The 144,179-nt window shown below is 34.7% G+C and overlaps 4 protein-coding genes, 1 long non-coding RNA gene, 1 other non-coding gene and 3 pseudogenes across 16 annotated transcripts; 4 read left to right on the forward strand and 5 right to left on the reverse strand.

Moving 5' to 3' along the window:
• Positions 1–2,453: 2,453 nt before the first annotated feature.
• LOC115990296 lies at positions 2,454–5,835 on the forward strand (annotated as a pseudogene).
• An 11,817-nt stretch (positions 5,836–17,652) lies between these two features.
• Positions 17,653–26,215, forward strand: LOC115991800 (serine/threonine-protein kinase TOR-like). Of its 8 annotated transcripts, none has more exons than XR_004092338.1 (9): positions 17,662–19,109; positions 19,212–19,387; positions 19,533–19,649; positions 19,796–19,894; positions 19,986–20,081; positions 20,793–20,944; positions 23,841–24,179; positions 24,247–24,339; positions 25,148–26,215. XR_004092338.1 is itself a non-coding variant. In XM_031115728.1 (6 exons), the coding sequence occupies exons 3-6, from the start codon at positions 19,808–19,810 to the stop codon at positions 23,857–23,859; spliced, it is 354 nt and encodes a 117-aa protein (XP_030971588.1). In that variant the 5' UTR covers positions 17,653–19,387; positions 19,533–19,649; positions 19,793–19,807; the 3' UTR covers positions 23,860–24,028. The 8 variants fall into 8 exon arrangements, 3 of the variants coding, with proteins under 3 accessions (XP_030971588.1, XP_030971587.1, XP_030971589.1); XR_004092339.1 differs by having other exon boundaries at positions 19,220–19,387; XR_004092337.1 differs by having other exon boundaries at positions 17,663–19,387; positions 19,793–19,853.
• A 22,574-nt stretch (positions 26,216–48,789) lies between these two features.
• On the reverse strand, positions 48,790–48,896 carry LOC115993411. Its single transcript, XR_004092952.1, has one exon. It is a non-coding gene; the product is annotated as a small nucleolar RNA R71 (small nucleolar RNA).
• A 4,151-nt stretch (positions 48,897–53,047) lies between these two features.
• Positions 53,048–55,506, reverse strand: LOC115990298 (annotated as a pseudogene).
• Positions 55,507–65,411: 9,905 nt separating this feature from the next.
• LOC115992887 lies at positions 65,412–68,912 on the reverse strand. 3 transcript variants are annotated; one of them, XR_004092711.1, is made up of 6 exons: positions 68,686–68,912; positions 68,526–68,600; positions 68,268–68,382; positions 68,032–68,110; positions 66,752–66,914; positions 65,412–65,954 (listed from the first exon to the last, which is right to left on the reverse strand). It is a non-coding gene; the product is annotated as an uncharacterized LOC115992887 (long non-coding RNA). The 3 variants fall into 3 exon arrangements; XR_004092712.1 differs by having other exon boundaries at positions 68,268–68,360; positions 68,686–68,797; XR_004092710.1 differs by lacking the exon at positions 68,268–68,382 and having other exon boundaries at positions 65,517–65,954; positions 68,686–68,797.
• A 6,847-nt stretch (positions 68,913–75,759) lies between these two features.
• LOC115990299 lies at positions 75,760–77,966 on the forward strand (annotated as a pseudogene).
• A 13,871-nt stretch (positions 77,967–91,837) lies between these two features.
• LOC115990300 lies at positions 91,838–92,928 on the reverse strand. The gene is made up of 3 exons (XM_031114144.1): positions 92,696–92,928; positions 92,296–92,629; positions 91,838–92,023 (listed from the first exon to the last, which is right to left on the reverse strand). Exons 1-3 carry the CDS (start codon positions 92,926–92,928, stop codon positions 91,838–91,840), a joined length of 753 nt encoding a protein of 250 aa, XP_030970004.1.
• A 1,404-nt stretch (positions 92,929–94,332) lies between these two features.
• On the forward strand, positions 94,333–97,120 carry LOC115990301. Its single transcript, XM_031114145.1, has 7 exons — positions 94,333–94,373; positions 94,460–94,582; positions 94,761–94,827; positions 95,443–95,860; positions 95,996–96,317; positions 96,365–96,564; positions 96,786–97,120. The coding sequence occupies exons 1-7, from the start codon at positions 94,333–94,335 to the stop codon at positions 97,118–97,120; spliced, it is 1,506 nt and encodes a 501-aa protein (XP_030970005.1).
• A 12,221-nt stretch (positions 97,121–109,341) lies between these two features.
• On the reverse strand, positions 109,342–115,797 carry LOC115988495 (TSET complex member tstD-like). 2 transcript variants are annotated; one of them, XM_031112067.1, is made up of 5 exons: positions 115,675–115,797; positions 112,826–112,939; positions 111,177–111,256; positions 110,444–110,568; positions 109,342–109,784 (listed from the first exon to the last, which is right to left on the reverse strand). In XM_031112067.1, exons 1-5 carry the CDS (start codon positions 115,725–115,727, stop codon positions 109,713–109,715), a joined length of 444 nt encoding a protein of 147 aa, XP_030967927.1. In that variant the 5' UTR covers positions 115,728–115,797; the 3' UTR covers positions 109,342–109,712. The 2 variants fall into 2 exon arrangements, with proteins under 2 accessions (XP_030967927.1, XP_030967928.1); XM_031112068.1 differs by having other exon boundaries at positions 112,826–112,958; positions 115,675–115,758.
• Between the last annotated feature and the right edge of the window lie 28,382 nt (positions 115,798–144,179).

Genomic DNA, 144,179 nt, shown 5'->3' on the forward strand with positions numbered 1-144,179 from the left:
TACAACTAGTGCTTAGCAGAATGAGTGCCACCTGCCCTTTCCTCCATCCCTATAAATATCATTCCCCATCCTCTTGGAAATACAAACTAGAAGACAAAAAATTCCTACAAAAGTTATCTAGGATAAGATTCTCTCTCTCTCTCTCTCTCTCTCTCTATAGGAAACCACTCTCAAAATTTCTAGCACCTCTTTCCTTCAAAAAAATAAAAAATAAAACTTTTTTTCGTAGGTGGGTAAGTTGTAAGAGATTGGGTTAGCTTTCCTATAACTATATCCATTCCCTTGCTTTTGTTCTTATAACATCATACATTATGTATAAAAATGCTCTTTTGTTTTATTCATTGTCTCTTAATTTTACTTGCTTTAAATTCCTATATTGTTGTATATCTCTTTATCTTTATGCTTATATTGTGGAAGTACCCTTAAAAGAAATCCCATCCCACCTAGGCATATAGGGTCTTTATATTTATGTCATCCATTTTATTTTCAAGCAATCCCCCTCCCCTTTACTTTTATTTCATCTATTTTATTTTCAAGCAATCCCCTTCCCCTTTACTTTTTTGTCATCCATTTTATTTTCAAGAAATCCCCTTCACCTTTACTTTTATGTCATCCATTTTATTGTCAAGCAATCCCCTCCCCCTTTTACTTTTATGTCATCCCTTTAATTTCTTGCCCAAATTCCCTTCCCTTTTAATTTATTGCACCTATATATATATATAGAGAGAGAGAGAGAGAGAGAGTGAGAGAAATAAATAAAGATTTTCTATTTCATCCCTCTTAAATTGTTTTTAAACCTCAAATAAAGCATAAATATGAGTATGTCTCATAAGAATGGTTGATAGCTTAGAACTCTCATTTCTTTATGACAAAGAACCCATAATACTTGAAAGAGACTAAAAAAAAAAAAAAAAAAAAAAAAAAAAAAAAACTTTTTACTCAACCATTACAAGTGTGCCTATTTTAGTTAAAACATGAGCAAGTTACGTGATTTCATTATTCAATTGATACATTGTAATTAGAGAGTTTGTTCATTAGTGAGATGATCAATGAATTATTTTTGTTTCACTAATTGTAGTAGTTAAGGTTTTTTATTTTTTATTTTTATTAGAAAAAAATTAGCAAATTAATTAGAGATTAGATAGGGTGAGTGAGTCTATGCTAAATATATAATTAAACTATTTTTTACCAATTAATTTCAATTAATGAGGTGTTCAATTTTCTCTTTAATTTATTTCCTGTAAATCTAAGATCTATATAATCTTAACTTCTTGCATTTTGAGATTTTAGTATGGGTTCAACTTGGATTTGACCCTAACAAACCCTCAAAAAGGTTTGTCTACAAGATAAACATTTAATGGCAACTCTAGACATTACCTTCGTATATCCTCATTGTTTGCAAAATTTCAAGACAATCAAAGATCAATAATTAGATCATCAATCAAATATTTAAAGTGCAAGCTTTTATAGTTTAAAATTATGATTGAAAGATGAGATTATGGATCAAACTCTCATTTATCTCTCTTTCCTTCTCCAATCTCTCTTACAAACCAATAGGTCAATCCTCCATAGCCATCCCTTTAAGCTTCTCATCACTGCTCCCGATTGCCATTGGTAGTGGCTTTTCTCCCCCTTTTTTCTCACTCAATCTCAACCCCTCCATCTCTCAAACCAAACCTTGGAAACCCTAGATCAGAACTTAGTCTGAGGGTTGTTTATGATGGAGTTGGTCGACTGTAACTAGCTCCAATCATGAGAGTTTAAATGATGATGGTTTAGGGTTTGAGAGAGAGTGAGATGAGGGAGAGAAACACGGTAGTGTTTTGTTTTCTAAATAATATTTTTTTTAAATTAAAAATTATTTGGCATTTTATAAATGCCACATTAGCTTCTGAATTTTTTTTTTTAAAAAAAAAAAAATTAGTTTATCAATTAACATAAAATATTATTATACCATACTATGCACATATATTTATTAGTATGATTTAAAATAAAATTAATTAATATTAATATTAATAGGCAATAGGCAGCGGTAACCAACTTAGTTGTAATAGTTATAGTCTATAGAGTAGAGAGAAGAAGTCAATTAGTAAGTAGCCATATATATTCCTACGAGAGTGAGAGTGAGAGTGAGAGTAAGAGTTACAATTACAGATCTTTAGTTAGTAAGAACCCTCAAAATTCAATCTTGATTGTTAATTATGATTCTTAACACCTTTCTTTTGTTAACCACACCATTCAATTGCAATAACATAGTTTACAGCAGCAAGAAGCTATGATGATAGAAAGGGGAAGAAAAGGTAGGGGAAAGAAGTCAGCTATTCTTGTAATAGAGGAAGATGATATTGTAGCCAATGGACCAATGGGTAGAAGGGTTCAAAATGGCTTAGAAGATGAAGTAGAATTGTAGAGGAGGCAACTACAAGCCTTTACTTCAATTGAGAAGAGATACAATGATACAACAACAATACAACCGGCATGATATTGTTGGAAGTGTAGCTTTAAATGAGAAGGATTTTGAACAACCTTTTGTTCATATTGAAGGTGGAGACAATTAGCAAATTAGCAAATGAGGAGGATTATTTTAATTTTTATTAGAAAAATTGCCAAATTAATTAGAGATTAGATAGAGTGAGTGAGTTTATACCAAGGTGGTCGATACCGTACCGGTATTGGCCAGTATGTACCGTACTGGTACGTATACCAGTATCGAAATGCTATGTTTTGTACCAGTTTAAATACTGGCCATGTACCGACCATATCGGCCGATTTTGGGCATTACTAGCCAGTATCGGGCGTATCAGCCGGTACAGGAAAAAACCTTCTTTTTTTTTTTTTTTTTTTTTTTTAGTTTTGTAATTTTTGAATTTTTGTAAAGGCAAAATGGTAAATTATTTGTATTAACTTATTAATATTATTTATTTTCTTAGTATGCAATGAACAATTAAGCTTTCTATTTTTTATATTGTATTTTTTTTCTTTTAATTGATGCTAAAGTTTAAAATTATGAATAATTTGTTCTAAATTGAGGTAACGTCTTATGGTAAACTTTTATATTTATTATAATGCGCGCGCGCACACGCGCACACACATGCATGCATGCATACATACATACATACATACATACATACATACATACATATATATATATATATATAATGCTAAACCCGAAACAATACACCAGTATTGACCAATACCGAAATATATTGTTCTACTGGTCAAACTGTTACAACCTCCGGTACGAGAATGACTCCCTTGGCCTATAGATTTACTATTTTGTACCAATTAATTTCAATTAATGCACTGTTCAATTTTCTCTCTAATTCATTTCCTATAAGTCTAAGTTCTAGCATTTTGAGATTTTACCATGGGTTCAACTTGGATATGACCTTGACAAACCCTCAAAAAGGTTTATCTACAAAATAAACATTTAATATATATATATATATATATATAGAGAGAGAGAGAGAGAGAGAATTATGGTAGTGGCTTTTCTCCCCCTTTCACTCTCTATTTCTCACTTTCTCTCACTCAATCCCAACCCCTACATCTCTCTATATATTTTTTAAATTGTAGACGAACCTCATAAAATTTTTGATAAAGACCATCATAGAAACATATAAAGGCAAAGCAAACAACGGTTTTATAAATTTAAATAAGAAAAATTATATCTCACCAAAGTTCGTTCCATAGATAAAGAAAATACTTTATTCATTAAACAATTTAAAGTTGTCATTAATAATCTTGTGTTAACAACTTTTTTTTTTCTTAAATAAATAAATAAAAATATTTTAATTCCTTTTTATGTTATACCACTCTATTATTTATTTATTAATTTATAGAGGATAGTAGATTAGAAATCTTAAATTTCCCTCTCATCCCTCTATCTAGGAGTTTTTGAAGTCTTGTTACCCTCCGGGATGTTTAAATTGAAGTTAGAACCTAAAAACAATGCCAAAATTAAATTCGAGGAGTTTCTAGGAGTAAGTGTTAGTTGGCATACTAACGAACTTTAAACTACTTTCAAATTAAAGCATACTTAGAAATTTTGATTTTAAATTAACTATCTATGTTACAAGACGACTTATCAAAATTAAAAGATTATAATTATCTTTAGTATTTGTCCATTGTTTTTAATTACATTCTTGCCTTAAAATTAAAAAAATAAAATAAAATTTTGACCTGCAACTGATTTTAATTAATTCAAATAAGGTTCACTCAAAATCAATTGACCATAATTATAAAGTTCAAAGTCCTAGTTGCAAGAATAGAAAACAACTGACAATAAAATATAAAAAGAGAAAATGTGGTTTCAGTTTTGGGCTAATCATAATTTGCATCTTTGACACTACTATGAGTGATTGGACTTGGCTTTAGAGATGTCAATTTTTCCCTACCCCGCCTTGATCTGCAACAACTTAACCCACTTCAACTTGCTTTGCCCCACGTGGATTTTCCACCTTTGTGGGGGCGAGGATGGGGCAAGATATTGTCCCCATACATCGGGACACGGCGGGGACAAGTTTAGGAATTTAACCCTGCCCCACTCTATCAATGTTAAAGAATTAGTTTTTTTTTTTTTTTTTTTTGATGGGAAAGAATTAGTTTGTATTACACTGAATATTTAAATGTATGAATATTAAGACTTTATTTTATTGTGATATTGATAAACACTTGGGATAATGTTATCAGTCCTTAATAAAGTATAAACCTTCACAGCAATCTGCTTCTGCTGCGTTCAACACAGGTGCTAAAGATAATCAACATATTGGAGATGCCTGCCTATCCCCTTGATCCTCCGAAGTTCAAGCATAAGCTTCTTCCAAATCCTTCCGCCTCTGCCTCCCCACCTGTGCCAATCATGCATTCTCCTCCTCGCCCTGTTACTGTGAAGGACCAACAAGACTGGAAAATTCCACCTTGCATCTCTAATTGGATTAACCCTAAAGGTTATACCATTCCTCTTGATAAGCGTCTCGCAGCTGATGTTAGAGCCCTTCATGATGTCCACATCAACAATAATTTTGCAACCCTTTTCGAAGCACTGTATCTTGCAGAGCGTAAGGTCCGAGAAGCTGTAGCCATCATATCCAAGCTTCAGAAGGAGATTCTCATGAAGGAGAAGGAAAGGAAAGAACGCGAGCTCAGGGCACTTGCTCAAAAGGCACGTTCTGAGAGAACTACTTCTGCCGCTGCAGCCTTAGATACTTCTGATATGATGAGAATTCATTATGAGCATGCAAGCGCCTATGAGAAGGAGGATCATCTGCCTAAGGAGTCTATGGAGGAACGACGCCGAAAGGGAGAAGGAGAGAAGGTTGGAGGACAAGGATGCTGCGATGGGGAAGACGAAGAAGAGCAAGATCACAAGAGATAGAGATATATCGTGATATTAGCGAGAAGGTTGCTCTTTGCATGGCTTTTTCTGTTGGAGGGGCAGGAAGAGGAGGAGAGGTTATGTGTGACCAAAGACTGTTCAACCAGGACAAAGGAATGGACTCTGGATTCGCAACTGATGACCAGTACCATGTGTATGACAAGGCCTTGTTTACTGCTCAGCCAACACTTTCAACCCTATACAGTAGGCCAGACAAAGGTGTTGATGTCGAGACATATGGAAACGCAGAATAGTTGCGGATGACTGGTCCTAGAGATGGGCCACTTGAGTTTGAGGAGGATTATTTTGGACTTGGTCAGTTCTCGTCAGAGGTCAATACTGGTAAGAAAGCTCTCGAGGAAGTTGGTGCTAGAGGCTCAATGAGAGCTAGTGCTGGATCTTCAATGCGAGATGGCTATAAAGGTGGTTCCAGTAGAACTCAAATTGGATTTGAATGAGGGTGTTAACTGTTTAGTAGCTTTTTTTTTTTGTTTTTTTTGTTTGGGGGGGTGGGGGGGTCATTGGGCTTATAATAAACGGGTCCTTACTGTTATTAGTATTGTTGATATAAATTGTTGTAGCTGAAATACAAATCTAGAACCTTGAAGGATATGCAAATCTGTTTATTAATTTCGATGTTTTATTTTTTTCATTTTTTACATTTGATGCTGCTATGCTTGTTGTGCACGTTATAATTGTGTTTCCTTTTTATATTATTTGTTATCTGTTAATGTGTATAATGTTATGAGCTTTAGGTCCAACTAGATTACTTGTATAGCACACATTCTTATACTACACTCTTACTTGTACTGCACTCATATGCCTCCTATATAAGGCACTCGTGTATTCTTTTACGGTGAAATAGAATATACAATCATTCAGTATTTCTAACATGGTATCAGAGCTATTGCTCTAACTTTCTTTTGTGTCTTGCAGTTTTGTATTTGTTGGTATTTTCCGCTGCCTCGACTTCTTTAGTCAGTAAAGCTTCTGTGCCCTCTCATAACTGCTCCACCGCCATCAGAGGTGCCCAAGGTTGAATCTTCACCGCCAGAAGCTTGAACACTGCCACCAAGATCATTGCCTTCATCGAATCTTCCACATTGGACCTCCGATTAAGACATAAGACATATCACCGTGTAGATTTTCAACCGATCTACACAACTCCGCTGGAATCATCATCATCTGACCCTATATGCACTGCCACACGCTAGTCAAAGATTTGGCAGTTTTTCCACGCGCCTCACGCGCCTTCAGTATTGCTCTGATCATCTCACCACCGCCATCATCGGAATATTCTTTCTCCGATCTACATTGTCGGAAAAGAATCGGCCTTATCAGACTCTCCACGTGCCTCACGCGCTCCGTGCTCCACGCTCTGCTGGGTCACCTGCTAACGTCATTACTACCACTTCAGCATCCACGTAAGCCCTAGCTGACGTCATTAGCTTACGTCATCTTGCTAATGTCATCACTTGGAGTTGACTGTACCGTTGATCATTTACTTTTTTCTCAGAGTTGACTTTTTGCAATCTAGGTGCTCCTTACCTAGTTTTTCACGTAGATTTCATTTTTGTAGTTCATTTTTGCATATTTTGCTTCTAAATGAAGAATAAGGACAGGTCTTCTTCTTGTTGCAATAATCGTTGTCGACAATCTAGCAAACATATTGGCCACAATATTAAGACTTGCTATTATCGCAAAAAATAGCTATTTCAATTTCTGCTGCTACTGTTGCTAACACTGAAAGTGTCCAACCAATGGCTCCCATCTCTACACAGTCTAAGTCTTCAGGTCGCACTTTCACTATGACCACAGATGACCTAAAAAACATCATCGCTAATGTCATTCGTATGGTTGGTAATGCATCTTATTCCTCTTCTCTCTCAACTTTATCTGTTATGTCTCCTTCCTTTTGGCTTATGTATTCTGCTTGTTACAATCACATGACACCTCACTCATCCTTATTTTCTGAACTTAAACCTACACCACACCCTCCTAATATTCGTACAGCAAATGGTTCCACAATGTCTAGTCATAATATAGGTTCCGTTTCGACCTCCAACCTCTCGGTTCCTAGGGTCTTTAATTAATGTTCCTGACCTTTCTTACAATTTATTTTTTGTGGGACAATTAGCTGAGCTGGGTTATCACATTATCTTTGATTATTCTGGGTGTATTATGCAGGATCCAAGGACAGGACAGGAGCTTAGGACAGGTCCTAGAGTTGGGCGTATGTTTCCCGTGGACAACTTTCGTCTTCCACTTGTTGCTCCTGTTTCTCTTGCTGCAGCTGCTGCAGTTCCTTCTATTCCTTCCCTTGCACTTTGGCATGCTCGACTTGGTCATGCATCTTCTTCTCGGGTACAACAATTGGCTTCTAGAGGTTTGTTAGGTTTAGTGTCTATAGAAAATTTTGATTGTGTTTCATGTCAGTTAGGAAAACAACCAGCTTTGCCTTTCAATACTAGTGAATCAATATCCACTGATATCTTTGACCTTATTCATTCTGATGTTTGGGGGCCTTCCTCTATCTTTAGTATTGGTGGATCTTGATATTTTGTTATCTTTGTTGATGATTACTCTTGCTATAGCTGGATTTTTAATATGAAATATCGTTCAGAATTATTGCAAGTATATTTTAATTTTGCAAAAATGGTTGAAACTCAATTTTCCAAACGTATCAAAATTTTTCGATCTGATAATGCTCTTGAGTATACTCAATATGCTTTCCAAACTGTTTTGCATTCCTATAGAACTGTTCATCAACTAACTTGTCTAGGTACCTCTCAACAAAATGGTAGAACCGAAAGAAAACTTCGTCATATTCTTGATACTGTTCATGCTCTCCTTCTCTTTGCCAAAGTTCCTACTCCTTTTTGGGGCGAAGCTGCTCTTCATGCTATTAATTGCATTCCAAGTCCTGTCATCCAAAATCAAACTCCATATGAGCACCTTTTTGGGTCACCTCCAGACTATCACCACCTTCGCTCCTTTGGTTTTGCTTGTTTCGTTCTTCTTCAGCTACATGAGCATAACAAACTTGATTCTCGGTCAAGGCTTTGTTGTTTTCTTGGCTATGGCGAAACTCAAAAGGAGTATCAGTGTTATGATCCTGTTTCTCATCGTCTTTGTATCTCCTGCAATGTTGTCTTTTGGGAACATCGCCTCTTTGTTGAGCTCTCTCACTTTCGTGCCTTCCTATCTTCCTTCTCTGTCTTAGATCTTTTTCCAAATGAGGCTCATATTCCTTCTGTATCTGCTCCTGATCCTCCTGTAGTTGCTCTTGATTCTCCTGTAGACTTCTCTGTCCAACCACTAGATATCCTTGATCCCTTTCCTAGTTCACCCTTTAATGAACATGTGGAAGATGAATAGGTCGAAGACGAACTATCCAACCTTAAGTTTGGGTCCCCTACTCCTGCTCCACCTGAACATCATGCATAAGACATTCCACCTTGTCACTCAACTCGGGTAAGATCCATTCCTGCACAGTTACTTGACTATCATTATTACACTACCCTTGCTACACTGCACGAGCCTCACACCTATCGTGAGGCTTTCACTGGTCCTTTATGGCAGATTGCAATGAAAGAGGAACTTGATGCATTATCTAAAAACCATACTTAGGACTTGGTGACTCTCCCTACTGAAAAATCTGTGGTTGGTTGTAAGTGGATCTATAAGATTAAGACTCGCTTTGATGGGTCCATTGAGCGCTACAAAGTTTGTCTTGTTGCAAAAAGTTTTACATAGGAGTATGGGATTGATTACGAAGAGAACTTTGCTCCGGTTGCTCGTATCTTTTCTGTTCGTGCCCTCTTAGCTGTTGCTGCTGCCAGTAAATGGGACCTTTTTCAGATGAATGTCAAAAATATATTCCTTAAGTGAAGAAGTTTATATGCAACCTCCTCCTGGTCTTTCTGTTGAATCAAGCAAGGTTTGTCACCTTTAACGTGCACTTTATGGCCTTAAACAAGCTCCACGAGCTTGGTTTGCCAAATTCAGCTCTACCATCTCTCACTTGGGTTACATGACCAGTCATTATAATTCTGTCTTATTTCTTTGTCACACTGACAAAGACACTATTTTACTTCTCTTGTATGTGGATGATATGATCATACCTGGTGATGACCTCAGTGGCATTCAAGAACTCAATGATTTTCTCAGTTAGCAGTTTGAGATGAAAGATCTTGGACATCTTAGCTACCTCTTGGGTCTTGAAACCACTCATTCTATAGATGGACTTTACATTACTCAAGCCAAGTATGCCTCTGAACTCTTGTCTCGAGCTGGACTCACTAATAGCAAGATTTTTGACACTCTAATTGAGCTTAATGCACATCTGACTCCCTTAAGGGGGAAACCATTGTCTAATCCCTCTCTTTACAGACGCTTGGTTGGTAGCCTATCGTAGGTCCACCACTAGTTATTACTTTCTTCTTGATTCTTCTCTGATTTCTTGGCGAAATAAGAAACAAACTCATATGGCCCGCTCCAGTACTGAAGCAGAATATTGTGCCCTTGCTGATACCACATTTGAGCTCCTTTGGCTATAATGGCTTCTCAAAAACTTAGGTATGTCTACATTCTCTGCTACTCCTTTTTATTGTGACAACCAGAGTGCTATTCATATTGCTCACAATGATGTCTTCCATGAACGGACTAAACACATCGAGATCGATTGTCATTTTATCCGTTATCATCTTATCCATGGTGCTTTCAAGCTGATCTTAGTCTCCTCTAAAGATCAACTTGCAGATATCTTCACCAAGTCACATCCTAAGAGACGCCTTCGTACTTTGGTTGACAACCTCAAGTTGGTCTCACATCCACCTTGAGTTTGAGGGGGGCTATTAATGTGTATAGTGTTATGGACTTTAGGCCCAACTAGATTACTTATATGGTACACATTCTTATACTACACTCTTACTTGTACTGCACTCATATACCTCCTATATAAAGGCACGCATGTGCATTCTTTTATGGTGAAATACAATATACAATCATGCAGTATTTCTAACATTATCTTTTTCTTAAATTTCATATTTATTTTAAATGATATTTAAGTTCAAGGTTTCATAGCTAATAAACTTCGTGCATTGATTCTGATCATAGTCTATTGATTCTTTCTTGAGAATCAAGTCCTAATCAAACTTGCTTTATTGGAGTTATATGGTGTTAGGATTTATGTGATTTGTGTAAAGTTGTATGTAAGGAATTTGAATTTATCACTATTTTTGGTGGTTAAAATGATATAATTATTTTGTATGTAATATCCTGTAAGTCCTTGCATTAGTTATGCATTAAGATGTTGGGGATGCAATTACATTGTGGCAATCCCTTGCTTGCTCTACATTTGATAGCAGTCAGCTTGTTTTGACTGCTTGAATGGGTTTTTCTTTGTTGTAGCCAATGCTAGATTGTAAGAACTGAGAGAAAAAACATAAAGAATGGTCAAGTTTGTAAGGATTACAAAGGGCTTACGTCTATTTAGCTGTATAGTTTTAAGCATGATCTGTGTCTTTAATAGAGGAAAATAAATTTATTGAAGGAGGTTATTTTCTTGCTTTTGGAGATAAATCTCATTGAGTTCCCATACCTATAATTTGGATGAATTACTTAATAGGCTAAGTGTTTATTTAGAAGTAGATTCTCTACCAGATCTTCCTGAACAGGTACTTTATCTCTCTATCACTATTTTTTCCTATACATTGTGGATGTTTAATTTTTGAGTACCATACATATTCTAGTCACTAAGTGGTTGTTTTATTAATCTTGTGAGGTCCATTAGCAAACAAAGTGTATTTTTTTCTTCTTCCACCTTTTTTTTGATAGGTAAGAAAACTTTTATTCAAAAATGCTTAGCATCATGTTCACAACGGTGAACATTTTGATCAAGAAAAAAATAAAGCAAGTTCAAAAACTTAATATAATAGAGTGTAAGAATTCAGAAATGGAAATATAATTCATAAAACCCCAAACATTCGCCTACTGAAACAAAGTACTGAAGAGAAGAGCTTTTAAATGATATAAGGGTCTCTCATTGTCTTCAAAGATGCATGTATAACGTTCCATCCAAACCAGCCACATTAAACATGTCAGGACCATATTCCATATGGTTGACAGAAGCTTTCCAAACCAGTTTCTCCAAGCAAAGAGGGAGAGAGCTAACACTCTTCGGCATTACCCAATGGATCCCAAATACCTTGAAAATTGCACTCCATAATGCATGAGAAAACTTACAGTGGAGTAGAAGATGATCCATAGTTTCTCATCACAACAACATAAACAACACCTATTAACCAAGGATTGACCTCTCTTAACTAGATTATCAATAGTGAGTGTCCCATCCCTAACCACTATCCACAGTTTCCATCTAGATTATATAGATTTCATTATGGTAAATTGGTGACTTCCCTTGTTGGGTACATGGATATGGAGTGAGTTTCCAAAGAGTCATGATGGCTTCAGCTATAATCCTTCTTAACATGATAAAAAAGAAATTATGTTTAGTGTTTTGTTAAACTGTCTGCCTCCCCCCACCTCTCCAATTAAATTATATGGCACATCATTTAATTTGTAGGTATGTGCAGATTTTTTTAAATATATATTTTTTGGCTAGGTATTTTTAGAATTTGTCACTTGGTGCAATCCAAATTATTTTTGGTCCTAAAATTTCCTCATTCAAAGTATGACTGAAGAGTGTTTTAAGACCACTGCAGACAAGTTCTCATTTACAAACCCTAAATCAACTAGGATTGCTTTGGTCTTGCCCTAACTATGTTAATTGTTTATTTGCTGGGGGAAAACATCATTATTAAACCACAGAATTAAGAGAAAGCGGGGGTAAAAGAACTCATAATTGACTATTGATGTGAAGATGTTATGTTTAAATAATGCACAGTGCCACTATCCTTGTTATAATTTTTCTTCACCCATCTTTCACCTCCAAACAATGATGATGCTTGTAGGTTTTATGCTATTGTATTTAGTCTCATAATATATAATCCTCAAAATCTTTGCGAGTCAAGTCATCTTAGCATTGAAAAGCTACACTTGCAACACTCATAAAAATTTAAGCCTAATTCTTTGACATTCAAAATTCTTTGACTTTATTACATTAATTTATTTATTTGTTTATTTTCAATGTACTTACATAATCTATATCTATACTACTATTTAAGCTACTCCTCTTGTTTGGTCTCTCAACTTTGGATGTCCAAAATATCTCAATCCTACTCACTTAAAATTTTTAACTAAAGTGCGGTTTGGATTGGGCGTTTGCGTTTACAAGTTTGCATTTTTTTTTTCTGCACTTGTTTCTGCTTTTGGAGACAAAATCCAATGTTTATGAATAGTACGAACAGTAGCAGCACTGCTCATGTGAGACCCACAACTACTTTATTAAAAAATATTAAAAATTGGTCTCACAGTACTATTTATACATTTAAAAATTATTTTAACAGTATTTTCAGTTTTCAATTTAAACAAAAATAAGTTCAATCCAAACGGCGATAAATATGTAAACTGTAGCCCCACAATTTTAAACCTCCCACCAATTCCATGTTTGCGTCAATTTACAACCCAATAACCTCCCCTCATCTCTTATCTTTCTTCAAATTGGAATAAAAAAACACAGATTCAGTTTCGGCTCTATATCCTCCTCTCGCTTCTTCTTCTTCTTCTACATTCTCTTTCATCTTCAATGAAAGATATCTCCACACCCTTTCATCAAATTTAAATTCACCATGGACTTTCAGTGAACGATATTCAATCCAATGGTATGTTCCTTGCACGTTGCAATATAAATTCTTAATACAAAACCTGATACCATTATCTGACTCTTTCACCATTCTCTCTACTCTAAACTTTAACACTTTTCGGCTCCTGAACTTGCTACTGTTCCATTTGGTTTTCCTCTCAGTTGCAGATAACAGTTGTTGGACTTAAGTGATTCTGATTGAATCTGTTGGACCTGATTTATTGTGGTATTAGAGGGATTTGATTCCTATTTGATTTATATTTCCATATCTGATATAATTTCATTTTGAGTTTAATTTTTTTCCATGCTTAGTGAAATTTTGCGAACCTTCTTAAAGGCCCTAGACTTCACTATTGTAGACGCTTGAACATGTATTAATAACTGTCTTTTTGGAATTTTCTTCCAATGCTTGGTGCTGACTACTTGGTTTCTGTCATTTTCCCAATTCTTGGTGCTAACTCTAGGCAACCATAGGTATTGACTCCAGGAAGCCTTTGGTGTTGAAGCCAGGGTTTTATCTTTCTTTCCATTGCTTGGTGCTGACAGGGCCAGCTCAACGAATTTGGGGGCCCTAGGAGAAAGTTTTAAACGGGGCCTTTTATTATAAATTAATATATATTTTTTCAATTAAAATTTATTTTTCTTGCTTTTTGAGAGGCAAAATTACTAATTAAATTTTTGCATTTAAGTTCCGCTAACATTTCCTTTTCAATTGATAATATAGCTAATCCACTTAATCTTTCCTGTGACATAGTTGATCTTAAATATGATTTTATTAATTTTAATTTTGAAAAACTTCTTTCTGCGGAAGAAACTGTAATAGGTATAGTTAGTAATATTCTGAAAGCAATACATGTATTTGGAAAAGATTCTAGCCTCTTTATATAATTTAGTACATTAATTGGAGAGTTATCATTTATTTGCAAAACTTCTTTTAAAACTTTTAGTTCTGAATATAAATCTAAGCTATCAATATCAGAATAAGTTTCATGTGTGAGAAAACATTCAAGATTAAGACAATTTTTTTTTCAAACTATCATTATCTAGTGATTTTAGTTTTTCAAAATTAAATAAAAAACCAAAAATATTTTCATATATTTGAAATTGTTCAAACCTACTTTCAATTGAAAAAATAGCTTGATCTACTATATATAAAAAATAATTAATTCTAAAATATTCTTCGGCGGATTGTGTTGTCTCATCATTGACATTCTCATCAAATTGTTTCTTCCTACGAATTATACGTTTTTCACGAAATATAGGCTCTATTTCCATTTTGCTTGCAATTTCTTTAGATGAATTCATAGAAGATGTAAATCCATCTTCTCTATATTTTTTTAAAAAAGACATGAGACCTTTTAATTGATCTATAGCAATATCAATATGCATGTCTTTCGATTGTAAATTTTTACTAACAGAGTTAACAGCAAATAATATATCATACCAAATAGTCACAGATAGCAAAAACTCAAAACTTTCAATCTCATATGTTGCTAAACAATCAGCTTCACTTTTTGTTTTGGGATCTTCACTTGTTTTTGCCAATTGTAACAAAGCATCTCTTATTTCTAGAACTTGAAATTTTATTGCTTTCACACTTTCAATTCGACTTTCCCAACGTGTTTGTGACAATGACTTAAGAGTTAAACCTGTCACATTATCTTGTAAAATTTTCCATCGTTTTGTGGAAGAAGAAAATAGTGTGTATATTCGTTGTACTACTCCAAAAAAAGAAATAGCTTTAGGACAAGAATTAGCCATATCACATAGGACAAGGTTGAGATTATGACAACCACATGGTGTGTAAAATGCTTTAGGATTTATATCAAGAATTCTTTTTGTACCCCTTGTTTTTTCCCTTTCATATTAGACCCATTATCATATCCTTGTCCATGTACATCATTAATATCAAGTTCAAGATTTTTTATTGCATTTATAATTTCATTGAAAAGACCTTTTCCAGAAGTATCATCTACCTTTAAAAATTCCACAAAATGTTCATCTATTTTTATCGGACTTATTGAAATATCCACACATCTTAGTATGAGAGTCATTTGTTCTTGATGACTTACATCGGGGGTACAATCAAGTATAATTGAAAAGTATTTTGCTTCTTTAATCTTTTTTATAATTTTACTTTTAATTTCATTTGCTAATAATTGTATCACTTCATTTTGTATATTATGTCCAAGATAATGATTATGGATTGCACCATTTTGAATACGTTGAACATGTTCTTGCATTATTGGATCAAATTCTGCGATCATTTCAATTATACTTAAAAAATTTCCGTTATTTTCTTGATAGATCTTTTCGTTTTTTCCTCGGAATGCCAAATTATTTTTACCAAGATTTTTTACCACCGCTATTATTCTTAATAACACTTTTTTCCAATGATCTTTCTCTTTCTTAATTTGTTCTTGGACATTTTTATCAATTGTTTTATTCTTCAATAATCTTAGTTCTAAATCAATCCAAGTATTCATATTAGTAATATGCTCATTAGTTGTTTCGTGATTTTTAAGAATAGAACTAATATTTTTCCAATCCTTAGTTCCTCCATTAGCTACTTGATTTGTATTAGATTTTGAATTAAACAACTTGCAACAAAAACAAAATACTTTATCTAGGTCTTTCGAATACACTAACCATTTTCTATCATGTTTCTCTCCATTTGGTAATTTTCGAATATAATGCGTAGTAGAAAAATGTCTAGAGTTCTTACCTATAGGAAAGTTTAGATCATCAACTCTTATTGGACTATTTTCTACTAACAAATCTCTTAATTTTATATCAATAGTTTTCCATTGACTTGGATCAAAAATATTTGTAGGAATATAAGTAGGTTGATCATTAATATTTTCACTCTCCTCTAAATTATTTTGAGCTTCATTATCAAGAATGGTGACATTACATGTTTGAACATTATCATGACCACCTTTATTATTATCATTTTGTTGTATATTTTCATTATCTTCTAACTCTTTTTGATGAATTTCTTCTTCATTTATGAAACTTTCACTCAAATTTTCTGCAAGATTTTGTTTTTTACTAGTAATAAATTTGTCCATAGCTCCTTTTTGAGATTCAATTAGTTCTTCTCTTTGTCTTTTCTTTTTTAGTTTTTCATATCCGGATGGATATTTTCTAGTAGACATTTGTAATTAAAAAATATTTACGAATAAATGAAATACAATCTATAATAATAAAAAAAATTACAATTTAACTAGAATAATATAAATTTAACGTATAAAACAATAGAACTTGGTTTATAAAAAGCACAATTGTAGCTTTACTTAATATGATCACTTTACACTTTAAACCTGCACAAAAAAAATTAAAATTAATATTAATACAAAATAAATTATTCTAAATTTATAATTTTGTTATCAATACTCTTCACTAACAAAATTTGTAGAACTCAACTTGATTCACTCATTCACTAATACTAAAAGTTCATCACGGCATCACACTAAAAAAATCTGATTTCTTAAAAAAAAAAAAATCAAAAATCAAAAATCAAAAAGCAAAAGGCAAAACGTGTAAGGCTTTCTCTAGAAGCCACAGCCACTGAAGCTCTTTTTCACTTTTTGTAAAGTGAAATCAAGGGTCCAGATGATGCTTCTAGAGATATCTTAAGGAGTTGAGGGTCCGGATCATCCTTCTAGAGAAATCTATTTCTTTTTTTCACTTTTTGTAAAGGCAAATCCTTTAGTCTTTGTGTTTGTTCTCTTGCCGCAACTGCTTGTGCTCTTTACTCAGTAGCAATGAGCAATAGCAGAGCTGAACAAACTCCTCTTCAACCAAAAAAAAAAAAAAAAAAAACCCAGCAAACTATGAAGAAGACGAAAGAGGCAAAGGAGGAGAAAACAAAAAATGAACCTGAAATGAAGATCTGTGAACACATCAAGTCTGTTGCCAACACCAATTGATGAGTAAGTCAACAAAAAAAAAGAGTGTTTTTTGTTTTTTTGAATCAAGATGGAGACTGGAGAGAGTCAGAGAGTGGGCGATTTTTTTCTTCTTTCTGCCTTTTGTAATATTTTCTTCTATAAGCTAAAGATTATTGCTTTTTGTAATCTTTTCTTCTGCAAGTTAAAGATTTGATGATGGGATTTCATGTCACTTCAATGTAAGTAACGGGCAATTTTTTTTTTTTTTCAAGATGAGAAACGGGTGTTTTGTGATCTTTTCTTCTGCAAACTAAAGATACGGTGATTGCATTCATGTCACTTCAGTGAGAAACGGCCCCCCTTTTTTTTTTTTTTTTTTTCTCCTCAAATGAGAAACGGGCCTCTTTTCTTCTGCAACCTAAAGATATGGTGACTTAAATGTGAGAAACATTTTTTTTTTTTTTTTTTCTTCTTCAAATGAGAACACAATATTATATACTATGTTTTTTTTTTTTTTTTTTTTTTCATCAAATGAGAACACAATATTATGTACTATATTATTACTACTTGGAGGCCTCTTACAAGTGGGGGCCTTAGGTGGCCGTCTAAGACGCCTAGAGGTTCAGCCGGCCCTGGGTGCTGATACCATTTCCATGCAACCCTACGTGTTGAAGCCTCAGTTTATATCTTTTTGTCCTTTTTTTCGTTTCCCAAACACACATCCCCTTTGAAAATCCGTTGTCCTTTATCACTCTGTTCTCTATCTTTTGTCATTGCTCTCTTTATTTCTTACCCTTGAGCCTACAGCTGTCTCTTTCACCTGTGTCTTGGCCTGTAGCTGGAATTTGGCAGATTTACGTTGATTGTTTGAGTGTGATCATACTTATCAGAAAAAGAGTGAATTCTTTGAGCAGTCATTCCCACAAACAGAACATATTGTCCTGAGCTTAGTGTTTAGAGATGTGGCCCTAGATAGAGCGTAGTGGTGTTAATGGATTGATTTAACTGGTCCCAATTAGTTGGGAGTAGGGTTAGTTGCGTTGGGTAATCCAATTTCAATTGATTTTAGTATAGAATGCCTGTTCTTGCTTTTGATTTCAATCAAGTACTGTGTTTATTTCACATTTTAATATATTTATTTTTGGTTGATGAAATTTCAGTTTTCGATCTTGCTTTGATATAACATGGGGTTTTGTAATAATAATTGGTTATTAGGGGGAACTTGTAGCTTCTGGGGCAAATGTAGGTGGTTACTGGTGGCAGCTCATGGCCAGATTCTAATTTTGGGTAACCTTATGCTTCGTGGTTGCCCTTTGTTGAATCATTTTTTTAATGAAGAATCTATGGGTCACCTGCTGATTTTCTGTCCAGTAGCTCATTCTATGTGGATGTATATGCTTCAATTGTTTAGGATTGATTGGGTTATGCCAGGTTCAACTGCAAACTTATTATTTTGTTGGTATCATTAGTTTGGGAAACATAATTCCAATATTTGGAATTTGGTTCCAGGCTGTTTGATGTGGACTATTTGGACTGAACGTAATTGACATTCTTTTAAGGATACTGAGAAATCTCTAGCTCAGTTGTTAGATTTGTGCCAACGGACTCTCTTTGATTGGTCTCAGTGTTGGGGTTTCTTGGATTGTTCTGCTCTTATGGATTTTCTTTTATCTCTTAGAATAGTTTAATGACTGTTTGTTCCTATTTGTTTCTGTTTGCTCTTTGTTCACTATTGTGAACTCTATGTATTTTTCCTTCTATTCCTTTTTTAATAATATTTTCTTTCTTATCTATCCAAAAAAAAAAAAAAAGTTACCGGTGACAGTTACTGTTTCCATTCCTTTTCTGATAAAACATAAAAGGTTGATAAAATTGGAAATTTTGAAGCTTTCTATCGCAAGTCTTTGCGTATCCAAAAGCTGCAGGAGAAATGGGACTTCAGGTGTTCAGCATTGGAGTTTTACCACCTTTGCTTTGGTTTGTGATCTATTGTTCAAAAGTATCATCTTATTAATTGAGTTGATGACACACTGGTAGAGCAGCTTGTGAAATCTGATAAAACTTGTTAAGAGAGGTGAGTCCCTAGTTAATTGGTGTTGCTTGTGTTGGTGTGATGGGGAATTGGTAGACCATCTTTTACTTCATTGTAAGTTTTCTCATGCTTTATGGAATGAAGTTTTTTAGGTGTTTGGGGTCCAATGGATTTTGCCGAAGACTGTTTTCTCTCTTCTTTTTGCATGGAGGAATTGGTTTGGGAAGCAACTGCCAAATATCTGGAATATAGTTCCAGCTTGTCTTGAGTTGCTTTTCTTGGTGGCTTTACCTCATATATCCCTTTTTTTTTCTTTGTTGGTAAATCCTCCTTTCTCCTATTGTAAAGTAAAGGGCATATTCATATTTCTGGAGGAGAATAATGTGAAATATATATTCTTCCATCCAATCTTGGAACTCCATTTTGTTGCATCTTATAAATATTAAGATGTTACTGTCTTTGCAGGATTTTGATGTCTGAGACTCTATGATTTCTGCTACTGGGAGGTTATCAGTAAAATTCCAGTGTTCTTCCAGCACTTTTTTGCCGTCTCATACAATTGTTGACATATCTGGAACAGAGGTGATTTGAATTTACTTTTGTTATTAATATCTGCCTTAAGTATTCTAGATTCTACTATAAAATAAATCTAGAATGAAGAATTTCTATATTAATATATCTAAGCTATCAAAGTATCGGATGTTGAATTCTCTTTCTTTGTGTAGCAGTGCAGATAGAAAATGCAGAGAAGAAAGTGCAAGCTACTAGACTGTCTAATACGGAAATGTGAGAGACTAATACTTCCATACATTGTTCCAATACACAAGGTTTAATAAGTCATTTAGCTATTATGACATTCATCAAGATCTGTTATTCTTTTTGTATCCAATCTCTTAAGGAACGGATTTTATTGTTCAGGCACTTGTGGCTAGGCTTCTTGAGGGCACCGGGGTCAATGTGAATAATTGCATTATACGCGGAGTTCTTGTAACTGTTGGGGATCTTACTAGAGTGGTGAGCTATGTTCTATTCTTCCTAGATTGTCTGATTACGTGTGTAGTTTGGATGCCTTATTTTATTTGATTTCTACTGGCACATCTTTTCTACACTTTGTTTCATCACAAAACATGCCCTACAAGCTTGACACTGAAGATAATTATTCTTGTACTTTTTTTTATAAGTAATTGAAGAGAGTTTTCAAGAAAAGAAACTTGAGATTCGGAATAGATATTTGATTCCCCTCAATTATCCGTTGATTTCTTAAATTAAATATATCAACTATGTAAGTTTTATGTTTAAATTCATAAAATACGTGATTATGTGAGCTTTTGAGGAATAAAATATAAAAATGTGATTTTTTAATAAATATTTTCAAAAATTAAATTGGTTTGATAGAATTGCAACCATTTTACCAGATCAACCAAGAATTGCTGGTTCAATCTTGTTGAATCTTCATCTGTCAAAACAGTTTAAAGGGTCAACCAGACTGGAAATTGCCTTGATTCTAATCATCTGTATACCTCATTATATTTTTTTTGAGATTTTTTTTGTTCACTGGATCTTAAATTTTTCAAAATTTCATTATGGTATACTGATAGTTATTGTTCATCATGTTTGTTGACGAGTCCTCATGTGTTTGACTATAATTGACGGCATTTTTTTTTTTCTCTCTTTCATTATTATTATTATTAAATTTATATATTGTTGGTTTTTCTTTTTGTATAGGGTGGTTATTTAACGAGACAATACATTCCTGAACATATGCCTTTAATTGTTGAAGCTTTATTGGATGGAGCAGCTATCACAAAACGTGAAGTGGCTGTTGTTACTCTTGGTCAAGTTGTGCAGAGCACTGGGCATGTGACACTTTTCTTAAGGTTCTTTATGATATTTAATTTATTTGAAGATAGTTTTTATCTAGTTGTGAGGCAGTGTTTAATATGGATGGTGTGAAATTGTGGATGTAAGATTTGTTCCATGAGAAGCATCTTGTTGAAATTCATTGCAAAGTGATATTTAGATTTCAATTCATTGGTTATTCATGTTAAATTTGAGCATCTTTTCTTTATCATTTTTGTTACTCTCTTCGATTGATCAGCTCAATTACAATCGTTAATATTTATGCAAATCACATACAAGGGCTTTGGGTGTGTCTACGTATCGCAGATTCATGCAAATAGCATATGAGGGCTTCGGATGTGTCTAGGTAGCACAGAGGGCACTTGGGTGCAGGTTTGTGCCTTGGTGTCATTAATGTCTGACTGTGAAATCCTATGCAAGACACTGTTTAAGACGTGTCTTTGAAGCAAAATCCTATGCAATCTGTTGAAGACATGCTTTCATTGATATTGATATTTCTTTGTGATATAGAAATAAGTCAAGTTCTGATTTTAAATAGTGAGGGGCTCTCGTATTGTCAAGCTCTGATTATTCCCTATCCTCAACTAATGGCAATTTGTTCCCATGGAAGATGGTGTGGCGCTCAAAGGTCCCATCTAGGGTAGCTTTCTTCTCTTGGACTTCTGCTCTAGGGAAGATCTTATCTATAGATAATCTCTGGAATAGAGGTATGTTGATCTTGGATTGGTGCTGCATATGCAAAAAACTGTGGGGAGACTGTGGATCACCTGTTCCTTCATTGTCCTATAGCTTTGGAGTTGTGGACTATGGTGTTTTGTTTATTTGTCCTCCACTGGGTTATACCAATGAAAGTCATTGATATGTTTGCTGCTTGGCAAGGGTCTTTTGGCAAGCATAGAAAATTTTCTTTTTGGCTGGCTGTCCCACATTGCATTATGTGGTGTCTTTAGCAAGAGCGGAATTCCAAAAGTTTCGAGGGATGTGAACAGAGTATCTTAGAAATTAGCCTTTTTTCTCCATAGTTTGTTGGATTAGAGTGCTGCTTTCTATCTCCACCTTGTTTTTCTCTCTTACATTTGTTTGATCATTGTACTTTGAATTGATTGTACTTCTCTCTTAGTACACCGCCAGTGTACTAGGTTTGTTTTATATCCAATAAAATATTTTCATTACTTATAAAAAAAAAAAATAAAAAAAAAAATAGTGAGGGGCTCTCATGGGCAACTCTTTGGAAGTGTAATGGGAATGGGTCACACCATGTAAAATCATTTGGTGCTTTTTTTTGGGGGGGGGGGGTAAGTGAAACATGCACTTTGTACTCATTATCTCACCCTTCATTCTGAACTTTCAGGGGAGGTGATGCTATTTGAGTTGGTGCTCATTGGCTATTTTGTGCTTAAGGTTGCAGGTGGAAGGAAAATTATTTTTTGCATAATGAACTATGTAGGGGAATATCTTCCTAAAATTAATTTCACTTTAAATAGAAGTTAATTTGGAGGTAATCGTAGCTTGTAGCTTAGTTAGTTATTTAATGGCCTATAAGTTTGGTTTTGGCTTGGCTTATGGTGTGGGGATACAATCTTGAAGGATGCCTTTCCAATGTATTGTATAGATAGATAAAGAGGCTTTTGCATGATGTAGTTTTCAACTGGGATATTTCGTTTACTGAACTTGTTAATGATTGGGAGGTGGTGAGTTTGCACTTGTTTCTTGGTATTCTCTACTCCATTATAGTTAATAGGGACGAGGAAGATCAGTTGTGTTGGACCTCTGCTAGGATCTACCATAATTGAAATACTACTCTGTTCAAAGCAAGTCTTTCTCATACTTTTTTGATAATTTCTGATAGGTAATGGTAGTATTTCAATATTCTTCTGAAATCTGGTCTTTCTCATCCCTATTTACTTTGATAGCTAATTCCCACGCATATAAGGTCCATAAAAACAGAAACTTCAGCTATGCTGCTAAAAGCTCGCATCCTTCCAAAGGTTTTTGCATTCCTTTCTCTTCAAATGCTCAACAGGAGAAACAAGGGGATGACCCTTCAGTCTCTGAATTTTTTTCTTTCCAAACAAACCTTTCTACTGAACCAAAACTTCTGAAACATTTTTTTTAATACAGTTTAAGACTTAAGAAATATGTGCGTCAGTGTTTTTTCTCCTTCCTTTTTGATAATATTTTGTTTACTTGTTAAGTATTCTTCGCACTTAATTAAATTCCTCGTTTTGCTCTTTAGTAGACTTTCTTAACTTATTTTTTTAATAAAAGATTTAATAAAAAAAAAAGAAATGGAAAAGAAAAAAGAAGATAAAGGTGCCAAAAAGCAGAAGATTTTCTTCCTCCTTTTCTTAAGCTGAGGTTACATGGTGGACAAGGCTAATTGTTCTTTATCCTTCTATCTATTTTAAGTTACATAGTGGCTGAACTTGCTTGGAAAAAAGTAGACTGAAAACTCTTTAAAATAACCTGGTGGGAGACCCCTTTTTTTTGTGTTTTGGGGGGGGTTTGATATTTACCTTTTTAGGGGGCTTTCGAAAATGAAAACTGACAACTACAATCAAGTTCAAGAACTTGATGACACTTTGGTGAATTCACGCCCCATTTCATCTCTCCTTATATCATTACCTGCTTCCTTGATCATGCAACAAAGTTCATAGCAGAGAAAATTTATGCCATTGTGTGCAAGAGTCATACCATGCTGTGCTTAACAATTGCTACAACTCGAATTTACTCCAATATTGGAGAAATTTTCAATTCATAATTTCATACACTATTGGATTTTTGCAACTGGAATTGATCTGTGTAACTTTAATGATTTAATCTGGATTAATGTTATCACTATGTGATTCTTCTGCTCAAACTGTAATCTACTATATATTTGATTGAGATAACTTGGTCGTATAAATTTGTCAGGTATGTTATAATTCCATAAAATGAGTATCCGCAGCTACTTGAATGGTGAGTTAGCATGGTCTACCAGACAGGAAGCACTGAAGGGATCTACTTACGACTTAGACTTCTGAGTTGTATCCCGTACAACATTTTTTTTGTACAAAGGTTGTTCTTGTTTAGATCCTTGGAATTATGGGTGCTCTGGATCCTCATGTGCATAAAAAAAATCAGCCAAGTTTGCTGGGGTTGCATGGAGATGTAGCCTGTGCTACCAGTGATTCAGGTCATGTTCAGTCCTTGGATGATCTGCCTATGGATCTGTGGCCATCTCTTGCAACACCTGAAGATTATTAACCCACGGTAGTGCATCAACCTGACATATGACTTTGTTTATTTTTGCTTGTTATATTAATTTCTGTGGCTCTAGGTTGCGACCAATTCTCTCATGCGAATACTTTGGGATCCTTCTCTTGCTAGTTACCACCTTAAGGTGGTTGGATCACTTATGTTCACATTTAAGGTATGTGTAGCAAAATGGAGTGGTTTTTTCTTTTTATTTTGTTGTATTTTTCTTTTAATTTTTTGTGTATTTGAGATCCTTTTTTTTTTAACTGCTGTTAATCTCCCCGATGTCGATATAATTATCTTTATTACATTGTTTGTTTTGCAAGATTAGTCAATGGATCTCGATTGTATTATTCTAAAATAAAACCTGTAAACTAATATCCCAATGGATCATGTTGTAACAGTTCTAATCTCAATCAACTGCTGCCAACTTTGGATTGTACCATGCAATACCATGTCAACCCATAACATATTATGATTTTTGGAGACAATCATATGTGGTTGATATGATAACTTTTAGTAATTCAGTTTATATATATTCCCCCCACGCCCAAAAAAAAAAAAATTTATGGAATTTTCGGTGTTGGTGATTGTTTGTGATTTTAGAGTGTCTGAAGAAACTTCAAATAATGTTTAGAATTTAGAGTTTTTTTACAATGAAAAGGAAAAAAAGAGAAAAGTTCTTGTGGCTAGTGCTTTACTTTTGCTATCTTATTGATTTGTATGGACTGTGGCTTTGTTGGACTTTGCCCTGTCATTTAAAAAAAAAAAAAAATTTAAATTCAGGTTGTATGTGCTTTGTTGTGTGTTGTGTTGATAATTAGTTGTAGATGATTGTTCTGCAATGCACTGTTATTGCTTATTTAAAGGAGATTTCTTGCAAATAGCGTAAACTAGTGTAATTTTAACTCATTTAAGAATTGATGAATCGTAGCGATAGACTACTGGTTTGATATTAAGATGCTCACTGTTCTGATGTGCAGTTATGTATTAGCTCTGGAGGTAAAAGCTTGACTTCCAAAATGCCAAGGGATAGAAGAAGGCTTTCCTTGTGTGCAGATTTTAGTGCCCTGAGCATGGAACAAGGTATACCAGAAGAAAAGTTGGGATCAGTCAATGATGTGAAAGAATGTGAAGAAGCTAGATGCCCAATCTGCATGGAGCACCCTCATAATGCTATTCTCTTCGAGTGTACCTCCCATGGGAAGGGCTGCCGGACTTACATTTGCAACACCAACTACTGGCACGCCAGTTATGTAATTCATTTATTCCACATTCCTCAAGGGCACTAGACCCTTGTGAAATCTCGTTGCAAACAAAGGTAGTCTCTCCTCTTTGTTGGGGAGAGATTTATGGATACTTTATAGTAGAGCCTGCTATTAAATTCATGAATTCCAAAGCAAGGAGTTGTTCTTTGAGATGTGTGATTTTATCGGGACCTATTCAGAACTCAGGACGCATTCAAGGTCTGAACACTCTTTCCAGCTATATGAGACAAGACTGGAAAAGGAGAAGGGCGAAGAATGCAGCACTTTCTCAGAACTCTGGAAAGAGAGTAGTGAAGAAAGCACTTTCTCAATAGGCCATAGTGCATTGACCTCTTCCTTGGTTGATTTATGCATGCCCGGTAATTCGGAGGAAAGTAACAACACTTTCATTTTGTCTTCAGATGGTATGATCCCACATTGGAGGCTTTTACCTCAACTTGATTACCCTAGGCTTCCTATTATTAGGCAGGGCAACAATTTGTCATCAGACAGTAACTCCTGTTCTTGGTCATTACAGAATGGTTATCATCATAGACCCCAATTCTAGCTCTCACCAATGCCTGAGCAATTACCATGGAGTGTTCCTAGCTAGTTCCATAGGATTATCTGAAAATGCCCCACTCATGGCAATTGTATATGCAACAGGGTGATTACAATAACCAACGCTGATTACAATTTTGTTGTTAATTTGGCTGTAAGTGTTATTTGGTTATTAATTGGAACTTGTGGTTGTTCTCATTGTTAGCTTTGATATATTAGGTTATGTATCATATTGAAACTAAATTTGTTAGGTTTATTTATTTTGGATTTTGAGACTTATTTTAAATTTTGTTAGTTTTTTGTTTTTATTTTTTATTAAAAACAATTGTTAGTTTAATTTATTTTTGTATTTTGTGGATTAGTTGGAATGAAATTGGTAAATTAAGTCTAATTACAAAAGTGCCCAAATTGACCCATGTGAGTTGGGTTAGATGCTATTAGTGATAAGAAGTTACTTTTTTTTTTTTTTTGAGAACAAATGGATCACTCATTCATTAATATGTAAACGATCATGATGCAAAGCATCTACAGCTACAAATCCTCCACAATATTCCTAGCAAATGATAACCATGTTAAAACGATTGAAATTTGAATGACATTAGATGCTATCTCATTACGTGCATTTCAAGAGGATTTTCCTCCCAACCGTATACTTCTTAAAGGTGCTAAGTACTAACAAAAAAAGAAAAACAATGAAGCACATAAAATCCTAATTGATACTATTGGCAAAGTTGTATAAAAATCAAGCTAGTTCAAAGCAAAACCATGCCTTGGGGCAACTCCCGGTATAATTCTTCGTACATGTGCTCTTACAACCCTCGATAATACTCCCCCACCAACTCAAAAAGTGCTACCCTATTCGATATATTCATATCATATTGAATTAATAGCAACCGTCAAATGACAGAAATGTTGTTTACTCCAACAAATGTAAAATGCCAAGCAGCTAGAAAACGAACATGGGATCAAGGAATTGATGGTGCATTTTGTATCTGGAATATGAGACAAGGTGGGTCTATGCATATATGTAGAGTATGCACCATATGATCGGTCATGCGTGCCTGCAAGCTCACAATTCCACGTTGGTTGCGGCCATGGTGCACGTAGTAATCGGTTATGAAGTAGAACACCCTCAACCAATCTGTCACCATCGCCAGCGAGCGAGTGACCATGGTCAACATGCGACATCGGCCGAATCTCACTAAGTAGAGGTTGCTTAAATTTGTTTGGTGAATTCGGACAATAGACCTATCCATGGCCTGCAAGAAAAGCAAGAGCAAGAGAAATTTAGTAAGCAATAGATACATAAAAAAAGCATATATATTTAACAAGCAATACATATTAGTTATGAAAAACAATGAACAACACAAACAAGAAACACTTTATTTATATGCATGGCTGAATGAACAACACAATAAATATGTTTCAATTAGGAAAAAACCATTAAAGAAAAGATTCAGAATCATTACCGTAAGATCGATGGTACTGTTCTTCTGATCTACGTACGGCTCAATAAGAAATGGAACGAAAAGATTGTAAAGAAGAGATTTTACAATCTAAAAAGGAAGTTGGTGGAGAGTGGAGGGGCTCTAGAAGTGTAAACGTGAAGAAGGATTCAAGAAATGAAAAAGTAAATAAAAGAGACGAAGCTGGTGAAAAGAAAGAGTTCTATATATATATGCATGAATATATGCGTGAAGTTCTTGATGAAGATGTAGTAGCAGCATGTGAAGAAATGGGACTCTGGGTTAGTAAGGGCTAGTCACTAGTAGTAGTACTAGAAATATAGACTAGAGTATAGCGAGTGAGTGCGAAAGAGAGAGGCCGAGATTTTATCACAAGCTAGTTGAGATCCTGCACAATGTGCGGTGCAACTTAATATTAGTTTTCTCCAATATTTCGATAAGTTTTACCAAAAATCATGTAACTTAACTGATTGACACCTCAATTTCCAATAGAAAGGATTCAGATTCCCACTCTCAACTATCGATGTATAAAAAAGATATTTCAATAAATTTCTTTGTAAAAAATTGTAATCTTTAGTTAATTTATATATAGACAAAATAGAAATAAACTAAGAGTAATATAGTGATTTGATCATACTATATATATGTGTTTACAAATTGAAAATTGCATGATGTAGTAGCTAATATAGATAGACATGCATGTTTCATGCCTAATAAAAAATGCATACATCCTTTATATATATATTTATATTTTTACATTCTTGATTGTGTGTTACTAAAAATTTTTCCCTCTTTTTGTCGGACATGGTTTCAATTGTTGCAAAAACAACTAAATTTGAGTAAAAATGTCATATTTCTTTTTCCTTTTTTTTTGAGAATAAAAATGTCATATTTCAAATCAATTGTTTCTCACATAAAAAAACCAATTGTTTCTCATATAAATCTTAGAAAAATGATATTAAAATTTCATTATGCTTAAAATAATTAATATAACAAAATAAACATATTTATTATATTAGTAATCTTTCTAACTACATAGAATACATATTATAGTGTTAGTTTCATACACACATATACGCGCATGCGCGCACACACAAAGGAGTTAGGAAATTTAAAGGATTAAGTTTAATTTTAGTGAATTCAGAAATATTTAATTTTTTATGACTTTTGTGACATTTGTTGTCAAAGCAACTAAACATAAGTAAGAATGTCACATTCTAAATTTATTATTATTATTCCAACTAAAAATTATTTTCTATATAGAGTTTATAAAAATAATCATATAAATTCATTTAATATAAATAATTAATGCACAACAATTGATAATTAATATATGCATTTACTCTATTGGCTAATTCAATGAACTAATACTTTAATATAAATGCAAATTTTGTTGAGGTAGAAAACTAAATAAAGAGAAGTTCAAGGTATGCGCCACATGGCACAACCTCATACTCTCCAACTTGAGGTTTTTGATATTTTATGTAAAACGGTTTTGAATAATGTTTTACATATATTATAAGAAAAATTAAACTAAATTAGAGTAATGAAATATATACATTTTGAGAAATTAAAAATTAGTTTAGCAGTTTCATTGCATATTTGTAGTCTTCTCAAGGTAAGATTTAAAAAAAAAAAAAAAAATCATGAAACCAAAGATAAATGCAAAAGAATAACGGGAGCATGAAAATCAACTAATTTGTGTTGTATTCACATATTTCATACCATGAAATGAAAGTATGCCCAACTCTTTCATTGTCTTTTACTCATCGATAGTGTGATATTAAAACATGATATGGACAAGTGTGTATGCATATATTTTGTGGATGATTTAAAATTAAACCATGTTAGAATATAATTTTACATTGCACACCAAATATTCTCTCTACTTATATACCCAAAACAAAAACTATCTAACCAAATTATCTAAATCATATTTAAGCCCCTAATTTAAAAGAAAAAAGAAAAAAAAAATTACCTATAGGGATTTTGGCATCTTGATGGTAGTAGGAGACCTGTATAATAGAGGTGGGGACCCCTTGGATTCCCCTTTCTCTCTTTTTCAAATGTTTTGTTAGTCTCAGGTCTTTTATTTTGGTAATATATAGTGAAATAGTGCATTTTATTTAACAATTCACAACATTTTTGTGTCTCTCTATCTCTCTTCAAGGCCTTATCTAGTTAATTATTACTATTAGTCTTTAATTATTATTACTTTTTGCTTTTTTTAAAAATACTAAAATGGTGGGTATGCTAAAAGATATGAAGAAAGAAGAATAGAGAAATGCGTGGTGTAAGCTTAGTCAATTAATGAGACATTAATGAGATAACAGTAAAATAAGTTAATATGAATTTTTGGGTAACAATTAAAAAAAAAATGTAATAAAAGATGTAAAGAAAAGGCTAAATGCAAGATTAGAGCGCCACTTGGCAGGACCTTCTGTACTTCTGCATGAGGTTTATGCTTTTATATATATATTGAAGATAGTGACTCACATGGTTCCGTATTTCTCGCTTTCTTGCACAGACACAGCTCTCTCTCTCTCTCTCTCTCTCTCTCTCTCTCTCTCTCTCTCTCTCTCTCTCTCTCTCTCTCTCTCTCTCTCTCTCCCTTTACTTTTACTTTTACTCCTATTTCCATTTATTGTTTAATCCCTTGATTTTTTTAACTCATTTCCTGCAAGAAATACTGAGTTTTTACACAATGGTTCCACAAAAGACAAAACCCAGTTTCTATGATTCCGTCTTTATCCATTTTCGCATGGGTTTAATTAGATAGAAACAAATTTCTTAATTCTAAAAGTTTTTAATTAGACTGAATTTTTTCAAACTGTGTTTATATATATAAGGTTGAAATCAAGAAAGTGTATATACTTTATTTCGGGTGTCATACTTATGTTATTCCCATTTCAAGCACTTTTGCCTTACCTATACCTATGACACTTTTGCCATACAACATAGTAACTAGTAAGAGTACTTTAGTAATTTATTGAACTAGGTATGAAAACATAAGCTCCATATGCAATAAATAACAAAGATAGTCTGATGTCTAAAATTCAAGATGCTGGAATTTGACAAACAATATATTCATATATATGAGTAAAGCATAAGCTACAGAAGCAAAAAATGAAATAATGCTCTAAAATATTTAAATTCATGCCAAGAAAAAATAAGCAATAATCAAGCTATACAGTGATTAATTAATAATGGGTCATATAGTCACATGGAGATGAAAAAAGCATATAAATTGACAGGTTTTTTTTTTTTTTTAATAGATAATTCGACAGTCAAAGAAAGTAGAATTTGATTTAAATCCTAGATGTTGAAGATGCCCCAACTAGTTAAGATAGAAAGCTCTTGATCATATAAATTTACAATTATAAATAAAATTCTATTGAAAAAAAAAAGGAAAATGGAAGACAAGTTAATACATTACTATACATAACTTCATAGAGAAAATTAAAGAACATAAATTATTGATATAATTTGCACCAGCTGAAATTAACATTTTAGTATGTCCAACTAAGACATAGAACTAAAAATAGTAGAAACCAAACCTCATCATTTAAAGCATGCAAACATCATGCCATAAACGAATACCGCTCCATATTTTTCCATAATTTGAAGTCCGAACCCATTCTTACCCTTTTTTTTCTTGATAGGTATGTATCCCATAGAGACCATTGACCACATAGAACCATACACCCAGTAAGATGCCATATTTTTTCTCTGCCACCAAATTCCCAATAACCAAGCCTCCAAATTAAATTGATGCAAAATCTTAGGCCAGCATATTAGGTCAGGAGGAACTTTAACTCATCACCCACTCCACCCCATTATGACATTTGCAAAATCTAACTAGGTTTTTTCCTTTTTTAAGAGTATGATATCATTATGACAAGGAAGCATTGATACCAACAAGGGACATTAGATATGATATGATACAAATATGACATAAATCCTTGAAAAACTAGGAATGATTTAATAGAATACATTAATCAATCAATGATATATACATTTATTTGTGTATATACCATGTTAAATTTAATTTAAATATTAAATGATAAGCATTGCTAATTTAAACCCACATCTCACACTTCTCAGCGAAGAAGAAAAAAAAAAAAACCCACATCTCACGCTATCCATAAGCAATTTACTTATTGACAGTTGTGGGCTATGATATTGCACATTCTTACACTTCTCTCCCAAAATCACTTTATTAACCCCCTTATAACCCATTGCCCCCATCTTGGTGCTCAACCTTCTATAATTGTTTGAGCAAGCTCCTCGACTTGTTTGCATAAATTCTCCATTACCTATCGAAGCCCCCATTCCCTCATATTCAATAGATCTACTTTTACAATGCTTATTTGCCTTCAAATCATTGAAAAGCCCATAGAGCAGTTAAGTTGCAAGTCGTGTCTTAGTACTTCTTTGGGGTTTTGACCTTGACCTAAACCCCATTGTCATTTTCATTTCCATTTTTATAGCCAAGGATCATTTTCTATATGCTTGAAAAGAATCTGACTGTGCATGCTTAAAAGGCTCTAAGATTGCTAGAAGAACATAAGATTCATTTCAGTAATGCATTCACTTTTTGAAACGATATAAAATTTTAATTATTCATAATTTGCTCAATAGAGGCTCTCTGAAATAAGAAGTGGCACACAATTCTTGAACTTGAACCATATAATTAAAAACTTTTTCTTAAAAGTCAAATAACAATTTCACAACAAAAGGTGGAATATATATATATATATATATATATATATAAATTGACCGTGCAATAATACATATTTGACATCAAGAGTAGAGTTAACTTCCATTTAAAAATGAAATTTACTACAAACCCTAGTATCAAGATTTCAGAATTACATAACTTAAAACCAACACCAATTAAATCAAACAAATGGATGATAGACAACCAAATTTAAGGTACATGAGTTATCCTGCCATGTACTGACTATTTGATAATCCTTTCATTCTTCCTTATTTTCTATTTGATTAAATATGAGAAAAACATATAATTTAAACAAAAACTAAAATTTGGGTCATATATTTGCTAACACTCTGTTTGTTTGTTTTGTCATTAACGTTTTCTAAACAAATTAGTCATATTTCCAAATATTATTTTTTGAAAAACTATCTTAGTTTCCTATAGTTAGTAGTATTTTTTGAAAATTTATTTCATTTTCTTATGTTTGGTAGCATCCTTAAAAATTAGATAGAGTTATTTTCAATAGTTTTCATATTACCTTTTAATTAAAAAAAAAAAATTATTTAACTTGACATAAGATAGAATTTTTTTTTCCCAATTTTTCTATAATTATGTTAATCAACTTGCAGAAAGATCTTTAGACATTTTTTTTTTTTTTTTAATTTTTAAGAATTGTAGCCTGAGCTTCATAAAAAAATTGATAATGACCATCATGAAAACATATAAAGGCAAAGCAAACAATGGTTTTATAAATTTAAATAAGAAAAATTATATCTCACGAAAGTTCGGTCCATAGATAAATAATATACTTTATTCATTAAACAATTTAAAGTTGTCATAACAACTTCTTTTTTTCTTAAATAAATAAAAATCTTTTAATTTCTTTTTATCTTATACCACTCTATTATTATTTATTTATTAATTTATAGAGGGTAATAGATTAAAAATCTTAAATTTCCCTCTCATCCCTCTATCGAGAAGTTTTTGAAGTCTTGTTACCCTTTCGGGATGTTTAAATTGAAGTTAGAACCGAAAAACAATGTCAAAATTAAATTCGAGGAGTTTCTAGGAGTAAGTGTTAGTTGGCATAATTACGAATTTTAAACTACTTTTAAAGCATACTTAGAAATTTTGATTTTAAATTAACTGTCTATGTTACAAGATGACTTATCAAAATTTAAAAAAAAAAAAAAAATTTGTATTTATTCATTGTTTTTAATTACATTCTTGCCTTAAAATTAAAAAATTAAAAAAAAATAAAAAAAACTTTGACATGCAACTGATTTTAATCAATTCAATTAAGGTTCACTCAAAATCAATTAACCATAATTATAAAGTTCAAAGTCCTAGTTGCAAGAATAGAAAACAACTAATAATAAAATAGAAAAGAGAAAATATGGTTTCGGTTTTGGGCTAATCATAATTTGCATCTCTGACACTTCTATGGGTGATTGGACTTGGCTTTAGGGATGACAATTTTTCCCTACCTCGCCTTGATCTGTAACAACTTTACCCGCTCCACCTTGCTTCGCCCTATGTAGGTTTTCCACCTTTGTGGGGCAGGGATGGGGCAAGATATTGTCCCCATATACATTGAGGCAAGGTGGGTGTGGATTTAGGATTTTTAACCCCACCCCACTCTATTAGTGTTAAAGAATTAGTTTATATTACACTAAGTATTTAAATGGATGAATATTAAGTCTTTTTATTTTATTGTGATATTGTATTGATAAACACTTGGGACAATGTTATCAATCCTTAATAACAACTAGTTTGATTTGATGTAATAAAGTTAACACCTTACTCGGGCTTGTCCCACCCCATTTCCACCTCACTTGGTTTTCTTTTTCCTTTTATTTCTTTCCTTTGTGTGTGGCTTTTCTTTTTTCTTTATTTATTTTGTAGGTATGACTATTTGAAACACAAGTGATAGGCCAAAAAGTATTGACCCCTTGTGATAAATTAACCAATTGATTTAGTTAAGTGAATTAATTAAGTTAAATAACATGCAAGCGCGTGGTAGCATAAACAAATCCCCAATTAAACTAAGTATGTAGCGGAAAATAAATTCACACGGTGATTTGTTTACGAATGGGAAAAATCTACATGGCAAAAACCCCACTAGGTGATTTTAAGGTCACCATTCCCGAGAATCTACTATTATCAAAACAAGCGGTTTCAAGTAAAGGAATCCCAGAAACTTCTACCAACCTACATTGAACCCTTACCCCAATACCCAATTGGACTTGTTCTGTAGTGATAACCTCTCCTTTTCAATGCACAGCTCCCAATATGTGACTAACCAATTGCGCGGATCCTAATATGCGTCTTGATCACCAACTAGAGAAAGATGTTGGCTGCAAAGTTCTTCAGTTTATCCAGATGATGAAGATCATGAAGTTGCTTGGTCACAAAACACTATGGCATACAAACACAACAGCTTCTTCAAGAACTAAGGCAAACTAGGTTTTTGGTCACACTCTTCTTCACACTATTAAATTGTGCTCTTGTGTAACTTGTGTCACTTTTTACAGCCCTTAAAATAATCCTTATATATGTTTAGGGTTGTGAGAAAAGAAAGCCCAAACATACATTCACAGATTGGATGAAAATCAGAATTAAAAATCAGAACTTCATAAATCTTGACAAATTCCTTATTTGTCGAGCAGCTGTCGAGCTTCGGACTAAAACAGCTCTCTTTAAATCTCAATAGATGCTAGCTGTCGAGCTTTAATGAACAGTACTTTCTGACTTGATTCTTGGACAGACTTACACGGCTTTAACACTTGAACTTGAAACCTTGTTTCTTGAAACATTAAACACATCCTAGATCTACCCTATTACAAGTAAAGTGCATTTTGTCAAAGGATTAGCTAATTACATAAAATATTGACATATGTTCCTAACATTGAATCACATATGTCCTAACAATCTCTCCCTTTGGCAATTTGTGATAAAACCACAACAAACAAATGAGATATGAGAGAAGTCATAAATCACTCAACTCATATTCACTTGTTGAATATAATAAAATCTATCCTAACACAAACTCTTGAAAAACTTTGCAAGAAGAGAGTTTCTAACAGGTAGACTTTGACAACCTGTATTTCTAAAACACTTTAAACAAAACTCATCACGACATCTTAGTGTGAAACAGAAATAAAAGATTGCATACAATATATAAGAATCATGTTTATAAAGAAAGAAAAGATACAACACATGTAGAGATAGGTGAAGAAGACATGCATCAATATATATAAACCAAATTTAAGTACAATGTATGTCAAACTGATGACAAGACCAATATACAAGATATAATGTATCTGAAATAGAGAGAAGGAAAAGATACATCAAATCCTCACTACATCCCTCAGTATACACACTTCCCCTAACAAAAATCTCTTATACTAACCCTCCCTCTATGTGTATGACTAATCTCATAACCAAAATTACTTCCCCTTTTTGTCACGAGTGACAAAGGGTAAAAGTATCAAGTAGACATCTCGTCAGTATTGGAAGAGCTAGCATCTCTATCATGCATCATCATCATCGTTTTCGAAGTCATCATCGTCCTCGGATGCCTCGTCGTTCTCGGATGCATCGGGAGGAGGAGAGGGAGACTCCATAAAGCCACCAAGGCGAGCCTGTTGTCTGGCAATACAGCCAACACGGGTGTTCACTTGATACATCTCAGTAGTAAGTGTATCAAGGCGAGCATCAATATGCTGAAGCTGCGCCATGATCGCATTAAGAGTCACACCTCCCATAGAAGAAGAGGGAGCGGAGGTGGATGGAGCTGAAGGAGTGGGATCTTAGTAGTGAGTGTATCAATGTGAGCATCAATATGCTGAAGCTGCACCATGATCGCATTAAGAGTCACACCTCCCGCAGAAGAAGAGGGGGCGGAGGTGGATGGAGCTGAAGGAGTGGGAGGAGTTGCCGATCTGGACCGTCTCGAAAGTAGTTGCGCCTCACTCTATTTAACGATAGCAGTGTCAATGGCACACTTAACATGAAAGTGGTCGGATACGGGAAAGGGAACAGAAAAATAACGTAAGATCCTCATGATAGCTGAAGGGAAGATGAGCTTATCACGGGTCGTCGTATACCTATGTACATCTATGATAGAAAGAATGAAATGAGAAGGAAAATCTATAGTAAGATGATCTAAAAAAGAAAGCAAAAATCGAGCACGGGGCTCGGTAATAGAGTAATAGTGAGAAAGAGGATGCAAAACAAAAGTCATGACCATGTTAAGAAACCTAGGGCCTTTAGCAAAGGCCATATAAGAGGTGAATTGATGATCACCCCAATTAGAGGGATGCTTACAAAAAGAAGATATGAGCTCGTCTTTGGACACAGTCCTTAGATGATCACAACCGGGATAGTCAGGATGCTCTACCCTTGGGTCATGGAGCACATCGAATACAATATCTGGTGTGACCACAATGTGCATACCTCGAACGCGAGTAACAAAAAAAGGTATTGAATAATCAAATCCATGCATGTTGAAGTAGAACTCCTGGATCAACATGGATGGAAAAGTGACCAGGACGTCACACAGTGACTACCAACCCCTATTGTAGATGACAGTGGGTAGGTCAGTGTCAGAGAAGTCCAACAAAATGACTTGGCAATTCGAATGAACCCCTCGTCGAGAAAAGTTCTTAAAGAAGTCTGATTTGGCCATTTCATCACGGAATCATATATGTGAGGGAGTAGGGTCAGAAGAGGTGGATGCCCCGGAACGAAGAGGGTTCCGGGATGGAGTAGATTTTTGTTTAGGTGCCATGATTCAACTAACTGAAAGAAGGAGAGAGAGAGAGAGAGAGAGAGAGAGGGAGAAAGAGACAATTAGAAATGTCCCAAAACAGTTCAATATATAAGAATATAGAGAATGTAACGTACGTATGCATGAAAACACATAAGCATGTGATATGCAATAGTAAAAACATCATGGGCTCAGCCCAATCCAAACCTACCAGCACACATGTTTGCAACAAAGTAAACACACATCTAAGAATGCATGAAACATTGTTATAATACAAATGGGATGCAATGCATGATGTTTTAAGATTAAAAATACAAAACCCATCCCAAAAATTTCACAATAACTTCATTAATTTTGAAAAATCCCAAAATTTTCAAAAAAATCCCAAAAAGTTAGGTCAAATGGATGAAATGCATGAAAAAGAAGGATTAGGACACTTACCAAGTGAAGAAACACTTAATCTAGGCCAAAAATCCTTAAGGATGAAGTTTGGAGTGAGAGAGAGAGGTTTGGGAGGTGAAAAGACACAAAGCTGCCGAGAGAGACCGAGGAAAATGAGATTTGAAATCGTGTTGAACGAATATATAGAAGCTTAGTAATTCTCGACAGATAGAGGTGTCAAGAGGTGTCAAGCTTTAACAAGGGTCGATAGATGCAGCTATCGAGCAGGTGTCCAGAGCCAAAAAAAAAGGTCGATGGATCGAGGAGCTATCGAGGAGACATAAACTTTCTCGATGGATCAAGGAGCTATCGAGAAGCTGTCGAGATTGCTATTAAAAGAAGCTGAAGAACTTGATAGATAAGCCAGGTGTCAAGAGGTGTCAAGAAGCTGTCGAGATTGCTTAAAAACAATTTTTCAAAGAAGAGAAAAACATAGATATGAATGTAGTCAAACATGATACTCAACCAAAGATCTAAACAACATTTTAAGCTTTTAAAATCATCTCTCAACATCAAGACAGTTTAGTGAGCATACATTAACACATGTATTCCTTGTGATGGCCAAATCACATTGTACCTACACATGTATCAAGAGTAGCAAATAATATTGCATGTTGTGTGTGAAAAACATCACAAGATTGCATAAGCGTCTATATGTTATGACGATTTGAGATATGAGAAAATTAATTTAACTCACACAAAATCATAACTGTTTGATGGGAACTATCACCTTCGAGATACATCCTATAACTCCTATATATTTTGATCTTTTTGCTTTTATTTTTCTTTGCATATTTTTCTTCTTTTAAGCAAACCATGCATGGGCATATAAGATATAGAAAAGAAATACCTAATTATGTTGAGCATTTGACATTTCACTTTTGTGATGCCGAAGCATACAAATGTCATTTCATGATTGGCGGGCAATAGTGAGGAGATGGTTATTTATGCCTTTCTCTTAAGATTTTCTAGTCATTCCCGTTAAAGGGTGATACGAGTGTTATGTATAAGAGATTACTTAATCTTACTAATCACAAACACGAGCCACAGCTCACTTACTTAGTTGTGCATAGAAATGCTCATCTAAGTTATAAAAGATATAAAGTTTAAAAAACTTTGTTTCAATGGCCATCCAAGGTACACAAGTACCAATGTACATATACACACACTGTTTTTGTATTTTTCTAATTTTTCAATATATATATATATATATATATTTTTTTTATGAAAACAAAATAAAGCAAAATTGAAAAATAACCAAACAAAAACATGTTAAACAAAACAAAGAAATGCATAAAACTAGATGCAAATGCATGGGGAAGAAGGAGGAGAAAAAAAGATCAATCCATGGAGATGACACCAATGTTTTGGCGAAGGAATTCAAACCGTTTGCTGTCAATAGTTTTGGTAAACAAATTAGTCTTCTAATCATTAGTGTGAATAAACTCAAGAGTAAGAATACCATCTTCGACAAGCTCCCTAATGAAGTGGTGTCGAATCTCTATGTGTTTAGTTCAAGAATGTTGAACCGGATTCTTAAAGATGTTGATGGCACTGATATTGTCACAGTAGATGGTAAGATGTTCTTGACAAATACCGTAATCATGGAGGAGTTTTTGCATCCATAGAAGTTGGGTGCAACAGCTACCAGTAGCGATGTACTCAGCTTCTACAATGGATAATGAGATGGAATTCTGCTTTTTGTTCATCTAGGAGACAAGATTATTACCCACATAGAAACAACCCCCCAATGTACTCTTTCTATCATTAGCATTCCCAGCCCAATCAGCATCAGAATACCCAGCTAAGATATCATTTGTGTCCTTCTTGTACCATACACCAAAGTCGGTAGTGGTTTTGACATACTTTATGATTCTTTTCAAAGCAATCATATGAGACTCTTTGGGATTAGCTTGATATCTAGCATACATTCTCACACTGTAGCTAATGTCAAGTCTACTAGTAGTAAGGTAAAAAAGACTACCTATCATGCTTCTATAAGGAGATAAATCTACACTTTTACCTAACAAGTCAACAGTGAGTTTAACATTTGGACTCATAGGGGTTCTAACAGAACTAGTAGATTCTAAACCAAACTTTTTCACAAGATTTTTAGCATATTTAGATTGAGATAGGAATATACCTGAATCTTGTTGACGAATTTGCAATCCAAGGAAGTGAGTTAGCTCTCCAATCATGCTCATCTTGAACTCGGCTTACATGAGTTTTAAAAAGCTATGGGAAAGTTCATCCTTTGTTGACCTAAAGATGATATCATCAATGTAGACTTGAGCAACTATCAACTCGCTGTCTTCCCTTTTGATGAAGAGAGTCTAATTAGCTTTTCCTCTTATGAACCCATGTGACATCAAGTATTGTATGAGCCGATCATACCAAGCTCTAAGGGCTTGCTTTAAACCATAAAGTGCCCTCTTGAGGTACAACACATGATCCGAAAAGTATGGATCAATGAATCCTTTTAGTTGAGCCATATAGACATCTTCTTAAGAAACCCATTCAAGAAAGCAGTCTTTACGTCCATTTGGTAAAGTTTGAACTTTAAGTGATATGCTAGGGCTAAGAGAATTCTAATGGACTTCATAGGGCAACTGGGGCAATTGTCTCATTATAGACTACTCCTTCCATTTGTGAGTATCCTTGAGCTACAAGACGAGCCTTGTTACAGATCACATTACCCTCCTCATCAGTCTTATTTCGGAATATCCACTTTGTGACGATGATGTGCTCACCCTCCGGTCTAGGTACTAGAGTCCAGACATCATTCCTCTGAAACTGGAGCAGTTCATCATGCATTGCTTCAACCTAGCTTTCATCCTAAAGAGCTTTCTCAACTTTAGTGGGTTCAACCTGCGACACAGAGTTGGTAACACATTTATCAACTGTACGCTTCCTTAGTGTGAGTTCATTCATGTTTCCCATAATAACTTCAGGAGGATGATTTAATTTAATCCTAGAAGAAGGTCCTTTATCTTTATGGGTTTCAAAATCAAGTGAGGTAGATAAGTTTGCTAAATCTTCTACAGCACTTGGAGTATCTAGAGTACTAGGAGATGTGAGCTCTTGTTCAACAATTTCTTGAACTTCCCTAGGCTCGAGAGGAAGAATCTCTTTGGGGATTTCTTCACTAAATTTCTCAGAACCAGAATCTGAAGACTCATCAATAACAACATTCACTGTTTCCATTACCTTCATAGTTCTCTTGTTGTATACCCGATAAGCCTTGCTTGTAGAGCAGTATCCCAGAAATATTCCTTTATCGCTTCGGGAGTCAAATTTTTCCACATTCTCTCTAAAATACACCCTATTAACCGTATGACATGCAGTGTTAATGGCTTCTCCCCACAAGTTTCTAGCCACATCCTTATTGTGCAACATTGCTCTAACCATTTCTTGAATAATTCTGTTCTTTCTTTCTACTACACAATTCTGTTGAGGAGTGATAGGAGCAGAGAATTCTTGAGATATACCTGATCTCATGCAAAAGGACTCCATATATGAGTTCTCAAATTCCTTACCATGATCACTTTGAATCCGATCAATCTTCAGGCCCTTCTCATTCTGCAATCTTGTGCATAAGGCTTCAGTGTGCTTAGGAGCATCAGACATGGATCGTAGTAAGATGACCTAAGTGTATCTAGTGAAGTTGTCTACCACAACCAAGATGTATCTCTTTCCACCAAGAGACTCGGTTCTAGTTGGACCCATAAGATCCAGATGTAGTAGCTCCAATAGTCTGGATGTAGCAAATGTTTGAGTTCCCGGATGTTTAGCTTTTGTCTATTTCTCAAGCTGACATGGTCCATACACTACATTGCGCACTCTACTAAGCTTTGGTATCCCCAACACTGACTCATGCTAAGATACAATTAAAAGATGTTTGTAACTAGCATGTCCCATCCTTTGTTGCCATAGATCTTCATTTGGAAGATGAATGCTATTACACACAATATCAGCATCAGGAACCAAGCCATAATAATTGTCTAGAGTGCAAACACCACTTATGAGCTTCTTTCCAAACTCATCCATGAGAAGTCGTTTTCCTTTTAAGAATAGTACCATGAAGTCTTGATCACATATCTGACTTATGCTCAATAGGTTCACTCTCAAACCTTCTACATATAGAACATTTGCAATGTCTGGCAGTCTAGGTAGAGAGATAATTCCCTTTCCTTTAATCTGTGACTTACTCTCATCACCAAAAGTGACATTACCACCCTTTTTAGACTTGAAAATCTTGAAGAGAGATCGGTTTCCAGTCATGTGTCTTGAGCAGCCACTGTCAAGGTACCACAAGCACATGTCCATAACCTTAAATGTGGACTTCATCATGAAGCACACTTCATGCTTAGATGACAGATCAGTGGGAATGATATTTTCTCTCATCTGCCTTTTATGAGCTAAACCTTTAACTTTCACTTTTCTCAAACGAACTCCTTTGCACATTTCATTCTGAGACAGTCTAATTTCCTCTTTGCCAAGCTAAGATCTTTTCCAATAGTCATCATAAGAGAATTTAAATAAGTTTTAGACTTTCATTTTCTGATACACTCAAACAAGTAGAGATTAGAAAAACAAGATGTATTTGAAAACAAAGATCTCTTCAAGCCAGTTGCAGCCGTGACAATAGGGGTCAATGGATCACACAGCAAAGATTAAAACCTAATCAGAGTGTGCCTGTTCTGATACCACTTGATAGGCCAAAAACGTATTGACCCCTTATGATAAATTATCCAATTAATTTAGTTGGTTAGCACAAAAAAAATCACCAATTAAACTAAGTATGCAGTGGAAAATAAATTGACATGGTGATTTGTTTACGAATGGGGAAAACCTACACAGCAAAAACCCTACTGGGTGATTTTAAGATCACCACTCCCGAGAATCCACTATTATCAAAACAAGCAATTATAAGTAAAGGAATCCCAGTACCTTCCACCAACCTACAGTTGAATCCTTACCCTAATACCCAATTGGACTTGTTCTGTAGTGACAATCTTTCTTTTTCAATGCACGCACTACAAGAAATCTGGGTTTAGGCGGCGTTTTTTTTAGCGACGTTTTTAAGTTCGCCACTATAAATAGTAAATTGTGACGTTTTTAAAAAACGCCGCTAAAGAGTGATCCTTTCGCGACGTTTTTCTTAAAATGTCGTTGTAACCCAAAACAATAGCAGCGTTTCTTAAAACGCCGCAAAAAGTACTGTTTTAGCGGCGTATTTTTTGTTTATAGCGACGTTTCCTAAAAACGTCGCTAAAGTTTTTAAAGAACTCCCACCATATTTTCAAAAAATTTTGGGGAAACAAATAGCGACGTTTTGTATAAACATATAGCGACGTTTTCAAAAACGTCGCTATATGTTTTGCCAAAATTTTTATCCTCTTCCAGTTCAAAATTTCGCTGAGTGGCGCTAAAGTTTTTAAAGAACTCCCACCATATTTTCAAAAAAATTTTGAGGAAACAAATAGCGACGTTTTGTATAAACATATAGCGATGTTTTCAGAAACGTCGCTATATGTTTCGCCAAAATTTTTATCCTCTTCCGGTTCAAAATTTCGCTGAGTGGGAAAGTTCCCACCGTTTCTTCTTTTTGTTTTGGATAAACATATAGCAACGTTTTGGATAAAGATATAGCGATGTTTTGAAAACGTCGCTATATGTTTCCCTTTCAAAATTTCACTAAGTGGGAAAGTTCCCCCCATTTTGTCCCTTTTTTTTTTTTGGTATCCTTTCCTTACACGTTTTTTCAGTCCTTTTTCTTTCTTATCACTCTTTTTCTTTCTCAAACAAACTTTCCTTCCCACTTCCATATTCTCCCCCCTCCCACCCTTATCACTTTTTCACACTTAGCTATTGCCAACCATTGCCGCCGCCGCTGTTGCCACCGCCAACCCATTCATGTACGAGTTCTTCCTCTCTAGCCACCACCTACTGCCACTACCATTCTGTTTTCCCTCTTTTTTGGTGTTCAAGTTTCTTTAAAGTGTAAGACTTTGTGTTTTGGCTTATGGGTTTGCTTTGATTTGATTTTCCTTTAATGGGTCATGGAGTTTTTGTATTTTGGCTTATGAATTTGCTTTGATTTAGTTTTTCTGTAATAGGTCATGGAACTTTTGTGCTAATTTTTTTTGTTTGCTTGTTTTGGTTGGAGTTTGGTACAGAAAACTCTTATTCAAATTTGGATTTTTGAGCAAAATGTCCTAAGCATCAAAGGCTAAATCATCGTAAGTTTATGTACAAGTTTGTAAATCTTGGTTTTTTTTTTTTTTCCTACAATTTTTCTGTACTGTGTAGATTTTGAATTTTTTTTGTTATTAGTTTTGTGGTTTAGCTAGCTTAAAATTAATTTTTTTAAAAAGTTCACTACCCACTAATGTGTAAATAATCTCAACTAAATGCTCTTTATATGTATATATATATATATATATATATATATATATATTTATATATTTATTGTTACTAAATTTTCAAGCACCATGATTCATTAACATTGGACATTTGATATTTTGGAATAATGATGATAGGTCTATTTGATCTATTACAAGCTTATTGCAAGCATATTTTAGTTATTGTTGAATTTTTAGTAGTTTTATATAGCATTTTTAATATATTTTTTTTAAAAATAATGAGTAGGTTTTGCGACGTTTTAAAAACATCACTAAAAAGCAAAAGGAAAATGCTTTTGTGATGTTTTTGAAACGTCGCTAAATGTATTTTCTTATATTATGTACGAGAATGTTATATTATTTAGTGACGTTTTATAAAACGTCACTAAAAGTTTCTGAAAAAAGAGTACCATATAGTGACGTTTTTCAAAACGTCGCAATAGACCTATAGCGACTGCACTATTGCGACGTTTTCGAACGTCACAAAAAAAAAACATCGCTGTAGGCCATTTGTGTCTATAGCAACGTTTTTGGGTTTTTAGTGACGTTTTACAAACGTCGCCTAAACCCAGATTTCTTGTAGTGACGGCTCCCAGTACGTGACTAACCAATTGCGCGGATCCTAGTACGCAACTTAATCATCAACTAGAGAAAGATGTTGGCTACAAAGTTTTTCAGTTCATCCAGACGATAAAGATCATGAAATTACTTGGTCACAAAATCCTATGGTATACAAACACAGCAGCTTCTTCAAAAACTAGGGCAAACTAGGTTTCTGGTCACACTCTTCTTCACACTATTGAATTGTTCTCTTGTGTAACTTGTGTCACCTTTTATGGCCCTTAAAATAATCTTTATATATGTTTAGGGTTGTGAGAAAAGAAAGCTCAAACATACATTCGCGGATTAGATGAAAATTAGAACTGAAAATCAGAACTTCATAAATCTCGACAGATACCCTATCTGTCGAGCAGCTGTCAAGCCTTGGGCTGAAACAACTCTCTTTAAATCTCAATAGATGCTAGCTATTGAGTTTTAATGAACAACACTTTCTGATTTGATTCTTAGACAGACTTGCATGGTTTTAACACTTGAACTTGAAACATTGTTTCTTGAAGTATTAAACACATCCTAGATCAACCCAATTACAAGTAAAGTGCGTTTTGTCAAAGGATTAGCCAATTATATAAAATATTGACATATGTTCCTAACATTGAATCACATATGTCCTAGATCAAGTCTTTGGTACATCAACCCTCATTTACCATGGCAATTGAATTCAATTGCTAATTATGCCAACTGGGCTTGAAGTGTCATTGTACTCATGTAATATGACCATCATACAGGTGATCCTCCTCTTATTTTCTAAATAATACAAAATCCACTAAATTGGTAGCAACCAATCAGCTAAGTCCTCCTAATCAAACAATTTTATAGATGGGATAAATGCCTTTAAAATTAATGTCTTCTATACAGATTTTTTTCCTCTCTCTAGGAGAGCACCCTTGTTTCATTTTGGGATCTTTCTGCAGGCATTTATTGCCTTCGTTCGACCTATCTTCTCACCTAACCCTCCACCAATCCTTACTCTGCCTTTCCAACAATCTTTAATGTAGCCATCTTTTACTTCATGTCCTTTTCCTTTCGTGCCTTTGTTTAATCCTTGTACTTCCTTTTCTATGTTTTCCTTGTTTAGTCTTAGCATTGACTCCTTCCTCTCAAGATCTCCCTTTGGTTCTTCCCTTTTTGCCTTTTTCTCTCTAAATTGGTCTTTTCTTGTCCTCTTTTTATTTGTACTCTTGCATGTAACTTTGTTTCTACTTTGTTCTCTGTCTAGTCCTTACCCTTGTTTCCCTCTGACTTATCCTCTTGCATGTAGTCGTTGCTCTCTGTTTTCTTGGTTTTTTCTTATGGCTGACCCTGTCAACCCCCAAGAGTATGGTTTGATTGAAAGTAGTGAGTCGGATGTGAGTGCAGAACTGTTTGCTGATGAAGTGGAGTCAGATTATCACTCTAGTAAGGATGATGAGGTTCCTTTTGCATGTCACGGAACTATAATTGAAGCTGATCCTGCAAATATCACCATCCAACGAGAATTTTGGAGTTAAGTGTGCCATCGGTTTCATATGGACTACAGGAAGTTCTCTATCAGTCATCTCCAACACATCATTAATGTTGCATGGCGAATTAGAGGTAAGGTGACAATTGTAGGAGGGACTCCTACTTCTACATCTTGCATTTTGAATTTGTTGAGGACTTGAACCACATCTGTTCTGAAGGCCCATGGGCAGTGGATCGTACTCTGTTTGTACTAAGAAGTGGCGGCCAAACTTGGTACTTGAAATACTTCAACTGAACTTTGTCTCACTATGGGTCTACTTGCATGGACTCACACTGGAGTACCAATACCCAGAATTAGCTGAAAGGATGGGACATTTAATGGAAAAATGTGAACAAGTGGATTGGGAGGATCGAATGCCTCGCAATATCTGTTTCATGCGATTTGGGGTACGAATCAACCCTTAGATGCCTGTGATTTCAGGGTTCATGCTAAGGTTTGATGATGGGTCAAAAATATGGATTCAATGTAAATATGAGAGGGTTCACAAACTATGCAACGTATGTGGTTTGATTGGGCATACACGTAGCCAGTGTTCACAAAGCAGGAATGATGTGGAAATGATGCTATTCAGACAGTGACATCACATTAAAATTTTGCACCAGGTACATTTCAGTTTCAATTCACTTGAACCCCATTTTGGTAACTTTCTAAGGGCCTTTTAAAACCGGAGAAGAAGATGGACCTCCCATGTCCGTTTTGGCAACATGCAACAAAACCAACAGCCAAAAAACTTAAACCCACATAACCCAACTCCACATTCCCCTGCTGAATCAGCCCAAACACATGCAACAAGCTTCCGTTGATACCTAGACCCAAATACACCTCCATTCACTAACCCTGTTCCAACTCTACCGATATAGAGCACCCAACCTTTCCAACACCCACCAATCTCCACACAGGAAGGGTACCAAAATGATGACGACCATACCACACTCAACTCTGTTACCAATTCCTTGAATCTAGGTAATCACAACAACCCCAACACCCCATTCAACTCACCAACATCATCCCCTCCATACTCTGTTCCAAAAATTGGCAACCCGAGCCACACAACTACCCCACATAATAATGACCATACCTTAAGCCCACATCGAACACCAGGCATCACCTTCTCTCTAAGACCTCCATGGTTCCCTCCAAAGTCTTCAGCTTTAAGATGGACACGGATTGATAGCTCGTGCCCATTTGTCACAAATGGATAGATAAGAGGTACACAACAGTCAAATTATGAAACAAAGAGTGAATCCACAACAGTGGTCATGTTTAATCTTGATAATCTGAATAGTGTTCGCCTAGAGGTTCTACCAAACTCAAACTGGAATAGAGGACAGATCATTGAGTCGCTGGATTCTTTCATTGAATCTATTGTCCGACGAGTGGATAGGGATAGAATCAAATATGAGATAGGTGAATCTAGTACTGGGCCACATTTATCTCGGGTCCAAGGCCAACCTTACGGATTAACAAGTGTGCAAACCCTTTTGGCCCAACAACATGGCTCGGCCTAAATGACTCAAGATCTTAACACTTTTGATAGGCTAGGCCCATGTCCTTTACTGGATGTAGGATTACACATAATCAGTAATCCGGGCCCAACCACTGCTGACCCAAGTCCACTGTCCTTGATTCTGCAACCTCAGACCCCTGCCCCTTGTCTTCGTTGCATTGTGGAGAAAATTTGGAATTGGGCAACGATCAAAACTTATCTAACCTGGCTTCTAGGAAGAGAATTCGAAGGGAGATAGGGAAGAAATATTCGACAAAAACTATTATGTGGTTTCTTCTAGAGGGACAATATCAAAGAGAATCTCAAGCACAACACAAATACAAACGCTCTTGTTGAATTAAACCTTGTGACAGAGGATGACACTCAAAACAATTGTGTCGCGAGTGAGGTAGATAGTCCAAATGGGCTCTGGGAGGATGACACTTAATATATTGTTATTTTCTTTCAATCTAAATTACTTTTACTAAATCATCGAAAATCTCTTCAATTAAATTTTATTATTTTAGTTTTATTCTCTTGTGATTTGCTAATCAATTTCCTTTTTCCTGTGGATTCGACCTCAGATTTATCGAGTTATTATTTCGCAACAATCCTACACTTGAGAGCATTATTTAAGTCGCAGCAAGTTTTTGGTACTGTTGCCAGGGATTAGGCGAATAGAGAAGCGTTCCACTTTGTTTGGAGAGGTTTTCAGCATTAAATTTCTTCACATATTTGGTAATATCTCTCCAACTCTTTCCTTTTTAAGTAGTTTAGTGTTTTTTTTTTTTAGAATTTTTCTTTTATTTTTACTTCTTTTTATTGTTAAAGGTATTTGTTTTCTTTCTTTTTCTTTCTTGCTTTCCTTTTGCATGCGTGTTTGGTGTTGTGATAGTGATAATCGCTTGGTTAGAATTGAGTCTAATAATTTGTTTAGCAATTTATTTGATTCTTTCACACATTCTCACACACTTGATATCATGGTGAACTTAGAGAGTAATCATGGTGATGAGAATAATTTAAATAATGAAAACTTCCATGTTCACCAACCCATTAGAACTCTCAAGGATTATTTGCAACCTACTTGGTGTAGTGCATCATGCATCATTTTTCCAACTAATGCAAATAATTTTAATTTTAAGCCCGGTATGATTTCAGTACTTCATAAATTCCATGGCTTAGATTCTGAAAATCCTTACCTACACTTTAAGGAATTTGAGGAGGTATGTTCTACCTTCTATGATCAATCATGTAATGAAGAGACCATTAGGTTGAAATTGTTTCCTTTTTCTCTTAAAGACAGGGCAAAAACTTGGTTTAATTCTTTGAGACCTAGGTCAATTAGTACTTGGCATCTCTAGAGATGCAAACTAAGTTTTTAAAGAAATTTTTTCCAATTCATAAACTAATGAACTTAAAAGACAAATAATGAAATTTTCACAAAAAGATAATGAGACATTTTATCAATATTGGGAAAGATATAAAGATTTGCTTAATGCTTGTCCACATCATGGCTATGAAACTTGGCATATAATTAGGTTTTTTCTATGAAAGTTTAACTCCAAAGATGCGCCAATTTGTAGAGATGATATGCAACAGAGAGTTTTTGAATAAAGATCCTAATGAGGCTTTTGATTATTTTGATCTCTTAGCTGAAAATGCCCAATCTTGGGATACCATTGATACCTCAGATAGGTTTAGAGCATCCACCAACCCCTCTGGGGGTGGTAAGTACCAACTTTGAGAAGATGATGACCTTAGTGCTAAGATGGCTAGCCTAACTAGGAAGCTTGAAGCCATGGAATTAAGGAAGGTCAATGGAATCAATATTGTGCCTAAAATTGATGAAGTTTGTAGAATTTGTGTGACCATGGAACACCCTACCAATGAATGCCCTACAATTAAAGCTTTTAAAAAGGTGTTTTCATGATCAAGCAAATGCTATGAATATGGTGAAAAAATCATACCCTTCCCCCTATTTAGAGACATACAATTCAGGGTGGAGGAATCACCCAAATTTTAGTTAGAGGAATGATAATGTGGTTGCACCTCCTACACATGGTTCTTCAAATTTTGTTCCCGATAATCCCCCTCCAAAGAAGAGTCTTGAGGACACTTTGCAACAATTCATGCAGACTCAATCCACCATTAATAATCAAAACTCACAAGCCATAAATGGCATTAGGAGCACTCTCACTAAATTGACCACATTCATGAGCACAATAGAAAAGGGTAAGTTTCCATCTCAACCACAACAAAACCCCCAAGGTCAATTTTGTGTTAATGATTACAGTTCCTCTAAAAATAAAGTGAGTCAAGTTAAATTTGTAACTACTCTTCTAGCGGAAAAATCATTGAAAAAGATATTCCCAAAGGCAATACACATAATGAGTCTTCCAAAATAAAGAGTAGTGATGAAGTCCTTGAGCCTAAATCTAATGAAATTGAAAGATGTCCTATCCCTGCTCCTTTTCCCCAAAGGTTGATTTCCCCTCAAAAAGTGAATTAAAATTTTGAAATCCTTGAAGTGCTTAAGCAAGATAAAGTGAACATTCCTCTTTTGGATGCCATGAAGCAAATTCCATTATATGCTAAATTTTTGAAAGATTTGTGTACTGTTAAGCGTTAGCTTAATGTACATAAGAAGACATTTTTGACTGAACAAGTTAGTTCAATCATTCAAAACAATAGACCTCCAAAGTTTAAAGATCCAGGCTGTCCCACTATTTCATGTGTGATTGGTAATTCAAAAATAGAGAAAACTTTGCTTGCTCTTGGGGAAAGTTTGAATCTTTTGCCATATTCAATGTATGAGCAATTAGGTCTAGGTGAGTTAAAATCCACTTCCATAATTTCACAACTCGCCGATCAATTTGTGATTGTTCCTAAGGGTGTTGTTGAAGATGTTTTGGTTCAAATGGACAAATTTTATTTTCCTGTTGATTTTATTATTTTGGACATGCATCATGTTTCCAATGCTAATTCTCAAATATCTGTGATTTTAGGATGCCCATTTCTTACAACTACTAATGCATTGATAAATTGTAGAAATGGGGTCTTAAAATTATCTTTTGACCCTTGAGCTTAATATTTTTAATAATTGTAAACAAACTAGGGATGAAGAGGATGTGCATGAAGTTAACTTGATTGAAACAATTGTTCGAGACCAAACATTAGAAACTTGTTTAGTCAATTCATGTGATTTTGACTTTGATGAGAATTCTGAAATTGCATACATTCATTGTCTCTTGGAATCTGCACAAGAATTGGAAGAGAGCAATTGGAAATTGAAATATAAGGAGTTGCCACCTTGTGAGATAAAGTTGTTGCCATCTAGTGAGCAAGTACCTAAATAGGACTTGAAGCCCTGGCCAAATGATCTCAAGTATGCTTTTCTAGGAATTGATGAGACTTTTCCTATGGCAATATCTTTTGAACTTGGTTCCTTGCAAGAATGTAAGTTATCAAATGTTTTGAGTAAACATAAGGGTGTCAAAGGAAGGAACATGGCTAACATAAAATGACTTAGTCCATTGGTATGTACTCATAGGATTTATTTAAAAGACAATGACAAACTATCTAGGAAGATTAAACAAATTTTGGAAAAGACGGTTAACCCAAATCATAAAGATTGGTCTTTGAGGTTGAATGATGCACTTTGGGTGTACTACACTACCTATAAAAATATTCTTGGTATGTCTCCCCATAGACTTGTTTATGGTAAAGCTTGTCACTTGCTTGTGAAATTGGAACTTCAGCCTTATCACCAAGTCAATAGGAACTCTCTTATCGCAAAGCTCGTTGAGCAAAAGACTTCGAAATGGGACCTTCCTCACTGCCAAGGCCACATATATGGCTCCATCGGGCTCTGTGCCAGTGTCTCTTGGTGCCTTTTCAAATCAACCTTGGGCCTTAGAGTAATATCATCATTAGGGAATGAGGGCCTGAGTCGTGAGGGGTATAAAATGAGGTGTCTACATCTAATAGAAGTAGAACCCGTCTATGGCCCCGTTTTTATGAAACGCGGCTTCAGTCTATCTTGGGCCGCATTTTTTATAGCCACGGCTTAAAAAACGCGGCCCAAGGCCCCCGCGTTTTGTAGTGACATGACAATCATATCGGTGTAAACATAATATTGACAAAGCTCGAGTAGAGTGCTAGTAGTTTGGTGAGTGGTATATTTACAAATTTCTTAGCACGAATGCAATTGGCAGTACTAGTTGGTGATATTGTATTTTTTGCAACTATAAATTTTGCTAGAAGTTTTAGTCCTAAATTAAAGGATTTCATGGTTTTTATAGTCAAACCTCTTTTTTCTTTGTTAATTTTTATCAATTTTAATGCGGTTGTTTAAATTTAACTAAGCTTTAATTGAAATTTGACCATGTGATTAGATTAATTTTGAAATTATGGTTAAGATCATGAAATTCCCTTTAATTTAACTAGTCGTGGGCAAAAATTGAACTTGAATCAAATGAGGTAGCACTTAACTAGTGAAATTACCCATTTTGCATTTTAACTGTAGAAAAAGTATTCAATTTTCTATGAAACCCATGCTAAAACTTTAGTGTATTTCCTTAGAAAATCCGTACTAAATATACCATTTGGGTCTCATTTATTGAGCATGCCATTAAAGTTTTGAGCATCAAATTAATTAATAAAATTTAAAAGATTTTCATAAATTACGTGTTTTGTTTTTTATTTGGGTCCATTTACTTTGACATATTTGGTCCTTTATTTTTATTAGGTCATACATGTAATTTTTATTTAAAGATGAAATTAATTTCTTTTAATGGATAGAAATGTCAAATTTTATTGTGAGTTATTATTTGTTGGTTTAAAGTCTATGTCATAAAGTGCAAACCATATTATAAAGAAGCAATTAAACGATGCTACATAAATTTCTATCCATATAGCCATATGTGTATGCTTTTGCATATGGTCATGCTTGCAATTAACGGTCCGTTTGGTAATATTGTTATAGTAATGTTGTTTGTATTTTTTGAAAATATGTGTGGGTGGAAAAATGTGTGAAAATATATGCAATATTATTTAAACACTGAAAACTATTTTTTAAACAACGTTAACAAACCAACCCTAAATATTTATTTGTTATTTTAAAGATTTATGACCTGTCTAAATTGCTTCTCTAATTAAACCTTTTGCTTCTCATATAAGATTTATGATCTGTCTAAGAGCATCCTGCCTCTGAACAGCAGTAGATTTGTAAAAAGTTAACGGCGAAATGGAAATCTTTTCATTGATGAATTAGTGGCAAAATCCATAGTAAAAAACTAGGGGTACTAAATTAGTTTGGTTTGTGGCAGTAGTTTCGTTTTTAGTTCAAGTTGCGGTTTTGAATATATATATATATAGTCTTAGAAAACTATTGTACCATTAACTATCACTTCCTTCTCTCTCTCTCACACACACAAAAATTATCAGTTCCAAAAATAAAATCTATTTTTTATTTTCGAAAAACTTTTTTCCCAACTTACCAAGTGTTTTTTTTATTTATTAAAAATAAATTTCTGCAAATAGAAAGATAAAAACATTGCCAAACATTACCTGATACTTTTGTTGGTTTAGGTCTAATTTGAGCTTCAGCATAAGAGAGCAATTTGTTTGTGACTTGTTTGTGATACTTTTTTTTATTTTTTATTTTTATTTAAATCGGCTCTTTCCTTTGAATCATGCAGTGGATTGGATGATTTTTAAAAGTAAATATTTTGTCGTTTTCAGGTGCTTGTTTACGCTCATTGTCCAAAACCAAAGCATTAGAATTAATCTCCCCCATTCCAGGACTCTTCACCTCCAATATCTCATCGTCCAAAACCAAAGCATTCACAATCTCTTCAATTTGCTGAGTTGTGAACTCAACATTGAAGGCTCTACTCTTCCTTATCGTGTCCAAAATTTCCTCCAGTGTAACAATCTTTTGCTCATAAATGATCTTCACACAGTGCTTTTTCAAAAAGTTTATAAACTCTGTATCGAGGCTCCCCTCAACATACCAAACTCCACCAATGATTTCCTTTGACGGTTCAAACTCTGTCGCAATATAGTGTTTTCTGCCTTTCTTTTGGATGGTTACAACCTCTTTTATCAATTTCTTAGCTTGAAGTGATTTGAGGGATTTGTTAAGCACATTGTCGAGGATGTGTTTCTCGTTTCATGTCTCTTGTCCAAATAGCCATGTCTTGCTTGCTTCGGATCAGATTATAAGGGATACGCTCATGTTCTGTCAAAGACTCAATAGGTGATTTTGAGTCAGGCTGTTTACGCTTCAGAGATGAGATCCCTTGTGATCGGTTCATTCCTATCAAAAGACAATTGCAGGGGGGGAAAAAAGAAAAGAAAAAGAAGAAGACGTCATTCACTTACATAGGAGTACTGAATCTTGTCTAGCATGGTGGGCATCAATATTCATATTTTAAAATAACCAGAATAATAGAAACTTACAGCCTTTATTCGGTGTTGCATAATAACAGTAGGAAAAGAAAAGAGGAAAGTGAAATTTGTAAACTTAATTAATTCCATCTGTCAGCTATTCTTAAAAAAAAGGAATTTTTTTTTTTTTTTCTAAAAAATTTAGAATTTTATTCAAAAAAACCCAAATGAATCCACCACGGGAATCACCTTTCCATCCACTTCACAACAGAACAATAGTTCAGCCTATATCAGTATCACTACAAAGGCTAGCAAAATATTTCTATATTGTGTCCGTTTCTCTAGGTATACAGGCACAAGTACAACTATTAAAAGATTCAAAGAATTAAAATTATTTCTGAAACCAAAATTCTCATAAGAAGATGTAGTTTATCCTCATAAGTCAGAATTTCCATAAGAACCAAGCAAGATCGCTAGAAACAATCATACTCAAATACTCTCATTGGAAGGTTGCCATGGACATACAACTTCCTAGAAACAAATATGCTTTTCCTAATTTTTACTTAATCAACAAAAGATCTAAGCCCACAAGCACATTGATAAAACTTCTCTTCTTCCTTAAGCCAAAACTTCCCAATTTATTGGAAGCCAAAACACAACGAAGTCAAATATATATTAACTCTTCTAATCTTGCAATTTGCAGTCTAATCGTTATTGCTTTTCATGACTGCATATCTGATTATTTGATGAAAACCAATGTATTTTTTCTGCCACAACTATTTTATAGTGCTATTTCCTACCTGGAATCTCATGGAAATCAATAATAATTTTTCTTCTAATCTCTCATCTAACACTATCTAAAAGATCCAATAAGAAAGAAGCTCTAAGATACAAATGATGAAATATATAAGAACTCCAACAGACATGTGGATGTGGTATCTGTTTGATCAATAAGGCTGGAAGAAGTTTAACTGCTCTCATAATAATTAGTTAATTACTATGACTATGAGTTTTGGAAGTCCCCATTCAGATGACAAAGGGCACGGCAAAGATACAAACACAACACAATGACACTTATGTCTCTATGATTGTATAGCAAGAGTTATTTGCTTTATTTACCTCATCAAGGGGTAAACGGATGTTATCAACACTGTTCTATGTTCTTTGAATACATGAAAACTACTGTTATGCACACAAGGAGTGATGGTATTTTATGAAGAGATATGCCAGAATTGAAACCAAATGAGACAGAGTTAAAATCCATGGATGAGAAATATGCCATTTTTCATACATAAAAATCACAAAACATTTCTAATACAAATGAAGATAAACACTAAAAATTTCAAGCAAACCTCAAATGCATGTATCTTATCCCTAAGCAAATTGGAATTAATGCTATCAAATCTCATATCCACAATTTTCATTCTTTTTTGCATCAAAATCCCAATATAGCAATATTTCAAAGGACCCATTTTCCTTTTGACCTCCAAATCCCAAAAGAAGCACAAAAAGGATTGAAATGTTGGCATTTTCCACTTAGCTGACCTTACTATGATTGTTTATCTTACATGAATGAGCTCCTAAACACTTTTTTCCCATTAAAAAAAAAAATACAAAACAGAAGTGTAGAATTGCATATTTCATATTCTCTGCTTTCTCTAAGCAGCCAAACATTGGACAATAAAAAGAAAGAGAGAGAGAGTACCTGCACTCATTTTGTAAAAGCTTTTTGAATTCTCTAACAAGTTCGGAACACAAAGGAATTCCATAGAAGAAGAATTATGTAACATTCAGTTGGAATCTGCATCACGAGGAAAAAGAAAGGGGTCATATATACAGTCGGCCAAAATGGGAAATTAACCCTAATTTTTAAACATTATAATTAGTAGGCTACATTTTCAAACTATATTTTTTACTAGCATCTCGAGTCTAAGAGGCTCGATTTAGGGCCTCGATTTTCATGGGTTGATCACATCTAATGTGGCATTTTTTCCACGTGGCAACCACTTGGAAATCGAGTTTTTAAGACTCGATTTATATAATGTTTTCTCTTTTCCAATTCCTAGCACGTGTCTGATGGGTTCCGTTCCTTATTATTATCTTCATCATCTCACATTTTCTTACCCAGCAAAACATTTCTTGCCCAGCAAAACATTTCTTGGTGCTACTATTAGAGCAGGAGTCGCCTTCCAAGAACATCAAGCCTTGGACGATGAGGTCTGGCCTGAACATCAAACCTTCCAAGAGCAGGGCTGGCCTAGGTCACGCAGGTCGCAGCAACGCGACCCAAGTCGCAGCACGCGACCCAGGTCTTTCTCTCTTTGATTTGAATATGATCTGATGGGTTTTTGGGTTATTTTTTATTTTTTATTTTTTATTTTTTTAATCTGGATTTTAGGTGGTTGTTGGGGGTAGATTTGGGTGGATGTTTTGTACTAGCTGATCTCTGATCTGTGTTTGTGTTTTGTACTTGCTGAAATTTCATGAAATTTCATCTCTTCGGTCCGAATGATTTAGAGAACAAATCGAGTTTTTGAACGTCGATATATAAATCGAGTTTCTAAGACTTGATTTCCAGGTGGACAAACTGCCATCTCGGACCCGATTAGAACATGAAAACCGACCCTCAAAGGCTCGATTTATGGTCCAAAATCGAGCCTCTTAGCCTCGAGATGCTAATAAAAAATATAGTTTGAAAACGTGGCCTACTAATTATAATGTTTGAAAAAGAAGGTTAATTAACTTGAAATGCCTATACAGTCCAGAGAATGGTTTTTTTTTTCTTTTCTTTTTTGAGAATGGGTATGTTTGTTTTGTTGTGGTGTGGCCCATTGTCTTGGGCCAAGGCTCTTGGCCTTCATGGGTCTATGACTCAAAGTCTATATTTTATTTTATTTTTATTTTTTTGCTGAGAATGGGTATGTCATATGTGGGTCTGTGATATCACACACACACACACACACATATATATATATATATATATATATATAAGAAACATTAGATAATAAAAACAATAGAATGTGATATATTGTCACTTAATTTTAAAACTTAAAATAAACATAAAATATGTACAAAAATATTTAAATTACCTAAAAATAAATATTAATTAATTAATTACTTGTCGTATCCTCGACGTATTGTATCCTAGATTTTTCAAAAAATGTTGTATCCTCATACTCGTACTGTTATTGTACCGATACCCATATATGTATCCATGCATCATAGCTAATACATGAGTGATAAGTGGGGTGGGAGAAAATATTTTTGACTTTAGCATATTTTGATTAAGGTAGTGGGGGTTTTGGGGAAATCAATTGAGTTTTGGTGAATATGAGTACAAAGTTGACACAATTACATATATATAACCTCTCTTTACAACTATGACAAGTCTACAATACAATACAAGTGCACTCTAATAAGCTTAAAATATAAACATATAATTCCAATGAATATGCCAATATAAGCACCAAAAAATAAAGTTACCCAAAAAAGACAGTGGTGTCAACGCATAGTGGCAGAAAGCGGGTGGAGATGATGAGGGAAAATGCCTGAGCAATTACCATGGAGTGTTCTTAGCTAGTTCCATAGGGTAATCTGAAAATGCCCCACTTATGGCAATTGTATACGCTATGGGGTGGAGGTAGTCACCATACAATAACCAACACTGATTACAATTTTGTTGTTATCAAGGTCACTCTGTAATTTGGCCGTTAGTGTTATTCGGTTATTAATTGGAACTTGTGGTTGTTCTCATTGTTAGCTTTGATATATTAGGTTATAATATTGAAACTAAATTTGTTAGGTTTATTTATTTTGGATTTTGAGACTTATTTTGAATTTTTTTTTCCTATTAAAAAAAATTGATTGATTTATTTTTGTATTTTGTGGATTAGTTGGAATGAAATTGGTAAATTAAGTCTAATTACAACCGTGCCCAAATTGACCCACTTGAGTTGGGTTAGATGCTATTAGTGATAAGAAGTCCCATTTCTTTAGACGTTGCTACTACATATTAATCAAGAACTTCACGCATACATTCACGCATATATATATATATATATATATATATATACTAGCACATATATCCCAAACCCAATAAAAGAAAACACAAATTACACAAGCAGTTACCTAGTATTTACCATCTAACGACACTAAATTGGGCTAATATATTAGTCTCAAAAAATCAAGTCATCATAATCATATTACAGAAAACAAAAATGCAACAACAACAATTTTTAATAAAGACAGCAAGATTGAAGAGAGTTTTTATTAAAGAAAAATGAATATTCAGTTCATTCTGAGGCTTCTTGAATACATTCGAGCGAGATTACAGAATAAAAGAAAAGAAAATAACCTGAACCCTAAATCTCAGTCTCAGCCTATACCAAAGCCTATACTAAGAACTAAGAAAAGATACCAAAACCTCCTCCTCCTCCTCCTTTGTCTTCTTCTTCTATTCTACTCCTGTAGTAGTGGCAGTTGAAGATCTTTCGCGAGATTCTCCAGAGTTCTTTGTTCCTTCTTTGAAACTCCTTGCGTAACTTTCACAGCGCCTTTATAATTATATTTCTTGACGAGCACGTTCAGAGCTTGCCCTTCATCCTCATTAGAGAAAAGAAGAATGGGGAACTTCTTTCCTTCTTCGGCAACTTCATTCACTCTTTGAAACAAAGAGTTGGTGTGTTCCTGGGAAACCACTACTCGACGATACATATCGTGGAAATCCCACACGAAAGATAGCGATTTTGCTATTTTGTTTTTCTTTGGAATGGTTTTCTTGGGAGGAGCCATTTTTGGGTGGGTTGGGTGGCGGTGCTCACTACGATTGGGATTCTTGTGAATATAGAATCTATGTTATAGGATGAAGTTGCAGTACAAGTATGTAGGCTTTGCTTTGTATATATAGGCAACAGAAACATGTGAAAGCGGCGAACGCCACCGTTTTCAGTATGGGTGTGGGTCCGTATGGGTTTGTCACCAAATATTTATGACTTATGACTTATACATGCCAAAACGGGCAGGTCGGATCAGACCGTAAATACCTTGTCATAGTTTCTAATTAAGTTAGATTGTAACTTGTGCTTATGTGCAAAAATATTTAACAATAATAATGAAGAGGTGGTCTATCCTGGATAAGTGAGATGATTATCTCAGCTTTCATACTAAAACTAGTTGTAGGCCCGTGCGTTGCACGGTTTTATGAAAAAACTTGTAAAATAAATGTATAAATAATTATATATTTTAATAGATTCAATAAAAATAAAAGAAAAAATTATCAAGTGTAACTAATTATCTCACTAAAATAAGGGGTAAGATTTCTTCCTAAAACAAAATTAAATTGATAATTCCAAATTGAATTTTAAATTGATAATTATTTAAGAAAAATGTAGTAAACAATTGATAAATCTAAAATTAATATAATCTTGATAATATTATATATTAAAATTAAAGTTGATAATTTAAGAATACATGTGTAGATTGTAGAACATCTTAATAATTTGATGTAACATAAAAATCAAATAAGAAAATTCTTAAAATTAATCTATTAATTCTAACCATATTTAATCATTAATTCTAAGACCCTAACCCTAAGCATATAAATTAATAAAAACAAAATACAAAAACAAAGAAGAAACCTTTAGAAATTTGACAATGTTTTCGAATGTTCTGAATTCATTAATTAAAATCACATGAAGACAAAAAACCAATAATAACACTAAAGAAAATAAAAATAATGAAAATAATAATAATAAAAGAAGAAAGAATGCATACCTGCATTGTCATGGGATTTAGGCATTCACATATTGAAATAAGCTTCACTCCAAAAATGATATATAGGGTTATATATATTGGTAGAGTTCCATTTGAAATATAATTCATTTAAATCTAATTGAAATTAAAGATATCTAATCAATGTGTTTGTTTTTATCCCATAAAATTAAAATTAAAAAAAGATTTAAAAAAAAAAGAGAGAGAAAGAAAACGTGGTTGATAGCTATAAGGAATTTTGATATATATATATATATATATATATATTAAATGTTATCAACGTAGAAATTATCAAATTAATGAAGATATATACTGTTTTTTGGAATAGATAGAGATTATCAAATTATTGGAGATATATATTGTTTCTTAGGATAGATTTATATTAATCACCTCTTGAAGAATTTGGATTGTGTTTATCCCTTAATAATCAAGTTTTGTAGCTTCATATTCTGATAAAATAATATTAACTTAATAATATTAAAATTTTGAAAATTTAGATGATATTTATTATCTAAATTAAATTTTTATATGTTAAATATTATCCCCTAATTTAAGAAATATATCCTAACAAATAAAAAAAAATTAATGTTAATTAGATGATAAATACCCTAATTTAAGAAATATAAAAATAATGTTAATTAGATGATAAATATTATCTAAATTAAATTTTTGTACGTTAAATATTATCCCTTAATTTAAGAAATATATCCTAACAAATAAAAAAAATAATGTTTATCTAATTTTATTTAATGATAACAATGAATTAGAGTCCTAGTAGTATACTATTTATTTTTAGTTTTTTTAAAATCTAAAAATTTAATAAAATTTCTGAAATTTGGTGAAGCCAAGTGGCGCAATCACAGCGTCTAAGCCCAACTTTTATTATATATAATATGATATATAGAACTCTTTCTATTCACCATCTTTGTCTCTTTTTTCTTTTCTTTTTTTACTTTTTCATTTCTTAAATCCTTCTTCACATTTACGCTTCTTAAGCCCCTTCACTCTCCACCAACTTCCTTTTTAGATTGTAAAATCTCTTCTTTACAATCTTTTCATTCCATTTCTTATTGAGCCGTACGTAGATCAAAAGAACAGTAACATCATAAAAAGTCTATGTCATTCAAATTTCAATCACGTGATTTTTTAGATTTTTTATTCTTCATAGAAGGGGTGTTAACACGATTATGATTTATCAAACATAATTTCTTATCACTGTAGTTATCTAGGAAGTTAGAATGCTGGGAAGCATAGTTGTAGCTACTAACTACGTTGGACGTGATTGGGACGCAGAGTGCAATTTGGACGCGGTTGCACTCTTGCACTCACTCACTATACTCTAGCCTACATTCCTAGTACTGCTACTAGTGACTAGCCCCTACTAACCCAAAGTCCCATTTCTTCAGACGCTGCTACTACATATTCATCAAGAACTTCACGCATACATTCACGCATATATATATATATATATATATATAGAACTCTTTCTCTTCACCATCTTTGTCTCTTTTTTCTTTTTCTTTTTTTACTTTTTCATTTCTTAAATCCTTCTTCACATTTACGCTTCTTCAGCCCCTTCACTCTCCACCAACTTACTTTTTAGATTGTAAAATCTCTTCTTTACAATCTTTTCGTTCCATTTCTTATTGAGCCATACGTAGATCAGAAGAACAGTAACATCATAAAAAGTCTATGTCATTCAAATTTCAATCATGTGATTTTTTAGATTGTTGATTCTTCATAGAAGGGATGTTAACACGATTATGATTTGTCAAACATAATTTCTTATCACTATAGTTATCTAGGAAGTTAGAATGCTGGAAAGCACGGTTGCAGCTACTAACTACGTTGGACGCGATTAGGCGCGGAATGCAATTTGGACGCGGTTGCACGTGCGTCCCAAATAGTTGTTTTTTAATCCACACGGCTAGGACATGACCCTATACGGTGAGTTTCGGCCGGTATAGCAATTTCGGCCAGTATTGAAAACATACCTGAGTTTCCACCTCCTTCTTCCTCTTCTTTGTTTCGTTTTGCGTTTTTATTACAATTCTTTTTCTAATTCTTTTTCCTCTTTGTTTCCTTTGGTTTTGGGTTTCTAGTCTCTACCACAGCTGCTACAATGTGCATTTTGTTGTAAAAGATAGAATTTTAGCGTTTGAGATGGACAACTATGATTAGCTCTAAGAAAGAAAAATTTAAAGTGTGTCACGATTACTTCTTGTAGGATTTTGTGGTGGGCCAAAAAAATAGTTGTTTTTTAATCCACACGGCTAGGACATGACCCTATACGGTGAGTTTCGGCCGGTATAGCAATTTCGACCAGTATTGAAAACATACCTGAGTTTCCTCCTCCTTCTTCCTCTTCTTTGTTTCATTTTCCGTTTTTATTACAATTCTTTTTCTAATTCTTTTTCCTCTTTGTTTCCTTTGGTTTTGGGTTTCAAGTCTCTACCACAGTTGCTACAATGTGCATTTTGTTGTAAAAGATAGGATTTTAGTGTTTGAGATGGACAACTATGATTAGCTCTAGGAAAGAAAAATTTAAAGTGTGTCACGATTACTTCTTGTAGGATTTTGTGGTGGGCCAAAAATTTATATATACTAGTAAGTTACCCATGCGATGCACGAATAATGTTGTACTATTTTATATAAGATGGTTTTAGAGAATATTGTATAAATACTATAACATAATTGTTATAGAACTTTATTTGTAATGAGTTCATTATAAAAAACAACAGTTATAAATTTTACACACATCCATTATAAATATTCAATTGCAATGATGAGAAAAAAAATATATCTATATATATATATATAAAACAAAAATTAAAAAAGATAAAAATTTTGGAGGAATATTATAGAATAAAAGTTGATATAGAATGTGTCTTTCTCTTTCTTTTTAATTCTAAAAACAAATACACATACTAAACACCCACGGTCAATTACATCATTTACAAAAACCACAGATCCACAACGTCCAACCTTAACATTAAAATAGTAATTGTCGTATGTTGTCACTCAATATAAAATGAAAGCCCCCCTTTCCTTGGTTGTAGGCAACTCATACGGATTAGGATTAGATGAAACAACAATATTAGAGATAGGTAGGTGTCATCAAAAAGATTGAAGGTAAATGACATCGTTTTTTATCTATGTATATTTGACATGGGATGGCTTAAAGGGCTATGGCTAGGTATATATAAAGTGGTAGAAGTGCAAGAGGTGAAAATTGTGAATTAAAATGCAAAGAAGTTTGTGAGGGATAAAAAGTTTTGAAACATTGAACCAAATGATACCAAGAATATTTATTTTTTAATTAGAAAAGTCTTGAAACATTGAACCAAAAAGTCAATAATTAATTTATTCTCATCTTGAGAATATTTCAATTCTTTTTGCATAGAATGCGTTACTTGGCAGAACCTTATTACTATTAGTCCTTACTTTTTTTTAAAAAAAAAAATACTAAAATAGTGGGTATGCTAAAAGACATCAAGAATAGAGAAATGTGTGGTGTAAGCTTAGGCAATTAATAAGATATTAATGAGATAATAGTAAAATAAGTTAATGTGAACTTTTGGGTAGCAGTAAAAAAAATTAATGAAAGAGGTAAAAAAAAGACTAAATGCAAAAGTAGAGCGCCACTTGACAGAATCTCATGCACTCTCGCATGAGATCTCTGCTTCCGGTATAGCAATTTCGGCTAGTATTGAAAACATACCTGAGTTTCCTCCTCCTTCTTCCTCTTCTTTGTTTCGTTTTGCATTTTTATTACAATTCTTTTTCTAATTCTTTTTCCTTTTTGTTTCCTTTGGTTTTGGGTTTCTAGTCTCTACCACAGCTGCTACAATGTGCATTTTGTTGTAAAATATAGGATTTTAGTGTTTGAGATGGACAACTATGATTAGCTCTAGGAAAGAAAAATTTAAAGTGTGTCACGATTACTTCTTGTAGGATTTTGTGGTGGGCCAAAAACTTATATATACTAGTAAGTTACCCGTGCGATGCACGAATAATGTTATAATATTTTATATAAGATGGTTTTAGAGAATATTGTATAAATACTATAACATAATTGTTATAGAACTTTATTTGTAATGAGTTCATTATAAAAAACAACAGTTATAAATCTTACACACATCCATTATAAATATTCAATTGCAATGATGAGAAATAAAATATATATATATATATATATAAAATAAATAAAAAATAAAAAATAAAAACTTTGGAGGAATATTATAGAATAAAAGTTGATATAGAATGTGTCTTTCTCTTTCTTCTTAATTCTAAAAACAAATACACATACTAAATACCCACGGTTAATTACATCATTTACAAAAACCACAGATCCACAACGTCCAACCTTAATATTAAAATAGTAATTTTCATATGTTGTCACTCAATATAAAATGAAAGCCCCCCTTTCCTTGGTTGTAGGCAACTCATACGGATTAGGATTAGATGAAACAACAATGTTAGAGATAGGTAGGTGTCATCAAAAAGATTGAAGGTAAATGACATCGTTTTTTATCTATGTATATTTGACATGGGATGGCTTAAAGGGCTATGGCTAGGTATATATAAAGTGGTAGAAGTGCAAGAGGTGAAAATTGTGAATTAAAATACAAAGAAGTCTGTGTGTATGTGTGAGGGATAAAAAGTTTTGAAACATTGAACCAAATGATACCAAGAATATTTATTTTTTAATTAGAAAGTCTTAAAACATTGAACCAAAAAGTCAATAATTAATTTATTCTCATCTTGAGAATATTTCAATTCTTTTTGCATAGAATGCATTACTTGGTAGAACCTTATTACTATTAGTCCTTACTTTTTTTTTAAAAAAAAAAATACTAAAATAGTGGGTATGCTAAAAGACATTAAGAATAGAGAAATATGTGGTGTAAGCTTAAGCAATGAATAAGATATTAATGAGATAATAGTAAAATAAGTTAATGTGAACTTTTGGGTAACAGTAAAACAAATTAATGAAAGAGGTAAAAAAAAGACTAAATGCAAAAGTAGAGCGCCACTTGATAGAATCTCATGCACTCTTGTATGAGGTCTCTGCTTTTATATATACTAGCGTTTAATCTGCGCAATGCGCAGAATCATTTTATAAATTAGAAAACCATCATTGTACTATCCTACATATACTGTAATTATTGTAGTGAGTACTTTATAAGAGCGCAATGTATATGAAACTACAATGGACTATATGCACTTTAGAGTAGTTATAGGCCTATAGCTTGGCGTCTTACTGCTCTAACTCTAATATCCTCTGGTCCCAACATCAACAAATTTATGTTAATATTTAAAAGACAAACAAAAAACAAAAAGAAAAGAAAGATATAATGCTTGTAGACAAATGCGATGTTGTTTCCAAACATTTCAAGGGTTTTAGCTAACTGGTCATACTCATACTCTTTCATCTCCATCTCTACTCCTACTTTTTCCACCACTCCTACACCTTTAAAAAAAAAACAAAAATAACCCAATGGTGTCATTTAATGCAATCTCTTTTAACTCAAAAAGAAACTTTGAAAGTGTACTCTCCTACATATATTGCACTATCCTACATGTATATGAATGTTTCATAATATATATTCATATTACAAAACCATTATTGCAAGTGCATTATTCTTCTTCATTTGCTTCTTCAGTGAATAATTCCTTTTATTCCTTTTATTCTCATACAATCATTTGAAGCAAAGCTCACATGTTAAAAACATATCATGACTATGCCAATGCAATTGAAACAAATCAATTCAGAATCTCAGATTGATAGATTGATAAGACAAAAATAAGTTATATTGAAAAGATTGCAATATGAGCTATCTAATGATCTATATTGATGGTTTTGTGCCAACTGGCTAGGCAAATGATAGCGCCTATTGCTAAATAGCCTAAAATTATCAAGTGATTGTAGAAATATTACTTGGTAAGCTCAAATTTATAAATAAAACAAAAAAACAAAAAAAAAAACCCAGCTACCTTGATGGGTTAGTTTTGAACTTAACTTTCATCCAACGAAATTTTGATTCCTGGAACACATCATGTTTTTACTGCAAATGAGACCAATAAAGCCTTTAAGCATCCTATTAGCAAATGCCTCAATGAAATATGAAGCAATTCGCTGAATTACAGTGCCTTTAGGAGAGGCAAGATAGGAAATATGTTCAAGCCTGGTATTAACACTATGAAGACATCTGGCAGTTACATGGCTAGCACATTCTCCAAGAAGTTCTATCAATTGCAAACCTCCTTCCTCAGATCGTGGCGATCTAAGCCAGAGGTATGGTGATCCTAATCCAGGAGAGGATTCATGGAATGAAGTTAAAGAAGATCTGCCTTCTTGTTTTGCCTTTGCCATCAATAACTGAGAGCAAACTCAATGCACTGGGAATGGAGACCTGTATAACAGCTAGAATGGGATTAGATGTGAAGGAGAATAAATTTTAATTGCTGAAATAATAACACTACACCACTTGATGATAGAGAAAGTTGAAGGAAGGAAGAAAGAACCATATCTTGAATCTTTCCCTCCCTCTTTGTTGTTAGGTTTGTTAAAAAATTACAAACTTAAGCCAAGCAAGGTAAAAATTGTTTGGTTTTTCAATATATTTTCAAGTAACAGTTTTGGTTCTCAAAGGGAAAAGAAGCAGTTGAAGAACACTTCAAATATATCACTCTTAAAACATAGTTTTTTCTTCTTTGATAAATTCCTTTGGAAGTAAATGTAGGGCTATTTGGTTGCTAATTACTCACAAAATCAAAAAATAGTTTCAAGACAATAGAACTTTTCCTTCCTATATCTCAACAGCATAAGCCAACTGACAGTAAATTAGAATCATAAACTCAAAGAAACTTTTAAGAAACAGAAAAACCAATTTGTGTCCCTAAATTTTAAGCTGCAGATGTTTTGAAAATTAAATAAAAAGCTCAACAAAAGTAATCCAAAACCATTTTTCAAGTTACCAAAAAAAATAAAAATAAAAGGCCAATCAAAATTAATTTTCCCAGAAAAATATATTGCTTTCTTGATTCCATAAAACCAGAAAAATAAAACATAAAAACTTTTAAAACCTCAGTTCTATTCTGCTCCAACATTTTCCTAGTAACCAAATACAACTGAATGAAAACCATGTTAATTTTTTATTTAAGAAAACTTAAATGCAAGGAGTTCAAAAGAAAAGATGTAGAATATTACTTGTCCAATGCCTCCAAAAAGCTCCCTTAGTTCTTTAGTTGTCACATCTAGGGCCTCAGCAGAAGCACCACCATAACCCCCCTCGACCACCAATACCATGCCCACCATCATATCCACTTGGTGGGCCAGATAATGATAAGGTGCAACCACAAATGGAGTCAGCCTACTCAAATTAAAAGACTACATGATCACAATCATTTTCAAATAGAAGAGATAAGATAGAAACAAAATGAAAAGTATCAAATACACGGAACTACATAACTAATTAACTTATTCCATGAACAGTGTAAAGCCAAAAACCCAACTCTGCCATCGCTTTTATATTTTATATCATAAGAAAGCACATGATACCTTGTTGCGATTTTGAACCCAACAAAGTAGGCTGTAAGTGTCTGTAACACGATAGTATTTATAATATAAATGTCACTTTTTTTTTCCAGGTACTTAAATGTTACATTCCATTTCAATCACCCATATTATACCAAACACATAAAGAAACATAAAAATTTGTGTCCTGTGACTTCTTTTGCTATTTTTTTATGATAAAATGATAAACTTAGCATAATAGAGACTTAAATAACACCATGTACTTCTTCTGGCACATGCTTATGCAAATTTGCAATAGTACCCAAACTTTAAATTTGTATTTAATTTTTTTTTATCTAATTGATCTAATGCTCTACATCATGAATATATCCTATTTACTTTATAAAAAACAAATCAGATTCCTTGTTTTGGTATTAATTTTGGTTGGTCGTGAAAATAATTTAGAAGCTTTTTATCAAACAGATGGTGCGCGTCTATGGAAAGTGAAATTATTTTTGCCTTTAGGAAAGTTATCTAAACCTGGGTGGGGTCGGAGGAGAAAAATAAAGAAGAAAAACAGAGGATGATGCAGCAGTAAGTATAGAAGGGAGAATGTGTGTTTTCAAAAATATGCTCTAATTTGCAATAAAGCTTAGACAACAATTTTATCAAAAGCAAAAATGTATAAATGAAGAAGATAGTTAAATACCCAAAAAAAAAAAAAAAATGTTTATGGTGTTGCTCCCAATCTTGCGGCACTGCCAGGGGTTGCATTCAATCTAGCCTTGGTTGTTCAAGCTTTCAATCCCGATGTAATTTAAGCCATGTCAATTTGGGTTGCATCATTTCTTGCTTGCGTAGTGTGTTGGAAATTAATAAAGTGCAAATTAAAGTATAATTCTTTACATGCATTGACATAGGTTTTAAACGTAACAATGGAAATAAATTGAAACACAAATCAAATTCAAAAATACCTTAGTGAAACAATATTGAGTCACTGAATATCTTTGATGCGTCGTTGAGAAGTCCAGGGCTTGTCATCATTGAATGCATCTGGTGATAGTCGGATAGTAAATATTTAAAATTTCTAAAGAGGGTCAGATAGGATAAATTGGAGAGAGGAAGATTGGTGTATGGACGGTGACAGACAAAAAAAATTTGGCTAGAAGCAGGATATTGTATTTAAATAGGAATATAATCAGAACTTTACCAGTAACGATTCTGGTAGTCTGACTGGCGGAATTTCTCTGTTTTATTGTGTTTTATTGTGTATGAAGAGGCACGATTTCTCTATTTTTGTCCTCTCCCAACATAATCATATATAACTCCAAATTTCAAAAAATCAAATCAAAACCTAATGTTACCAAAATACCTAAGTAAAAATCAATCCAACCGAATTTCTCAAAACTAATTCATATTTCATACCCATACCCAGATCTAAGAAAGAATGAAAAAAAGAAAAACATACCGGTGGTAGTTCTCTCAATGTCTGTCTCCTTCTCATCTCTATATCGCAAGGTTTTTTTTTCCTCCTTCTCTATCTCTAGATCGCAAGCATCGGTGTTATGAAAATTAAAAAGGAAGCAGAAAGAAAGTGTCCGAATAGGGGAAACGGAAGGTTCACTTACGGTGATGGCAGAAGATCTGGTCTGGGTGGCGCCCTTCTCTCTATCTCTGTCTCTCTTTTCTCACGATCTCTCTCTCCTTTCTCTGCGAAGCGATCTTTCTTTTTTTTTAGTGGTTAGTTTCCTTTTATAACAAGAGGGCTCCAAACAGTATTTTAATGTAGTCAAACATTATAATATATCGCTTTTAAATGGTGTTATAACGTTACCAAACAATGTAATGTATTGCTTTTTAAAGTTAAATGTGTCTGAATTTTAGATAGGCACTTGTCTTATTTGTCAACACCTCCTTAATTATAGGGATCAATTTTCTCTTAGCTTCTGCTATTATATATATTAGTAAGTTACCCGTGCGATGCATGAATAATGTTGTAATATTTTATATAAGATGGTTTTAGAGAATGTTGTATAAATACTATAACATAATTGTTATAGAACTTTATTTATAATGAGTTCATTATAAAAAACAACAGTTATAAATTTTACACACATCCATTATAAATATTCAATTGCAATGATGAGAAATAAAATATATATATAAAATAAATAAAAAATAAAAATAAAAACTTTGGAGGAATATTATAGAATAAAAGTTGATATAGAATGTGTCTTTCTCTTTCTTCTTAATTCTAAAATCAAATACACATACTAAACACCCACGGTCAAATACATCATTTACAAAAACCACAAATCCACAACGTCCAACCTTAACATTAAAATAGTAATTGTCGTATGTTGTCACTCAATATAAAATGAAAGCCCCCCTTTCCTTGGTTGTAGGCAACTCATACGGATTAGGATTAGATAAAACAACAATGTTAGAGATAGGTAGGTGTCATCAAAAAGATTGAAGGTAAATGACATCGTTTTTTATCTATGTATATTTAACATGGGATGGCTTAAAGGGCTATGGCTAGGTATATATAAAGTGGTAGAAGTGCAAGATGTGAAAATTGTGAATTAAAATGCAAAGAAGTTTGTGTGTATGTGTGAGGGATAAAAAGTTTTGAAACATTGAACCAAATGATACCAAGAATATTTATTTTTTAATTAGAAAAGTCTTGAAACATTGAACCAAAAAGTTAATAATTAATTTATTCTCATCTTGAGAATATTTCAATTCTTTTTGCATAGAATGCGTTACTTGGCAGAACTTTATTACTATTAGTCCTTACTTTTTTTTAAAAAAAAAAAAAAAATACTAAAATAGTGGGTATGCTAAAAGACATTAAGAATAGAGAAATTTGTGGTGTAAGCTTAGGCACTTAATAAGATATTAATGAGATAATAGTAAAATAAGTTAATGTGAACTTTTGGGCAGCAGTAAAAAAAGTTAATGAAAGAGGTAAAAAAAAGACTAAATGCAAAAATAGAGCGCCACTTGACAGAAACTAATTCATATCTCATTCCCATACCCAGATCTAAGAAAGAATGAAAAAAAGAAAAACTTACCGGTGGTAGTTCTCTCAATGTCTGTCTACTTCTCATCTCTATATCGCAAGGTTTTTTTTTTCCTCCTTCTCTATCTCTGGATCGCAAGCATCGGTGTTAAGAAAATTGAAAAGGAAGCGAAAAGAAAGTGTCCGAATAGGGGAAACGGAAGGTTCACTTGCGGTGATGGCAGAAGATCTAGTCTGGGTGACGCCCTTCTCTCTATCTCTGTCTCTCTATTTATGTCTCTCTTTTCTCACGATCTCTCTTTCCTTACTCCGTGAAGCGATATTTCTTTCTTTTTTTTTTCCCTTTTTTTTAGCGGTTAGTTTCCTTTTATACCAAGAGGGCTCCAAACAGTATTTTAATGTAGTCAAACATTAAAATTTATCGCTTTTAAATGGTGTTGTAACATTATCAAACAATGTAATGTATCGCTTTTTAAAGTTAAATGTAACTGAATTTTAGATAGGTAGTTGTCCTATTTGTCAACACCTCCTTAATTATAGGGATCAACTTTCTCTTAGCTTCTGCTATTATATATATATATATATATATATATATAGATATAGATATAGATATAGATATTGATTGATATTGATTTTTGATAAGTAAAAAATATGTTAATTGCTTATTTAGTTATTATATATTTTTCACTTTATTACCTATTATTGCTCTTAAATTGATATATATATATATATATATATATATATTTACAATTATATGAAAAAAATAAACGTATCCTGGACCTGTGTCCTACTTTTTCAAAAATTGCTGTGTTATCACACTACACCTGCACCCGCACCCGAATATGTGCAGGTGCTCCCTAGATGATCTGAATGAAGACTTCCAAAAATCATAGTAATTATTATGAGAGCAGTTAGACTCATTCCAGCATTTCTAGTAAAACAGATAACCACATGTTGAAGTTCATATACATACATATATATATATAAATATATATATATTTCATTGTTTTTAACTTATAACTTCTTTCTTATTGGATATTTTTGAGTGTTAGATGAGAGAGTAGAAGAATGAGAATAATTAGCTTCACTAAAACCTTTTGATTAATCTTCAAGATCTTATGCATCATAATCATCCTTATGCTAACATCCCAGTTCTGTTTGACAATATAAACTGATCTGATGCAGCTTCTAGGTCCCATCGATTTGTGCATTATACGACGTGATGCATGCTGTAATTAGCTAAACAATGCAGTTGAGAGAAGCTGAACCCTTTACATGGTGTTACACACACAAACATATATCTATATATATAGACACTGATGGTCTATTAAGATTATTTGAATAGTTAGAAAAATTCGTTAAATTCCAATGAACTTCTTGACTTGATTATTTTAGCAACTAGGATGCTGGGAAAGTCTCTATTTTAGATAGTGATTTACTAGCGGATCATTGTTGCATAGATGGTTGAATTTTCCAGTATAAATCATTTGTTAAATGACAAAAAATCATTAAATTAAGGAACCCATTCCATTCAGTTTAGGTCGCTAATCTTCATTCCATGTTAATTTAACCTATGAATCTACTAATATATAATTAAGTGACAAAATTTTATGCTGACATGAATCTACTAGTACATATTCGAATAAATTTATATGTTAGAAATATAGATGAATTGGAGTCATTATCTTAAGCATTTTTTACTTAGGTGATAGTATGAAATAAAGAAGTGAGCTTAGCTATAGTGTCCAGATTTTGATGTGATTCTAGTGACCAGATTTTTGAGCTCTAGCAGGACCAATGTGCAGAAATTGGATTAAGAATTGAAGATGATTTGGATACAGAGTTCAATAATAATACCACCTTTATTATTGTTACTAGTCGCAAGCCCGCACATTGCGCATGATAATTTTTTATGGTGATCTCATTATTATTATTTTTTGAAATTTAGACTAATTTAATAAAGAGAAATGTATTTCATAATTATATTTTCATTTATTATAGGATCAATAACAAAATGTAATATATATATATATATATATATTTATATAATTTATTTCATACCAAAATGAAAACAATACAATTTTTTTTTATAGGAATTCAAAAGGCAAGTTAGTGAAAATATTCATTTTTTAATAAAATTTATTTATAATATTTTGTAAATCATTAAAAAGTATATAAAATTTGAAAATTATTATTTTAGTTTTAAACAAACTTTCTCAAACCCTTTTTTTATCCTTCAATCCAAAACATCGGAAAATGTATCTAAAAAATTAATAAAACTTAAAAATGATTAACTGGACCAATTACGAAAAATATTTGTTCTTGATAGTTTGTTGAGGTTATGATCTTTGCAAAAATTACAAATTTGTCCACCAACAAAGATTATAAAATAAAAAATTATTAGCAAAATCTTAAATTTAAGTTTCTATATATGCATCGTCATAAAATAATAATAATAATATTATTATTATTAACAATAATAATGAAAAAACAATTGCAAAAGTTAAAATATGTTATTCATCAAATTATTCTCTTTTGACTAACCTTTGATTTCTTTGAATAAGTGGTAATATAGAGTACTTTTAATACAATTATTAAGAGTACTTTTTCTACAAAAACTACAAAATTTTCCACCCAAAAGGATTAAAAAATAAAAAAAAATTTAGTAAAGTCTCATAGTTTAACATTTAAATGGATCACCAAAAAAAAAAAAAAAAAAAATTCTAACTTGCAAAACAACTAATTATTAACCCAAATCAAATCAAACCAATGGGATAAAGAAAAAGAACTTGTGATCAAGAATTAGAATACCAAAATACCTAAATATGCATAAAAGTATATACAAATTTTTGAAAAAGAGAAACAAATGTAATGTGACAATTAAATCAACAATAACAAAAAGAACCATTAGTGGAAAAAATAAGTGGTTGAAACAGTAAAAAAAAAAATCCACTGAAAGAGAAACAAAATTTGGGAGAGAGAGAGAGAGAGAGAGTATTGACCTCTTTTGTTGTGGACAACTTGGAAGGAATGGAGGAGGGGTGAAAATAAAATAATAAGAAATTTATATAAAAATTAAGATGGAGGAGGAATGGTGGAAGTAAATGAAAGGTTGAACAAAGTGAAAAAGTAGAATTTAAATTAAAAAAAAAAAAATGATAGGAGGAGATGAAAGATTGAATTAAGAAGACAATAGTTGAATAAGATGAAATTTAAACAAAGTAAAAATTGCATAAAAATAATAATAATAATAATAAAGGATGCTAAAGATGTGGTGCAAAAAGAGTTTTGTAAACATTCTTTACATGCCTCAAAAAATAAAAATAAAAATGCTATTTGTTATATTAGGAAATGGGAACAAATCTTTAAGAATATAATAGATCATAATTAATTTCACTGACCAAATAGAAATATAGCCAATTTTTAAGCAGAGTAAATCTTAAAATTTTCTCTCCTTTGATTTTTTTTTTTTTTTTTTTTTTTTTTTTTTTTTTTTTTTCTGGTCACTTAAAATACAAGAGAAAGTCAAGTATCTTTGCAATAGTACCACTAAAACATCAACAAAAGACCAAATTTAAAATTATCTCTTCCACACAACAATATTTTTTATATTCATATTTATTATTCACAAAACTTGCTGATTAAGAAAAATCGAACAACAAAGAAAACAAATTAAAGAAAGAATTAAAAATTTTAATAGCCAACTATATATATATTTTTTAGAATTTTTAATAGCCAACTATATTGATAAAACTAAATTAAAATTATATATACATATAATTAGACTTTTTTTCTTCATTCCATCACAAGCAATGAAAAATAAGAAAATAAATGGGTTAAAAAAATGGAAGGAAGCAAAAGAAATACTATGGAAACTACCAAAACTAAAAAATACACCATGATCATCACATTCACAATAATATGGAGGAAAAAAAATAATTTAAACCATGAAAATTATATTTAATTAAACAAAAGAAACTCATAACATGTGGATGGTTCACTCTAAATAATGTGAAAAATTTTGGTGGAATTTAGTTAAGAATAATCCAAAAGTATTGTATTTGAAGGAAATTTACCTTAAGAAGATTGATATAAGTTTCTTTGTAAACAATGTCTTTTGTGTAGCCTTGCTCTCTAGGAAAGCGCGTACATTTCATTTAGGGTTTTATACCCATGTCGTACTATAATTCTTCAAAAATCTATTTGCATATAAAGATGCTTTATTTGTACTTGGGAGTTGCTCTGGTTATATTGGCAACTCATTGGTTATCACCATAAAAGGCAGAATTTAAAGGTAGAATTTAATAGTAATTTATCTTTTGATATATGGATCATACATCATTTGGGGTCCCTCCTCATAAATGTTAAGATATAAATCTTTGTAACCAAAAATAAAGAGCACAATGATGAGGGAAATCTAAGGATTACTTTGTGGCTTAGTAACCATTGAAGGGGAAAAAAAAAAAAAAAAAAAAAAAAAAATGTTACTCTAGGAAGATAGATTTAACGCAAGCAAGATTTCAAGAGGCGATTTTGCATTTAATTATTAATGTAGTTGTTTTATGAAAAAAAAAAAAAATCTCATTATATACTCTTACAGCCAACCCATCAAGTTAATGATAATGTAATATCAAGTTAACGATAATGAAATATTAAAGATTTAAATTAAAGTAGATAATACGTAAAGGCAAAATTATATATAAAATTAAAACTGTCTAAGATGAAGGTGTAAAGTCAATAATCTATTTATATATTTTTGTAAAAGAAATTAGAGATGACAACCTGGATCAGCTTTTAATTATCTCAAATGTGGAATGATTTAATGGTAGAGTGAAGTCATACAAAATGGAAGTGGAAGCAGGAGATAGGACAGGAGTGTTGTCGTGAAGTTTGATGTAGTGCATGTTGGCAATGAATAAATTGAGCTAATTTGTTCTGTTAATCTTCAGGCTTTTGAGTTTTGAGGGTAACTTTCAGGTCTGCAGTGTTAATATCTCCCCCTTTTTTTTCTTTTCTTCATTTGTGGACATCAATTAAGATTTCTTTAGGGTATCAGCTTGTATAAGTGTAATTTATAACAAATAAAGTTATATTACCTTCACCACGAGAGTTGTAAGCTTGTAGCTTTGTGCCATTGTCCATTCTCGTCATGGGGAGAACGTGGGTTTAATTCCCCTTTGACCCACTTGTCGTAGGCCCAAAAAAAAAATTTGTTATTGGACCTTCGTCAATGATATCACCATTATGAGTACTGGAGTAAGACTTATCTGGTTATCTATGAGAAACTATATGGTTTTCTAGCGAAGAACTTAATAGTTAAAAGGGTGCGTTGGGGTTGAACAAGACTTAGGTTCAAAGTTTTCAAGCAAAAATATAAAGGATTATAATCTACAATATTATGACTTTTCATTATTTATTTATAAAAGTGCTCCATTAGCAAAGTGCTCGTACATATATACAGTCTATAGATATATATAGTTATCCGTTTTTTACATGTTCGGTTTATATAAAGTTCATAAATTAATGATAGAAATCCATTGTAATTCACTATATTATTGAGGGTTACAGTGTGTTTCTCTGTGTGTCTATTTCAAAACATTCATGGTGTGCTTCATTAAAAAAAGAGATTTTGAAGGGGCATGTTATGATTGGTTATCTGTCAAACATAAAACTAAGGATGAGTATACCTGAGAAGAAGAACATATTATTGAATCAAGAAAATGATCAGTTGTTTCATCTGCTTCTTCGGAATTTAATCAATAAGTGAAGAGATATTTTTCCTTATTTGATCTCCCTAAGGAGTTGACCTGTAGTCATTTTAAATGAAATGACCAATTGAAGCATTACCTTAAGGGCATATGTTTTATTGCAGATTTAATGGGGTTCCTGCTGAAGAACGGCTGCATTGGAGATCCTTCTTAGTTAAACTGGGAGCAGATAATCTTAAAGGTGTTAAAAATGAAGAGCTCCTTGTTGCTTGCCACAAGTATGTATACTACTCTTGTTTAATTGATATAGATTAATCTTTTCTGTCAATGATTGCATTAATTGATAAACACAGTGGGGAGAGTGGGATTGCTTTGAAGGATTAAACTCAAAACTCAAACAGACGAACTGATTGGACCAGTGACCGTTTGACTTAGCCCTCCAATTGGTTAATTCCTTTAGTGGAAAATTTCAAGATAGGCCTTTGAAAAGCCCTGATGGAACTAGTGAACTGGACAAGACTGATGTGTCCTAATCAGTTGTGCAAGAACAGACAATGAATATTTACGTGAAATGAATATCAGTACCACATTCTCTATTTCTTTAAGGAGAGTTTAGCCTTTCACATCACATGTAAATATTATTTCTATGACTAAGTTTATTAGAAAATTGTTTTATTGAGTTCACTTGCTGGGAATTTTGTTTTATGCACCAGATCAGTATAAATTGTCTACACAATACTTGGGGATGTCAGCATCTATGTTGTGGGCAAGGATGAGTATGATGAACTTGCTTGTGAGTATTTTATTACTTTCTTTTAGTTTATGAGGTTATTTTGTGAGTTGATAGGGAGAAACTATGTCACTTGTTGATGCCGAAATTGTGGCATCCACTCATTTTAAGGCTCTAAGAGCTGGAATTCAGTTTCTACGTCCCTCTGATTAATCTTCTACATAGAATGACTTGCAATTAACAATACAAGTTGGTCCTCTCTTAAAGAGTCTTACATGCTTTTAGAAGCAGGTTCAGCTCTTCAATGCTCATTGAGAGCCTTTCACACCTATCACAGCACATCGATGCCACATTATGCAATGGAAAGATGATGCCATAATCTTACTTCTAAAAAACAAAGAAAAGAAAAGAAAAAGACAGAAAAAGAAAGAAAGAAAGGATGAAAGCCATTGACAATCTCTTTTTCCCTAGATATGATGATAGCATTTGTATGTATTGTGATGTGGTGCATTCCCTGATTGGCTAAACAGTGCAGTTGAGAGGAGTTGAACCCTTTACATATTTCTTTCTTTTTCTTTTTCTTTTTAATATATGTATTATATAATATATGAAGAGAACCCTTTAGTTTATCCAATTACTGATGGTCTTTTCTCTAATTAATCCATTTTTCTCTAGTGTCAGAAGTGATCTTTGTGATAACCTCAGCTGCTAAGGATGTATGTGGGAAGCCTCCGACTGAGCACCTTTTCCTGGATAAGTACGAAAGAATTTGCTTGTGTTTGGATGAGATTGTTTGGAAGGTTGGTTATGAACTAAATCATTTTAAAATCAGTAACACAAGGGAGATCATGGAAATTTTATGGATGAATTTGGCGGTTTGTTCATCTTGGACCATAATATCCAATCATCAATGCACTAATTACTGAATGACTTTGGTGGATCATCATAGGCAGTTTTTCTATAGTTCATTAACATCATGTACTTAATGCTGTCCATATTAGTTGAGACCCCCCATATCCTCATGCTTTATTTCAGGCATGTGGTGGAGTTTCCTAAATTTCGCTTATGCAATAACACCAACAAAACCTACTAGCAAAAAAAAGAGAGAAACAAATGCAGAATTGATGTAAGCTCATTAGGGACTAGGCTTGCTCCTTATAGTCCAGAAAAGTATTGATGGAAATTTTCTTATTTTCCCAATTTAGTTGGATGATGATTAAACCCAACAATATCCTGTTGTGTGGCTTGTGCCATCTTCATGTTTATGTGCTCTCCATATGCTAGGCAGTTACTAATTGCTATCTGACATCTTGCATTACACTGCTGACTACTTTTTGCTGTTCCCTGACATTGTTTCCTTTCTGTACTTTGAAGGGATATTTGTAGAATACAGAAAAAGATAGAATCAGAAGACTCATAAGGTTAAAACCTCCGGCAGAGTTCTGAACCAAACTTTTCTTGGTGTATACAGCCTGTTGAAGACCGTGGTTCACTTAGCTTGGACAAATGATTGTCACGTAACAGTACACTGAAAATTTTCACCTGCATTGTTAAGTTTTGTCACACCTTTCATGTTATGCTTAGAGTTGACATTTTTTATTGTGTTCTTGTGGGAGGAGAGTTGGCTTGATCGATATTTGTCTAGTGATAGCCTAATAGTTAAATGTCATAAAATTCTTTACAGACCATGTAAAAAGTTGATATTTTCATTCTCTTTTTGGTTATAAGAATTTGAAATGTGATTGGTTATAAGTAATTAATGGTGAATTGTACCTTTTGTTGTACTATAAATGCTTGAAAAGTATTTTGCAGGAGCATTTTCAATATGTTCTTTCAATTAGACTCTATAAAATTGATTGAAGTTTTCCTTCTTCTTTTTTCCTCTAGACTTCTTTTGAATTTATGAGACAGATGTCTGAGATTTACAGTTACAGAGCAGGGCCAGTCCAACCTAATTTGGGGTCTAAGGCGAATATATATATGGGGCCTTTTATATATAAATATTAATTAAATAAAATTATTTAATATTAATTAAATTGATGTTAATTTGATGTATTAAATACATAATTTAATGAATAATACTAACTAAAATTAAGGTTAATTTCATATAGAGAATTAAATATCATAGTTGAAAAATTAATTTAACCAAAAAAAAAAAATTTAAGAGAAAATTAATTTATCTTGTATATATAACGATACATAGTTAATTACATTTATAATCTATGATATTAATTGATGTGTGGCTTTGTACTAGATTAGTTTACTAATATTAAAGTTTCAAACTATAAGGGAAGATTAATCATCATTGATGATCTAACACATTTGCAAAAAAAAAAATTTAAAGCCTTGTTAGAAATAAAAAAGAAAAATACTAAAGGTACTACAAAATGTTCACTATATTATGTGACAATAATAGTGAAGGATGAGCTTCAATAATGTAATTAATGAATATTTAAAATAACTTATTGTGATTTGTAACATGTCAGTTTGTAAATCTATAATAAAATTTGTGATATCCCTAACATCACTAATAATAAAAAGTGCACAATAATTTGAAAAAATTCATATTTTTTATAAAATTTGGGACCTTTTACAATGATATGGGGCCTTTTTTGTAAAGGGTAAAAAAATTTTGTAGTGGGGCCTTAGGCCTATGCCTAAGTTGCCTAGGCCTTGGGCTGGCCCTGTTACAGAGACCAACGAAATGGCGGCAATCCATTTAAATGGATTTTTCTTATAGCACTAAAGCCCAAACAACTGAGTCTCAATCTAAAAAATCCAGTCTTGAATCCTGGTATTGTTGGTGAAAGGCAAGAAAAAGGAGTAAAGATTACATTGAATGTTTGCATGGAAACGTCACTCTCTTTAGACCCATTTTACTCCTGTCCTTTTTATTAGAAAATCATACCGCTATGCAATAAATCTTAATGGGGGTTTAAGGTTTATTACTTACATGGGTTGCTTGCTCACATGGGTGCACTTTCGAGTTTCGACCAAGTACGAAATAGACTATTCAAGTTTTTGTAACACTCAACTATAGAACTAAACTATGTTAATTCCTTGTAATCTTTCTTTTTCTTATCTCTCGTCGTCTTTGTAATAATTTTTAATTCTAACATGATATCAAATTTATATCTCACATTTTTAACATATGTTTACAAGATTGGTAAGCGTTAATCTTGATCAATCGCAGGTAGAGGAAGCAAAGCTGATAGAGTTGTATAGCTTACTTAAAAAAGCAACTTATCAAAAAAAAAAAGAAAAAAGAAAAACCTTACTGGAAAAAGCAGAAAAGGAAACAGAGTAGAGAAATGCAGATATTGAATCAATGAGATCTCTGAGATTAGATTTAATAATGATGCTCTATTTCAAGGTGCTCTGCTATATATACTAACGGATTTCTAACCAATCTTAACTGTCATAACCAATTCAACAATCATAACTTGACAGCCCCCAGGTGTAGCTTTATACTCATAGATTAATAAAAGATAGGATTTGTTCGAAACTCAATGGGCAACAAGTTAGATAAGTAATTAACTAAAGTGAACACAGTTTTGAAGGACACAAAATTTTACGCAAAGTGGAAGACATGCAAAAGGATGCACATATGACATGATTAAGAAATAAGTCAAGTTTAGTAAATCAACGGCTTAGTAATCAAGGAAATGAATTGAATTTTCAATGAACATTAACAGACCCAAATTTGGCCTAACTCATAAACTTATTGACTTTAATTCTTTGATTAATTCAAAATTTATAATATATTTGCCCAATTGGTGTTAAAAAAAAAAAAAAAAAAAAAAAACCCTAATTAGATGTTCCGATTACATATTATTTCATCCAATTTCGTTAAACCCTTACCAGATTGAAGAAGAAAAAAATCCTAATTTTCATAATAAATCTATTACTAAAAAATAACTCCTCTTTTGTTAAATATCTTCACTCTAGTCAGACTTTGACTGAATTAGGAGATTAACTATCTAGTTGGTACCCTTAACTCCCTTATTGAGAAATTTACATAATGAATTTAGAGTCAGAATACAAAATCCCCAATTTAGGCATAAAATCCTAATTATAATATGCAGGATATCTAATAATATGTCAACTATCCACTGTTTTGATTAATTGGTAGTTTAAATCTTCAATTTGGGTCCTCAATATCACAATTTATCAATTAATTGAAGAACATTAAAAATAGAGCATAGAAATCCCTAAATCATGCACTAAACCTAACCCTAACTTTAGAGTTTGTCTAATTCAATCCAAATAAATAGGAAATAATAGGCTTGATTACTTAGTGGGGAGTGTGTTGATTAAATGAAATATGAGAAGTATCCAAACTGGGTTCCTGCAAGGTTTGCTGAAATCCTGTGACAATAATACAAGAGATAGCAGGTTAGGGCGAGGTTAAGGGTGAAGGAGGCCAACCAAACCTTGCAAGTTCTTGATTTTGTTCTAAGTGGCCACACTCTTGACCTTGAGAGAGGGAAAGGAAACATAATTATTTTGGATATAGAATCTAAACAAAAATAAATTTAAATTATTTTAGATTTTTTTTGGTGTATGTTACATATTTACAGACAAGGAAGTGCATTTTGCACAACTTTCATCGGAGCACTACATTAGAAAATTAAGGTTCATCAAAGCACTACATAGTCAATTGGGCATTTCTTCAAAAGAATTTGCTTTGAAATTTTTGAGATGATGCAGATTGATTAGGTTCCAATTTATACTGAAAATTTATTCAGGGAGTGTACTATTCCAATAACAAGGTATGTCAATTTCAGAGGCTAATTGATGTTGGCAAGCTTCTGAGTTCTAACTTTGGTTAAAGAGAGATAAAGCACAAATGTTATAAATCACCAGTTGAATTTGGAAGTTCAACCCTGGTGTATCCACTAAAAGAGAGCAGCCTTAAGCACGATGATTTTGGCAACAAATAAAGATGAACATCATAAATTAATTAGCAGTGTGAGCTATCTAATACCTTCAGTAATACATACTTAGGTAAAAAAAAAATTTATTTATTTATTGAAGTAAGCGAAAAAGACAACTAATTAGCCAAGGTTATTCTAAGAATACACTTCAACAAAAGTTTGGACTATAATCCCGTTTGTTTAGATAGATTGGTTGTCTCTGGAATGTTTTAATATGATTACTCATTTACTTACACAAAGTTCCATTACCAAATAAGCAAATTAAGTAATTTCAAGACATCTGACTATCCTTCAAAGTATAAGGATAAAAGGAAAGAAGTAGAAACTTCTAATTCTACCTTGGTATCTTTTCTTTGTGAAATCAAACAATTCATTCCTTCACCTTTATAGCATAAGACACTCAAAAAATCAAGTACTCAAAGAAGTGAGGGAGGCAGCCCTCCTCTAGAAAGGATATAACATAGGAAACCAGAGAATTTCATATTTTAAAGAGTGAAATTCTGAAAGCCCATGGGAATTAATATATAGGGATATATTTCATGGACAGCTAGTGAAAGAAGCAATCTGCAAGATTTTAATACATCTATTGAAATGAGAGATATAAATGTTAGGAAGGATTGCATTGGTGCTTTGAACATTTCTCTCAAAGTCAATACAATGGAGTTAATGATCCTTACAACTAAGAGTGAAGGAAATCACAAAAGATAAATAGAAAGCATCATTGCATTATGGCATTATTGCTTCCAAAAGCCTCTTTAGAAATTGCAGATGCCTGTAAAAAAGTTCAATATCAAACCTGTTAGCAAGGAAATGGAGACACTATGCTATTCACACAGACCAAAAGCAAATAACAAAACAAGCAGAGCAGTGGCATACATATATACTTCACATGAAATGGAGACAAGAAAAAGTACTGGAAAATGTAATTACCAAACTTGCAAAATGAGTTAAAATGCTTTGCTGATTCCATGTTACCAATGATTCAGCACATCTAAATAGCCAGTTAGCCTCCTTTAGGCCAAAGAATCAGTGCAATATTTTCTTGAAAGTTTACAACTAAAAAATGAGTGACAACTACTGTTATGTGACATTTATAGAAATAAAGGTGCTATAGCATACACGAAAGAGATAAAACTTTTAACTTTATAAGCAATCAGAAATCATCACACAAAATTATAGCCTCTATCTTGCTGTTGCTATTTCAAAAGATGAACGAAAGAAATCAAAGAAAGAGGAACTAACATTGTTTTTAATGAGCAGATATGACAAATCAATTAGTTGTTTGCCCTCCCAGACCAGAATTCTTGATTTCCAGAGTCTATGATTCCACTGGAGATTGTGCCACAACTTCGACTGAATCATAAAATGGGCAGTGGAGAGGAACATGGAAAAATAATACAGAAAGGAAAAACAAAAATAAAGGTTAAACAGTCAACAGGTATGGCATGCCTTAAGCATTCTATCCGATCTACCATTAGCAATTAATTATTAGTTCTAAAGATCATATATTTAATCAGGTGAATTATCTATCAATACTAAAACTAAGAAATGAGTCGAAGTAATGAAGCCAACTTTCCAATTTCTTTGAAAAACTTGTATCTATCAGACCATCCTATAACTAGTGTTTATTTAAAAACCTCTATATATTCAGCAATATACAAATTCATTTTCTTGAGTGTTGTTTTTCAATATTATAAACTGCAGCAAGGATCCTCTTGATATAGGTTTACTGAATGGGACTATTATATAAAAAGTTAAAATTGATGGCTCATGTAGTATAGCTGTGCGTTTTATTAGTGCCTGAAAATTTCATCAAGTAAAGAAGGATTATAAATATAAAAGAAGATGATATTAGTAATAACATGAACAGGAATTGGTTTTCAAAGAGGCTTGTGTTAAATGAGAAATATTTCTGAATTATGCAACCATCCTCTCTCCTTATGGAGTTGCTTTCATCTATCCAATCCCTTGTGAAATTCCTGAAAATGACATGAGCTCTAAAATAAAAACACACAAAAAAAAAATCAAAATTAAACCCTTTATCCTTGAAGGCATAATTCAATCGTTGTGCCCTAATTGATCAACTTTTGAATGCCAGTGGACCTTCATAGTTAACAACGATGAGAAACTATGACAACTCAAAAGTCTTCATTACCTGATCCACGAATTTAGCTAATGTGAACATATTCACACGTTTCTAATAAATCAATGCAATTCCCGGAAAATAGCCCACTTTACATCCAATATCAATTATAAAGTAGTTGAAAAAATAAATGAAGATGGTCATACTAGATAGTAAATTACAGTACTAACATGGTGATAGATCTTAAAGCTATGATTTCAATCACAATGCCTAATGCTATCGAAAGTAGCAAAGATATTTTGATTGCTGAAATAGCTTGGACCTTGATATGATGACAAGTATCTTTCAGCAAAAGACAGGTCATGGGTTTAAGTTCGGGAATCAACCTCCCCAACAAAAGTTAGGGATAAAGTTGTTTATCAATCACCTCACCTAAACCCCGCAAAAGTGGGAGTTTTGTGCACTAGGAATGACCTTTTTAATTTGATCTTAGGGTTTTAGACCCCAGCTGTCACAATATTAACCAAGTAATTAATTAGATTAATTATGCTATAAATTTGAATTGAATAACATCACACAAACATAAATCACATAAGACACCAAATTGATGACCTAGGAAAACCGATAAAATAAACTGTTTCATATAAAAAACCTAGGGGGATTTAGTTGTCAATCCTCAAGGATCCAATAGAATAGAATTGAAGTTTATACAAAAGATTTGACCCTAAATCTAATGCTACCTTATGTAGTACTGTGCGCGCCTGAAATGAGACTGTTGGGCTCGACCTCATTTGGGCTCACAATTTATTTATAAAGTGGGCTTCAAGATTTCCTACTTTGGGTTGTTCTCAGCACAGAGACTCAAAGTAATATTCCTCCTCTCTTTCTAAATGACTGTTTTTTCTCTCTTTTTTTTCTGAACCCTCTCCTCTTCCCCAACTTCCTCTATTTATAGCTTTAAGTTTGTGGGAAGATCATGATTACTGCCATTGTTAGTGCAATTGAAGGTCCAATATTATCTGTTATAAGTGAATGTTTAGGTGAGAGTGGAATGTAACGATTATGGCCTTGGAACTTGGTTCCAACTCAAGTGAATTTGCTTGGTAATGATGTTCCCCGAGCATCCTATGGTTCGCCCGGACAAGGTTTAACTGATTGTTCGGGAAGTTTTATGCCGAGCACAGTTCAGGAACCGAGGCCCAAAACTCGTATTTTATGAAGGCAGTTTCAAGAAGGACTTAGGGCGATGGGGCCGTGCCATTGGGCCTGAGCCCAGGGCCCATCTGGGTCTTGGGACCTCGGTGCCATACATTAGCCCCCCCTTGATTCATACCCGGTTGCTGGGAAGAATCAAGGAGCCAACCGAGCCTTTTGGTCCCGAAAGTCCTATGGCCAGGGACTCATGCAGTTATGGCTTCTCATTAATGCTCTTCTTAAAAGACGCGCTGTTCTGAGGCGCCAGGTTCAGTTGTCATTATTGCCTAACGGTTCGCGAACCGAAGCAACACGCGTGTCGGTTATCTTTGGCATTCGTAGGGTCATTCGTGAATCACGCCCATTTATTGCTTGATTAAACGTTCTCATGCCCTTTTCTGATCCTATAAATAGCTTTCTTCAGAACATTCTTTCATTTTTTCCACCTTTGATCTCTTGAGTTTACTCTCTGCCGACCACTTCTTTGTGCGCTTACTCACCAGCCTAGAGCTCTTTTCTCCCTTAGAACCCAATGTAAGTTCTTTTCCCCTTCCTATTCCTTCAACTTATTTCTTCAAATTCCCTTTCATAGTATTAAGTGTCATAGATGGGTTACTCTTATCTCCTGGAGGACCTGGCTGCCTTGGCCACCTTTAGGCGCAAGTTTAATATTCCCGATAACGTGGAAGTGGCTTACTACCACGAGAGTGAAATCGCTCTCCACTGAGGACATGGCATAGCCTTTTCTCCTTTAATGGCAATTCTAGAGGGTGGGGTTAGGTTCCCCGTGGATCCCTTTTGACAAACACACTTAGGTACTACGGGCTGTGTCCCGACCAGCTTCCCCCCAACTTTTACCGGGTAGTTAGCTGCGTTAGTAGATTAAACCACACCTTTGATTTACAGTTAGATTACCATGATATTAACCATATGTATAGCCTTTGTGGGAACAAAGCTACCAACTTTTACCTAAAAACTAGAGATAATCGGGTACGGCTGATATCATGCCTACCTGATTCGAATAGGAACTCTGCCGGGGAGTTTTTCCGGGTGCGCGGCAACTGGTTTGCTGGAGAAGTCCCCTGCCCTCTTTCACGGCGTGAAGTGGGTTTGTACCAATCTCTCGATCTAACTGTTCTTCCCCCCCTCCCCCCTTTTTCCTTCTCTTTCCTCTTTATTGAAGTAGATTTTCGTTATCAAATATTGATATAACATTTGTTCTTTTGCAGACGACAAAGTGTTCGTTCCGGATATCAGAACAGTCCATGTGAAGGACTTGAACTTTATCCTCCGTTCCGAGATATTCGTGCACTGGGATGGACAGCTCTGAGCATCGCACCTAATCCTCGGAGTAAAGCCTGTTTATTCCACCTGGTAGTCCTTCAAGCAGGCACTATTGGTTGATAGTCCACTGCTATCGTACATTGACGTTCGGTATGTGAATTTCTTGCCGCCGAAGCTTACGACCGGGGAGGCAAGGGAGTTCGGAAGGCGCTACACTTGCTCAGATGAGCTAGCTCCTTTGCGGGACGAGTCTGTGAAGTGCGTGTCTCGGCACCTTCGAGAGTTAGCTCACGAGACTATTCAACAAGAGGACCCTGTTCAAGAGCAAGCGCAGCCCGAGAACCCTGCTGCGGAGCCCGAGCATCCAGCGATTGAAGCGCCTGGCGAAAACATGGTGTCAAGGAGGGTCATGACCATTGATCGTTTCGTGCCCGGTGCACGGCAACCCACCCAGCCCCCACCTTCTCAGGGTCAGAGCCAAGTGCCTCCCCCTCCACCTTCTTCTCAAGCTGGACGAGCCCGGAAGAAACAGAGGGTTGTCGATCAACCATCTACGGGTCCTGGAGACGCTGCCGTCCAGACTCCTCCTCAGCCAACAAGGGGCATCGTCATTCACAAGCCGCAGACCCTGGTCGGTCCAGGGGTTGTGTCTTCCTCCCAAGCCATACCAGCGTGGAAGCCAAAATTTTTGCTGGACGGCAAGCCTTTGCCTTCAACCGCCTATGTGCGGATGTGGGAGAAAGGCAAAGGTGGTTGCATTGCCCAGACCCTGGCCGAGGGTCTTCTTCTTCCCGACGACATGCATGCTTTCGAGGTGGGGTCGGAGGAGTCCGTGGGGCGCCGGTTAGAGTGGCATGCTATTGCTGTAACTCCTTATTCGTCTAGTACTTTCAACACATTTCTTTTTACTTCCGTACTAACTTATGTGTTTGCCAGGCTGCTCAACTGGCTCACATACAGGCTGGCCGTGCACGAGATCTTGCCGAGGAGGTCGACCGTGAGAAGGGAGCGCGGGAGTCAGTTGCCAAAACAGCAAAGGAAAAACTAAAGGTAGCTGAATCCGCCGAGAAGAAGGTTGCTGCCGCGAAGAAGAATAGAGCGCTGGCAGAGAAGAGATGTGCTGAGCTCCTGGCCAAGCAGAACGAAACAGACGTGAAGCTAGCTGAAGCCATTAGCCTCAACACCTCTCAAGCCGAGGAGCTAACCAACCTGAGGGCAGCCCTGGAGGCCTGTGAGCAGAAATGGTACAACAAGGGATTCGCCGACGCCGAGAAATCTGTGGAACCGGTAGTGGCCCAGGCTCGGAAGCTGGGTTTTGAGACTGGGTGGTTTGCCACCCTTCAAGCTCTGGGAGTTCCCGAGGACTCCCCCCTAAGAGACCCTGGCCAAATTCCCTTCCCGAGCCCCGCTACTACCATGCAAGATCCATCATTGGCCACTGAGGAGGAAGAAACGGCAAGCATGAGGGAGCTGGTGGAACAGATTGACGCTCATGCCGAGCCAGATGAGATGGAAGCCACCAGCATCCCAACTATGCAAGACCTACTCGGTGAAGACTCGCATTTTCCCGTGACCGACCAGCAAGAAGTGACGGATCCAACCCGGCCCTCCACTTGATTATCTGCTGTCCAGCTTTTCATGCTTTTACTTATTTTTATAGCATTTTTATTTTATTTTATTATTGGTATTTTTGCCTATGTCACCGGGTTGTGGTGACTGAACAATTTCCTCATTTCACGAGGATGACCCGTAAACGGTTGCCGAGTTTTGGCGATGAGATATTAACTTTGCTTTTTAATCTTGCTTTTAACTTGTTGAATGACGTTCTATTCGTTGTATGTTTGCTTAGACTTTGTCTGTGCCGCCTTTCTTTACCATTTTTTTTTTGGTGGTTTCTTGTTTTGCAATAAGTCGGGCCGAAAGCTGTCCGCTCGGTTAAATCATGCCTTAATATATCGTGTTCATACAATGGGGTTTAGTTTCCCCGACCGTAAATGGCATGATGCCCCAAAATCTGTTGCACGGTGTTTGGATAATCCGAGAATGAAATTCCAATTAGTGTTTGTAAGGGTGTTAAGATTTCCACCTGCTCAGAGATTTTGATCGAACTGAGGATAAGGTTTCTGTCCTTAGAGTTTTTATTCTTTTGTAACAATAAGGTTTCCACCTGCTCGGTAATTTTGATCGAACCGAGGATTAGGCTTCTGTCCTTAGAGTTTTTATTCTTTTGTAACGATAAGGTTTCCACCTGCTCGGCGATTTTGATCGAACCGAGGATGAGGCTTCTGTCCTTAGAGTTTTCATTCTTTTGTAACGATAAGGTTTCCACCTGTTCGGCGATTTTGATCGAACCGAGGATGAGGTTTCTGTCCTTAGACTTTTTATTCTTTTGTAACGATAAGGTTTCCACCTGCTCGACGATTTTGATCGAACCGAGGATGAGGTTTCTCTTAATGTGCAATGACGAGATCGACAAGTAACTTCATCATTATCTTGACTTTAGCAAAGTACAAGTTTTGACTTACACTTCAGTATACAGATGGTCACAGGTAAAACTTCTTTAAGTTGTGGGCATTCCATGGCTAGAGGAGTGGCCTTTCATCAAGATCTTCTAGGAAGCCCCCGTGCCGGCGATGGCGGTAATTCTGTACGGTCCTTCCCACGTTTGAGTAAGCTTCCCTGCAACTACGTCTCGCATGTTTCCTACGACCTTTCTTAGCACCAATTCCCTAGTGCTGAATTCCCTCCCCTTTACATCTTGGCTGTATCTTTGGGCTAGCTTCTGCTGATACTCCGCAAGCCGTATGGTTGCGGCCTCCCGGCATTCTTCTAACCAGTCCAAGCGCTCCATCATCAGGTCGGCATTCTGGGCGAGGTCAAATCCTGCGACCCGTGCACTGCACAAGCTCACCTCGGTTGGTATTATGGCCTCCGCCCTATATGTCAAAGAGAAAGGGGTCTCACCTGTGGATCTTCTGGGAGTCGTATGGTAAGCCCATAAAACATTAGGTAGCTCTTCAACCCATCTCCCCTTTGCCCCGTCCAGCCTCCTCTTCAACCAGTTCAAAATCGTCTTGTTCACTGCCTCACCTTGTCCGTTGCTTTGAGGGTATGCTGGAGTTGAATACTTGTTCTTAATGCCGAGATCGCTGCAGAAGGCCCGGAAAGCTTTGCTTTCGAACTGTTAGCCAATTGTCTGATACTAGTGAGTTCAGTACCCCAAATCTTGTGACTATATTTTTCCATACAAACTTTTTCATGTTGGTATCCCGGATGTTAGCCAAGGCCTCGGCTTCCGCCCACTTCGTGAAGTAATCCACTGCCACCAATACAAAACGGCGGTTACCTGTTTTTCTGAGAAAAGGGCCGAGGATGTCTAGCCCCCATTGTGCGAACGGCCATGGGCTGCTAACGGGGTTTAGACGACCTGCTGGCTAGTGGATTAGAGGGGCGTGCTTTTGGCATTGTTCACACCTCCAGACATATTTCGCAGCATCCTTCTGCATCTGTGGCCACCAAAACCCCTGGGTCATCGTCCTGTGTGCTAAAGACCGTCCCCCGACATGGCCACCACACACTCCGTCATACAGCTCGGTTAGAAGTTCGTTCACTTTCTCGGGATGTAGGCATAAAAGGTAAGGACCTACGAAAGACCTCCGGTACAATTTGCGATCTGCCGACAGCCAATATCGGGGAGCCACCCGACGAATCCTTTTGGCCTCCTTTTCATCATCCGAAACTTTATCCTTAGCTAGGAAATCTATGATTGGGTTCATCCAACACAGATTGGCCATTGACACCATGGCAACCTCGACCCTGGCCTGGTCATAATCACTTTTCACACTGATGCTTGGCTCTTTTATAAGCTCTATTTTGACTAGCCGAGGTGTATCCTTGGTGGCTGATGAAGCCAACGTGGCCAGCGAGTCGGCATGTCTGTTTTGTGCCTGACCTACCTGGGCCACCTTCACTGTGCCGAACCGGCCAATGATCTGCTTAGCTGCACTCAGATAGGCTTTCATCCGAGAGTCCCGAGCTTCAAAGCTTCCTGCGATTTGATAAACGACTAGCCGAGAGTCCGAATAAATCTCAACATCTTTTGCGCCCAGATGCAATATGGCCCTCAACCCCGCCAAAAAGGCCTCGTACTCGGCTTCGTTGTTTGAGGCTTTGAATCCCAATCTGAAGGAGTGTTCTAGTCATATGCCCTCCAGGGTGATTATGACAATACCAGCTCCGGCCCCCATCCCATTCAAAGCGCCGTCTACAAACACTTTCCACGGACGACTTTCTACATTATAGATTATCTTCCCATGGTTCTTAGGGGTGAATTCTGAAATGAAATCAGCAAGAACCTGTCCCTTCACCGAGCTTTGCGGTCGGTACCTTATGTCGAACAAACCCAACCGAGTTCCCCATTTGGCAATTCGGCCCGTGAAGTCCGATCTTTTTAACAACGACTGCAGGGGATACTCGGTGAGGACGAACACTGTATGAGCCTGAAAGTAATGTGGCAACTTCCTCGTGGCGTGCACCAGTGCTAAAACTAACTTCTCCAGGGGCAGGTATCTCGTCTCGGCATCTACTAAGGTTTTTCTTGTGTAATACACTAGTATCTGTACTCCTTGGTCCATTAGTAACACAGCACTTACGGCATGGTCGGACACCGAGAGGTACATAAACAAATCCTCCCCGGATTCCGGGGCCATTAACATGGGCACTTTTGCCAAGTATTCCTTCAGTTCTCGAAAAGTCTCGTCACATTCCTTGTCCCAATGAAACCCCTTCCACTTCTTCAGAAGTTGATTAAATGGTCTGCAGCGATCAGCAAATTTGGAGATGAATCGGTTTAGGACGGCTAACATCCTGGTTAGCACTTGTACTTCCTTGGAATTACTTGGCGGTCTGAGGCGATTCACGGCCTCTATTTGGTCGGGATTGGCCTCTATCCCCCGAGTAGAAATCAGATAACCCAAGAACTTGCCAGCCCCTACACCGAAAGTACACTTCTCGGCGTTCAAGTGCAACTTATGCCATCGGAGTATCTCAAATACTCCTCAGAGGTCTTCCGTATGTTACGACTCCTTTCTGCTCTTTACCACCATGTCGTCAACGTATACTTCCACTGTGCACCCAATTTTCTCTCGAAACATCCTTGTCATCATCCGCTGGTATGTGGCTCCGGCATTCTTCAATCCAAACGGCATGACCTCGTAGTGATAATTTGCACTTGGGGAGATAAATGCTGTCTTTTCTCGGTCCTCAGGCGCCAAGGCAATCTGGTAGTATCCCTGGAAAGCATCCAAGAAGCTCATCCTCGGGTGCCCATACGTGGCGTCTACTAGTTGGTCAATCTTGGGCATTGGGAATGGATCTTTGGGACATGCCCTATTCAAGTCTGTGAAATCCACACAAACTCTCTATTTACCGTTCTTTTTCTTCACTACCACTGTATTCGCTAACCATCTCGGGAAGAATATTTCTCTTATCACTCCTGCTTCCTTCAACCTCTGGACTTCCAAGTTTACCGCATCAACATGCTCCTTCGATGCTGTTCTCGGTTTTTTCTTTTTCGGGTGGAATGATGGGTCCATGTTAAGCTTGTGGACAATGAACTCGGGATCTACGCCGGGCACTTCATACGAACTCCAGGCAAAAACATCCACGTTCTGCAAAAGGAACAACAACATCTCTACCTTTTCTCGGTCATTCATGCTTGTGCCTATCTGGAAATACTTGTCAATGTCCGGAAAAATTCTAACCTTCAAAACCTCCTTGGCAACGTCCACCCCCGTTTCCCCTCGGGGCTTCTGTAATTGCTATAAAGTTTCTTTTTCAGTCTCCTCTGCTTGTTCGAGCTGTTCACTTTTCCACCTAACCGCGGCGACAAAACACTGCCTAGCCACTCGTTGGTTCCCTCGCACCACGGCAACTCCATACTCAGTGGGAAATTTCACTTTCACGTGCAGGGTGACGGAACGGCCTTCATTGCATGAATCCACAGCCTTCCCAGGATTGCAATGTATGGTGAGAATGACCAAACTACTATGAAAGTCACTATTACTTCCTTGCCTTCCATGTCCACCGAGAGAGAAATTTGCCCTTCGGAAATCACAACTCTCCCGTCAAATGAGACTAGCGGCGTGTCATACTTCGCCAAATCCTGACTCTTCAATCCGAGCCCTTCGAAAAGATTCGGGTACATCACGTCGGCTCCGCTTCCTTGGTCTATCATCACTCTTTTCACCAAGAACCCGCTTATCTAAGTTGTTACTACCAATGCATCATCATAAGGTTGGATCGTCCCTTCCAAGTCTTCTTCGCTGAAAGAAATGGTTAGCCGACCAACTTTCATCCTCTTCTTGGGTGGTTCTCCTTCCAAGCAAGCCACTGTCATTACCCCTTTAGCTGTTGTCGTACCTCTCGGGGCAGCGTGGATGACTTCGATCACTCCCAGCGGTGGTGGAAGGGGATTCCTTTTCTGCTGAGCACCCTGGCCGGCCTCCCGGTCAGCGGAGTCCATTACAAACTCTTTCAGATACCCTGCTTTTACTAGCTGCCCGAGATGATCTTTTAGTACCCGACACTGCTCGGTGGTGTGCCCTTTGTCCCTATGATATGTGCAATACAAGTTTTGGTTCCTCCGAGATGGGTCACCCCCTATTTTGTTTGGTCACCTGAAGAACGATTCATTCTTAATCCGATCTAGGATTTTGTGCACAGGCTCTTTGAACGCCATATTAACTCCTTCAATTTGCACCTCTGGTTCCTGCATCCTGAAATCTTTTTTTAGTCTTGCCGACATAATGCCCTGCCGAGATCTCCAGAGTAACGGTGCTTTCCCCTTATTCTGCAGCCGATCATCTTCTAGGTGTTTATACTCCTTAATACGTCTCATAAGTTGCCTCATATTCTTGGGAGGTCTTTTCGTCAACGACTCCTATAATTCAGAATTTTCAGGGAGCCCCATCCTGAAGGTGCTTGCCACTATCTTCTCATTTCCTCCACCGATCTCATTGTAGAGTTCCCAGTACCGACTGGCATAACTCCGAAGGGTTTCACCGACCCTTATCTTTATGGAAAGCAGCGCATCCACCGGCTGCGGCACTCGGCTACATGTTACGAATCTACTGTCGAACTCTTGGATCAACTCGGCAAAACTACGAATGGAGCCTTTTCGTAACCCATTGAACCATCTCAGGGCCATGGAGCTGAGACTAGAGGGGAATACCTTACACATCAACGCATCATTGTGTGCATGCAAGGACATCATGTGGATATAATGACTGACATGCTCCACAGGGTCCGTCTTTCCATCGTAGGAATTGAATGGCGGTCGTGTAAATCTACTCGGCATAGGGGCCCGTTCAATTTCATCGGAGAATGGTGACTGAGCAGCCCTTCATAGGGCTCAACTCATGGCGTCCATGGCAGCATTATGGGGTCGCCGTTCCTCTGACGAATCCGATCCTCGGTCATCGTATCCATGCGAACGTGAACGGTTCCGGCGATGACGTGTCTCTCAGGAGTGTGAGTGATTCCTACGTCGGTGTGATTCTTGAGAGGGTGATCAGTTTTGGAATCTTTGTGTACCAGATTGGCTAGAGCCCTCTTCACCCCGATATCCCGTATTATCATTTCTCCTTTACCAGCGGTCGCGGTCCCTTTCTTGGCGTCGACCCCTTGCTTCTAGCTCTAGATCCATTACCAATCTGTGCAACCGTTCCAGCTCTCGATCCCTATCATCATACTGCCCGTGTCCCGATACACCCGACACCATTCGACGGGTCTGATCCGACCCTTCTCCCAGGCCAGACTTTTCCTCTCCTCGCAGGCGCTCCCTATCCTCGCGCCCTTTCTGTCTTCTTTCCCGCCACGTGGATCCCCGAGAAGATCCTACAGAACCACTCTAGGCACGCCCTCCCGAACGTCCCTCGGACATTTCCCTTATTTGAGTCTCGGTCGAACCACAGCTTCGTAGGAGAGCCCCACAGTGGGCGCCAATTGTGCGCGCCTGAAATAAGACTGTTAGGCTCAACCTCACTTGGGCTCACAATTTATTTATAAAGTGGGCTTCAAGATTTCCTACTTTGGGTCGTTCTCGGCACAGAGACTCAAAGTAATATTCCTCCTCTCTTTCTAAATGATTGTTTTTTCTCTCTTTTTTTCTGAACCCCCTCCTCTTCCCCGACTTCCTCTATTTATAGCTTTAAGTTAGTGGGAAGATCATGATTACTGCCATTGTTAGTGCAATTAAAGGTCCAATATTATCTGTTATAAGTGGATGTTTAGGTGAGAGTGGAACGTAACGATTATGGCCTTGGAACTTGGTTCCAACTCAAGTGAATTTGCTCGGTAATGATGTTCCCCGAGCATCCTATGGTTTGCCTGGACAAGGTTTAACTGATTGTTCGGGAAGTTTTATGCCTAGCAATGTTCAGGAACCGAGGCCCAAAACTCGTGTTTTATGAAGGCAGATTCAAGAAGGGCTTAAGGCAATGGGGTCGTGCCATTGGGCCTGAGCCTGGGGCCCATCTGGGTCTTGGGACCTCGATGCCGTACAAGTACTTACTGACGTGATCACACGTAGCTCTGAGATCCACAAACTCTTTTATTCTGATTTGTTGCACATAAACTCCTAATTCATGACTCCGAGATCCACGCTCAAAGATTTGTCTAGTAACCGTAGTCAACTAGTTGCAACAACTTCACTTGATCATTGAATCTTTTGTATAAACTTAGGTTTCGATTGATGCTTCAAGAGGACTTGGAAAATTCTAGATCTGTGTATGAGACATTGCACTTTTGTGTATGTAAAAACATGCTCTAGGGTTTGTATTTATATATGGTGTACTTGAGTTGCACAAAACCCTCTATCCAATTATTGAGAAGAATTGTGGAAAAACCAAACTGCTAGATTCTCGATCGATCAAGACATGCAATTTGACTAAGTTTTTAAAGGTAAAACATTTTACAACATTTTACATATAAACAAACACTTGAAAACGAGAAAATATTTACATGTTCAAAGGCAGGATGCTCTTAGACAGATCATAAATCTTATATGAGAAGTAAAAGGTTTAATTAGAGAAGCAATTTAGACAGGTCATAAATCTTTAAAATAGCAAATAAATATTTAGAGCCTGTTTGTTACTATTGTTTAAACAATAGTTTTTAGTGTTTAAACAATATTGCACATATTTTTACACGCTTTTCCACTCACACATGTTTTCAAAAAATACAAACAACATTACTATAACAATATTACCAAACGGACCGTTAATTGCAAGCATGACCATATGCAAAAGCATACACATATGGCTATATGGATAGAAATTTATATAGCATCATTTAATTTCTTCTTTTGAATATGGTTTGCACTTTATGACATAGACTTTAAACCAACAAATAACTTGATCACCAGCCACAACAAAACTTTGAACGAATCCAGGAGGTCCGCAAAGCTCTTGATTGTTGGCTGGACACAGAAAACACCATGTGGCACCAATGCACAAAGCAAATGTGGATCACAAATGGAGATCGAAACACAGCTTTTTTCCACCGAAAAGCATCCAATCGCAAGCAGAAAAACTTCATTGAAGGTTTAACCGATGAACATGGCAGGTGGCAGACTGATGATCACTCAATGGAGCAAATTACTTTGGGCTATTTCTCTAATATTTTTCACTCCAATGGTCCCACAGACACTTTAGCAGTTGTTGCAGCAATCAAACTAGTTGTTACTGACTCTATGAATAGATTCTTGTGCCAACCCTTCCAAGCAGATGAGGTCCATCGAGCATTAAAGCAGATGCATCCAAAGAAATCAGCAGATCCTGATGGTATGCCTCCTTTATTTTACCAACACTTCTAGTCTTTATCTGGTGATTGTGTTACTAATGTTGTACTTGACTATTTAAATTTGAGCATTATTCCCCCCAAGTTTAATGAAACTCATATTATTCTTATTTCCAAAGTCAAGAACCCTACAAAAATAACACAATACAGACCCATAAGCTTGAGCAATGTCATCTCGAGGCTAGCCTCAAAAGTCATTGCAAACAGACTTAAGAGGTTCCTACCAAAAATAATCAGTGAACACCAGAGTGCCTTCATGGATGACCGCCTTATCACTGATAATGTCTTGGTCGCTTTTGAAACCATGCAATACTTAAACCAGAAAAGAAATGGTAAAATAGAGGAGATAGCCTTAAAGCTTGACATGAGTAAAGCTTTTGATAGAGTGGAATGGGCTGCCTTTGGGATATCATGCATAAGATGGATTTTGATAAAAAATGGGTGAACCTTATGATACAATGTGTTACTTCTATTACATATTCTGTCAGGTTAAATGGTAAGCCCCACGGCCACATCATCCCCTCTCAGGGTTTGAGGCAAGGGGAACCCATCTCTCCTTTCCTTTTTCTGTTTTGTGCAGAGGGACTCTCATCTCTTCTCCAACAGGCCACAACAATTGGTCTACTTAAAGGAGTAGCAGCCTGCCCACTCGGCCCACAGATTTCACTTCTCTTTTTTGCAGATGACAGTATTATTTTCTACCAAGCTACTCAGGAAGACTTAGCCACCTGGAACAAATTCTTGAGACATATGAGCATGCATCTGGGCAAAAAAAAAAAAACTGGGAGAAAACCTCTCTCTTCTTCAGTCAAAACACCACACGGGACCTGCAAGAAGAGATCAAGCAACGCTTTGGTGTTGAGGTTATAAAACAGCATGAAACCTACCTTGGCCTACCCTCACTTGTAGGTAGATCAAAAAAGAACATATTCCGTGCTCTGAAGGAAAGATTAGACAATAAGCTTTCAAGATGGAAAGAAAAACTGCTCTCTCAGGCAAGAAATGAGATTCTCATTAAAGCAATGGCCCAAGCAATCCCAACTTACACAATGAGTGTTTTCAAACTCTCAGATACACTTTGTGATGAGATGACTAGTATGGTGCGCTCCTTCTGGTGGGGCCAAACAAATGGAAGAAATAAAATGCCATGGTTGTCATGGGATAAAGTTTGTGTTCCAAAATCTGATGGTGACTTGGGATTTCAAAATCTAAAGGCTTTCAACTTGGCACTTCTCTCCAAGTAAGGATGGAGACTTCAAACAAACACCCATTCCTTAGTTCACCGTGTTCTCAAAGCTCGCTACTTCCCAAATACTAACTTCCTACATGCAAAGTTGGGCTCAAAACCTTCCTTTGCTTGGAGAAGCATCATGGTTGCACAAGAGGTGGTCAAGACGGGCAACAGATGGCAAGTGGGAAATGGCTCCTCGATCCAGATTTGGCTTGACAAGTGGCTGCCTGCACACTCCACTTTTCAAGTCATCTCATCGACGGGCACACTACCTCAAGACTCACGGGTTTGCACTCTCATAGATGAGGAAACGGGTGAATGGAAAGCAGACATGATTCGGCAACACTTCTTACCAGCTGATGCCGATGCAATCTTGGGAATACCAAGGAGCCAAAATCCCACTAGAGACCGCTTAATATGGGCTTATACTCCAAGAGGTATATTCACTGTTAATAGTGCTTATAAGGTGGCACAATCCTTATCTCCCCATGCAAACCCATGCACCATGTCACAAGGATCTGACCACACCCACTTTTGGCACACAATATGGGCCCTCAACATTCCACATAAAATCAAGACCTTCACATGGAAGGCATGCCGCAACGCACTACCCACCAAAGTAAACCTCTGTCACCGTGGAATCCTAGAGGAGGCTTTATGTGAAGCATGTGGACTAAGTGAAGAGATAAGTGGACACTTATTCTGGGATTGCACAAAAGCCCGTGAGACTTGGACTATAGCTGCACTACCCATTGACATCCATGTCGTACACTACAGGGAATTCGTGGACTTCATTTGGCATCTCATCTTCATCCAACATGTAGGCAAGGAGTTGCTTGAATTGGTGGTCACCATTACATGGTGTATGTGGTATACAAGGAACAAAGCCCGCCATGGGACCACACGACAGTCCAGCCAAGAGATAATCTTCAAAGCCCGAAGCATGATTGAGAGCTACTAGCTTGCCCGCGTGGCGAAACCTCATCATAAGGAACCAACAGATATACGGTGGATTCCACTGAACTTCCCGTGGTACAAGATCAACATCGATGCCACTGTCTTTGCCGTCTCCTAGTCTGTAGGAATTGGTGTTGTGGTTCGTGACCGTGAGGGGTCAGTTGTGGCAGCTCTGAGCAAGCGAATGCCACTGCCGTTGGGACCTCTTGAAGCCAAAGCAAAAGCCATGCATGAAGCGGTCACTTTCGCCAAAGATGTTGGACTCCAGGACGTCATTTTCGAGACGGACTCTGCCATTCTTTCAACTGCCCAGAATGATATCCATGGCACCAACCAGCATTGACAACGTCAAACAGGACACTCATCACAGCTTGCAAGCTTTTTGAAGAACACATATACAACATGTTAAGCGAATTGGAAATAAGCCAGCACACACTTTGGCCCATCATGCCAAGGGAATAGATGACTATGTTACTTGGATGGAGGAAACTACACCATGTATTGAACCTATTGTTTTTTAGGATGCTCTGTTCGTTTAGTAATAAAAATACATGTATTTCTCATCAAAATAAAAAAATAAAAAAATAACTCACAATAAAATTTGACATCTCTATCCATTAAAAGAAATTAATTTCATCTTTAAATAAAAACTAAATGTATGACCTAATAAGAATAAAGGACCAAATATGTCAAAGTAAATGGACCCAATTTAAAAACAAAAAACATAATTTATGAAAATCTTTTAAATTTTATCAATTAATTTGATGCTCAAAACTTTAATGGCATGCTCAATAAATGAGACCCAAATGGTATATTTAGTAGGGATTTTCTAAGGAAATACACTAAATTTTTAGCATGGGTTCCATAGAAAATTGAATACTTTTTCTACAGTTAAAATGCAAAATGGGTAATTTCATTAGTTAAATGCTACCTCATTTGATTCGAGTTCAATTTTTGCCCACAACTAGTTAAATTAAAGGGAATTTCATGATCTTAACCATAATTTCAAAATTAATCCAATCACATTGTCAAATTTTAATTAAAGCTCAGTTAAATTTAAACAACCACATTAAAATTGATAAAAACTAACAAAGAAAAAAGAGGTTTAACTATTAAAACCATGAAATCCTTTAATTTAGGACTAAAACTTCTAGCAAAATTTATAGCTGGAAAAAATACAGTATCACCAACTAGTACTGCCAATTGCATTCATGCAAAGAAATTCGTAAATATACCACTCACCAAACTGCTAGCACTCTACTCAAGCTTTGTCAATATTATGTTTACAAATATATGATTGTCATGTTGTTCTACTTCTATTGGATGTAGACACCTCATTTTGTACCTCTCATGAATCAGGCCCTCAATAGTTTAAGTTTTTAATTATATGGTTCAATTCCAAGAATTGTGTGCCGCTTCTTATTTCAGAGAGCTTTTATTGAGCAAATTATGAATAATTAAAATTTTATATCATTTCAAAAAGTGAATGCATTACTGAAATGAATCTTATGTTCTTCCAGCAATCTTGGAGCCTTTTAAGCATGTACAGTCAAATCCTTTTCAAGCATAGAGAAAATGATCCTTGGCTATAAAAATGGAAATGACAACGACAATGGGGTTTAGGTCAAGGTCAAAACCCCAAAGAAGTACTAAGACGCACCTTGCAGCTTAACTGCTCTATGGGCTTTTCAATGATTTGAAGGCAAATAAGCACTATAAAAGTAGATCTATTGAATATGAGGTAATGGGGGTTTTGATAGGTAATGGAGAATTTATGCAGACAAGTCGAGGACTTACTCAAACAATTATAGAAGGTTGAGCACCAAGATGGGGCCAATGGGATATAAGGGGATTAATCAAGTGATTTTGTGAGAGAAGAGTAAGAATGTGCAATATCATAGCCCACAACTGTCAACCCACAACTGTCAATAGGTAAATTGCTTATGGATAGTGTGAGATGTGATTTTTTTTTTTTTTTTTTAGCTGAGAAGTGTGAGATGTGGTTTAAATTAGCAATGCTTATCATTTAATATTTAAATTAAATTTAGCATGGTATATACACAGATATATGTATATATCATTGATTGATTAATGTATTCTATTAAATCATTCCTAGTTTTTCAAGGATTTATGTCATATTTGTATCATATCATATCTAATGTCCCTTGTTGGTATCAATGCTTCCTTGTCATAATGATATCATACTCTTAAAAAGGAAAAAACCTAGTTAGATTTTGCAAATGTCATAATGGGGTGGAGTGGGTGATGAGTTAAAGTTCCTCCTGACTAGCCTAAGATTTGTGCATCAATTTAATTTGGAGGCTTGGATATTGGGAATTTGGTGGCGGAGAAAAAATATGGCATCTTACTGGGTGTATGGTTTCTATGTGGTCAATGGTCTCTATGGGATTCATACCTATCAAGAAAAAAAAAATGGTAAGAATGGGTTCGGACTTCAAATTATGGAAAAATATGGGGCGGTATTTGTTTATGGCATGATGTTTGCATGCTTTAAATGATGAGTTTTGGTTTCTACTATTTTTAGTTCTATGTCTTAGTTGGACATGCTAAAATGTTAATTTCAGCTGGTGCAAATTATATCAATACTTTATGTTCTTTAATTTTCTCTATGAAGTTATAATGTATAGTAATGTACACTTGTCTTCCATTTTTCCCTTTTTTTTCAATAGAATTTTATTTATAATTGTAAATTTATATGATCAAGAGCTTTCTATCTTAACTAGTTGGCGCATCTTCGACATCTAGGATTTAAATCAAATTCTACTTTCTCCAACTATCGAATTATCTATTAAAAAAAAAAAAACTGTCAATTTATATGCTTTTTTCATCTTCATGAGACTATATGACCCATCATTAATTAATCACTGTATAGCTTGATTATTGCTTATTTTTTCTTGGCATGAATGTAAATATTTTAGAGCATTATTTCATTCTTTGCTTCTGTAGCTTATGCTTTACTCGTATATATGAATATATTGTTTGTCAAATTCCAGCATCTTGAATTTTAGACATCAGACTATCTTTGTTATTTATTGCATATGGAGCTTATGTTTTCATACCTAGTTCAATAAATTACTAAAGTATCTTACTAGTTACTATGTTGTATGGTAAAAGTTTCATAGGTATAGGTATGGCAAAAGTGCTTCAAATGGGTATAACATAAGTATGACACCCGAAATAAAGTATATGCACTTTCTTGATTTCAACCAATATATATATATATATATATATAAATAAACACAGTCTGAAAAAATTCAGTCTAATTTAAAACTTTTAGAATTAAGAAATTAGTTTCTATCTAATTAAAAATCACAACCCACGCAAAAATGGATAAAGCCGGAATCGAAGAAACTAGGTTTTGTCTTTTGTGGAACCTTTGTGTAAAAACTTGGTATTTCTTGCACAGAATGAGTTTTTTTTTAAAAAAAAAAAAAAAAAAAAAAAAAAAAAAAAAAAAAAGGGATTAAACAATAAATGGAGAGAGATAGAGAGAGAGAGGTTGTGTTGTGCAAGAAAGCGAGAAATTCGGAACCATGTGAGTCACTCTCTTTTGTGTTAAAATCTCAGCCTTTCTCTCTCACACTCACTATACTTTAGCTATATTCCTAGTACTGCTACTAGTGACTAGCCCCTACTAACCCATAGTCTCATTTCTTCCCACGCTACTATTACATCTTCATCAAGAACTTCACGCATACATTCACGCATATATATATATATATATATATATAAATAGAACTCTTTCTTTTCAACATCTTCGTCTCTTTTTTTTACTTTTTCATTTCTTGAATCCTTCTTCACATTTACGCTTCTTAAACCCCTCCACTCTCCACAAACTTCCTTTTTAGATTGTAAAATCTCTTCTTTACAATCTTTTCATTCCATTTCTTATTGGGTCATACGTAGATCAAAAAAATAGTACCATCGATCTTACGGTAACGATTCCGAATCTTTTCTTTAATGGTTTTTTCCTAAATGAAACATATTTATTATGTTGTTCATTCAGCCATGCATATAAATAAAGTGTTTCTTGTTTGTGTTGTTCATTGTTTTTCATAACTGATATGTATTGCTTGCTAAATATATATGCTTTTTTTATGTATTGCTTACTAAATTTCTCTTGCTCTTGCTTTTCTTCCAAGCCATGGATAGGTCTATTGTCCAAATTCACCAAACCAATTTAAGCAGCCTCTACTTAGTGAGATTCGACTGATGTCGCATGTTGACCATGGTCACTCGCTCGCCTGCGATGGTGACAGATTGGCTGAGGTTGCTCTACTTCATAACCAATTACTCACTACAAGAAAAAAGACATAATACAACAAGTATTATTGCAACCAAAAAAAAAAAAGATGTAATATATATACTATAGCAATAATTATTATCTTATATTAAAATGTGTTGTTGTAATAGGTAACTCTTATTTTACATTGAGATATGTTGTTGCAATAGGTAATTTTTTATTTCACATCAAACTATATTATTGTAATAGGTAAAATCTTTATTTCACATCAAATTTTGTTGATGTAATAGAAGTGAGCAATTGAGTAGCGGTAAAATTTGAGAAATTGGTGCTATTTTTTTTCATTAATTTCCTCTCTCTCACCCATCTCTATCCCCTTTTTTTTCTCATCTCAATTTCCCACTTTCTCTCACCACATCTATCTTCCTATTTTTCCTCATCTCAAAATTAACTCACGCATGCCTATCTCTTATTTATTTTTTATTTTTTTCATCTTAGTTTCCCTCTTTATCTCACCCACCTCTATCTCCTTTTCTTTTTTCTTTTTTTATAATCTCAAATTCTCTCTCTCTCTATCTCTCCTACCTCTATTTTTTTCTTTTTCTTTTTTCATCTTAGTTTCCCTTTCTCTCACCCACGTTTATCTCCGTGTTTTTCTCATCTCAATATATATATATATATATATATATATCTCTCTCTCTCTCTCTCTCTCCCCATACCTGTCTTTTTTTTTTCTTTTCACTTTCCCTCCTTCTTAAACGTATCTCAAAATTCAAATTTATCTACTAACTACAAAACTTATCTCTCAAATTTCCATCTCACTCTTATATCTACTAACTCTAAATTTTCTCTCTCAAATTTCAGTCTCTCTTAATTCATAGTCTCCTTGGAGAGATTCTTTCTCAATTTAAAGATTTTCTCTCTAACTTTCAGGTAATTTTTGTTTGCTCTTTAAATTTTAATTTGATTTTTCTTTATTTAATTGTACAGTCTTCAAGTAGTATTGTTTTGTATGTGTTTTTTTTAAGAATCAATGATGGTGTATATTACTGTCATTGTGTTGTGTGTGTGTATATATATATATATATATATATGATGTTTTTCAACTTTATACTTATTTTCTTTTCTTTCTTTCTTTTTTCCAAAATAGGTGGTAAGTCAATTAAATAGTTGTGAAGCATGCTTGGATAACACCTTCGGGAAGAAACTTTTCTTTCATGTTGTTTTGTTTTTTGCATACTTTTTGAAACTGTGTTTGAATATAAATTCAACAAGTCGTGAATATATTTGTGTTTTTTGACATATGTATTGAAATGAAGTATTTCGATTTTTTCATCTTTTATGCATATCTTTAATTTGTTAGTATAGTACCTAAATATGGTTTTTGAATTGCAAAATAGGTTAATAAAAAATTATTATTTAAAAATGATTTATTTATTTTTAAGTTAAAAAACATTTTTTTAATTAAAAAAATAACTTATTTTAACAAGATTTTCAAAGTAAATCGTTGCAATATATGGAATTTTTCAATGAAAATCTAGTGTTGCGTAAATCTATAGCTTTTTTTTAATAAAAAAATAACCTATTGCAATGAGATTTTCAAAATAAATCATTGCAATATATAAATCATTGCAATGAAATCTAGTGTTGCATAAATCTATTATCTCGGAGTTTATTACAACGGCTTACATTGACTTTTTTGTCATTGCAATAACACCTATTACAACGACATAAGTTGTTATTGCAACGACTTGTTTCATTGTATTAAGTTTTTTTTTTTTTTTTTTTTTTTTTTTTTTTTTTTTTTTTTTTTTTTTTTTTAGTGACTATGTGCACCATGGTCGCAGCCAACGTGGAATTGTGAGGTTGCAGGCATGCATGACCGATCATAGGGTGCATACTCTACATATATGCATAGGTCCCCTGTCTCATATTCCATATACAAAATGCACCATCAATTCCTCGATCCCTTGTTCCTTTTCTAGCTGATTGAGGGTTGCAAGAGTAGATGTACAAAGAATTGTACTGGGAGTTGCGCCAAGACATGGTTGATGACTATTTCGAATGGTTGAATCAAGAGATGGTCTATTATGGATGGACACAATTTGCAAGTCTCTTTGGTATTGAAATCCGTGTTCCACTGGTAGTTACACTCAGCGATTGGAGCACCCTACATCTACTATTCATCCCCTCCTACAACACCCGATAATACTCCCTAAGCAAATAGAAGAGTGCCACTCTATTCGATATATTCATACTATATAAATATTGTTCACCCACCGAATGACAAAAATATTGTTCACCCAACAAATGTAAAATTCTATTCTGCGAGAAAGACAACAAATGATAAGTATAGTAGGTAGTAGCCACACCCATGCATCTCAGCATTCTAACTGCCTTGATAACTATAGTGATAAGAAATTATGTTTGATAAATGATAGCCATGTTAACATCCATTCTATGATGAATCAATAGTCTAAAATGCACATAATTGAAATTTGATTGACTTTTTATGTGCAGTTGATGAGAATTATCCTTTTAACCATATACTTTTCTTATATCCTTTTAACATATACTTTTCTTAAAGGTGTGCAAACCGTTATATTTTTCATAGAAAAAGAAAAAATAATAAAGCATATGAAATCCTAATTGATGCTATTGGCCAAATTGTATAAAAATTGAGCGAGTTCAAAACACCACCATGCCTCCAGATGTAGAGTGCTCTAATCACTAAGTGTAACTACTAGCGAAACACTGATTTCAATATCAAAGAGCCTTGCAAAATCTGTCCACTCGTGAAGGACAACCTCCTAGTTTAACCCCTCGAAATAATCAACAATTATCTCTTAGCTCAACCTCTAGTAAAATTCTTCGTGCATCTCCTCTTGCGTCACTCAATAATACTCCCCAACCAAATGAAAAAGCTCCATTCTATTTGATATAATCGTACTATTCTGGGTTAAGAGCAACCACTGAATGACAAAAATATTGTTCACCTCAACAAATGTAAAATTCCGGTCTATGAGAAAGTCAACAAATGATAAGTATAGTGATAACTATAGTGGATAGTAGCTGCACCCATGCTTCATAGGATTCTAACTGCCTTGATAACTATAGTGATAAGAAATTATGTTTGATAAATGATAACCATGTTAACACCCCTTCTATGAAGAATTAACAGTCTAAAATGCACATGATTGAAATTTGAATGACTTTTTATGTGCAATTCAAGAGAATTATCCTTCTAACCATATACTTTTCTTATATCGTTCTAACCATATACTTTTCTTAAAGGTGTGCTAACAATTCTATTTTCATAGAAAAAGAAAAATAATAAAGCATATGAAATCCTTATTGATGCTATTGGACAAATTGTATAAAAATCGAGTGAATTAAAAACACCACCAAGCCTCCAGATGTAGAGTGCTCCAACCACTAAGTGTAACTACTAACGAAACACTGATTTCAGTACCAAAAAGCCTTGTAAAATCCGTCCACCTGTAACGAAACACCTCCTGGTTCAACCCCTCGAATTAATCATCAACCATCTCCTAGCTCAACTCTTAGTAAAATTCTCCATACATCCCTTCCTAGCTCAACCCTTGGTAAAATTCTCCATACATCCCATCCTGCTACACCCGATAATACTCCCCAACCAAATCAAAAAGCGTCATTCTATTCAGTATGTTCATACTATACTAAGTTATAAGCAACCGCCAAATGACAAAAATATTGTTCACCCCAACAAATGTAAAATTCCATTCTGTGAGAAAGTCAACAAGCGATAACTTTACTGATAACTATAGTGGGTAGTAGCCGCACCCGTGCTTCCCAGCATTCTACTTGCCTTGATAAATATAGTGATAAGAAATTATGTTTGATAAATGATAACTTTGTTAACATTCCTTCTATGAAGAATCAACGGTCTAAAATGCACATGATTGAAATTTTGGTCATTACTCATAATAGACTAAAAAATATTGGTCATTACTCATTATCAATATCCAATACATGAGCAATAATTGGTGGGAGAAAATACTTTCGGTTTTAGCATAGTTTGATTAAGGTGGGGAAAAAATCAATTGGGTTTTGATGAATATGATATCTTGCTCTACAACTACAAGAAGTCTACAATACAATACAAGTTTACCTAGAATAGATTGTGGTGTCAGTGAACAGTGGCAGAAAAGGGATGGAGATGTGAAGGAAAATGGGTGAAATACAACTATACAAGTAAGGTGAGAAAATGGGTAATGGGAGAGAACGAAATAGAAGAGAGTCTAGATGCAAACCAAGGTTCTGAAATTGCTACTTTTCTCTCCATATAATATGAGGCTATTTCTTCCTATTTCTCTATTTGATGGTATATGTACACAAACAAATACAAATACAAATGTAAATTAAAAAAAAAACAAAAACAAAACAATATTTCACTATTTGTACATAGAAATACAATCTTCACGCAGTAGACAACTTGAGCCCAATCCCACAAGTAGCTGGAGCACCAACACCCTATCTGTTAGTCCTTGGTTACTATTAGGTCCCACTAGAATCTGCTATAGTAGAAGAAGCTCTCAATGAGTAATGCTACATACATAATAGTTTTCTTAACATATTTCCAACAGTTCAATTTACAAGTCATTATTAATTTTCATTTATTCTGTCATCATTATACTACTTTTTATCCACAACTAACAATTTACCACCTCATGAATTTTAGTTAACTCAACTGATAAAGTCTCTGATGGTTGAATAAGAAATCTAGGGTTCAATCTCCGCCTACACCAAAAGTCGATTGGTGTCTTGGTCTGATGATAAAGAATTATCATCAGGAGCAAATGCCATAAGTTGAAACTCTCTTAAAAAAAAAACAAAAAAAAAAAACAATTTACCACCTCAAGCTATTTTGAAATTTGAAAAACTTTATGAATATTGAAGTCTTTTTTCCAAATTTTTTTTTTTAATGAACTGCAAATCTTTATTTATTTTTTATGAACTCCAAACAATAAATTATAATACACCATTAAAATATTTTTTATAATTAAAAAAACCCATAAATTATTAAATAGAATTTTAATCTTAATCATCTTATAATTTTTTTTTGGAATTAAAAAAAAAAAAACCCTTAGATTTTAATTTTTTATTTGATAGAAATTTTTATGTCCTTTTTAATATTAGAAAATGACAAAACAAAAAAAAGAAAAAAGAAACTAGGTAGTTGGGTTAATCAGAGCCCCATTACCCTTCTTCTTTTTTTTTTTTTTTAAATCAAGAGCCCATTACTTGTTGTGATTCTTGTGAAAGGAAAGATCGAATTGAACACGTTTACAAAGTTTGGAGATGAAATTGATAAAGTTGGAACTTGAGCAATCAAAATGACAATTGTGGGGACGCAAGTCCAAATACATATTGGGCATTGGGCCTTGTCCGAGGAGGCACAATAGTTCAAGAATAGATCAACAGTAAGGAAGAAGTAAGACTTCAGGCTTCACGAGCAAGCTATGGCTATAAAGGATGAGAGAGGCAGGCCGAGGAGGAATATCTCCTCAGCTAAATGAAGGAGAGGTCAGAAAATGAGTTCTATTATCCAGAGTGACATTCTAGGAAGTTCTGTTAATAAGGATATGCATTGTAAACATACGGGATGAAGTGGGAGTTGAGAAATATCTAAGAAAAAACTGCTACCACCACCCCAACTCACAGAGGGCTTGTGAGAGTGTCCGATAGAACAAGCACTCAAGTAGTGGCTTAGATGATCAACAAGTGAAAGGCTAGGATTGTCTAAAAAGAACCATATAAGCTAAGAAACCCTCCATGGACTAGGGGGAGAGAAAATGAGTGAGAAAAACACTGTAGCAACCAAGAACTGAACTTGTAATCAAATTTGTGAATCAATATATAAGGACTAATCTCCTCGGACTATGCCGATGACGATTTTCTACAATTTAAACTTGTCTATCTTCATTCCCTTGTCATCAAGATCTACTTTACCTGTTGTCTGATTCCCTAAAGCCCAATTTTCCAACCCACTCTCTACAAGTTCATTGTTTTGGGCCTAAGTCCATCCAACTTTTGGGCTAGGAACTCAAATCAGGTCCTTACAACAACTATCTCAATTTTAGAGAGTAAAATATGAAGTTTAGTCCCCTTTAAAAAAAAAAAAAAAAAAAAAAATTATATTGTTCGGCCTAAAATCCAAAACCCATGATTTGTTTTTAGTTAATATCATTGAGATTAGATCCATTAACTTGTACACTTTTTTTCTTTTTTGGCTAGGATGTATTTGCTTCATAAAAATAACCTTTTTGAAGATATCTAGTAAATTTTCAATTAATCTGTTTATTTTGACTTCAAATGTCACCTTATTTTTATGTCCTAGAATTTCAAAACGTCAATATTTTATAGAACAAGTTGTACTTTTACACATACTATTTTTAAAAACGGAACAAGTTGTACTTTTTAACCACTGTTAGATCACATCAACTCATGTAAAATTTTTTGTTTATGTTAACATAAAAACCTATAAATAGTGTCAATGTAAATTTACACAGATATTATAGCAAACTTGTAAATATACACAATTGTACACGTGGGTCATTTTTTGGGAAAACCTTATATGCTTTATACATTTTTTTATTATAAACCCACTAATGTGATTGCTGCCCATGAAATTTTAAAAATATAAAACAGCATATAGGCATGCTATAAGAGAAACCCATTTCAATGGATTGGATTGCCACCGTTTCGTTGGTTTGTTCGAGTAATTCTTAGGTACTTCCGAGCACAGTGAATAATGCTCATTTCTCTCACATTTATGGTGATGGTCCATTTATTAAATTCATGATAGGGTCCATTATAAATGTGAGAGGAAAGAGAGTATCATTTCCCTATGCTCTAGGAGCACCTAAGAATTTTCCAAATCAAACACCCATCTCATGAAGAATTCAAAAGAAGTCTTTAGGAAAAAAGGAACACTTTAACCAATGTTCATAGATTCTAATTGAAAGAATATATTGAAAAATAATTTGCAAAAGACTTTTCCACCATTTAGTACAACAAAAGGTAGAATTCACCATTACTTATGACCAGTCGCATTTCAAATTCATAAAACCAAAAGACTGAAAATATCAACAATTTACGTAAGTCTGTAAAGAATTTTATGACATTTACCTATTAGGCTATCACTAGGCAAATATTGATCAAGCCAACTCCCCTCCCACAAGAACACAATAAAAAAATCTCATATCTAATCATAACAACATAAAAGGCACAACAAAACATAGTAGGTGAAAATTTTCAGTGTACTGTTACGTGACACAATCATTTGTCCAAGCCCAGACGACCACTGTCTTCAATAGACTGTATACACCAAGAAACGTTTGGTTCAGAACTCTACTGGAGGTTTTAACCTTATGAGTCTTCTGATTCTATCTTTTTCTGTGTTCTCCAAATATCCCTTCAAAGTACAGAAAGGAAACAATGTCAAGGAACAGCAAAAGTAGTTACACAGCATCATAATGCAAGTCGTCAGATAGCAATCAGAAGCTGCCAAGCACATGGAGAGCATGTAAACATGAAGATGGCTAAAGTCACACAGCAGGATGTAGTCAGGTTTAGTTGTCATCCAACTACATTGGAAAAATAAGAAATTTCCATCATATCCTTTTCAGGAATGTAACAAGCAAGCCTAGTCCCTAGTGAGCTTAAATCAATTCTGGTTTTGTTACTCTCTTTTTTGCTTGTAGTTGTAGGTTTTGTTACTTATTTTCTTTTTTATGAACTGCAAATCTAGTTTTGTTACTTATGTTAGTAGCAAAATGTGGTGTTATTGAACAATACGTCCAGAGTAACTTATGAACCTCCACCACATGCCTGAAATAAAGCATGAGGACATGGGATCTCACATAATACAAACATTAACTACATGAGTTTAATGAACTATAGAAAAGGTGCCTATAGCAATTAGTAGCCACCTAGCACATGGCGGTTTATTCAGAAATTAGTGCAATGATGAGTGTATATTATGGTCCAGGACGAATAAACCATCAAATTCATCCTAAAAATTCCAAGATCTCCTGTGTGTTACTGATTTTAAAATGGTTCAGTCCACCTCACCTTCCAAACAATTTCATCCAAACACAAGCAAATTCTTCCGTACTTATCCAGGAAAAGGCGCTCAGTTGGAGGCTTCCCACATACATCCTTAACAGCTGAGGTTATCACAAAGATCACTTCTGACACTAGAGAAAAATGGATCAATAAGAAAAAATACCATCAGTAATAGGATCAACTATGTAAAGGGTTCTCTTCATGTATTATACAATACATATATATTAAAAAACAAAAATTATGTAAAGGGTTCAGCTGCTCTCAACTGCACTGGTTAGCAAATTAGGGCATGCACCACATCACAATACACACAGATGCTATCATCATATCTAGGGAAAAAGAGAGTCATTGGCTTTCTTTCTTTTTCTTTTCTCTTATTTTCTTTGTTTTTTGGCAGTAAGATTATGGTATCATCTTCCCATTGCATAATGTGGCATCAATGTGCTGTGATAGGTTAAAGGCTAGAAATCTCAATGAGAATTAAAGAACTGAACCTTCTTCCAAAAAGCATGTAGACTCTTTAAGAGAGGACCAACTTGTGTTGTCAATTGCAAGTCATTCAAACTAGAAGATTAATCAGAGGGACCAAGAAGCTGTGTCCCAGATCTTAGAACCTTAAAATGAGTGGAAACCACAGTTTCAGCAACAACAATTGACATAGTTTCTCCCTATACACTCACCCCAAAAAAAAAAAAAAAAAAAACCCTAATAAACTAAAATGAAGTAATAAAATACTCACAAGCAAGTTCATCATACTCATCCTTGCCCACAACATAGATGCTGACATCCCCAAGTATTGTGTAGACAATATAAACTGATCTGGTGCATGAAACAAAAATTAACTGCAAGTGTACTCAGTAAAACAATTTTTTAATAAACTTAGTCATAGAAATAGTATTTACATGTGAAGGTTAAATCCTGCTTAAAGCAATAGAGAATGTGGTACTATTATTCATTTCATGTGAATAATTGCAGAGTTTAGCACTCTAATTTTGTACTCAGGGGTATAAGATTTGTCATATGAGCATGATTTAGGCTTCTTTCACAGAAAACTACCCAAGAATGTTACATGACCAATTACAGTGTGTCAAATAAAGGCATTGGGGTGATCTTGGGTTGTTCTACTGAACAGCGGCACTATTCTAGTAAACTAAATACACCTTTGATGGTAAAACAACAAACTACCCTTTATGCTTAAATAGCAGAACTGGAGACAGTATGGAAATCCTATTGTCAATATTTTAATGAAGAAAGGATTGCTTTTCCAGATGCTGCATCACATAATCTTAAACACCAAGTGAAATAACAAAACTTAATGTAGCTTGGATCTACTTCAATTACTGTACGGTTAGAATTTAAATAATAGTGAACATTTTTAAGCTAACTTACCCAAGTGGCCTAACTCTAAAAAACACATTATCATGACATGCAAGAGTAAGAGATCCTAGAACATCTATTTTTTTTTTTATAAGTAGATCCTATAACATCTATAAAAAGCACCAACCTATATTAATTTGAACCCATTGATCTATCAAGTAAAATAGGAGCAGTTGATAATAAAAACACAAATGAAATCATGAAAGATATCCATATTGGGAGGTAACAACATAAGTTTAACTCATAGAGCAAACCGTTATTATTATTGAAACTAATTACCCTCTTTTCTAAACGCAAAACACACCATATATATATGGTTCAATTAGAGGTTTTTTTTTAAGTTGTCTCTTGCTTCTAATCAAATCAGCAAACTCACACAATCGTTCATCTAAGAATAAATAAAATTATTATTAGAGATATCATATATATGTGATACATAATATGAATGTTTTTGACGGCCTTGGGATCAGATGTATCTTATTTTGCCAAAAAGCAAGGGGTGGAGGGTTAGGTCATGAGTTCAATTTCACACAGTGCATAAGTTGTGTTTACTTATAAAAGATATATATGATGCAAATGTTAAACTAAAATTTACTTATATATTGATGTGCTAACTAAAGATTAAAAAAAAAAAAAAAAGATTCAACAGTTCTTAAAAGCAGACACAAATCTGTCATCCAGTTTGGCTTTGAGTATGTAAGGAATTTAAGGTTAGTAAACATGTAAATATTCATTGTCTGTTCTTCCACAACTGATTAGGACACATCAGTCTTGTCCAGTTCACTAGTTCCATCAGGGATTTTCAAAGGCCTATCTTGAAATTTTCCACTAGAGGAATTAACCAATTGGAGGGCTAGGTCACAAGGGTCACTGGTCCAATCAGTTCATCTGTTTGAGTTTTGAGTTTAATCCTTCAAAGCAATCCCACTCTCCCCACTGTGCTTATTAATTAATGCAATCATATACAGAAAAGATTAATCTATATCAATTAAACAAGAGTAGAATACATACTTGTGGCAAGCAACAAGGAGCTCTTCATTTTTAACACCTTTAAGATTATCTGCTCCCAGTTTAACTAAGAAAGATCTCCAATGCAGCCGTTCTTCAGCAGGAACTCCATTAAATCTGCAATAAAACATATGCCCTAGGGGTAATGCTTCAATTGGTCATGTTCGTTTAAAATGACTACAGGTCTACTCCTTAGGGAGATCAAATAAGGAAAAATTATCTCTTCACTTATTGATTAAATTCTGAAGAAGCAGATGAAACAACTGATCATTTTCTTGATTCAATAATATGTTCTTCTTCTCAGGTATACTCATCCTTAGTTTTATGTTTGACAGATAACCAATCATAACATGCCCCTTCAAAATCTCTTTTTTTAATGGAGCACACCATGAATGTTTTGAAATAGACACACAGAGAAACAGGAAAACACACTGTAACCCTCAATAAAGTGAATTATAATGGATTCCTATTATTAATTTATGAACTTTATATAAGCTGAACATGTCAAAAACGGATTACTATATATATCTACAGACTATATATATACATATATATTTTTTTGGATAGGTAATCAAAGATTTATTTCATAAAAAGGACATCATGTTCACGATGGTGAACACTTAGAACTTAAAACAAATACAAGTACCTCAAGAAGAGATACAAATAGAAAGAAGAAATTCAAAAATGGAAATACATTGTGTAAAACCCCAAATTCTACCCCACTTAAATAAGGTCCCAACTAATATAGGCTTCAAAAGATCTATTGATCTCGCAAAATCTTCAAAAGTATGATTATTACACTCCCGCCAAATTAACCACATCAAACAAGCTAGAACCATATTCCAAATGTTAGAGGAATGCTTCTCCAGCCACTTCCACTAGCCAAAAAGAAGGGAGGCTACTGTCTTCGACATCACCCACTGGATTCCAAATATCAAAAAAACTTCACTCCACAAGGCATAAACAAACTTACAGTGGAGTAGAAGATGATCCACATTTTCCTCATCACACCAGCACATACAACACCAATTAACTAGTGGTAAATGCCTAAGAACCAGATTATCAATGGTAAGAATACTACCCCTAGCTGCTGTCCATAAAAAGAAAGACACCCTTTTAGGTACCTTTGTACTCCAAATGCGCTATAGACTATATATATATATATATATGAGCAATTTGCTAATGGAGCAAGTCCATAAAAAATAAATAAATAAATAATGAAAAGTCTTAATATTTCAGATTATAATCCTTTTTTTTTTTTTTTTTTTGCTTGCAAACTTTGAACCTTAAACTTGTTCAACCCCAATGTACCCTTTTAACTATTAAGTTCTTCCCTAGAAAACCTAAAGAAATCTTAAATTGATTTCCACAAATAAATAAATAAACGAAAAAAGAGGAGATATTAACACAGCATACCTGAAAATTACCTCAAAAGCCTAAAGATTAACAGAACAAATTAGCTCAATTTATTCATTGCCAACATGCAATCAAACTTCACGACAGCACTCATGTCCTATCTCCAGCTTCCACTTCCATTTTGTATGACTTCACTATACCATTAAACCATTCCACATTTGAGACAATTAAAAACTGATCCAGGTTGTCATCTCCACAGATTGTCTCTTCTGCTAGTAAAACTAAAAGTGTTGAGAAGTTCTAATACTAAATGCCACAACCTATACCAATACTCATACATCTAAAGTAGCATTATTATTCCCTTCAACAAATAGTAATAATAATAATAATAAAGGTGGAATTATTATTGAACTCTGCATCCAAATTATCTTCAATTCTTAATCCAAACCATGCACATTGGTCCTGCTTGAGCTCAAACATCCGGACACTAGAATCACATTAAACTCTAAATAAGCAATGTGGGACACTATACCTTTTGGTATCATGCATGTGCTTGCACCTACTAGAAAACTAAGCTTATGTTGGAGTTCAATATTCATTATACATGAACTGTTACCACCTAACATAGTCAACTGTCATCAAGGGCTGAGCAATGGTGTAACCACACTTGATTTTTTGGAGGATTAGAGGATTTCTTTACATCCTACTATCACCTAAGTCAGAAACGCATAAGATAATGATTCCAATTCATCTATATTTCTAAATAATAGAATATGTATTAGTAGATTCAAGTCAGCATAAAATTAGCCACTTAATTATGTATTAGTAGATTCATAGGTTATTCAACATGGACTGAAGATTAGCAACCTAGACTGAACGGGATGGGTTTCCCATTTTACTTATTTTTTGGCATTTAACAAATGATTTATAATGGAAAATTCAACCATCCTTGTAAAAATGAATCCGCTAGTAGATCACTACCTAAAACAGAGACTTTCCAGGCATTCTAGTTGCCAAAATAATCAAGTCAAGAAGTTCCATGGAATTTAATGATTTTTTCTCACTATTCAAATAATCTAAATAGATAATGCATACAGCATATAGACATTCCTGCACACACCAATTCATTGAAATTCCAAAATGGCCTTATTTTAATAAAAGGCTAAGAAAAATAAATAGACCCAATTGAATTCTAGCAAAAACAAAGTCAACCCAATTGAAATTCAATGTAAATCAAAAGAAATAGATCCATTTTCTATCAAATATTTAAACATTCACGTGCAAGATCCAATCCATAAAATCTGAAACCAAATCAAGCCCATCAACCAAAGCTGAAAAGGGTATTTAGAATCAAAAAATTCCAAGCGAATAAACCATAAAAAGGATCCAACACCAATTAATAGTATCAAGATATATAACATGTCTATAAAGCTAGAGCAATGCAAAAGCATGGTGATACGTGCGTAAGAAAATGGACGGTGGAGATCTGAACATACCGTTCAACTAGGATGTTGCCGACGGAGTTGGCAAACACGACCGCGAGTATCATATTCTTTGTTGTTGTTGCTCTTTCTCTCTCTGTTTTTCTTTTCTTTCTTTGTACGTTTGTAGATCTCAACTTCGTTTTGTTGTGTAGGGTCTGTGGCCCAAATTTGCCATATAACACTATTTTTGAAACATATCTGTTAGTTAGCAATTTTTCTAAATTTATTAGCAAACTAACTTTTCGAATTTTAGAGACTCAGCTTTTATGGGCTGGCAGAACTGAATATGAAATCACGAAGAAGACAACCTCAAACCTCCCCAACCCAAACCCCCACAAACCCAGATCTCTCTAACCCAAACCCCTTGGCTTGGACTGAACCTAGGCGGCGGCGGAGAAAGTTCCAAGTGAAGGTTTTTCTCTAATTCTTTCATTTTTTCTTCTTCTTTTCATTGAATTGGATTTGTTATTTGTGTAAAGCAAGAACTCGAGTCTTACCGACTCGAGTTCCACGTAGATTTTTAATCCACCTCAACTCTGCCAACACATGAAACTCGACTCGAGTTGTTATAGTGAACTCAAGTCTAAGATACTTGAGATGTTAGTTTGCTAATAAGTTTAGAAACGATGCTAACTAACGAATATGTTTGAAAATGGGTGTTATACAAAAATTTTGGCCAGGGCCTGTTTATGGGAGTTTTTCGTTGAGAGAACTTGGATTGAATCATGGAAAATTCTAGTACTATATAACTGTACACAACTTTGGGCAAAACTTGTCACGTGGCAAGTTGTGAGTGGTAGAGGTGTGGTGGTGGGTCCACGCATCTACCACTCACAGCTCGCCACGTGGTGAGTTGTGGCTAAAGCTGTGTACAATTATCTTGGATTATTTGCTCTTATTAAAATGCCATGCGTTGCGGTCGATTTTAGAATTGCTTATAAGTTTTAGCTCATGTGATGGATTAAAAAGATTAAAATATATACTGATATAGTCTTATAAATTGTCATGTAAATTGATTACAAAATGAGAAAAACTACCTAACACCCTAGATATATATGCGCAATCACTTTTAACCTAAACTAATAATTAATGCCCAATATAACTGACTAACTAATTTCACATGCACACATATCCAAATTGCAACTATTGAATATAAAGCAATGTAAATAGGGAATAAATAAAAAGCAAACCATAGAAAAACACCGCTAGTGTTTTGAATAGGAAAATCGAAGTCCCTACAATATAAGTTTACAACATACCCTCCAAGCTTATGCTACCCTAGTACTCAAGCCATCCAAGCTCTTGGCCTCTTGCTCACACCAAACTTTGCCAAGTTGGTTCTTCAAATAGTCCTTGAAGTACACACGTTGAGTGACCAACTAAAAGTCACCAAGCACTCTTGAATTTGTGGAAATGCTCTCCAATAGTTCCCGAAACCAACAACAATCAACACTCAATAAAGTGAAAAAGGTATAGACACCTTATTTTATTCTGACCTATACCTGAGACCTCTATCCCAATGACAAGAAATCGAATTGCTACCAAAATTATTGACACCATGTGGTGAAGCCCAATGATTCAAAAAGACCCAAAAAGTGACCTAGGAATCAAGTCTAAGCCTACCATACAAGAATGCCTATTATCTAGTGCTAGAAGCTTCGCCAGAAGCAAGCAAGACAAGGTTACTTTGCTTCGTAGACAAGGTTCGTTTTGTAGTTGACTTACGAGCTTGTGTAGTACTGGCCTCTATCTCTAAAAGGGCTTATGCACTCCATTCGTTGTCTACTAAAGGAGCGTTAGAGCGAGGGAGCGAAGCCTTTCATTTAGTGGCTTCCCCCCTTATCCCTCACCCTACTCTTTCATTTTTGCTTAAGCTTTCCCAGTTTTGGAGATTAATTGATTGGATACTTAAGAACCTTAATCCCTTGCCCTCCAAATAGTATAGGAGCCTTTTAGCTCGTAATACTCACATTCCTAGATCCTCATGGCACCTCTTCCGCCATAGTGTGAGTTGGGAGCAGGTCTAAAAAGCGAGGCCTACTTCAAAATTTTCTTTGAACAACACCATGAAAAAAGTAAACTATGGTTGCCTACTGATTTGATCATAGGTAAAATCCAATCCCTTCATTTTGCGCTAGGCTTGGAAAGTGTGAGTAAGTCAAGCTCCCTTCACCTTTCAGAAGCAAGCAACAAGCTGAAAAAGCCCTTTTCCCTTTCTCCGAAAAGTAAGCTTCATAGCTCCAACTTATACAAGGGGTAAGCCAAAACCAGCCGAAGGAAGGTCTTCATAGCCTTACTTTATTATTAGAGAAAAGGGAGCTTCTAATTCTTATATATATAATCAAGCTTTTGTTGCTACATGCTATGTTTTCTCCCCCATTGCTAGTAGGTTAATGGGTCACACTCTCGGCACACATGTTTTGACCTTGTGTGTCCATAACTCAAACTAGGTGACCTAATAGCCACCACCTGACTAAACATACCAATAGTCACCAGATTCATATGGGCAACTGAGGAGTAAGTAATGATCTTCTTAAGATCGGTTTATCTTGAAGTGGTCAAGGAGGTATATATTATAGCAATCATGCTTATAGTATAAATGAAAGGAGTGGAACAAAGTGTCGCTTTGAGAAACATGGGTATTGAAAATCTTAAAAACCGATAGGTTCCCAATTTTAAAAGGATTCCTACCAAGATGACAGATCCTATCGTAGGTACCTCTACATGTGCTTTGGGTAACCAAATATGAATCGGTACCATAGGCACTTCGACGATGAAAGAGGTGAAAGAAGCAATCCATGGAAAGATTTGGTGTCACTCACTAAATTATGTGGTTAGAAAAGGTGGGGGAGGAAAAGAAAACAACGTAGGGATCCGAATCGGACCTAAATGGGAACATTAATGGCGTTACGGCGATATACGAGAGGAATGAAGAAGAACTCGTGATTGGTGTGAAGGGGAAGATCTATTTATAATATAGTTCAAGAAAGAGTCATCTCATTTCCTTACTTCTTTGTTCTTTCTAATTCGTTCACTTCAAGGCTAGCTATTAGGAGGAGTCTCTAGCATGGATTTCTTAGTCAAGCCTAATGGTTTAACCCAACCTAAGGCAAGGGATCATCATAAGACTTTAGGCGTACTTGGGGGAAGGGATACCAAATTAACTGATAAAGAGACGAAACTCACAATTGTCAGAATAAACCTAAACTAAAGACAGAAAAATTCACTCACTGAATACCTACTTATTAAAGAAGACTAAGTTAATCCTAAAGTTGAAAGCCAAAGGCAAGGAATACAACATTTGTTAATTATAGAAGGCATTTATGCTCCAGTTTCCTTGTTTGGTTGAGGATATCTACTGCTTGATTTGATAGATCCTAGAAGCAAAGCTATGGGAATACAATCGGTTGACATGTTCCACTCTAAAGTGTACAGGCTTTGTCCAAAATCGGCTAGTGTTAGAGCTAGTCCACCAACTCCACCTCCCAGGTTTGATGAAAGTCATCTCCTTGACTCCTCATCAAGATGACCTAGTAGTTTGCTACTCAGCAATCACCCTCACTAAGTACTGTATCGATAGTACAACAATTCAAATTCACCAAGTGTCATATCAACAGTACCATATTGGTTCTCAATTGTCCCTCCAACCAAATGTACTTCCATCACATTATGAAAGTAGCACTAAAGCTCATTCCAGCTGCTCTCAATGTGAGATCAACAACAAAAGAAAGAACAGGAATTGGATGCCCCAGTGCAGCAGCCCCCAATTTCAGACGTGAATGCACCCAATTTGTGGCATACGCATCTTCTAGATAGAAGCCTCAAATCACTCTATTTCCACTTTGGTGAGATTCTTAGTAAATAAGCTAGATCAACTGATTGGCCAAATGTCTCACCAAACCCCAACACTAAGAATAAGAACTTAATAAAAAATTGAGTAATACTAGAGACACAACAAAAAACCACAACAATTTCACAACATACTTAAATTAGCATGTTAACTCACACATAGGCCCACCATAATCCCCAATTTATTTTTTTTAATGATGTGGCAAACTAATTTAGGAATGTTGTGAAATTGCTGTGGCTTTTTGTTACATCCATACTCCAAAAATAAACTTAGCCCATCAAACATAATCTCTTAATCCCTTAAACCAACAAAAACAAAAATACAAATAATAACAATAAAAATTAGCTCAAATGATAGCAAAAATAGCCCAACAACAACAAGGGCAGGCCAAACAACAATAGATGAACCATGGTTGTCAAAATCGCGATCCAGATCGTAAAATCGCATGATTTTACGATCCCACCTCACCAAAAAGTTTAAAATTGTAGCAGGATCACATAAATGGTAGGATCGTGTAGGATCGCATAGGATCATAGAATCGTATGGGATCCTACCGATCCTACCATTTGGCTTGATTTTTTTATTTTTTTTAAGTGGGATTCATTTGGGTTAGATAATCCACCTAAACCCATAAGCCCAACGGGTTATCAAAAACCCAATAATGATTTGAAGTCCCAAATTTACCCCTATGTCAACATAAAATCTCAAAAAAACCTATAGTACTTAAGGTTAACGTTTTCAAAAACAAAACCTAAAATATTTAGATGATGAAATGGGATATGACAATGACAGTGATTAGATTAGAAGAACCTTAGAATGGGAATTCGCTTTTGGATTTCATATTTGTAATTAGCTAGTTTACCTTAGATTGAGAATTCTCTTTTGGATTACATATTGTAAATTTGTAGTTAGCTAGTTTTTATATGCTAACTAGCCTAACTTATTTTGGATTTGGAACTTAGAATTTGGAAAACATTTTCCATATGTGTAGATAATATTTTGGTACTTAGTTGCTAATTAAACATGTACTGAACTTTTTAGATGCATTATGTCAAAAGTTAAATATATTTTGTTTCGTTAGAATGACATAAGAACGATGTAGTGCATGCAAATTACATTTTATGATGCAATTTTTTTTTAATGGATGGATTCATATTTTATGTGATTATATAACATACAAAGTCACTATCAATAGGTTTTTTGCTTAAAATCTGAAAATAGGTAGGATCTTACGATCTACAATCCAATCTTACGATTTATGATCCTACCTACCTCCCACGATCCTACGTAAGATCCCGATTTTGACAACCTTAAGATGAACTGAATATTCTACAAAAGGACCATTCAAAAACAAAAGATAAAAACACCTAATCAATAATCTGAATATTCTACAAAAGAACCATTCAAAAACAAAAGATAAAAACACCTAATCAATAATCATTCATATTTGTAACTTGTTTGACACATTTCATTAAAAAAAAATCCCTAATTTTATTTTTCCATTAAAAGCAACACTAAGAATACTTTGACCGTGAGTTCTCCTTGGTGGTGCCGCAGTTATACTCTCTTCTGCTTTGTAGTTAAAACATTGATAACAAATCTATCGTGCAATCACTTCAAAATATGATAACTTGTAGAAGAAAATCGTAAAACTTCATGTATTTGTGTATTTTTGTTATATATCAATATATTTAAGTTATCTTTATATTAGATTATGTATAATTTAAGTTTTTTAATAGATATTCTAGATAAAATTCATATATTCGTGACTATTGCTTAGCCAACACTTTCAACCCTATACCAAACAAAGATGTTGATCCTAAAATGTATGGGCTCAAGGGACTATGAGAGCAAGTGCTGGATCTTGAATGCGAGATGGTTATAATGGAAGTTCCACTCGAACATGCATTGGATTTCAAAGAGGGTGTTAAGTAGCTTTTTTTTTTTTTTTTTGGTTGGGTTTATTGTAAACGAGTCTAGCTGTTATTAATCTTTGTTAATATATTTACATCTTGGAAACGTTCTTGGTGCTTTAATGATGTAATTGATGACCCCGTCAATGGTTATGTCTTGGTGTGTTTTCGTCTGTAACAACTCTTGCATTAAATGCCCATTTAAGGCGCTACGGTTGTCCAATGATAAGTTTGGACGACTCAAATTTGTGTACTCATCAATATATATGTAATCGTATGCAAGTATACAGTTCCAAAGACGATTCCTTTAAAGAATATCATGACTATTTGCCTATATATATATATATATATATATGTGTGTGTGTGTGTGTGTGTGTAATCCTAAACACAACAATTCCAAAATCAAGATCCAACTCTTTTGTTTATTATATGTGGTGATGTTGAAATCGTCAATAGTTAGGTTCGTCTAGAGGGTTCCCAACACAAGCTCGTCCAAGGTCCTACAAGAGGCCACAAATAAGAATTCTCTCAGGTGGTCATCGGTGTGGTGCCTGCCACAGAGTCTTCGATGATAAAGTCTGAAAATAGAACTTTGGAGTTAATCAGAGAATGAAGAGAACTCGTAATAAGAGTGAATATTGTATCTACCTTGTCTTGAGCTTGGTTGAGTTTATAAATAGGCTCTTCTTCTTACTAGCTGTTGGCCTTCTTTAATGGTGGCTTGAATGCCTTCTTTGTAACATTTCAGGCCTAGTTAATGTAGCCTTAATGGAGGCTACAACAGTCTCCTCATCGATACGTAATGGTCGGGGCAATGAATGGTTGTCTTCATGACGTTCTTCTTCGTCCAGGTTGGCCTACCTAGACAAACGTTATTATTTAGTCTATCAGCTGCCCCCTTCTTTTGAGGTCGTCCATACGTGTGATGACAATCTCAAGAATATGAAAGGTCATTTGTTCAAATGTGACTCTTGAGATTTTGTTTTATCTGCATTTAATGCGAAGTGACGCCGTTGTGCATGTTGTGGTCACGTGGCGCATTCTGAGTGGTGGATGGCATCATTTTGTTCGAGGGACTTTTAGGTCTCCCTTGGTTTTCAGTGTCCCAAGTTTAGCTTTTAAACTTCTCATTTTTCTCTCTTCTGCTTCTTCACTTTTTCTTTCTCTTGCCATTCTTACTCTACACTTTTCTTTCTTTCTTTTTTTCTTTCTTTTTTTTCTTTTTTTTTCTTTTTTACTTTGATGCCTAGTGTATTTTTGGGCTTTATTTTTGGTGCCCTTTGTATTTTCTGGGCTTTAGATGGTAACCTTGAAACAATTTCCTTTTACTTTACAGTTATGTATATATATATATATATATATATATATATCATGTGTTTGTTTGTCTTAACTATGATGATCGCCTTTTATTAATTGCTATGCGAACTTTTGTTTTTTGTTTGACCTTTGCCATATGGTCTACCTCCCTTAGCCTTGTCAAAGTGATCCATATCATTTTAGGGATTGTACCACTTAGCTTTTCTTTCAAGTGATTTACATCTATTTAAGGAATTTTATCAGTTAGCCATTTTAAGTGATGTACATCCATTTAAGGAATTTTATCACTTGGCTTTGTTAGTGATTTACATCCATTTAAGGAATTTTATCACTCGGCTTCGTCGGTGATTTACATCCATTTATAGAATTTTATCACTTATCCATTTTTAGGTGATTTACATCCATTTAGGGAATTTTATCACTTAACCATTTTTAGATGATTTACATCGATTTAAGGAATTTTATCACTTGGCTTCGTCTGTGATTTATATTCATTTAAGGAATTTTATCATTTTTATTTTCTTTGTCCCACCATATACTTATACACAATTTGCAAGAATATTTGCTGAATAGTACTTTTATTTCTTTATTTTGAATGAGGAAATTACTTTCATGATTACAACAATGGTTTGTCTCTATTGATGATACATTTTCAAATGCTCGATGTTCCATGGACATGGCAGTCTTTTCCCATCCATCGATTCCAGGTGGTAGCTTCCTTGTCTCAAGTATTGGACGACCTTGTAAGGCCCTTCCCATGTTGATCCGAGCTTTCCTTGTGTTAAGTCCTTTGTTGTTGGTGTGATCCTACGTAGAACAATGTCTCCTATGTTGAGTCTTTTGAGCTTTACTCTCTTGTTGTAATATTCGGCCATCTTTTGCTGGTACTTGGCCATTTTCTAAGACGCTTCTTCCCTTGTTTTGTCCAAGCAATCCAGGTTGACCTTTAGTTGATTGTCGTTATCGCCTTCTTGAAAGAATTCTCTTCTCATGAAGGTGATTCCTATCTCAACTAGTATAATTGCTTCAGTGCCATAGGTGAGTCTGAATGGCGTCTCTCCAGTTAGGGGGTTCTAGCGGTGGTTTTGTAGGCCCACAAGACATTTGGTAATTCCTCTGGCCATGCACCCTTTGCCACCTCCAGTCGAACTTTGATGATCTTCAGCAACATTGGATTCGTCACTTCTGTCTACCTGTTGGCTTGTGGGTGTCCTGGTGAAGAGAACTGGTTCTTGATTCTGAGTCCTGAGCAAAAGTTCTTGAATTCTTGGTTGTTGAATTGACGACCATTGTCTAATATGATCGTCCTTAGTATGCTGAACTTGCAAACTATGTTTCTCCACACAAAGCTTTGGATCTTCGCCTTCGTGATTGTTGATAGTGCTTTTGCTTCCACCCATTTAGTGAAATAGTCAATTGCAACTAACAAAAATTTTACTTGCCTTTTACCTTAGGGTAAGAGGCCCATGATATCTATCCCCTACTGAGCAAATGGCCATGGGGAAGTTATGGCCATCATCTTTTCTCCTAGGACACGTTGGATGTTCCCAAACCTTTAGCACTTATCACATCTTTCGATGAATTCCCTTATGTCCTTCTACATGATGGGCTAGAAATTACTTGTTCTAATAATTTCACTTACCAAGGATCTTGGGCCTATGTGATCTTTGCATATTCCCTCATGGACCTCCTTCATGATGTATTTAGCTTCGTCTTCCTCAACATAGCTCAGGTAAAGCATGGAAAAGTCCCTTTTATACAGAATGTCATTCAAGATCGTGAACGTAGCTGCTCGCTTCTTGATTTTCCTTGCTTTGTCTGCGTCTACTGGGAGTCGTCCATCTCGGAGGAAAGAGAAGATTGGACTCGTCCAACTGCTCTGGTCTTGAATTGAGAAAGTGTGGAGTTCTTCAATGCTTGGATGTTTCTATACTTCTACTTTCAAATCTGGCAAACCTGTTCTCTCTTCTGACGATGTCTGCCTTGCTACCTCGTCTGCTTCTGAGTTCTAGCTTCGGGGGACTTGCGTAAAGTCTATCTGATCGAATTCTTGGATCAGTTGGTTCGTCAGCTTGAGGTTTTTTTGCATCCGGCCTTCCTTCACTTCATACTCTCCCCTTATTTGCCCTATTGCTAGCTTGGAATCACTTTTGAGGAGTGTGTTCTTGGCCCCCAAGGCCTTCCCAATCCTAAGCCTCGTCAGTATGGCTTCATATTCTACTTCGTTGTTGGTGGCGAGGAACTGAAGTTGTACTTCGTACTTGAGGATTTCTCCTTCTAAAGTGTTAATGACGACCCTAACTTCTCCTCTTTTTTAAACTAACGAGCCATCTGCTAGGATCGTCCATTTCTTTGAATCGTCCTAGGACTTTTTGTAACATCCCAACCCAACTTTGTAGTTAACCTATGTGTTCGAGTGGTTAATTATTATTTTGAGTCACTTACTTTCTAAAATTAATATAAGAGTATTTAATAAGCATATTATTATATAATGTCATTGAATAAGAATTGTAAAGATTATATAATTGAATGGTTAATTGTATTATGAATGTATACTAAGTATGTACAAAACTATATTAAGTGGTTAAGTTTTTTTTTTTTTTTTTTACAAGATAGAATTTCTACTCTAGCCTAATCTAAGTGTATATGTGTGTAAAGCTCCTACCTGGAGACTTGAATCCCGGCTCATGCCCCCACACCCCACAAGCACTTATACTTGTGGAGTGACCAACACACCAAGGGTGTGCGGTGGTAGTGGTTAAGTTATTAGATATATAGTAGTTGGTGTTTTAATTAGGTGTTTTAATTAGGTATGATGCATGAGATGTTATAAAATGGTTAAGGTTGTAAGTAGGTAGTCCAAGGAAGGATATAATTGTAATTCCACTTACTCATGCAACCAAATGAAATTCAACACATGTAAAGCCAAAGTGTCATGCATGTAACTAGGACATCAAAACAAAAGGAAGAGTTTTTTTACACATCTCCCTTGAGGAATTAGAGAAATTCAACAATCATAATAGATGTTTGATTTACTTCTCCCTATGATTCTCCCAACAATAATCATATGATTTCTGATTCACTATCTAAGAAGCTTGTTCTTTATTTCTACCAATGAAGGTTGACCAAGTGTTGCTACTTACATCCATTAAGATATGTTCAAGTGATGTAGGATCTTTGGTAGTTCAATACTAAATTATATATTTTTTTATCAGATCTTTAAAGGTTCTTGAATAAGTTTTGATGCTTAAGGGTTTAGGTAGGTTCTGGTAATAAAAAGATTGATTTTTGAATATGTTCGATGGCTGTTTGGTGTTAAGAAATAAAGAAAGATAAACACAAGGCAATCACACCTTGGTTTTCCCAAGCAATGCACTTGGGTAGGAGAAGACAATCACATGCAAGGCCTTTTCCTTTAATTATTATAGGGGGCACATTTAGCCCTATATGAAGGGCTTTTGCCTTTTCTTCTCTCTCCCACCCTCCCCCCTAAATCAGGTAAAACAGAATCTCTAAGGTAACACAACAGGTGTGAGTTAAATTCAAGAGTTCTATGTGCATTTAATACCCTTTTGTATTTTATAAAGTAGGTTGATGAAATTTTATTAATCAATCTCACTATAAATGTTATTGAGTTCAATTAAGCCTTTATATAGGTTAGTGCCAAATACTTACAAAAACCAAATATAGGTTATTGCCAAATTCTTTCTTAGAAGGACTAGGACTCTAAATAAGTTATTACTAGAAAAATTAGGACTACAAATAACAAAGACAAAAGTAATTAAAAGAATCAATAGAAAAATGACCCAAATGAAATCTCATCGGCCTTTTGTACATCCAAGGACAACTCATTTTAGAAAATTTTGAATTTACAAGATTGCCCTAATTCAAGTAAAACTTAATTAAAACTGAACTAAGAACTTTCTAGCCTAAAGGAATTTAACACTAATAAGAGTCAATAATAAGTAAAGTAGCCTATGAAAGGTGCCAAGAAGGCCTCATATTGAAATTAGACCACAATTTTTCAAACTTTTGGTATTTGATTTTCTTTTTCCTTGAACTCATTACTGCATGAGTCATCAGGGCTTCATGTTAGTTGGAGCAAGTCCAGATCAGGAGGTGATAGGACAGGGAGATAGAATAGGAATATAGGGAAGACAATTGAACATAAAATAAAGGATAGGCCCTTATGAATCAGCACCAAGCTAAAAACTTAGGAATCAACACCTAAGTTGCTAAGAATCAATACCCAGCAATTAGAAAAATTCCAATATGAAATTTCATTCCTCAATATTCTGTCTCTATGTTTACTGGAGCCTTTTTAACGTGCTTTCAAGGAGTACGTCAATAAGAAAAATAATTATAATAAAAAAATCCCTCATGATTCTCAACTACGGTAAAGTCAAATTTAAAAAGAAGTTTGGTTCAAAATTCGGAAATAAAATCCAAAAGAAAATGGATGATTTTACTTGGACTCCTTGTATTAATATATGATGATGCCATAAAGAATCACCAATGAGCCACACGATCTTCACACACTCGAAACGATACCTGCACAGTAAAGAGAGAAGACCTAACAGAGAGCACCGGTGCGGTGCCGGCCAAATACCCTCCGAAGGTCAAGTTAGAATTATTCTCACAACTCTAGAGTGCTAGAGAGGGGTCAATTATGCATACCTTTTTCTCAAGGGTCTTTGGGTTTTTATAGTCGCATAGGGCCATACCCCAAGACTTGCGGAACAAGTCTTTTCCTTATAGGAAAGATACTCGAGGGAATGTGCAAAATAGCACAGTGAAGAAGGAGAATATCGTAAGTTAAGATGCGTTAGAAAGAATGTTGGAAACTAGCATCTCGAATTTTATAGACTCGATTTCAATCTATAGATCTCGAGTTCCAAAAAGCACTTGGAGATCTAAAGAAAGACAGAGGAAGAACGATTCAGAAAAATAGAGGAAGAACGATTTGAGGCACGATCTAAAGAAATGAAGAGACAATTTGAAGAGGAAGATCTGATTTGAAGAGGCACGATCTGGTCTTCAGATCTACCGTCGAAGAATAAAGAAAAACAGAGGAAGAACGATTTGAGGCACGATCTGAAGAAACAAAGAGATGATTTGAAGAGGAAGATCTGATTTGAAGAGGCATAATCTGGTCTTCAGATTTGTTGTCGAAGAACGAAGAAGAAGAACGAAGAACGATCTGACACTCTGAAGAACGCAAGGAAGAAGAAGTGAAACTCGAGTCTCAAAAACTCGATTTCCACAAATCGAGACTCAAAAACTCGATTTTTATCTTGGAACTCGAGTTTTAGACACTCGAGATGCTAGTTTTCAACTTTCTTTTCAAACCTGACAACTAACTAAATTTTTTAATATTTAATGTTATTTGAAAATAAAATTCAAAGTTACTCATTAATACGCGTATATTCTAGAATTCCAGTCGGATCGGAATTCCATTCATGTTGGGACTCTACGAATCAGAACTAATCGTGTGTCACAAGTATTCAAGGTTCCTTGGAGACTACGTGATGATGAGTTGGATGACACGTGGCCGCTCAATCCATCCATGTTGCGTCTGTCCTAACTTGATCCGTCCAGTGCCAGTATATTCTTCTTAAGTCAAGTCCGTCGAGATGGATCCGTCATGTTAATTTTTCCTCTTCAATATACCAGAAGGAAATGACAAAGCAAAGCAGATTGTCTGCATTATCTTGTTTGCTAAAGGAAAAAAGGAAATAAAATAAAAGCACAAACGCCTTATAATGTAACTATAGTTCAGAAGATTTTCTTTATCTGTAGCAGAATATTATACGGAGTTTATTTATTTATTATTTTATTTTATATAAGTGAATAATTCTATCAAACAAGGGGAAAGAGGTTGTTCTCTTATTAGAACTAGCTTCTATAATGTGTCTCTCTTTTTTCTTTTTCTTTTTTAAGTTTATTATTCTTTGGTCTACTTTCGCTGGTGCCTTACATGTTTTAAACTCATAAATTGCATGCAAATTTTGTCCATGAGGTTCTCCACCCCCTTCCTTATTTTTATTTGTGGCCCCTAATTCCTATATGAACTTTGGGAGGTTAGATTTTCGTTTCTTCCGATATTAGTTTCTCATTCTTTTCTTTTCTTTCTGGATAAGCTTTTTAATTTTTTCATCCAGAAACATTTCTAATCATTTTTCAATTCTTTTCAGATCCATGTGACCCAGATGTGGAACTTAATGTGATTTTACTAAGTTTATAGATCCCTCAAACTAACACCCTCCCCACCCCTCCAGTGTGAAATAAAACGGTTGAAGATCCGACTTTGATATGGCTTGAAATTGGATTTTGAGAATGGATCCAAATAGGATTCTTATGCAGTTCCTTCACCCTTCACTTAGCACAATAGAATGAAGGGGAATTCAAATAATTTCAAATCACGTTCTTATTGAAAAGAATGAACCAAAAAAAAAAAACTGCTCTCAATCTTGGCTCAGGTTGGGACTTTAGTTTGAAGTGAATGTGCATACTGTCATATTCCGAACTTATTCAAGACTTAATGTAGGAAATGCATTTGGAATTTGACATGCCTGGATCTGCTTCACAATCTGTACCATTTAGTGCAGTCCATAATTTTTTTTTTTTTTTTCCCTCCTCTCTTGGCGTGGTAAGGGTGGAGAAGGAAATGCCATATGCCATCCTGTGGCTGTGAGAACCACCAGTCCTCATTGATAGTGGGGTATGAAGATATGAGACTATACTAGTCGTTGTTCAGTGAAATTGTGTACTAGATGCAAGTTGGAGATGGACGCATCACACTTGCAGAGATGGATGCATGTCTGGTGCATTTGCCAACTGGATATAAGCCAAGCCCTCTAATGTTCAACTACAGGATATTTTAGCTGGGTTTTTTCAGCTCACCTGAAGCATGATTTAAGATTCTACCTGGCATGAGATGGGTTATCGAGGATGAAGGTAACAAAAAGATCCAATCGAACTTTTACACAACATCTAGTCAAGTTAGTGACACAAGGTCAGATCAAGTCTAGTCAAAGTCATCATAATTTCATGTTCGAACATTATTATCAAATGTCTGCATCCATTTCCAGATACGCACATATCTCTGAATTTTTTTAATGCTGTTTTTGTGTATTGCTTCTGTTTGGTTAAGAATAACCTGATACTTTTTAGATTAGGTGCTTATAACTTACTTAGATTAAGTTGATTCGTTGGTCCTCTAATGATCTGAGACATATTATCACAATTTCCTTAGGCAGTTCTTTTACTTTCTTGTTGATTTGTATGATTCCTTAGGCAGTCCTTTCACTAACCCTGAATTTGTATGATTTCATATCCCACTTTCTTGTTGATAGTAGGGACAAAAATACAATGCTCTGGGTAGGGATTTCAGTTTGAATTGAATGTAAGTCCTGTAATCAACTTCTTGTCATATTCATAATCAATTTGGACTTGATACAATAACCACGAAACCTTAGCCCTAAAAATGTTGGGTTAGCTATGGATCCTCAATCGACTAATCAAGGTCAGTATTATTTTATGTCATTCTATCCTATTCGGAGTATGACTCCCAATTACTTGCTAAATTGACAGGTCATGCTTTATTTTTACAACTTTTTTTTTCCTTTGACTTGAATCAACTAACTCTTCCTCACCAGTGCATTAATCACTCTCATCTACATTTTGCACTTGAGAAAATCATCTTGAGTGACTCTCCTTCATCTTTTTATCATTAGGGACCATCATTTTTTTAAGTGAACATTCTCTTTTCAAATGCTATAATTTCCTAATATTTCCACTTATCCATATTAGTATTTTCAATTCTTTTATGCCCATTTCATGAATATGGTGCCTCTTAACAGCTTCACATTCAGTACCATAAAGTATAATTCTCTCATAGCAGGCTTATAAATTTTTTGTTCAACTTGAGAGCATCTCTAATAGACTAGCAAAAGTCATTCTTTGGAGAGCAAACCCAAAAAATCAGCTCCAACTACCTCTAAAATCCAAACTCTTCCAAATTTTTTTTGGAGTTGCTACAGTAGCTCTCTCAAAGAAGAGAACATTGTAGCAATTACCGTAGCAACTCCAAACATTTTTCTCACTAAAAATAATTCACACTTGAATTAACCCGAATAAAAAAAAATTAGCATAGTAAATTAAAATTTTGTTGAGATGACTTGAATTGTAATGTCAGTGGATTGACATTACAAGCAAGCATTAAATGATATCTCATGAATCGTCAAAAGGCAAGGAACAAAATCTGAGATACAATTTTGACAATGAATGCTTGCATGCCTATGTTAGAAAGTGTGGCTTGATCAACAAAGCCAAAGATTTGCAATTCAGCAAATAAGCATGAGTGAAGAAATTCTGCACTCTTGCATTAAATGTTGCATGGATTCTTGGCCACTATTGTTGACTTCCTTGACAATAGAAGTCTTGCATGTGCTGAAACTATTTGTATTTCAACTTAATATCTAGCTATAAATAGATGGTGAGTTTGAGAGAAGATGCAAAAGAGAGTTCCAAAGAGAGATAGTAGAGATCTTCTTCTATGTGTGCACACTAAAGATAGGAAGCTAGAGTGTCTTGCAACTTTTGTCTAAATACAATAGGGTATTCTCTATTTATTTGTGAGAGAACCAAGGGTGTATTTGGGGTTTGGCTTTGTGTGAGAGTGTCTTCAAGCTATTGTTGTAATCTCCAAAATTATAGTGAAACTTTATTCTGTCGCCTTCTGTGAATGTAGGCATATTGCTGAACCATGTAAATTCCTTGTGTCATATTTTCTCCTCTCTCTTTCTCTCGTCTTTAACCTTATGTAAACCGATTATTTCACGATTTTTCACAACAACTGGTATCAGAGCTCCAAGTTGATTTATACAATGGAGATCAATGCTTCTATTGTCAAGGTAGACGTAGTTAAGTTTAACGGAACTGGTAAATTCGGGTCATGGCAAAGAAGGGTGAAAGATTTGTTGGTACATCAAGGTTTGGTGAAGGCTTTGTACGGGAAAGCGAAGAAACTAGAGACAATGATAGATAACGAATGGGAAGAACTCAATCTGAAGGCGGTGAGTACAATTCGACTATGTCTTGCAGATGAGCTTATGTATGATGTCATGGATGATGTGTCAACTGTGCTTGTATGGTTGAAGTTGGATAGCTGGTATATGTCCAAGTCCCTCACAAATAAACTTAATCTTAAGCAAAAACTGTATGAGCTTAAGATGGCAGAGGGTGCGAATTTAGCTCAACATGTCCACATGTTCAATAAAATTATCAGTGACTTGTTACGGATCAATATAAAATTCAATGATGAAAACAAGGCGATGATGCTCCTGTCCTCCCTCCCGGCTTCCTACGAACACTTGGTTATGACCCTACTTTGGGGGAAAGAGACTCTAGAATTTGATGAGATATCAAGAGCCTTGTTGGATCACTACCAACGGATGCAGAATTCGGGTGAAAGTTCTGGTGAAGGGTTGATGGTAGAAGGTAATCAAGATCGTGGAAGAAAGAAAGACAGAGATCACAATTCTGCCATGGGATATAGCAAATCCAAATCCAAAAGCAAGACAGTGAAGTGCTATAAATGCCAAAATAAGGGGCTATTAAGCGAGACTATCTAGAGTGGAAAAGAGGCAAGGACAAAGACAAGGAAAGGTCCTCAAGATCTGCAAACATTGTGGCAGCAGATTCAGATTCAGATTCAGATAAAGATATGCTTTCTGCTTCATCCAGTGCCAACTGGTTGATCGATTCTTGGATTATAGATTCAGCATGTTCTTTCCACGTGACTCCTCATAGAAATTACTTCAACACTTACAAGTCGGTTAATTGTGGTTTTGTTCTAATGGGCAATGATGCTTCTTGCAAAGTTGTTGGAATAGGAACAATTAAGATAAAGATGTTCGATAATGTGGTGAGAACATTAGGAGAGGTACGACATGTTCTAGAGGTGAAAAAAAAATGAATTTCATTGGGAACCCGAGACTTTAATGGCTATTGCTATAAGTCTGAGAATGAGTTAATGAAGGTGTCAAAGGGCACTATGGTTGTGATGAAGGGGCAGAAAGTAGAAGGTAATATCTACAAGCTAGTCAGCAACACCATTGTAGGTGGAGCTACTGTGGTGACTGACTCTGAGCAGAATGATACACTCTTGTAGCATATGCAACTAAGGCATATGAGTAAGCGTGGTATGAGAGAATTGTAGAAAAGAAATCTGTTGGCTAGAGCTAAGTCATATAAGTTAGATTTCTACAAATACTGTGTCATGGGAAAGCAATGTAGGATGCAATTCAAAATAGCCACATGCAAACATCGCATTTTATACCCATTAATAAATTTTGGTCCCCGGCCCCAATGATGAGATTGACATATGTCAACCAAGGGTAATTAAAGAATTCACAATAGTTTGGAAGTAATCACAACTCAAAAGTGCTCAATTCGCTTTGAAGTCGATACTTAAAATAACCTTTGCTCACTTTTTTGACCATAACTTTTGATCCACAAATAATTTTTGAGTGATATTTATTTCATTAGAAAGTAGACATCCTGAGTTTCAATTTGAATACAAATTTTTCCTAATAAGGACTTATATTGAGTGAGTTATGACTGTTTGAAGTTGGGTCAACTGGGTAGTTTGATTTTCTAGGTTTTAAAACTTCCTTTTAAGGGCCCAAAACATCATTATTTGATGTGGACTGGCCCATAGACCATTGAGAACGTCTAGAGATCATTAAAAAAACCCTAATTTTAACTTATAAATACTCACCTTATGTATTCAATCAAAACCCTAGCTAGAAAGAGTGATTCTTTTTGCCTCCATCTTCTCTAAAACCCTTTTCCTCTTTTCAAAACCCTAGGGCAGCACCTTAGAACATTTTTTTACAAAATTAAAACCTCTCTTTAGTTAGTTCTAAGGCAGAAACAATTTCCCAAAATTCTTTTCTCAAAACCTTTTTCAATTAAAATTTGTTCTTGAGTTGTGATTACCTAAACTATTGTGTTCTTTTGATTATTATTGTCCTATCAATCTAATCTTTGTGTTGTAGGCACTAAGGGGTTGGTTAAACAAACTCTAAACTCATAATCTAAAGCAAGGTGAGAGTTCTTTCCATGAACTCTTTCTTTGTTCAATAAGATTCACAGGAATTTCATAACAAAGTTTTTATATTTGTTTTATTTGATTTGTTTGATGTTCATGATTAAGTTTGATATGTATTAATCTGATTTTAGGTTGCTTATAATATGTTCCTCTTGTTCTTATATTGTTATTGCAATCCCTAGGTTAGTTTAACATGTTTATTGATTTAATGTAGTTTAGTTTAATTGTTTGTTTTATTTCATGTTTTGTTGTTTACGTTGATGTTTTATGTTTTTGTTTTAGGTTAGTTTACTTTTTTAGGGTTTCTAACATGCTTGTTTGATCTCACATGTTATATGTTTGTTTGATTAAATCTCTAAAAATGTAATTTTTTTGAATCTGTATTAAAGGTTGTGTATGCATACTAAATCTTGTTTTTATTATCTTTGATCATTTTCCATGTGTTATTTGATTTTGTTTAACTCTATTTTAGGTTAATTATTTAGGTTTAATTGCTTTCCATGTTTTTTTGAATCTTTTGCTATGTTTAGTTTATTTTATAATCTTTCCTCATGTGTATGTTTTAATTGTTATCTTCTTCCTTTTTAGTATAATATGATTGACTTGTGTTTTATTTGTTTCCTTTTATATTGTGATATGTTTCTAACATGTTATGTGTGTTATTTCCTTAAATGCATGATGTATATTATGGCCTAACAACACATAATGGAGGCCGGCCCACAAGCCGGGTGGTCTTAGGTGCCTAACACCTTCCTAAGCTATACCTAAACTCCGAACCCATAATTTGGTACATGGACCCATGTATGTAAGTGATTGGCTCAAAATGCCCAATATGGTGCCTAGACCTAATCTAAGTGGCGACTCCATTAGTCCACACCACGCACAAGACAGAGGATATATTGGATTATATACACTATTGGGGATCGGTGAAAGTGGTCTCTAAAGGTGGAGCTTGGTATTTTATGAGTTTCATCGATGATTACTCCAGGAAGGTTTGGGTTTACTTCTTGAAGAACAAGTTTGAGGCATTTGCAAAGTTCAAGAAGTGGAAAGCTAAAGTGGAAAACTAGACTGGAAGGAAGATCAAGTGCCTAAGATTTGATAATGGCACTAAGTACAAGGATGGGGAGTTTTGGAAGTTTTGTGAAGAGCATGGTATCAAGAGGCACTTTACAATACGAAGAACACCTCAACAGAATGGGATGGCTGAGAGACTTAACCGAATAATTAGTGAGATAGACAGATGCATAAGGCTAAATGTGGGGCTTCCTAAAATCTTCTAGGCTGAAGTAGTGAACATGGCTTGTTACATTCTTAACCAATCACCTAGGGCTGCGCTTGATGAGAAAGTTGCTGAGGAGGTATGGACAAGGAAAGAAGTTGATTACTCATTTATGAGGATATTCGGGTGTCCAGCCTATGTTCATATTCCCATTGAAGAAAGGTCAAAGCTTAATTCAAAATCCAAGAAGTGTATTTTTCTCAGGTTTGAGAAAGGAGTAAAAGGGTACAAGCTTTGGGATCCAGTGGCACAAAAGGTGGTGATTAGCAGGGATGTGGTGTTTGACGAGAATTCCATGATATAAGTTTTCAGAAAGGAAGAGGAGTCCCAAGAAAAGGGAAGTAGTATTGACAACAATAGATCAGTGGTGCAAGTAGAGCTAGATGAAGTGGAATCTCAGTTAGAGAAAGAATCTTACAATAGTGATCAAGAAGATCACAACATGATATCAAAACGACCTAAACGCAATATAAGACCACCAGTCAGGTATGGTTTTAAGGATCTTGCTTCTTATTGCTTAATAATCAGTAGCGAAGATCTTTCCACTTTTCAAGAAGCAATTGATAGCTCAAGGGACAAATGGATGGAAGTTATGGTGGAGGAGATGGAGTCCTTGAATAAGAACAAGACTTGGGAGTTGTCAGAACTTCCAAAGGGAAAGAAACCAATAGGTTGCAAGTGGGTGTTCAGAAAGAAGAAAGCAGTATTAGAAAAGGAAGAAGAATGATTCAAAGCAAGATTGGTAGCAAAGCGGTATTCACAAAGACATGTGATTGACTATGATGAGGTTTTCTCACCTGTGGTTAGGCATACTTCTATCAAGGTAGTGTTGGCCTTGGTAGCACATCAAGATCTGGAATTGGAACAACTGGATGTGAAGACGGCATATCTTCATGGGAATTTGGAGGTAGAAATCTTTATGGAACAACCAGAGGGGTTCAAACAATTGGTACAGAGAATCTTGTCTGCAAATTGAAAAGGTCACTCTATAGGCTTAAACAATCTCCCAGACAATAGTACAAGAGGTTTGATTCCTATATGATTCAGATTGGTTACACCTGTTGTGAATAGCAATGTTAAGATGCCTGATGATGGTTCTTATATTTTCTTGTTATTGTATGTCGATGATATGTTAATTGCTGCTAAGAGCATGTGTGAGGTTGATAGGCTAAAAGTTTTGTTGCGCAAAGAGTTTGACATGAAAGACTTGGGTATTGCTAAGAAAATTTTGGGTATGGAGATTCACAAGGATAGGGAGTCAAGAAAGCTATGGTTATCTCAAAAGGACTATATCAGAAAAGTTCTTGAAAAAATTGACATGCAAGATGCTAAGCCCATAAGCACCCCATTGGCAAATCACTTCAAATTATCTGGTAGTCAATGCTTGAAGAATGAAAAAGAAATTGAAGACATGTCAAAGGTTCCATATGCAAGTGCAGTTGGGTGTTTAATGTACGCGATGGTTTGCACCAGGCCAGATTTGGCTCATGTAGTGAGTATTGTCAGTAAGTACATGGCAAACCCAAGTACTGAGCATTGGAATGCAATGAAGTGGATATTCAGATACCTGAATGGAACCACAGGATATGGGATCTTATTTACGAGGCAACATGGGAATAATTTAGTGATATTATATATGGATTTGGACTATACAGGCAATATAGATGACAGAAGGTCTACAACAAGTTATGTGTTCACACTGTTAGGAGGGCCTATTTGTTGGAGATCCACACTACAATCCCCACTAGCCATGTCTACTACAAAAATTGAGTATATGGCGGTAGCTGAAGTTGCAAAGGAAGCACTGTGGTTGAAGGGGCTAGTCAGAGAGCTTGGTTTGAACTAGGGAGGAGTTCAGTTGCATTATGATAGTCAAAGTGTCACTTACTTGGCAAAGCATTAGGTTTACTATGCTAGGACAAAGCATATTGATGTAAGATTATATAAGATAAGGGAGTTGACTACTACAGGAGAGATTGTCCTTGAAAAGATTGACACTTCAAAGAATGTAGTTAATATGTTAACGAAGCTGGTACCTACAAACAAGTTCACGCACTACTTGGACTTGATTGGTTTTTATGGCTTCTGATAGCCCATAAGGGCTAAGGTGGAGGCAATCAAAGAATTTCATTTATGAAGCTTGATACAATTTAAGTCAGGGCAGTGTGGAGATTTGTTAAAATGGCTTGAATTGTAATGTCGGTGGATTGACATTACAAGCAAGCATTAAATGCTATATTGCATGAATCGTCAAAAGGCAAGGAACAAAATCTGACGTATAATCCTGGCAATGGATGCTTGCATGCCTATGTTAGAAAGTGTGGCTTGATCAACAAAGCCAAAGATTTGCAATTCAGCAAATAAGAATGCATGAAGAAATTCTACACTCTTGCATTAAATGTTGCATGGATTCTTGGCCAATATTGTTGACTTCCTTGAAAATAAAAGTCATGCATATGCTGAAACTATTTGTATTTCGACTGAACATCTAGCTATAAATAGATGGTGAGTTTGAGAGAAGATGCAAAAGAGAGCTCCAAAGAGAGATAGCAAAAAGCTTCTTCTGTGTGCGCACCAGAGATAGGAAGCTAGAGTGTCATGCAACTTTTGTCTGGGTATTCTCTATTTATTTGTGATAGAACTAATGGTGTATTTGGGGTTTGGGTTTGTGTGAGAACCAATGGTGTATTTGGGGTTTGGGTTTGTTTGAGAGTATCTTCAAGCTATTGTTGTAATCTCCAAAATTATAGTGAAACTTTATTCTGTCACCTCTAGTAGACGTAGGCATATTACCGAACCACGTAAATTCCTTGTGTCATATTTTGTACTCTCTCTCGCCTTTAACCTTGAGTAAATAGATTTCACGATTTTTCACAACAAATTTCAATATTTATCTCAACCTCAATGGCTACAAAGACACCAAAACACAATCAGAACAAAATACAAAACACAATCGAATCACAAAACACAATATTTCTCATAAAACTAATGAAATTAGAACATTTAAAAAAAAAAAAAAAAAAATCTGACCCATTTGGGCTGCATGTCATTGGCGAGAGGACGAGGACAAGTGGAGGAGGTGGAGCAAGCAATGGAGGATGAAGACTATTTATCTTTCCCTTGGTGGAGCATAGTGGTGATTTCCCACTATGTGATGAGAAGATAAATGACATTTTTTGGTGTTTTAGTCAAAGTAAAAGAGAGAGATATCCAGAGATAGAGGTAGAAGATGGGCCGAAGAGGTAAAAAATTAAAAGTAAAAATGAAGATAAAGATGAGAAGTGAGGATACATGTATGGAGGAGAAAAAACAAGAGAAAAAGAAAAGAAAAAAGGAAATGAAAGAAGAAATGTATGGATGGGAAAAAAAAAATGAAGAGAGAATAAAAAATAAAATTGAGAAATGCTACCACAATTTTTTCACAGTAAATCTCAAGTAGTGGGTGTTAGAGCATTCACAATAAGTAAGGACGGAGCTAGGACTTGGAGTTAAGGGTGGCTCTATTGCTTGCAGTGTGTGGTGGCTTTGGCCTTTGACTCTACTGCTTAACCACTAAGAATTTTTGTTTGAAACTTTTTACAGGGTCAGATTGTTTGTTTTTGGTAAAAAAATTTATTGGGGTTTTTTTTTTTTTTTAGCTTTATTATTAGTAATTTTTGTTGTTGGACTAATTTTTTTGGGCTTGTATATTTTTTGTTAGATTTAATCAATTAATTTTTTATGGCCTGTAAAAGGTGGAAAATGCTAAAACTACAAAATTTTTACAAAATGTTAATGTGGTGAGTGGTTATTGGTAAGTAAAAAGTGATGCAAGTATGCGAATCAATAAGAATTTGCTACCTCAATAGTTTGTAAAAATGTTATAGAAAAATTTGTGGCTATAACATTATTCTTAAAAGAATTGATGGCATTGTCAAGGGTGGAAAAATGTAATTTTATTAAATAAAATTGCTAAAATTAGTGCCTATTAATATATTAATATTTAACCATGACAACAAGGTTGCTAAAAAATATAGTTTTTAGCTTTATCTATTTTAACACCCCACTTTATAATACACAAAATATCAAAGGTTTTATTTTAGCATTCAACACATTAAAATAATATAAACAACACAATAAAATAATATATTCAACTCAATATCCAAAATATTTTAAAATGAAGAGGAGAGAGAATGAAATAAGACAATATATATATATATATATATATATATATATATTATAACTTCGGAGCTTCAGTAAAGTGTCAAAGATGACTCTTTACTGGTTGCTAAATTTTTTAGATTTAGCGCCATTGATGTAGCTTGCTTTTTGTGTTTTGGTTGCTAAAGTAACTTTTAAGTCATTTTAGCATCTTCAATATAAGTGCTCTTACTGGTAGGGATGGCCATACCTATTGGGTAATGGATATCCAACCCTATCCAATCCAAATGTTTCAAGTAATACCCGGTTCTTCATGGGTAAAGCTTAACCGAGTAGGGTATGGATATTATCCGAATTTTTCGGGTAGGGTATGGATATTATCCAAACCCGACTTGTATTTAAAAAAAAAAAAAAAAAAAAAAAAAAAAAAAAAAAAAAAAAACCTAAACCTCTCTCAACGTCACTCACACTCTCTCTACCTCACCTCAGTCCTCACTATCACTTTCTCTCTCTCAAAGCTCTCCAATCTCCGCCTCTCCTTACCAAACCCAACATGATTTCTTTGAAAACCTCAATGTCCATGAGTTTAGAATTCATGACCTACATCCCAAAATCCACCATGGGCTCCACGGCAACCATTTGGAGGTTGGCTGAGGCTCGTAGGAGCTTGGTGGTTGGTATGGATGAGAATAGCTTCTCAACGTCGTGGAGATTGAGGGATGCAATATTTGTGGGTTGGTGGAGATCAATGGGTGGTTGTTGTTCTAGCTTTTCTGAGGTGAGGTTGATGGATATCGAAGAAGAAGGGGACGAAGAGTTGAGGCCTAGTAGAGAGGAACTTGCCATTGCAGAGGCTTTTGAGTGGCTTCTTACTCAAAGAGACAACATGGGCTACCATCATTATCAAACAACAGCACTAGTTTGGTGGAAGAGTCTCACAGTTCTCTCTCTCTCTCTCTTTTCTAACCAAAAAATTGGAGAACTTTTTTTGAAATTATAAAAAGAAAAATTTATTGATTAGTTTTTTCTTTTTTAAGATTGGTTAGTTTTTACGTTAAAATGTTTTGGATTAAAAAAAATTAAATGGGTTTTGGGTTTCGAGTAGGGTATGGATATCCATGGATAACATATTCAGGTAAGATTCGGGTATGGATACTAATGGGTATTGATAATTTTGTATCCATGGGAAAACTTTCCGGGTAGGGTATGAATATACCCGATCTATACCCTACCCATGGCCATCCTTACTTACTGGCTATTACTGTTGATAAAAAAATAATTTTAGTGGTATGTTTAAGTTAGAACCAAGAACAACTTATCACATAGAATTTTTTGTGAAAATGTTGTAAACATAATATTTTTCATTAAAATTAGATGATCCTACAATTCACTATATCGTCGCCACAAGTGCTTCACGAGATTTGTTAAAAAAATATCACAAAAAAATTTAAATATTAAAGAAAGAATGAAGAAATAATATTTAAATGGAGTAAAGAAAATATAGAAGGTCTGTTAGAAAGTGTATTTAAAAAAGTAAGTAGGTAAAAGAAAAAAATGAACTGTCTACTCCGCAAATAGCATAAAAATTTGGAGAGGTTGCTAGAGATGCTTCTACTATGCACTTCTCCATTTCATCAACCCCACTGTTATCCTATGATTCATATCTTCTTCAATCTCTCAATCTTTATAAATTATTGATCCAAAATAATAAAAGCTCTTACTTTTTGTTACATCTTAACAATAAAGTCTCGCAACCCCATCATTTTTGTTTTAGTCCTTAGATTCTAGAGTATATTTGTTTAGCCCTATTTAACATAGAGTGTTTAGAATTTTAGTCTTTAGACTCTAAATTATATTTGTTTAGCCCTATTTAGCCTAGAGCGTTTAGATTCTAAAGTATCTTTTCAAATTTCTAATTTGATATTAACTACATGTCAAGTTTCATCTACTAAAACTATATCATATGCAAAAGGCATACACAAGAGACTTGATCTTGAATAGTTCTAGTCAACTTTTCCATCACTAGTGCAAAGATATATGGACTTAATACTGATACTCGATGTAAATCAATATTAATAACTGATAAGAAACTCACCTTTGATGCCTCTATTTGTTTTCAAATAGATTACCGTGCATCACACGGGTGAGTACGTGACCCTTGGATCACACGGATTGGTGTCACATTATATGTGGGGTGTAGAGACTGGAGATATTGACAAAGATGAAGACGTGCGAAGAGTCGCTCTCAGTCTTTTCACTTTTGATCCAGCCAATTTCACTAAACCTGAGCTGGTTGAATAATAATAAGTGAGCTGATGGATAAGTGCGCGTGATTCGCGTCTCATAGAAGTACATAGCCCTGCATTATTCATTTGATTGGCTCATCTCTCCTGACTCCTGAAAGCATAATTGAAGTTTCTACATGCCACGACATAGGTTATCCAGAATAAAACTAACAAACATATTAAAGATCCGATCTAACGTGTTCAGTTTGAAATGTTTTCTCCCATTGCTTTATTTTGATTTGATACCCTTTGTTTTTTTCCAACTTTTTGAAAATGGACCTTTACAAATATTTTCTAAAATAAAAAGTATAGGTGTATGGGTAACTTTTAAAAGGGGTGGTTTTAAAATATTTTCTTAAATAGACAATCAATTGAGAACGAAGGTGATTAGATCAGCATTCAAATTCAGTGCTCTAAATTAATTGAAATCTAAAATAGAGAATGCTCTTAAAAGAATAGAAAAATGAGACGCTAATCCGTGTAAAGTAGTAAGAAATAAGAATAGAAAAGTGAGCCAAAAGAAGATATGCTTTTTGATTGTAGGCATTCGGTAGAAATTCTAGAGAACTTGAAAGTGGGAAGATATTAATCAAAAATAGGGTTAATTACAAAAAATAGAAAGGAAAAAAAAAATTCTAAACTACTGGAAACTTCTACTTTGCGCCTTAAAGTTCAAACTATGAAAACTTGCAATTACCACCTTAGTTATACTAAGCTTTGCAAATTCCACTTTATTGCCCTATTGACTATTAAAATTAATTGTCACATGATCATAAAAACTTGAATTCTTCATTTTGCCTTTTCTGTTAGTTATTGTACTAAAATTTTATGACTATGTGACAAGTACATGCTTATTAATATAAACGGTTAATTAGGCTATGTGGGGTGAAATTTGTAAAGTTTGCTACAATTAGGATGGTGAATGTAAGGTTTCATGGTTTTGGATGCAAAGTGCAAGTACCCTTATACTTTAGGATGATTTTCTACATTTTAACTCATAAAATATCTTCCTCTAAGAAAAAAAAAATCATGAATATATATACACACATATATATATTCACATATTCCATTATTTTATTTTATTTTTATTTGGAATCCTACCATTTGAGTATTGCATTTTTAATTAAACTAGTTATAGGTCCGTGCAAGGCACGGGTTCTATTTATTTATTTATTTGAAAATATATGAAAGAAAACCATGTCTTTAAGGGGAAATTTTGTTTTTCTTCCATTCATGCGCCTTTGAAAAGTACTTAGCCAATATATTTTTCAAATTCAATTTAGATTTTTCTATTATATTTAATTTACTTTAATAACTCAAAATGAAATAATATCACGAAAAGGTATATGAAATAATATTTAAAGGAAAAAAATTGACTACAAACTTAGTTGTAATAGCTACAACTCCCACTAAAAAAATAACATGAATACATATTTTGAAAATTTAATTGTTGGATTGCTTGTTTTTTTATAATCTTAACATGCATGTCAAATTTCATGCCAACTGGATGTTATTTATTATTCAATCTAAAAACATATTTTTTATGCATAATTTTAGATTACAAAAACTTGAAATTTAAACATTTGATTTATGACATAGCTATTGATTTTTTTTTTTTTTTGAAATTTTGCAAGCATAAATGATATAAGAAGAAAATGTAATTCAATTGTAGATTTATCAAAATTCACATCCATTAAAAAGATATTGAGTGGAGTTATAATCATTGGCTATAACCAAGTTTGTAGCTAAACTTTGTCCATATTTAAATGTCTTCATTTGTTAACAAATTTGATCAAAATGACCAAATTGATTCATTTTTAAGAAAGTGGGAGACTAAATTGAGAAAAATTAAAACTTAAGGACTAGGGGCAAAGGGAGGAACGGAGGGTCAAGAGTGGTTATTCCCCATGCCCTACAACCCTTGCCACCTTAAAAAATCTTATCATCCCCTATAAGTTTTTGTCTTTCCGTAGTTGAAATGGAATTGCTCCTTTTCCTTTCTCCCGTTATAATGGTATGGTTACACGATTATAATAATTTCATGTCCAGATTGATCTACCGTATCTCACTTTTCCATCGCAAGTTTTCTCCATCCTAGAGAAATGATGAGGTGGAGACAAGTTTTGCATGCCCCGCCTCATCTTGTCTCACTCCACGACACCCTGATGTATACTTTTTGTATTTTGTACATATCTTAATTATAATTCTTAATACATATTTTTAGCTTTTTAAATACATATTCTATTATCATCTTTGAAGCACTTTTTTTTTTGGTGTCTCATCACTCTAATTGTCATCCATCCATTTTCTCATTCATCTTTATCTCATCAATGACGAAACCACTTAATTAAGAATTGCAAAATATTTTCACGCCACTCTGCGCAGATTTTTCTTGCTTAAAGAGGGGACAGGGTGGGAATTGAACACTCATAATTTGACCTTTTTCTGTTGTCATCCCTACTATGACTAATCTAATTATCATACCTGTTGACAAATCATTCTTTTTTTCTTTTTCTTTTTTTTTAAGAAACAAACTAACTGTTAAACACATGCACACATGCATACATACTTAATTACACTTTCTCACCAAGTTCAAACATATTATTTAAGTCAA

Source organism: Quercus lobata, chromosome 5, assembly GCF_001633185.2.
Source record: "Quercus lobata isolate SW786 chromosome 5, ValleyOak3.0 Primary Assembly, whole genome shotgun sequence".
In the NCBI taxonomy this organism is placed as follows: Eukaryota; Viridiplantae; Streptophyta; class Magnoliopsida; order Fagales; family Fagaceae; genus Quercus; species Quercus lobata.

Excerpts from the sequence above, each read along its gene's own strand:
- LOC115991800 (XM_031115728.1), top strand. The coding sequence starts at position 19,808 with ATGCAGAGAAGAAAGTGCAAGCTACTAGACTGTCTAATACGGAAATGT. Across the intron at positions 19,895-19,985 it reads ACATTGTTCCAATACACAAG|GCACTTGTGGCTAGGCTTCT; the intron begins GTTTAATAAGTC and ends TTTATTGTTCAG. Across the intron at positions 20,082-20,792 it reads TTGGGGATCTTACTAGAGTG|GGTGGTTATTTAACGAGACA; the intron begins GTGAGCTATGTT and ends CTTTTTGTATAG.
- LOC115990300 (XM_031114144.1), bottom strand. The coding sequence starts at position 92,928 with ATGAGGCAACTTATGAGACGTATTAAGGAGTATAAACACCTAGAAGAT. Across the intron at positions 92,630-92,695 it reads AAGAATGAATCGTTCTTCAG|GGACAAAGGGCACACCACCG; the intron begins GTGACCAAACAA and ends CACATATCATAG. Across the intron at positions 92,024-92,295 it reads AACCTTATGATGATGCATTG|GCTGTGGATTCATGCAATGA; the intron begins GTAGTAACAACT and ends AATCCTGGGAAG.
- LOC115990301 (XM_031114145.1), top strand. The coding sequence starts at position 94,333 with ATGGCCTTGGAACTTGGTTCCAACTCAAGTGAATTTGCTCG. Across the intron at positions 94,583-94,760 it reads GGGACCTCGATGCCGTACAA|GTTTCGATTGATGCTTCAAG; the intron begins GTACTTACTGAC and ends GTATAAACTTAG. Across the intron at positions 95,861-95,995 it reads GAAATCAGCAGATCCTGATG|TCAAGAACCCTACAAAAATA; the intron begins GTATGCCTCCTT and ends TTATTTCCAAAG.
- LOC115988495 (XM_031112067.1), bottom strand. The coding sequence starts at position 115,727 with ATGATACTCGCGGTCGTGTTTGCCAACTCCGTCGGCAACATCCTAGTT. Across the intron at positions 111,257-112,825 it reads CTCCTTGTTGCTTGCCACAA|ATCAGTTTATATTGTCTACA; the intron begins GTATGTATTCTA and ends TTCATGCACCAG. Across the intron at positions 110,569-111,176 it reads TGAGTATGATGAACTTGCTT|TGTCAGAAGTGATCTTTGTG; the intron begins GTGAGTATTTTA and ends ATTTTTCTCTAG.